The 144,179-nt window shown below is 39.3% G+C and overlaps 1 protein-coding gene and 1 non-coding gene across 2 annotated transcripts; one reads left to right on the top strand and one right to left on the bottom strand.

Moving 5' to 3' along the window:
• Positions 1-34,957: 34,957 nt before the first annotated feature.
• MTX2 (metaxin 2) lies at positions 34,958-115,605 on the bottom strand. Its single transcript, XM_055122260.1, has 10 exons — positions 115,341-115,605; positions 76,626-76,673; positions 75,607-75,653; positions 50,418-50,490; positions 47,488-47,564; positions 45,760-45,852; positions 45,222-45,260; positions 44,704-44,829; positions 41,935-42,011; positions 34,958-37,876 (listed from the first exon to the last, which is right to left on the bottom strand). The coding sequence occupies exons 1-10, from the start codon at positions 115,378-115,380 to the stop codon at positions 37,702-37,704; spliced, it is 795 nt and encodes a 264-aa protein (XP_054978235.1). The 5' UTR covers positions 115,381-115,605; the 3' UTR covers positions 34,958-37,701.
• Positions 115,606-118,829: 3,224 nt separating this feature from the next.
• LOC129400618 (small nucleolar RNA SNORA66) lies at positions 118,830-118,964 on the top strand. The gene has a single exon (XR_008627819.1). It is a non-coding gene; the product is annotated as a small nucleolar RNA SNORA66 (small nucleolar RNA).
• Positions 118,965-144,179: the final 25,215 nt, after the last annotated feature.

Below are 144,179 nucleotides of genomic sequence, written 5' to 3'. Positions count from 1 at the left end.
AGAAATACATTCTTGACGTCACCAGCTCTTGTTTCAATATCATTCTAACCAAAAGAGCGAAACACATTCTCTTTGATCTCCAACAGTTTAAATTCTAAATAAAATAAATATAATTTCAGTGTGTTTCTTCAGAAACACTTATTTTCTTTTAAAATGCCAATATCACAATTTTTACTTCTGGATGGCTGAGCTGAGCTGACCCTCTTGACCGGCCCCAGTTTAAGAATGCCTTAAAGGAGCAAGAAATGTAAAGTGGAGCAAAGAAAGTCTCTTTAACAAGTGGTGCTGGCAACACTGGACCGCTACATGCAAAAATATGGGCTCAGACTTATACCTAACACCATGCACAAAAGTCAGATCAAAATGGATTAAAGACCTCAACATTATACCAGAATCCATAAGGTACATTGAAGATAAGGTTGGCAAAACCCTCCACGACATTGAAGCTACAGGTATCTTTAAAAAGGACACTCCACTAACCAGGCAAGTGGAAACAGAGATAAACAAATGGGACTAGCTTAAACTGAGAAGCTTCTGTACCTTAAAAGATACAGCGACCAGAATACAAAGATAGTCTACAGAATGGGAAAGGATATTCACCCAATACCCATCGAATAAGGGGTTGATATCAAGGATTTACAAGTCACTGGTTAAACTCCACAAGAAGAAAATATCCAACTCCATCAGAAAATGGGGCGATGAAATTAACAGAAACTTTCTCAAGGAAGAAATCCGAATGGCTAAAAGACACATGAAAAAATGCTCCTCATCACTAATCATCAGGGAGATGCAGATCAAACAACAGTGAGATACCATCTCATGCCACAGAGACTGGCCCACATCCAAAAGAACAAAAGTGACCGGTGTTGGTGCAGATGTGGGGAGAAGGGGACTCTCCTTCACTGCTGGTGTGAATGCCTACTGGTCCAGTCCTTTTGGAAAACAGTATGGACACTTCTCAAAAAATTAGAAATTGAGCTCCCATTTGACCCAGCTATACTACTTCTGGGAATATATCCTGGAGATGCAAAAAAGTATAGTAAAAGTGACATCTGCACTTATATGTTCATTGTAGCACTGTTCACAATAGCCACAATCTGGAAAAAAACCCGAGTGCCCGAGAACAAATGACTGGCTAAAGAAACTTCGGTACATCTACACAATGGAATACTATGCAGCTGTTAGAAAAGATGAAGTCATGAAATTTGCATATAGGTGGATCAACATGGAAAGTATCATGTTAAGTGAAATGAGTGAGAAAGAGAGGGACAGACATAGAAAGATTGCACTCATTTGTAGAATACAAAGTAACAGAATGGGAGACTAACACCCAAGAATAGTCCAGATAAGTATCAAGAGGAGTACTGCACAGCTTGGAAGCTGACCTCACATGCTAGGTGAAGAAGCAGCTCTGATAGAGAAAGGATCACCAAGCAAAGGGTGCTAAGCAGGCCCACTAGGGATGGGAGATACAGGCTGAAAATAGACTACAGACCAAACAAAATGCCTACTTAATACCTCTGTAGCAAACACAACACCCAAAAAGAGAGAGCAAGAAAATGGGAATGCCCTGCCACAGAGGCAGGGTGGGGTAAAGGGGATAGGGTGGGGGTGGTGGGAGGGATGTTGGGACCATTGGTGGTGGAGAATGAGCACTGGTGGAGGGATGGGCACTCGATCATTGTATGACTGAAAGGTAAGCATGGAAACCTGTAAGTCTGTAACTTTGTCTCACGGTGATTCACTAATAAAAAAAAATAGAATGCCTTAAAGATGAATGAGTGGAGAGACCACTGCACAGATCACTGATCTCAGCACAGCACCCCTAAAGTAAGCATTGATACTTGTTTTGAAAAAGAAGGAACTATCTTCCAAGGTCACCTAATGAGGAAGCAGAAGTGCTAAAATTTGAACTCAGGTCTCATTTATTCCAAAGACAACTCTTGTGCTAGGATTCTACAATGACCCCAGGACCCAGAAGTCAGTGGGTTGGCTCATCAGTTTGGTACACACATCTAAGACTGGATGAGGGCTTTCTTGCCCTGTCTGAAAGGCTAGCAGAGTACCTGTTCTTTCATGGGATGTGATATGTTAATGTTAGGACAAATCAATTCTCACTAAAAGCTGCAATGGGACACACAAAATTAGATTAGTACAAAAGGAATACAATACATCATTATCTCTTTCATTGTTATTTTCGGGTTTCTGTTCTCCGTGGTTTTCAGACTAGCTTTTTGAAACGTCAAGGTTAATGTCTCAGTCAGTTTCCAACTTCCCAAATGACCTTTCTCCCAATTACTTTTCCCTACAACACCTGCTTCAGGAAAATTAACCTTCAGAATGTTCCTAAAAGGAGATTTTCTCTATAGGTCTTTACCACCTGGAAAACTGAACCTTCCATTGATCTTCCACTTACTTTGAGAGTTCAGTTTATTATAAAGCTTATTTGAGAGAACAAATAAAATTAGCCAGTGAAATCCATATTGATTTTACAGTAAAGAATCCATATTGATTTACAGTAAAAAGATTATTGACTAAAATTTTGATATACAAAATAATATTAAGCAGTTAAACATATATGAATTTAGGTTCCCAGGAAGAAAAAAGACAAAAAACATTTTTAAAAGGTATATTTGATAACAATGCCAACAAATCTTTCAACTTGAGAAAACTAGAGATCCAGAAATCCCAGAAGTTCAAGAATAATTGCATGTACACAGAGAGAGAGAGACCACAAACCATACCAAATCACATTGTGATCAAATTGCTAAAAATTTGGAAAAATAGAAAAATCTTAAATATAGCCAGAGAAGAAAAAATATACATTACATAATGAAAAACAAAAAAGAGATTGAGCACAGATTTCACAGCCAAAAGAATATCAGAAGACAATGATATATAATATCTTTTAATATTTAAAATAAGAACTGCAAACTTAAAATTCTATGCCTAAGAAAATACCTTTCAAAATAAAGAAAAATAGAACTTTCAGAGAAAAATAAGTTAGAAGAATTTGTCATTATAGATGTGCATTGCAAGGAATATCCTTACACTAAAAACAAAGAAACAAACAAGAGATTGAAAAACAACTAGCAATGGCAGACATGTAGATTTGTATGAAAATTGTTTTCCCATTTATTAATTTCACTAAAAGAAATTGATACTTTGGAGCAAAAGATATCAAAATAGGGAAGTAACTCAGTGGTAGTAAACTTGTCTCTCATGCTCAAGGCCCTGGGTTCTGACCCTAGAAAACCAAAATACTAAAATTCTACTCCTCCCTTTCCCCATCCCAGGTAACCAAAATAATCAGTAGCAATTATCTCCAAGAACACAGTTGTGTGGAAGGTGGGGTCAAAAAAAAACACAGGTGCAATTCCTTAATAAAACATGAAATTTGGGGGCTGGAGCAATAGCACAGCGGGTAGGGCATTTGCCTTGCACACAGCCGACCCAGGTTCGATTCCCAGAATCCCATATGGTCCCCTGAGCAACATCAGGGGCAATTCCTGAGTTCAGAGACAGGAGTGATCCCTGTGCAGTGCTGGGTGTGACCCAAAAAGAAAAAAAAACATGAAATTTTAATTCAGCAATATATAAATAAAGTACGGTCTTTCATAACCATATGGAATTTATCCCAGGAATTCAAGGGTGGCTTAATACTTTAAGCCAACCAAAGGAATTAATCACATTTAAAATTTTTTAATGAATTTACATTTTAATATAAATTAAACAGAAAAGATAATACTCAACATACTGTAAGTGAAGAAAAATTTCTAAACTGGGTACAGAGAATCTATGGAGAAAAAAGCTACAAATAATCCCATGGTAATGGTGAATATTGAAGGTAATGGTTAATATAGAGTATTCAATATGCCAAAAACAGTAACAAGTCTCACAATGGAGATGTTACTGGTGCCCACTCAAGCAAATCGATGAACGAGGAGATGACAGTGCTACAGTTCTTATTTTTGTTTTTTATGTTTAGGGTCCACACCCAGCAATACTCATGGATTACACAAGAAGGAATCACTCCTGAGGGAACCACATGGAATGCCAGGGATTAAACCTGGGTCAGCAGCATGCAAGGCAGGCACCCTACCTGCTGTACTATCTCTCCAGCCGAAAAGGCTTATCTGTTTACCTTTTCAAAAGCCAGCTCTTAGCTTCTGGGGGGAAAGGTTACACTGAGGACAAATTGAAAAGCAAGGACAAACATCAAATACTGTTTTTTTTTTTAGTTGCCCAGATTTACCAGTAATAAAAACCAGCTCTTAGTTTCATTGATTGTTTCTGTCTTTCTAGTTTCTATTTATTTTGGCTGCTTATTATTATTATTATGGAAGAGCCTGGCAAGCTCTCCATGGCGCATTTGATATACCAAATACAGTAACAATAACAGGTTTAATTCTCTTGAGCCTAAAAGAGCCTCCAATCATTGGGAAAGACAAGTAAGGAGAGGCTGCTAAAATCTCAGGGCTTGGATGAATGGAGACAGTACTGGTGCCCGCTCGAGCAAATCGATGAACAACGGGATGACAATGATACAGTGATGAGAATAATGTCACTTGCCATCCCGTTGATCTTTGATTTGCTTGAGAGGGCGCCAGTAATGTCACCATTCATCCCTGTCGAATGGAGATGAATGAGAATAGTAAGGCAATAAAGTTTAATCTCACTGTTTCTATTGAAGTACAAGTGAATAAAACAAAACTAGAAAAAAATAAAAAAGAAATAACAAACAGAAAAGGAAGAATTAGACTGTCTTCATTTGCTCTGTACTTGGGGTACATATGTGATATGTCAGTGGCATGTAAGGCAAGCACCCTACCTGCTGTACTCTCTCTCCAGCCTCTGAGACACTGTCTTTACCTCTAAGATTAGTAAAAAAATCAAAATTAGAAAACAAACTCTTCATCAACGTAGCTATGAGGGGATTGGGAACTTTCATTCATTACTAGAAACCAGACAAAATAGGATCCTCCACAGAGAATTTGCCAACAGCTACCAAATAGCATCTACATTTGCCTTTAACCCATATATACCTATCTCACTTCAAGGAATCTATGCCAAAGTTCTATTAGCAAAAATATTGGAAATATATTATACAACTTTCTATTGGAGCACTATTTGTTCTGCAACAGAATCCAGATTAAGAGTAAAAAGTACTTAAACACCTAGAGAATATAGTATATTCAGGAAAATGTGTACACTAGATTCTAGATATGCCTTGCATTATATTAAAAAAATGTTCATAATTTGGGTCCTGGGGTTTAGTAGAGAAGTTGGAGTGCAGGACGTAACCTGGGTTCAATACATAGGTCTCCTGAGCATCTCCAGGTGTGACTCTGGAGGTCCCGAAGCACTGTCAAGGGGGTCCTACAGGATTCCCCAGGCTCCCTGAGGACCAATTGGGAGGCACAAATAAAAATAAAACAAAAACAAAATATGAGCATACTTTGAATACATTTCTATTTCTATTTCATTGTTCTGTTTGCTGAAAATGACTAAAAACAATGATCAATCACTGTAGCTGTGAGCATCTCTACTATGATCTCCAAATGTCCTTTCCCACTGCAAAAAGCCTGCACTTTTAGAAGAGAGAGGTTATTTCAGATCTGAAAAGAAAATGCTAAAGTGGAATACAATAAAGGCTGAAAAAGCTACCAAGTATCCCCTTCGAAATGGCTCAAAACATTGGCCAACTATGAGACAAACTGAGCATTGAAGATGATAAATGTGTGGCTTGACTATGAACAAAAGTATTCCATATCTTCATAGTGATACTAAACTTAAAAAGAAATAAACTTGACAAACTGCTCCTCCGGCTCCTGAACAGCCATTATCCCAGAGGCACACAAACCAATCTCAGAACCCAGCGACTTTTGGCAGAAATGTATCTGGACTGTGTATTAAACTACAGCACTGTGCCACCCCGGGTGGGGAAGGGTGTTTGTCCTTTCTGCCTTACACCCCCTCCCCCAGTGGTAGCATTGTGGCCACCATCTTTCAGAGCCTATTGGAGAGCAGGTACGAGACTACAGTGACAAGACACTCAAGGTGGAACCAGCCTCTCTCCCCGCCCTGACAAGGCCCCGAGTTGCTGCCCATGAACTGCTCCTCCAGCTTCTGAATGGCCATGATCCCAGAGGCACACAAACCAATCTCGGAACCCAGTGGCTATTGGCAAAAATCTGACTTATTACTAAAATATCAGAAATCCAAAACTGACATCATATGCTCTTCATAATCAGCAATAGAAAACAAATTATCTAATGATGCTTTTTTTGGCAGATCTGATTGTTGGGGAAAATTCCAAATAATAATGGTGGTTCTTTTGTCAAAATATTGAATATGATCAAAGTGGAGAGAGAGAGAGAGAGAGAGAGAGAGTAAAGTGGAAATCATCTGCCAGACAGGCAGTGGAAGGGGTGGGATGGGGGGTATACTGGGGTTCTTGGTGGTAAAACATGTGCACTGGTGAAGGGATGGGTGTTTGATCATTGCATGACTGAGACAAACTGGAAAGTTTTGTAACTGTTCTCACGGTGATTCAATAAATACAAATTTTAAAAATAAATAAATAAACGCTTGTTCACTGGAGAATGGTAGGAAAAAAACTTATTAATTTGAAAACAGGAAAATAAAGAAGATATCAGCAAATCAAGTTTGTGGCTATAGGACAAATACCTATCTTTGTTTTTGTTTTTTACCAACTAAACTCCAAAAACAATTTAATAAAATGTGGAGGAATTCTTTATAAATTATATGACTAAAGAAACCTATTTGGGGTATGGTACCACCAGCAGGTAAACCTGTACCTGTGGGGCTAGTTCATCAGCAGTTTGATGATGCCTTCAGACTTCCAGATACCCCATAATTGCTGCTGTGCCTTTGGCCAGATCCCAACAACTTTGGGCCAAGTTTACCAAGAATTAAACAGATGAAAGCTAGGTATGTGGGAGACACACCCACAAACCACCTCTGGCTCAGCTGTATGCACTGTCGCACTGTCGTAGCACTGTCGTCCCATTGTTCATCAATTTGCTCGAGCAGGCACCAGTAACATCTCCATTGTGAGACTTGTTGTTACTGTTTTTGACATATCGAATACCACACAGGTAGCTTGCCAGGCTTTGCCGTGAAGGCAGGATACTCTCGGTAGCTTGCCGGGCTCTCTGAAAGGGGCAGAGGAATCAAACCCTGGTCGGCCCCATGCAAGGCAAACACCCTACCCACTGTACTATCGCTCCAGCCCAGCTCAGCTATATAATCTCATTTATTGGCCTTATTTCAGAGACCCATAAATCTCAAAAGAAATCAAAAGATGCAGTTAGGTCCTATAGCACAGAGGTAGGTGGGAACCCATGACTCAGAGCCCCAGGCTCGCTTGGATCAGGACTTGGCCTCCTTCCCCCAGGTCCCCAGTTTTCCAGTAGCTTGGCAGTCACACCCACAAACTGCACCTGGAGCCATATAATCTCATCAACGTCCAAGACCCAGAGACTATAAACTAAAGCTCCCAGAAGAGAACACCACAGAATACCCTGACCCAATGTCAGGCTGTCTTCACTGGGGCATCTTGGTGGGGGGCAAGTTGAGTTTTCCTCCCTGCCTCAAGCAGAACCCTGGCAGCCAAAAACATACAGAACCCAACCACCGCCATGTCCAAGGCCACTCTCCACATGCTCAGATGAGCCTCACCCAAAAGGACAGGAGCCTCACCCAAAACAGGATGAATCTCACCAGAGAGCAGACCAGCAGGAAAACCCAGATATGTGGGAACCCGTGACTGAGATCTCCAAGTCGCTTGGATCGGGACTGGGCCTCCTCCCCCCAGGTCCCCAGTTTTCCAGTAGCTTGGCAGTCACACTTGCAAACTGCCCCTGGCGCTGTGTAATCTCATCAACAGCCAAGACCCAGAGACTATAAACTAAATCTCCCTGAATAGAATGACATAGAATTTCTGGACATTATATTCTATCTATAACAAGCAAAACAAGACAAATCGTCTAGCATTGCCTTTTTGACAGGTTTGAGTGGTGGTGAGACTGGTGTCGAAATATCGAATGTAACCAAAGTAGAGAGAGAATATGGGGAAAATTGTCTGCCACACAAGCAGGGAAGGGTTGGAACGGGGAGGAGGGGTACTGGGGATTTTGGTGGTGGAAAGTGTGCACTGGTGAAGGGATGGGTGTTTGATGAAGCTCAAACATGAAAGCTTTGTAGCTGTATCTAACAGTGAATCAAAAAAAAGGGGGGAAGATAATAATAAAATAATAAAGTTAACATTCAGAATAGAATAAAAAAAAAGTAACATGGAGTTCATGCCCAATTCAATCAGCTTAATCAGTGACTGAATAAATAGCAGTACTACCACATTTATTTAAAAAAAGAGAAACTTATTAATCTGATTTGAATCTTTATTCAAAAATAATAATTTTTAAATACATTTACAGAACAACCCAGAAACATGAAAACTGTCTGCATACTACATAATAGTAAAGCATTAGTGTCAATTTTGGTGTTATAATCATATTTAATAATGTTTCAAAAAAATCCTTTTATTTACAAATATGTTATATATTTAAATATTAAATAAATGCTTACTTTATTAATTAAACTAATAAATAGTATCCAGTTCAATACAATGCAAGTAGAAGCAATGGAAATGCAGTTATAGTAAAAGATTGTACCAGAGCTCATTGCAATTGAAACTGAGTTTATAAGTACATGAATTCATTATATTATTCTCTCTAGAGTTTTACATATTTAAAATCTGTCATAATATAATTTAGTATCATATGTTGATAGTTCAATGATGAGATAAATATATATTGGAGCGTGAGCAAAAAATAGATGTCATGTACAAAAGAGATCATCTTCAGTAGAAATTTCAACCCAATATAAAGAATTATATTCTAAGGGCTGGAGAGGAGCAGGCAAGGAGCATGTCTTGCACAAAGTTTACCCAGGCACCGGGCACCATGCATGGTGTCCAAAGCTCCATTATTAGGGATCCCTGAGCATAGAGCCAGGAGTTATCCCTGAGCATTGCTGAGTGTGTCCCAAAAGACAAAAAAAAAATGCATTCTAAAGCTCAATCTCTCTCTCAAAGTTAAAATTGTTATCTGTAAGTCCTGTATGGTGAAACATAATCATTTAAATATATGAGGACCATAAGGTCACCAGAACAGGAAAAGTGGTACAAGGGCTACAAGAAACCAAGACAGAAACCGGGACCTAGCCTGGAGGGCCTCTTGAACCAAAAGACAGGAGCAGTGAGGCTCTGAAATTAGGACCCAGGAGAACAAATAAAGGTAGGATTAATTTTAGAGGCAGTGTAAAAGAACAACCAACAGCATTGCTTGTAAGATGAGGAAGCTAGAGGAAACATAGATTCTGTTCTATTCAAAAACTATTGACTCAGCATCTGTATGACATGTCTCAAAGATATGATATTCTAATAAAAAAAGATTAGTATTTAAAAACAATTATCTGTAATAAATGTTTTATAGAAGAAAGTCACATAAAATTGTATGAAAACACAGACAAAGGAGCAACTCAGCAGATGCTGATTGTAACTGAGATAGGGAAATACTCGAGGAAGAGGAATCTAGTGAGGGCTATAGGACCTGAAGCACTTGGGGAACCTCCAGTTCACTGGGTTCAATAGGAGTTAGATACAAATGTCAAGTATCAGCCACAGTCAGTGGCTTCCAAAAGAAATAAATTACTCAAATTTGCTGGAAAGCTGTAAAAAAAAAAATCAAAAAAACTTTATACCCTGGTCCTCATCATTAAATTGTTCCATTTTTATTGAGGTACCATACTTCACAATACAATGATGGCTTCATGCATTCATCACCTTAATACCACAATCACCACCAGAGAGTCTGCCTCTTTGCACCCATGTCCCAGAGACCCCTGGACCTCTCACAACCCCCAGCCCCCAACATTAAATTTTATCTGCATCTTCACCAGTTTAAATTTTTATTTGCTTGAATCCTTCCTGAATGCCATGTAAAGAATATTCCAATATGTTGCTATTGTAAAGACTTTCAGAAAGTATCTGAACCTAGTGTCAAATTCCCTGATGCACCATTTAAGTGCATTATTTAAGATAGATTAAAACAATTTATTTATGAATGCTTGACTCGCTGAATTTATCAGGCTAGATGTAAAATAGCATAGTGATAATGGGCTACTTTTGATGAGAAAAATTGTTATTTCCAAGATGGAAATGTAATAAATCTCTGCTTTAGTGCTATATAATGAAAAAAAGTCATCTGCAGCTCTGCTGAGGTAACCGGATAGAAGTAACTTTCCCAAGTGAAAGTTTACAAAACAAATAAAACAATGCTATCTGCTATCTATGATTTAATCATTTACAGTCATTTTCTTGGGCTAAGAAAGAAATCCAATAATATTATATATATAATTAAACATGGCTACAAGATGTTTAACATTTGCATGTCAACTTCTTTAAATTATTAGAAAAAATACTTAGGAAAGTCTTATAATGGTCCATTTCCACTGTGTGTGTCTCAGTGTCTATGTGTGTCTGTGTGTGTGTGTGTATAGCAGGAAACAAAAGTCAATGAATTTTCTCAAAAACAACCTCACCAACTTGAATACTGGACTAAAGTTGAGAAACAGCATAGCTGCAAAGGTTTATTTAACTCCCACATCACCAGGAAATAGCATGGAAGACAGCCTCAAGGTCCCCACCCATAGAACATACTTTTATTTTTATCTAAGCAATGTGCATGATACAGTACATGACTAAACATAATCCAATTTGATTTGTGTTGTGGTGGTTCTTCAAAGAACAAATCTGTAAAATTACAACATGTGAAAGCTTAACACAGTGATATAAAATGGCAGTGGCACGGTTCATATCTTAAACTGACAGACTGATGGTGATTATTGCAAGGACAATGCCCTGCATATGTCAAACGATTTGCAAATAATTTATGTCACCTTCCCCTCCATTATTGTTTTTGCAGAGGACATAAACTGTGTCACCAATATTAAACTGTCTGCAAAAAACAGCCGAGCTCAGCTTTCTCCTCTCAGAGAATGCAGAGCCATCTGCACCCAGACAAACATGCATATGGCCATCATTTGTCCAACATCTTACATAGTGTGAAGGTTTTTCACTTGAAATGCCAACCTATGTGGCAGATGATGTATGTGTTTCCTCAGTCCTGTGATTACCAGGCCCGTGCTGCTGTGCCGCGCTCTCCCCTCATCAGTTCCACAAGCTGCACTCCAAGGTGTGTGAGGCATTTGCAGCAATATGCCTTCTGACATGCAGGGAGGTGGAGGCATTCTGGTGTGAATATCTGACTCCAGATTTTGTTCCAATCAGGGTCAAAGTCTGACCCGCAGAAATTAGTGTGGGAAGAGAATTCAGACTCAAAAGCTGCCGTCTAAAAACTGGAATTGATTTCTTTTGATTTTTTCCTTTGCGTTTGTTTGTTTTCTTTAGGGGCTTTATTCCTGGCTCTGTGGTCAGGGATCACTCCCGGAGGTGCTCGGCAGACCAAATGTGAAGTCTGTGTTTGAACCCGGGTCATCCATGTGCAAGGCAAGTATCTCAACTCCTGTACTGTTTCTCTGTCCTTGGAATGAATATATTTTGAGAGAATGGAAAGCAAAGGAGTCCCCTCATTAAGTACTGTGTTAAGATGCCTTTGAATGATACATCTTTTCCTCTGGAAGAGAAGGTAGTATGAGGCATACCCATTCTTGCCACTTGCAGAGAGAGATCGGACACTTACAACTAGACGGTCCAATTAGTTTTAGGGATTTGCCATCACTATAGAATAGGAATAGAAGGAATTGTCATGCACGCAAAATGTCACAGCAAGGCAGCTCTTCCATCAATCTGGATAAGATTTTAGGAACACAAACAAGGTGACTTTTCTGTCTGTATAAGTAACATATGCACACACAGACAGGAGAAGAGAAAGACGAAAATAGTTTCTAAACTATGAACATGGCTTTTCTTATGTTTTCTTTTCTTATGATTTCTTTTCTTTTCCTTTTCTACTTTTAAGAATTCTCCAGAATTCAGACATTTTATTCAAGGAAGAATACAGTATATTTTCTTCTGTTTTTATCAGGGAGGGAGAGGGAACAAGAGACAAGAACTAAGAAGTTTAAAGAGTGTTCCCAAAGGATCTGTTTAGACATCAAATAGCTTTTACAAAACCACACATTTTAATGAGTTAACTGTAAATTTATCAGAAGCATATGGATTTTTCTATAAATTTCACATGGACATAAAATATCTCCCCAACATCCCTTTTTCATTGTCAGTGGGTGGTGAACTAAGACAGGACATGAGACAGAGTTTATCCTCACCATTGACCATATTTGGACAAAAGCAAAAAAGCTCTCTAACATCGCCTTGGGGAATCTGACTAGAATACCTACCCTAACAAATACAAATTGTTTCTCAAAAATAATTGATTAAAGGAAACCTATACAGTTACCAAAACGATAACATGGTCCACATAGGGCCCATCACACTTATAGGACTGAGTCACATCTAAGCCACCCAGTCATCTCTCAGTGACTCTGTGTGAAATGATTTCCAGAAATGGAATAGTCTTCATTAAAAAGAACAGGCCATTAAACAGCATTTCCATTGATAGTTGCCACTTCTGATTATCTCTAATTCTTTCAATTAATGACAAGAGGGAAAAACATGGGAACATACATATGTGAATAATAATATAACAGAGAAACAAGCTTGATGGATATTGTGAATTTACATTTGGGGAGTTTTTAAGATGTGGCTGGGAGCCCCCAAGGAGTGAATCCTGACAAATTTAATTTATATGGTTTAAAATGAGCATATTCAAGGTTTATGGAGCTAAATTATACCAGTTTGCCCCTCCCCCTACATCACTACCATAACCTTTTGTTTCCCTATACCCTGAAAAATCTCAGGACGTGGCTATTATTGAAGCTCTGAACTTCCTTATGGATGAAAAAGTCTTTGGAAAAAAAAAAAGAAAAAGTCTTTGGGAGATTCACTAACTTAAATTGTGAGAACTACTGTTCTTTAAAACTGCCAACTTGGGGCCAGAGCAAGAGTATAGCAGGTAGGGCTCTTGCCTTGTTCTCAGCGGACCTGGGTTCAATCCTCAGCACCCAATATGATCCCCTGAGAGCACCACCAGGAGTGATCCTTGAGCACAGAGTCAGAATTATGCCCTGAGCATTGCTGGGTGTGACCCAGAAGCAAAAAAAAAAAAAAAAAAAAAAACACCTGTGAACTAGCTTTTTCTACTTGCATATGCAGCTCAACATGTCAATATTGACTTCCAAACTGTCAGTATATCATGACGTGGCTTTTCTATGTACTAACTTTCTCTGCCATTTTGGCACCAAATCTGTGAGATTACTTTGACCATATCTGATTAGCTATCAGCCCTGTCAGTCTTCTTTTCAAGTTCTCCTTAGATCTGACTCTCCATTTCCTTTTCCTTGGCAATTTCCTAATGCAGGTACTCAGTACCTCAATTCAAATTCAGGAAAAGGCCTTTCAAATTTATCTCCTTGTTATAGGAAGTCCTGAACACATCATTTCCTGAGCAATGTTGGTCCACTGCCAATTTATTTTTCTCTTTTTCTCCTCTCCAATAAAAATGGATTTGTGGAGTGCTTCATCACCTACAAGGCACTTTCACATAAATGGTTTCACCTTCACATCCAGCTCACGAGGTGGGCAGAACCTTTTGGTTTTAAGCCCTTGTTGGAGATAAGAAGTGAAAACATGGAGAGGAAGATCTTACCTGTGACCACGTACATAAGCTCCAGGTATGGAACCAGGAGCCTAACTCAAGCCTTTTTGACTTGGAGCCCAGAGTAATTTCCATTATAGTAAGATTTCTATCTGGGACCACCATATGCTGTCCAAATGTTGAACCTGCTTGAGTACTCTCAAGAGTAATCTCGTTCCAATTTACATTTATAACTTCTTGCATGGCAGAGTCTCTTGCCTCTGCACCTGGCTGTCTTCACTGGGGCCACCCAGAGCAGGTGAGTTTCCCTCCCTGCCCAGAGCAGAGCCCCAGTGCCGAAGACCTCCAGAACCCAGCCACAGCCATGCTCAAGGCCCCTCTCCACATGTTCGGATGAACCTCACGCATGAAGGAACCGTCAGAGGAACCCAGGTGTGCGAGACCAGGGGCTGAGATCTCCAAGCCTGCTTCGATGGAGACTGGGCCTCCTACACCCAGATCATTTTCCAGTAGCTTGGCAGCCACACCCACAAACTGCCCCAGGTCGCGTGTAATCCCATCAATGCCCAAGATCCAGAGATTCATGCATTCGAGGCCGCTCGACCTCTTATAGCCTCTCAGAGAACCTGGCAAGGTACCGAGAGCATCCTGCCCACACAGCAGAGCCTGGCAAGCTCTCCATGGCATATTCAATATGCCAAATACAATAACAATGATGGTCTCATTCCCCTTACCCTGAAAGAGCCTCTAATGTGACACCGCTGAGAAGAATGAGTAAAGAGAGCCTGCTAAAATCTCAGGGTGAGGACGAATAGAGACATTACGGGCACCCGCTTGAACAAATTTAAGATCAACGGAATGATAGTGATAGTGATAGTGATAATGAACTTCTTGCATAATGACCTACAAAACCCTGACCCAACCATATTGACTTTTTTCACTGCCCATGAGTCGGCTGAACACTTTACTCTTTACTCCTACTCTGAACTTCTAATAAAAGGCTCTCCTTATACAGTTTACCTACCTCCCTATTCCTCTCTTCCCTTCCCTTTGTTGTGATGAGCGGGGAATGAGTATGCCCGATGGTAATGTTCACTGGGTGGGAGTTGCACACTGAGTTGCAATGTTCGCACACATCTGGCTGTATACTGCCGATCACACTTTGTTGCTACTAAGAGTTCCAGACAGCAAAGCCTCCTAGACCTTGCTGGGCACATATAGAAGACTCCTCAGTCAAATTCATGACCTAGCTCTTGGAAGGAAGCCAGTTACAGTAACTCAGCCATTGCCCGGGTTCCTCACCAACATTTCAAAATATAATTAAGAGGTAAAATAAATAATACAAAAATGAAGCCACTTGCCCTTGCCTACAGCAGTCTCCCAGATTGATGTCTGCCACTCCATGGTCCCTCTGGCACATTGAGCACTCCCAGGTGTGGCTCAAAACCCCAAAATGTAGTAAGTTAAAAAAAATAAATAAAGACATTCAGGCATCCAGCGCAGCATCCGAGAGCGATGCACTGGGACACCAAACTGGGCTACAACTCGGTGCTGCCGGGGGTGGATTTTTTTTTCCTCCCACCCTGTCTTCCTGCATGGAAAGCGGCGGGCTGGCGGCACCCATGTGGCAGGCGCCATCTTCTGTGACTCCAGACCCACAGGTATTCGGATTTTACTTTGGGGGCTCCCAGGAACTCATGGGAAGGGGGCGTAACCGGCACGCCCTCGGCCCAGATAAACCCGGAGCCGCTGGGCGCGAATCGGACCCTCTGCGCCTAAAGACTTTGAATTGAGAGACTTCTTACAGCAATGCACTGGGACTGTGAGCTGGGCTATGTAATTTCTGACAGAATTTTCCCTGGACTTTATACAGAAATCCAAAGCGTCTGCGCGACTTAACATTTATAATTGTCAGCAATGTGAATCGGTTCCATTTGAACAGGTCTGACTTGGGGGGGAAAACTCCAAATAATAACAGTAAGTTTTTGTTGAAAATATTGAAGGTTTTTAATGTAGCAGCCACCTCTGGACTGTGAACTAAGCAAAAGCCCCACGCTGGCCGACACGGCGTGGTGTACACCATACTATGAGGCACAGGAAGGGGGATAAGGGGGAAAAAGAAAAAAAAAAGGGGGAAAGGAAAAAGAAAAAAAAAAGAGAGAGAGAGTTATGTCAACTATAGTGAGTTTTGTGTTGAATTATGGAATGTAATCAAGGTAAAGAAAAAATGAAGTGAAATTCATTAGTTATACAGTAGGGGGTAGGGGGTGGGGGCGGGGGGTATACTGGGGTTTCTGGTGGTGGAATATGGGCACTGGTGAAGGGATGGGTGTTTGAATATTGTATAACTGACATATAAACCTGAGAACTTTGTAACTTTCCACATGGTGATTTAATAAAAATTAAAAAAAATTAAAAAAAAAATAAATAAAATACGTGGAGCTGGATGATAGCACAGCGAGTAGGGTATTTGCCTTGCACACAGCCGACCCGGGTTCGATTCCCAGCATCCCTGAGCACCGCCAGGAGTAATTCCTGAGTGCATGAGCCAGGAGTAGCCCCTGTGCATTGCCGGGTGTGACCCAAAAAGCAAAAATAAATAAATAAATAAATAAATAAATAAATAAATAAATAAAATACAATTCCATTGACCTCTTCCATGAGGCGTACTATAACCATCCTATTAAATGTCAATCATCTTTCATGCATTTAAATTGCTATTTCAAAATAATTATATGAAACTATTCCTTCTTAAATTGTTTTGCATTCTTTTAAATTTTCATATGTTTTTGCCTTATCTACTAAAATAGATTATCATTTTCTTGAGAACAAGGGATTTGGATCTTCAAAATTTTAAAAATGCAATATTCTTTTTTATTTTTTGGCTTTTTGGGTCACACCCAGCGATGCTCTGAGATTACTCCCATCTCTGCACTCAGGAATTACTCCTAGTGGTGCTCAGGGGACCATATGGGACCATATGGGATACCAGGGATCAAACCTGGGTCGGTCATATGCAAGGCAAATTCCCTACTTGCTATAATATCACTCTAGTACACAAATGAAATATTCTTAATATTTAGTAAGTTTCTGTTGAAATAATTGAATTGATTTGGGTTGATTTTTGTTAGTAGATAGCTTTTTAAAACTGAAATTTTCTTTTGGGGCTTATAAATTTAAGAATATATAATAGATCTCTTGACCTCTCTTTATTAGATATTTTCTCTATAAACTGACATTTAAAATTTTCATCATCATCATCATCATCATCATCATCATCCCATTGATCGTCAAACTTCTCGAGCGGTCTCAGTAACTTTAAATTACCATGTTATATACAATTAATATACATAAATAAAATACATATATTTTAACTCCTTTCTTATAAAGCACTTGTAAAACAATGTCCAAAAAATTCCCATTTGAAAAAAACAGCAAGAAGAGATGAAGAGACATTCTTTTAAAGAAGATATACGGACCAGAGCAATAGTACAGCAGATAGTTTGCCTTGCATGCATCCAACCCTGGTTCAATCCCTGATGCCCTATATGGTCCCCCAAGCTGTGCCAGCAGTGATCCCTGAATGCAGAGCCCTGAACATAGTTGGATGTAGCCCACCCCACCCCCCAAAAAATAAGAAGAAACTATACAAGATGACCAATAGGTATATGAGAAGATGCTCTGCACCACTTATCAGGAAAATTCAGAACAAAAAGACAAAGAGATATTAGCCCACAGCAGAACTAATGTACATACAAATAATAATATAATGATAATGATAATAATAATAATGAAACAAACCAGTGTCGGCAGGGATGTGGGGGGAAAGGAATCCTCATTCACTACTAGTGGAAATGTCAATCGGTTCAACCTCTTTGGAAAACAATGTAGAAACTTCTCAAAAATACAAAATTGAGCTTCTATATGACCCAGCATTCCACTTCTTGTCATCTATCCTAATGACCCAAAAACCCTACTTCAAGACATCTGCACTCCTATATTCATTGCAGCTCTATTCACATGACTAAAATATAGAAATAATGCCCATGCCCAATAACAGATGACTGGATAAAGAAACTGGATATATACATAATAGACTACTATGCAGCTCTGAAAGAAGATGAAATCATAAAATTTGCCATCACATGGGTGGAATCTCAGGTATGAAGCCAAAGTCAGTTAGATAGATGGACCTCTTTTATACGTGGGGCATGACCTATTTCATATATGAGACATAAAGAAACATTGAAAAGGAATAACAAATGTTCAAAGGCAAAAGAATCTGAGAATTGGTCTACAGAACTGAGCTTACCAACACAGTGGTGGGTGAAAGGAGTGAGAGGGGACCCTGAGACAGTGTTGGAGAGAAGCAGGTGCTCTGCTAGAAGGTGAGGTGTTGGGACACTGTATGCAGAAACTCCTGTCATGAAAAAGATTGTAATCATGGCACCCAAAATAAAATTTAGAAAAAAATTTCAAATAAATAAAATATATATTTTTATTTTTAGAATTTTAGCCTTTTTCGAATTCAAGTTTTCATTTGACATTGATTTCTGCCTAGGCATACAACACAGAGATGGTGCTCACTGACAGCTGTTAGAAAACCTGTTATGATTTCTATAATAAAAATACATCATTAATGACCTCTCAGTGTCTGTGTTGCAAGCCATAATGCCCAAAAGTAGAGAGAGAGAGAATATGGGGAATATTGTCTGCCATGGAGGCAGGGGGAGGGTGGGAAAGGGGGGTTATACCCAGGATATCGGTGGTGGGGAATGTGCACTCATGGAGGGATGGGTGTTTGATCATTGTGAGATTGTAACCCAAACATGAAAGCTTGTAACTATCTCACGGTGATGCAATAAAATTAAAAAAGGAAAGAAGGAAAACAAAATACATCATTAATGTTGTCATTATTAAACATGTTATAAAGCTTTGAAATGACAAATGAAAAGAACATAAGCCTACATATATTTTTTCTTTTTTAATTTATTTTTTTATTTTTTAATTAGTGAATCACCATGAGTAAAGTAACAGATTTACACATTTTCGTACTTGTGTTTCCCTCATACAATGTTCGAGCACCCATTCCTGCACCAGTGTCCATTCTCCAACACCAGTGAGCCCAGTATCCCTCCCACCCCCCAATCCCATCCCCCCGCCCCCCCCCCCGCCTCTGTGGCAGGGCATTCCCTTTTGTTCTCTCTCTCCTTTTGGGTGTTGTGGTCTGTAATAGGGGTATTGAGTGGCCATCGTGTTCAATCTATAGTCTACTTTCAGCACGCATCTCCCCTCCCGAGTGGGTCCTCCAACCACAGTTTACTTGATACTCCCTTCTCTATCTGAACTGCCTTTTCCCCCAGCATGTGAGGCCAGCTTCCAAGCCATGGAGCCAACCTCCTGGTACTTATTTCTACTATTCTTGGGTGTTAGTCTCCTACTCTTGTAATTTTATATTCCACAGATGAGCGCAATCTATGTCTCTCTCTCTCTCTTTCTGACTCATTTCACTTAGCATAATACTTTCCTTATTGATCCACTTATATGCAAAATTCATGACTTCATCTTTTCTAACAGCTGCATAGTATTCCAATGTATAGATGTACCAAAGTTTCTTTAACCAGTCATCTGTTCTTGGGCACTATGGATTTTTTCCAGGTTCTGGCTATTGTAAACAGTGCTGCAATGAACATATAAGTGCAGATGTCATTTCGACTATACTTTTCGCTTCTTCGGAATATATTCCCAGCAGTGGTATTGCTGGGTCAAATGGGAGCTCAATTTCTAATTTTTTGAGGAGCATCCATATTGTTTTCCAGAAGGGCTGAACAAGTTGGCATTCCCACCAACAGTGTAGAAGGGTCCCTTTCTCCCCACATCCCCTCCAATAGCGGTTGCTTTTGTTCCTTTGGATGTGGGCCATTCTCTGTGGTGTGAGGTGGTATCTCATAGTTGTTTTGATCTGCATCTCCCTGATGATTAGTGATGAAGAGCATTTTTTTCATGTGCCTTTTGGCCACTCGTATCTCTTCCTTGGAAAAGTTTCTGTTCATTTCTTCGCCCCATTTTCTGATGGGGTTGGATGTTTTCTTCTTGTAGAGTTCAACCAGTGCCTTACATACCCTTGATATCAACCCCTTATCAGATGGGTATTGGGTGAATATCCTTTCCCTTCTGTAGATTGTCTTGGTATTCTGGTCACTGTATCTTTTGCAGTGCAGAAGCTTCTTAGTTTAATAGTCCCCTTTGTTTATCTCTGTTTCCATTTGGTTGATCAGTTGCATGTAATCTTTGAAGATACCTTTATCTTCAATATCGTGGAGGGTTTTGCCGACCTTGTCTTCAATGTACCTTATGGTTTCTGGTCTGATGTTGAGGTCTTTAATCCATTTTGATCTGACTTTTGTGCAAGGTGTCAGGTCAAGGTCTAAGCCCATTCTTTTGCATGTGGTTGTCCAGTTGTGCCAGCACCATTTGTTAAAGAAGCTTTCCTTATTCCACTTCACATTTCTTGCTCTCTTATCAAAGATTAGATGATCATACATTTGGGATTGTGTGTAGGGATATCCCACCCTGTGCCATTGGTCTGCAGCTCTGCCTTTGTTCCAGTACTCTTGCCAGCTCTTCCCCAGGGCCCCTCAGAGGGGATGGGCTCCAGCTGCCCTCCCCGCCCCAAGAAGAGCTCCCAGCGGCCAAAGATCTCTGGAGTCTAGCCACAGCCATGCTCAAGGCCCCTCTCCATACGTTCAGACGAGCCTCACGCATGAAAGAACCACCAGAGGAACCCAGGTGTGTGGGACCGGGACTGAGACCTCCAAGCCTCCTCAGATTGGGACTGGGCCTTCTCCGCCCAGATTTCCTATTTCCCAGTCACACCCAGGGACTGCCCACCCCCCACCCCCCCACCCCCGGCGCTGGGTAATCCTGTCAAGGCCAGCATACAGAGACTTAAGAGCAAGCACCCGGAAGCAAGCAGCCGCTTTTTATATCTTATATGTTTTTATATCTTATAGCCTACTTCTTCCTCTGGGAGAACCTGGCAAACTACTGGGAGTTTCCTGCCGACATGGGAGAGCCTCGCAAGGTCCCCATGGTGTATTAATATGCCAAAACCAGTAACAAGCTGGGTCTCACTCCCCTGACCCTGAAAGAATGCAATGAACTAAGTTGAAATTAATTTTGAGGCTAACTTTGCAGCTTTGTTAGGCAGCTCCAACCAAGCCTTTAATTTTCTCAGACAATATTCTTCTAAGGACTCCATTTGATACCACATTGGTCAGATGGTCTTTCCTGTATGACTGGTTGGCATAAATACGAATCTCAGTACGTCACCATTGGAAGGATGAGTAGAGCAAGGCTTCTAAAATCTCAGGTCTTGGACGAATGGAAACGTTACTGAGACTGCTCGAGAAATTCGATGATCAATGGGATGATTTCTTAATCATCTTAAGAGTGTTTGTTTTTTTTGGGGGGGGGATTGTTTTTTGTTTTGGGTTTTTTGTTTTGTTTTTGCTTTTTGTGTTACCTCCAGTGATGCTCAGGGGTTACTCCTGGTTCCGCACTTAGGAATTACTTCTGGCAGTGCTTGGGGGACCATATGTGATGCCGGAGATCGAACCCAGATTGGCTGCGTGCAAGGCAAAAGCCCTACCTGCTGTACTATCACTCTCATCCCAAGATAGTTTCAAATACAGTAGAAATGATTTAATATTTTAGTTTGCTATTAAAGATCATTTTCTTTTGTTTGAAAACACAAACGTTAGATTTTTCAAATCTTTCTGTACTTTATAAAATGCACCTGAAAAACCAATCCTACTAATCTTGACTTATAACATGTATTCACTCTTTAGTGTCCTTTCAAAATCTGAACATCAATTGTTTACCTAGAATAATTCCTATTTTAGAAGCACTGTCTGGCTTCTTGAACGTTACTGTATATTTTTCAGTACTGTTGTAACATCCTTGTCTATTAATTCTTTTCTGTGTCATTTATGGTATGTTTCTAGTGATTGATTTTTCTTCTCGTGGTCCCTTGCACACCTGGTAATATTTTTTCTTGGTATGCCAGACATAATGAATTTTCTATTATTGAGTGCTGAGGATTTTTATGTTCCTGAAATATTTTTAAGGCAATTAACTAAGTTGAAATTAATTTTGAGGCTAACTTTGCAGCTTTGTTAGGCAGCTCCAACCAGCCTTTAATTTTCTCAGACAATATTCTTCTAAGGACTCCATTTGATACCACATTGGTCAGATGGTCTTTCCTATATGACTGGTTGGCATAAACACGAATCTCAGCCCTCACTGAGCTTAGTCTTTCCATAACTCTTTGGTGGCTTTGACAGCCTCTTCTGTGATGATTCTAAGCTGAAGACTAAAATGGGAATTTCCGATGACTCGCTAGACTCCTCTCTCTGTACTTTCCATCTCTCCACTACTTGGTTTTGTAATACAAGCCACCTTGACCTTGAACTAGTTCTTATTTTCTTAGCTCAGGTTCTATTTCAGTCCCCCTCCTCAGCTGTAGCCTGAACATGGTTTCAGCCTGGGACCGTTGAAAAAGTACCTTCCTTTCTCTTCCTCTCGAATCACCATCTCCAAAAATCAGGAATAGAACTTCCATATGACCCAGAAATAACCACTTCTTGGCATTTATCCCCAAAACACAGAAACTTTCATCCAAAAGGATAAATATATACACCTGTGCTCATTTGCAGTGTTTAGTACAATAGCCAAGATATGGAAACAACACAAATGTCCAACTACAGATAAATCTATCGAGAAGCTATGGTATATATACACAGTGGAATACTATGCAACTCTAAGAAGGATCAAAACCATAAATTTGCCACAACAGAGACTGAACTAAAGATATGCTGAGTGAAGTCAGACTGAAGAAAAGGGACAGATACAGAACAATCTCTCTCATATGTGGGATTTAAAGATACACAGTAAGGTAGCAACAAAAGGCCAAGAGGCAAAACAGTGGAGATCTGAGTCTCTCAATTGAGCTGGGAGAGAAGAGATTGAAAGGGAGGGGCATTGGGGTTCTTGGGGGTGGGAGTTGGGTACAATGGCCAGAGTGCAATGATGAAATTAATTATGTGCATGAGAAACCATCATTAAGAATATCCTAAGTTGCAGAACCATAATTTAAAAATTTTTTTAAAAAACATTGTTTAAAAAACATGGCTAAAAATCATTGCTTCATATTATCCCCTGATCACTGAGCACAGAGCCAGGAGTAAACCCTAAGCATTGCCAGGTGTGCCCCAAAAACAAACAAACAAAAAAGTTCTTAGATCATGCAAAAATGAGAGGTAATTGCTTAGGGATGAAAGTAAAAATAAAATTCTCTTATCTGAAAGCATTCAAGTCCAAAACAAATTAATAGAAACAAAACCAAGGATAGAGTTCATCTTTCACCAATGTGAGTCCCTGGTTTCCACCCTGGCACCAAAATAAATACATACATAACCATGAAATTTTACCCTTTCCAAAGTAACTTGTTTGCACAATGCTATTCAGTTGAAAATGGAAAAAAGTAAAATATATTGTGAAGCTTTTCCTTTATACACATAAGAGGAGGTAATGCAATTGTTTCAAGGATAACTGATCACTTTCAACGTGGCTTTACTTTCTTAAAAGTCAGACACACACACAGAGTTGTTTTTAATAGCCAGAACTATTTTTCGGTTTACTATTAAAGTAGAAACAGTGAAGTATAAACATATTTCTTCATTTATGCTATTTGGTAGCAAAAACATAATAGTCTGACTGGGAACAACAATCTGTTTATACTAAGGGAAAAAAATAAAGAGTAAGAAAGGAATGAAATAAACAGAAAAACTGGTCTGAGCAAGCTGATCCTTTTGTATTTTTAAATGTCCCCCTTTGTATTGGTAAGACCAGATAATGAGTAGCACTTTTTCTTTGTAACAATTCATTAATCAGAGAAATGATCCTTGCTAGTGTTTAGATGTTTTACTTAATTTGGTACCTCTGGCCTGCTGCCCCACTAGTGCCAAAATTATTATTTCTCACCCAGCAGGTGATAAATAACAACTTCAGTCGTGATTAATACCATGAATCCTTCAACCTGACTAATGCAAAAAAAAAAAAAAAAGTGAAAACTACAGAACAAGTGGGTGATAATTGTTGGGAGAACTGTTGAAGCTCTGCTCAGCTTGGGAGGAAAGGAATCCATAGGAAATGAAGCATTTGCCACAGTCCAGCTGATCCTAAGAGGCTTCATTAAGCCCATCTCAGTGACATTCGCCATGTGAATCCTAGTTCTAGATACTTCTCCCTCCCAACTAAGTTTTAAGTATTTTCAGAGAAAAGAAGCCACTAACACTTTTTTGCATACATTTAAACACTCATTGAATGGATGAATGAATAATAAATGAGAAAATAGAATTCTAGTCCAAGTACTAAACATTGTAACATGGGTCATTTGAGAGCTCCATATGGTAATCACATATCATTTTTCTAATAGTGTACAAATGCAGTTTTGCTAAAACCCATATCAAAATTAGCATTCTCTGCTGGAAAAAAAGAAAACTGCTAGTAATGGCCAGTATCTAAAACCATAGTTCCACCACTTGATTATTATCATTTAACTCTCGATACCCTGGTAGTAAATTAATGCAGTATTCTTGTATACCCTCTACTAGGAAATAGAAATTCTCTGGAAAAACTTCCCAGTACATTCCTTGCTCGAGTGAGTTCTTAAAACGCTATATATTTTAAGTCACATGTCAATATATTTGTAATGGTAGCTAACCAGTTATATATGGCATATATGTTTGGCAAGTTTCCATTTCTTATGTCAATTAAGTACTAGAAAAGGAATACATATTCCAGTTTGACTCAGCCTCCCAGTCTGTCTCACTCTTTGTTATTTGACTATACTATATTGTCTGGCTGTCTCTCCTCAACTGAAGACAGTAGAGTCAGGGGGTAGAAATATTTTTCAAGTCAGAATCAATAATAATTTTCCATCAATATATCCTTATAGGTAGGAGAGGGTGAAATGAGTATCATACCTTTTAGTGCTTAAGTGAGATTTAAGTAAATCAAATAAACTATATTTTAGAATTATAAAGATTAATTACAATATAAGCACACATATTTAGCATTTTAGTAGTTAGTTACATCAATTAACTGACACTAAAATTATTTATTCTGATTTTAATAAAAGTAACCTTGAAGTACTAGACCATGCCAGAACAGTTTTCAATAGCCAAACTGCAGAGTGGTGTGAGTGCCTGGATGGGAAAGGTTGGAAACCACTGTCCTAGAGCACCTGTCAATTCACTGAGAAATTCAAGTGATGCAATCTCATTATTAATTACATTCTCTGGTGTTTATTTACTCAAAGGAATCATCCATGCAGAAAGCATTCTAATTAACTACAATAACTAAAGTAATTTTAACTAATTTTGGACAAATTTCAAATTGGAATGTAGTATGATAAAGTATAAAATTTCTAATCAGTGCATTCATAATATGGTACAGGGACAAAGAAATAATCATACAAATATAAAGCTAAATCTTTCATTCTCATCTAGTCTCAAGAAAATTTGTAGAGCCGGAGAGATGGCTCTATAAAGTGGGGCACATGCTTTGCATGCAGGAGGCCTGGGTTTGCTACCTGGCACTCCATGAGATCTTCCCTATCCCCCTACACAGCCAGAAGTGACCCCAAGCACCAAGATAGGGAGTAGCCCCTAAGCACTGACTTGAAAAATAAAGCAAAAACAAAGACAAGTTCCAGATAGACCCTAATACACATGATTACCAAACCAGGTTAGGCTAGAGGTAGAGCACATGCCTCTTTAGATGATTCTTCACATGCCTCCCCACATTCCTCCTCACATAACTCCTCATTCTCCTCACAAGTTTCCTCTCATGCATCATCATGCTTCTCACATGATTCCCCACACGTCTCATGTCTCCTCACATGACTCTCCACATTCCTCTTCACATGTCTCCTCATATCGTCTCACAAGTCTCCTCACGTGTAACGACACACTCCCCACACATCCCCTAATGTCCCCTCACATGACTCTCCACGTGACTCCCCATATTCCTCATGTCTCCTCACATGTATAAAGTCTTGGCTGGGATACCTGGTATCACAAAAATAAATTTTAAAAGAAAGTCATGAGCAGAACAGAATGACATCTTAATATATTTGCCTTTTTTTTTCTTTACTTCTGGAAAAATATCAAGTCAAAAGCAAATAACAAACTGGAGATAAATACTCAGAAAATCTGTAAAAATAACAGATAAATTTATCTATAATACACACATATGATCACATAAATCAATGAGGAAAAAACTCTGACAATGAGAAAAGCCAGACATTATAAAAAGTTCTATATAAATAAATTTTAATTCTCTATAAATTTATATATATATAAATTTTAAACATACATAAAATAGATATAAAATTTTACAATGTATAAAAAATTTTATATATTAAATTTTCAATATACTAAGTCACTGCTCTATTCCTTTAGGCAATTTCATCTTTTTGTGTGTGATTCATTTGAGGGGTCCACATCAGCAGTGCTCAGGGATCACTCCCAGTGGTTTTCAGGGAATCACATTGGTGCAAAAGACTTGAGCTGGGGTTGGTAGGAAGCAAGAAAAGCCCCTCTCTTTTCAGATCCTCATCTTTCCTTCCAGCTGAATACTATTCAACTGTCTACATAACTTGTGGCTGGGGATGAGTCTGAGATACAACACATGCTTCACAATGGTTCAATTCTGACATTGCAAAATAAAAATCTTAAATTTAAAAAGTTGTTTAATAAACAAATACACAGCTTGCAGTGCATGAGGTGTTGCTAAGCTTTTTATAGGTTCACAACAAAATTGAGAAGGAACAAAGATCTCCCATATTCTCCCTACTCCATGTACCTACAGGTGCCCATTATCAACATTACCCAACAGAGAGGCATATTTGCCACAAATGATCATAGCACACTGATATATCAATATTCTCCAAAGTCTGCACCTTTATGGTTCACTGCAGATACTGTGCATTCTATACATTTGGAAAAATGTGAACACACTTGTCTTGAAAGTGTGTCATTGAAAGGATAATTTGGCAGTTTATGCTTTTAAAATTTATCAAAAGCAAGAAGTACATACTCTTGTTTTACTTTGGTGCCACACCCTATCGTGCTCAGGGCTCTGCACTTATCGGTCATTCCCGGTGTTATTTGGGGAACGACAGGTGTCAGGAATTGAACCCAGATCAGTCACATGCTAAGCAAGCACCTTGCCCACTATACTGTTTTTCTGGGCCCAAAAAGCACACACTTTTTAACAAATTTTCTACCATTAGTAATTTATCCTTCAGAAATAAGAATATGTGTTCAGGAATATTCATTCGAATACAACACTCAGTATACCACCTATATCACTTATTAATAAGAGTCGTTATTTCCTATAACAAAATAACAAGTAACCACTGAAATATATCTCTATATCTCCTTCTACTTTAAAGAATGCTAGAAAATGTGTATATAAGTATATATTTTACATATATACATATCTTAGCATGTGTATATATGTATCTATTTTACATATACATATATATCATATCAAATATCAAATTCTATATCATACCATATTTAATACAATAATATCGTATTCGATATGCAAAAAACAGTAACAATAGGTTTCATTCCCCTGACCCTGAAAGAGCCTCCAATTGTTGGGAAAGACGAGTCAGAAGAGACTGCTAAAATCTCAGGGCTGGGAGGAATAGAGACGTTACTGGTGCCTGCTCGAGTTAATCGACAAACAATGGGATGACAGTGATACAGTGATACATATCTTATAAGTGTATACAAATGCACGTATTATATTTCTATTAAAATAATATATTCATAACAGCAGATAACAAAAAAAGATGTAGAAGAAGCAAACATTTTTAGAATTCCTGACATTCTGGAGAGTGCATAAATCTACATAGAAATAAGTCTGAAGAGGGCTGCAGATAAAGTTAAACAGCCGAGCACATTTTATATGCAGCAAGCCCAGGTTTGATTCTTGATAGTTCATGGTCCCCTGAGCACCCCAGGAACAAGCACCACAAAGGTAGGACTGGCCAAGCACAACCAGGTATAGTCAAAACAAACAAACAAATAAAACAAAAAATATTTTTCAAACATAAGTCTGGAAGGAACCAAAGTTCCAAGTGGGAGGATGTAAGCAAAAACTCATTTAATTAAAGCTAGAAATGGGGAAAGTCTATAGGTCAGTGTACTATACACAAAGTACAACGATGGTAGGCATTCTAGTGAATAAGGAAACTGAATAAATTCACTTTTATTCACTTTCAGTTTTATCAGAGCTGATAAAACTCTGCTCTATCTTGAACCTTTAGCTAAGAAATAAGGTCAATAACAGTATTTCCTCTCAGGATAATGCAGTGCATTGCAGATCTGAGATTAGAAAGATACAAAGTACATCAGAAAAACTCCATCTAAAGGGTAAACAAGCACACACCCACAAGACAAACTGCCTCCAAACTCAATCTGAAAGTATATCATGATCAAAAATTCTAGACAGAAAACCAGAATAACTAGCATTTACTGCAGGGGTCAAAAAAGAGGCCTGGGAGCCCTCAAATGCAAAGAAAACAAGACAACCAAGACTTGTCAAATACACACACACACACAAAAATAATCCCAAGAAAGACTCAATGATAGAAAAACTATCATCCCAAAACAGAGAATTTTGTTTTGCAGGTTACCAGATTTCCTAACACTATTTATGAAGAGGCTTTATTTGTACTATTTCATACGTTTTGCTCATCAAAGATTAGCTGTTCATATACCTAAGAATCTGTTACTGTTATCACCAATTCTATTTCATTGATCTGAGAATCTGTCCTCATTCCAGCACCAAAATGTTTTAATTACTACAGCTTTGTAGTACAGTTTGAAGTTGGGAAGAGCGATACTTTCAATCTTCTTTTTCCTTAGGATTGCTTTGGGGAGCAGGGAGATGTAAGGGGTGGTGGTAGCTATTATCCCATATGAACTTCAGGAGTGTTTGATCCAATTCTTTTAAGAATGTCATAGTATTCTTTCAGAGACTGCATTGAATCTGTATAATACTTTGAGGAGTATTGCTATTTTGACAATAGTAATTCTCCCATTCCATGAACAGGAGATAATGTTTCCATTTCCTTATGTCCTCTTATTTTTTTAGTAGTATTTTATAGTTTTCTTTTATAGGTCTTTTATTTCTTTCATTAAGATGATTCCTAGGCAATTTTTTTTTTTTTGCTTTTTGGGTCACACCCAGAGATGCACAGGGGTTAGTCCTGGCTCTGCACCCAGGAATTACCCCTGGCAGTGCTCAGGGGACCATAATGGGATGCTGGGAATCGAACCCAGGTCAGCCATGTGCAAGGCAAATGCCCTACCTGCTGTGCTATCACTCCAGTCCCTCCTAAAGAATCTTTTAAAGGCACATTTTGAATGGGATTATTTTAAAAATTTCTCTTCTATTTCATTATTTGCATTTAAAAATGAATTCAGAACCTTTTCTAACATCATGCACTAAAGTCAAACCAAAACAGATTAAGGAGCTGAATCCATAAGTTACATAGAAGAAAACTCTCCATGACATTGAAACTAGACGCACCTTTAAGCAGTTAAGTGGCCAAGCAAAACAGCAGCAAAGATAAGCAAATGGGACTACATTAAATTAAGACCCTCTGCTGATCAAAGGAAGCAATGACCAAAATACCAACACCCCATAGGCTGAAAAAAAATATCTGCCCACCATTCATCTGATAAATATCAGATTAATATCCCAGATATTTAAAGCACTGGTAGAACTTTATAAAACAACAACAATAACAAAAAAAAAAACCCACAACTAACCCCATGAAAAATGGGAGGGAGAAGTGCACAAAAACTTCCTCAATGACAGAAAAATAACAAAGACATACAGGTGAAAAAATGTTCTGTATCACTTATTATTAGGGAAACACAAATCAAAACAACAATGAGATATCATCTCACTCCAGGGAGACATTACACTTTACAACCAGGGTTGGTATGGATATGGGGAAGAAGGAGCCCTCATCAACTGCTGATACTGGCCGGTCTAGTCTTTATGGAAAACAATATAAAAGACTAGGAATTGAGCTTTCATCTGACCCAGCAAATCCACTTCCTGGCATCTACCCAAAGGTCAAAAAAATCTATTCAGAAGACATTTGCACTATGCTCATTGCAATACTATACACAACAGCCAAAATCTGGAAATAATCCAAGTGTCCAAGAATAGATGACTGGAAAAAAACACAACAGTATATGTATACAATGGAATATTAATTGAATGTAAGATAAAAATCACGCAATTTGTTGCTACATGGATAGCTCTGCTGAGAGTAATCATGCTGAGTTTAGTAAAAACCAGAGGGACAAACACAGAATGATCTCTCTCATATGTGGAATATAAAGAAACATAGCAGGGGGTTAACAAATGCCCAAAGGCAATAGAAACTGAGAACTGGTCTTCAGAAAGAAGCTTACCACTGGGGAGGGAGGGATAAACAGAGACAATGGTGGAGAAAGTAGATGGAGAAAGCAGACACTCTGGGGAAGGTGTGGTAATAGGTTGACATGCAGGAAACCGTATCGGTAACAGTGTCATAAACCACATGCCTAAAATTAAAAAATTTTAATAAGATGGTATGCTTGGGAAATTCACAATGTTTTCCTGGTATTACTTTTGCCATATGGTTGATTTTTGGACCACTCCCAAGAGTGCTCGGGAAAGCACACGGTATCAGGGACTGAACCCAGGCCTCTCAAAGCAAAACATGTGTTGCAGCCTGTTGAGCTATCTCTAGCCTGATTCACATTTAAAACTCATACAGCTGATTTTAAAAAATGGCAAAAATGTATATGTATACTAAAAGTACATAGAAATATGTTTGTTTTGAAGCAGCTGACACTCTAATCCTAAGATGCATAACTACTGGTTCTCAACACTGCATCCAATGAAAGAACTAAAATAAAGAAATCAGTCATAGAGGTCAGGTATCACTTCCTACAAAAAGCAAGATGGCATTCCTATTTTGTACTCCTGAGTGGTAGGCTCTAAATGTAAACGTAAGTATTCAGAAGAATGTCCTAACAAGGCACAAAAAACTCAAATCATAAAAGGAAAGAGTAAATTTCATTTGTTACATAAAATTTAAGTATATGGAAGACACTTTTGTATATCAGAAGGCACTATAAAGGAGTCAAAAAGATAAACCACAACCTAGGAAATATTTGTACCACTTACAATCAAGTATATACTAGTATCTACACACAAATAGGACATCCATAAATCACTAAGTCAACAACACAAAGGAAAATCAGGCAAAACCATTAGAAATGATTTTCACTTTAGAAAACAGAAAATACTCATTAATAAACAAGCATATATTCAGCTCAGTGGTACTGTGTTAATATAGAAATGTCCACATTGGGAAAAAAATAATTTCAAGTGTTTGCACCAAAAAAAGTGTAGGTGTAAACAAACAATACATTTAGGAAAACAATTAAGAATTATCTGGTAAAGTTAAATAGAAAAATACATAGTCAGGTGTGGGCCAAAAAGAGAAATGCACACAAAACACACACATACACACACACACACAATCCCAGAATAGTCAAAGCAGTTCTGAGAAAATGAAAAAATGGGAGTTATTGCATTCCCAAGCTTTATATCACGAAGCTATAGTAAACAGTCATACAGTAACCAAACTTTGAAACTGGAACAAAGACAAGACTGTCAGATCAGCAGAAAAGAATTAAAAGTCTACACATAAACCCTCAACTGTATCACCATTAATTTATGACAAAGGGGCTAAGCACACAAAATGGAATAAGGAAAAACTCTTCAGCAAAAGACTGAGAAAATTGGGTAGAAAATTAGACCCTTCTCATGCTATAAAAAAGGTTAATTCAAAATTCAAATAGACCTATTAAACCTGTCTCTATAAAATATATTTCTATTAAAACATAGGAAGAACTCTCCAAGATCTTGACTTTAAAAGTCTTTAATTATATGATCTCCCTAGCAAGGAAAACAAAAGCAGAAATAAACAAACAGGACTACATTAGTTTCTGCACTGCAAAAATAAAAGGAAACCTAAAATTAAAAAAACACCCACCTGATTTTTATGTACATCACCAAAATATATAAAGCACTCCTAAAGCTCAACAAGAAAACGAAAAACCCATCAGAAAAATGGACAAAGGGATAGGGAGATAGTACTGTGGTTAAAGTACCTAACCCAGGCAATCAAGGTTTGATTTGATCCCAGGCACCCCATATAGTTCTCCAAGCACTCCCACGAGTGAGCCTTGAGCATAGCTGAATGTAGCCAATACTCCTCTCTCCTCACACAGAATAGGATAATTCCATTTGTTTATGTTGGTAAATTTGGAGTTCATAAAAATTTAAAAAACATTCCTTTCCAAAGATGAGAAGATGAATGATGACAAGTCATACGTTTGGGAATAAACTGGTATTATTTGAATATAGCCTTTGTTAAAGATATATATATATATATATTGTGTGGTTCATTGGTAGAATACATGCCTTGTGTGACTACTGCATTCAATCCCAGCACTACAAAACAAATCTATTACAGAAATTTGTAAATGACAGTTCTTTTAAAAAAAAAATCTGAAAGTAAATGTTACAAACCCTGACTACTATTTAAAAAGTTAAGGTATAAATAGTAAGCCTATAGCAGATATTAATGTTTTTAATTCAAAAGAAGAGTTAAAAATAAATATAAAATAAGAGGTACAAACAAAATACATAGCAAGATCATATATTTTAATCTTCCTATAACAATAATGCTTAGAGTGCAAACACCCTAGACACACCAATTAAGAGACTAGCAGGTAATTCAAAATGCAATTCTAAACTGTTTATTTTTTTAATGTTTAAATAAAACATATAAGTAAGCCAGAAGTAAATGATCTGAGAATACTAATCTAAAGAAACCCAGAGTATCTACATCAGGTCATTAAATTAGTTGAAATAATTAAATTACTGACAAATTACATCAAAATAACAACAACAAATTACCAGACACACAGAAAAACAGCATACATAAAGATAGGTATCAGTTTTCCAAGCAGAAAAACTAATCCTAAATGTATACATACTTAAGAGATTTTTGAACTGCATGAAGCCAAATGATAGAAATGAACAAGTGTGGAGAGAAAGCCACAATCAACACTCCTCAACATATACAACACTCTCTCTGTTATGGAATAAGCAGTAAGCAAATTAGTAATTTAAAAAAAGGATAGGAGCAATACTATCAACAAACTAGATGAATTTAACATTTATAAAATACTTTAGTGAATAATACAGTTTATCAATTACTCATGGAACAATCACCAAGATAACCTGAAATTTGAACCACAGTGCAAACAAGAGCAGCTGTGTAAATCTTAATTTAAAAGAAATGAACAAATGTTTAAGAACCATAACAGAACTAGAAATCAATAACAGAAGGATACATGGGAAATACTCAAATAGTTTCAAACTAAAAAATATATAGATATCCACTGGGTCAAAGAGGAAATCACAAAGGAATAGGGAAATATTTTCAACTGAATAAAAACAAAACCGTAACTTAAAATGCAAAATTCCCTCAAAGATTGAAAGCATATTTATAGTATTAAGTACTTACATTAGAATTTCAAAAGTAAGCAACTACTTGAAACTATAAGACAAAGAGCAAGTTACCCAAAGTAAGAAGTAATGGCAGAAAAGAAATTGAGAACAATCAGACAAAAATATAATGAAACCAAAACTCTGAATTTATAGAAAACACTAAGGAATATTAATAAACCTCACACTAGACTGACCAAGGTGGGGGGAGGGGGACAAAACTTTAAAAAGATGAAGGAAAAATGGTACATCAGTACAGATGCTACAGACATCAAGAGGACAATGCAATACAAGGAACAATTATTTTTCCCATAAACTAAAAATCTAGAGAAAACAAATTCATTTAAAGGCACATGCCATCGCTCATACAAATAAACAACCTCGAGTCCCAAATCTCTTAAAAACATTAAATTTTTAAGTTTAAAATCCCTCAATTGCTGTATAACTAAATTCTACCAAATACTCAAAAAACACCGCATTTAAATTCTCCCAAAATATAGAATAGGAACAAATGCTCCCCAATTTGTTTAATGAAGCTTGTGCTAACCCCATATCAACCAAAGGTCTAATAGCATCTCTAATAAATGCTATATTAGAGATGCTATATTAGAGATGCAAAAATTCCCAAGGGGTATGGAGTATTAGCAAGATGTGATTAGGGGCTGGAGCAATAGCACAGTGGGTAGGCCATTTAGAAAGATGGTGATCAGGGGCTGGAGCAATAGTACAGAGGGTAGGGCGTTTGCCTTGAACACGGCCGCCCCGGGTTCGATTCCCAGCATCCCATATGGTCCCCTGAGCACCACCAGGAGTAATTCCTGAGTGCAAAGCCAGGAGTAAACCCCTGATCATTGCCAGGTGTGACCCAAAAAGAAAAAAAAAAGAAAGGAAAGATGGTGATCAAGCAGTTGAGCACAGGTATCAAATGCAAAACTGAGTTCAGTTCACCCCAGCCATAGCAAGGCCCTCCAAATAAACAGAGTGACTGAGTTACACCCAAACAGTGCTATACCCAAATAGCACTGCATTGCTCAGATCCAAACCATCATTGAAAACAACCTCAAACTGTGGAGAGCTCTACTGGAGGTGGAAAAAAAAAACAAAGAAAATCATACATGATAGGGGCTAGAGCGATAGCACAGCGGGTAGGGCGTTTGCCTTGCACGCGGCTGACCCGGGTTCGATTCCCAGCATCCCATATGGTCCCCTGAGAACCGCGAGGAGTGATCCCTATGCATCGCCAGGTGTGACCAAAAAGAAAAAAAAAAAGAAAATCTTACATGATATTACAAAAAACTCATTATTCATCAAAAAAGCATCAAAATAGTTTTGGCATATAATTTCTACTTTCCTAAAATTAGTGCACCAAGTGAATTAATACCATATTAATCTAAGATTCAAGACAATGAAAAGAAAATAGTCTGGATTGCTAAAGAATTTTATAGAAAAATCAAACCATGCCTTGGTTTAGTGTTTCTATTTGATTTTAATAAGGAATGATGCAACTTGAATTTTACTACACACAATTTGAGTATCAAAACATTTAACTGAAACCAACATTTCAGATCCATTTCAACATTTCAGTGATAATTTTTAGTTGTGACTTGGCTTCATGTACCATTATTTAAAATATGAGGAGCCCTGACCACTGCTGGGTGTAGCCCCAAAACTAAATATAAAACAGATAACTGAACCATCATGATGGGATACTACTATTCTATTGCATTTTGTTCTGAAGCCGATTTATTCAAGGTAAGAGAAACAAGACTCCCTTGAGAGTGATCCTTGCATAGAAGTTCTAAATAAGGGTATTATTACTCAACTTAGAATAAACAGTTGTCTCCCAATGTTGCTCATATTAAGAATATAGCCAGCTTTAATTATTGGATCGAGATATACTAAGGTATAAGCATGTCTTACTAGCTTTATATCATAAAAAACTGAAGAAAAAAGCTTACACTGGGGTACCATGTACCACCTAATTTAAAAAGTATCAAACATGGGGATAGTACGGTGGGCAGGGTGCTTGCCTTGCACACACACAACAAAGGCTCGATCCTCGGAATTCCATATGGTCACCCAAATCTTACCAGGAATGATCTCTGAATACCAAGTCAAGAGTAAGCCCAAAGCACTGCCAGGTGTGGCCCAAGAGCAAACAAACAAACAAAAGCATCAACCAAATGCAATTAGAATTGAAAACTGGGACCATTAAAGAAAGGGGTGTAGTGGTAAGAAGGGACTCAGGGGTAGAGGAATCAGGATACTGGCAGTCTAGTGGTTGGTGTGGTACAATAGCACTGCAAACACGAAAAAATATTAATACTATTGCATACCATAACAATTCAATTTAAAAAAAATGAAATAAAAATACTGTACAAAAAGTATCACTGTATCACTGTCATCCCGTTGCTCATCAATTTGCTGGAGCAGGCACCAGTAACATCTCCATTGTGAGACCTGTCACTGTTTTTGGCATATCGACTACGCCACGGGTAGCTTGCCAGGCTCTGCCATGTGGGCAAGATACTCTATTAGCTTGCCGGGCTCTCCGAGAGGGGTGGAGGAATCAAAAAGTAGATGGTAACATATACCAAAAAACACTGCCATAGGGGCTGGAGCGATAGCACAGCGGGTAGGGCGTTTGCCTTGCACGCGGCCGACCTGGGTTCGATCCCCGGCATCCCATATGGTCCCCCAAGCACTGCCAGGAGTAATTCCTGAGTGCAAAGCCAGGAGTAACCCTTGTGCATCGCTGGGTGTGACCCAAAAAAGAAAAAAAAAAACAAAAAAAAAACACTGCCATAAAAACTGAGTAACTAGGGATTTTCTATTTCAGTAAAATACACTACAAAATTAGCTCAGGGAATTTTAGCACTGTAATCTAAAAGAAGCAACCAATGTTTTGTGAGATTTGAAAGCTAATATATCCTTTATATGGTATGGAACTTTCTTTACACTATTGCAAACATGACAAACTAAAGGTTTTTTTTTTTTACATTTTTTTCTTTCGGGGTCACACCCAGCAATGCTCAGGGGTTACTCCTGGCTTTGCACTCAGGAATTATTCCTGGCAGTACCTGGGGGACCATATGGGATGCCGGGGATCAAACCTGGGTCGGCCGTATGCAAGGCAAACGCCCTACCCACTGTGCTATCACTCCGGCCCCCAAACTAAAGTTTTAAAAGAAAATAACTGCCTCCAAAAATAGAAACCCGAAAACTATCCCCTTATCAAACAAAAGTAGACTTTAAAGCTGAACTGATTAAATGGTTTGAGGTGTGTGTTTTATTGGTTTTTGGACCACACATGACTGTGATCAAGATATACTCCTATGTCACTCCTATAGGGACATCACACTTGCAGTGTTCATGGGACCTCTGTGGTACTAGAGATCAAACCCAGATACCTGTGTGGAAAGCAAGTATCTTACACACCGTTTTATCTCTCTGGTTCTGATTAAACATATTTAATTCAAACCTAGATATAAAGGATGCTCTTAAGTTAAATATATTCTAGAACCTAACTGCTTTGAAGTCCCCCATATTTTCTTTCTCTTTTGAGGCAGTAGGGGTTTGGGCCACACTCACTGGTACTTAGGGGCTAATTCTGGCTGTATGCTCAGGAGTGATCACTGGCGGTGTTCCGGGAACCATATGTGGTATGTGGTGGCAGGAATTCAAATCAGCGTAGAGGTCACCACAACACTAAATCCTAAAGCTCCCCAAATCACTCATATTTTTAAGTATACACTGTTAGGAACATTTTTTCCCCAAACGAGATTCACAAATACATATTGCAAAATAGTCTTGGGAATATGGAACACAAATATGTTGTCTTACAAAACTCATTTATTCATTCCATGTAAAAAACTCAGGAATAGCTTTCAGAAAAATCAAAAGAGAAAAGTATATATACCACCCACATGGTTGTTTAAGCTTTATTTTTATATGCATACATATTTTAAGGAAACAAAATTTGAAGACAGAGTGCAATAGATCAAATAAAATCATCCAAAATTATTTTAATGTGTATACAAATAACAGTACAAAGTACATGTACAGGATACATATAATCTGTTAAAGTTTTTAAAAGCATTCCTTTTTTGTCTTAAAATTCTGATACCACTATCTTCTACAACGTTCAAGTACAATTTTTTAAAAGTGACTTTTTTAATAACAACTAAACGCTAAATTCTGACAAGTCATGTCAGTGTAATGGAGTATGTTTGCCACGCTCTTCAAAGTAATGCTGTTCAATTCTTCTACAGAAATCAAAGAGGTTGGAATAGTGTTTCACCTTCTCGGAAAGCTCATCACTGGTCAACTGAGTGGTAAGAATGGTGTACAGGTGGCCAAACACAAGTGCATCTAGTTCAGTAGGCCTAAAACAAGCAGAAATGGGAGCAACATGAATAGTTTGCATAGTTTGCACAGTGGGAAAAGACACTATTAAAAAAATTATTCAACTATTTCAAAGAAATAACATAAATAATAAATCCCAACTTCAAAGAATTTATTGTTTCAATTTGAAGTTTCTGGTTATAAAGTTGAAGAAAAACTTCAAATGATTTGCTAGTTGTATGACCTGTCTGTTAAAGCAGTAGTACCATTTAACTGTCCTCAAATAATACTGGAATAAATCTTTTCTTTTTCATTAATGTATTCACTAACTACAGCAGATCTTCAATTTGTCAGAAATTGAGGCAGATACAAGTTACATAAAATCAAGAATACTCTAAACAGAAACACAAAGAGCAAACGACCACAAAACAATTTATTGTTTTTAATAAACAAAATGCTACCAAAGCAAAGAGAATGTAGCTGGAACAACAAAATGATATCTTGGAGTATGATATGTTTAATTTTACCATTTTGAAAGTAACAGTTTTTAATATGGAGATTTCTCAATATGCAGATTTCTCAAAAAAATTAAATAAGGAATCCCTTATGACCCAGTGATACACAAGTTCTTGGCAGGTATCCCCAATACGCAAACACATTATTTTGAAAGGATATATGCACAACCTGTTCATTGCTCCACTTAGTACAGCAGCAAAGATATGGGAACAACCCAAATGCCCAACCACTATTCTTGATGAATGGATCAAGAAGGCATGGAGTTCCCTGGAGCACTGCCGGGAGTGATCCCTGAGCACAAAGCTAGGAGTACCCTGAACGCTGCTTAATGACCAAAAATAAAATTGCTATCAACTGGGACTGAGAATACCTATGTGATACTAATAGTATAAGACAATCTGGACTGCCACTACTCAAATGTATTCAATAAGTATTTGCTGAGCACCTGATGGATACCAGCCATTGTTACTTTCATCCTGCCCCTTTCTGTGTAAAGGAACATCCAGTGATTAGTGGTAAGTGCTACTGTGACAAACAGCTGAAATATCTAGATTTGCTTGGTCTCGAATTTAATAATTAGATGACCTGTGGGTGTTAAGCCTAGGTGAACGGCATTTCTAGCGGAATCAAGCTTTTAAGGCAGTAGGGAGGTCAGACAGTATTGTAAGGCACTTCTGTAGCATGCAGCGTGACATGGGTTCTATCCCACCGCTTCATATTATCCCTCAAGCCCTGCCAAGAGTGATCCCTGAGTACAGCTGGGTGTGACCTAAAACAAAATGCAATGCCTATTATTTTTGCATATAATTTTTAAATACATCTTAAGGCTTTCTTAGTTTTCTGCCTAAAAATGTTTTTGGTCCGCTTACTAATAATGCTTTTTTGTCATCTTAGTACCTCTGTGAATATTCAGTAGCAGCAAAACACAGTCATGAAGCTGTTAATACCAAGTTTAGATTTGTGCTTTGTTAATGTGTAAATCATGCAAGGCATTTTGCTCTACCACTGAGCCATATCCTTGTCCCTGAGATCTGTTCTTAAGATTCAGACAAACAACAACTTGTAATTGGTTGACCTTTTCAAAATTTATATTGAACAGGAACTGACTAGAATTTAACTCATTCATTTGTGACATTGTTACAGGATTTTGTGACATACGTCACAGGATTTGTGACATGTCTGGCTAAAGTAAAATGATGTTCAAAATCATCTTTTTCTTAAAGTGTGTAACAGAAAGTAATCTTCAGTAGAACTTAAACCTTTGATTCAAGTTGACCTTGAATAATTGTCAATCATGTAAAAGAATAGCATGCCTAAATTGCAGAACCAAAAATTTAAGTTTTGAAAATTTTGTGTTTTCACTTTAGTATTTTTTTGTATTTTCTTGGGTCCTTGCTATTTCTGTAAAACTTCTATAATGGCAGTGAAGACTACTTCACCTCAAGTGAACTTTTTACCAGTGCATATACTATTTGAGAATAAAGAGATCAGGAAAATATTAAAGGCTATGACTTTAGAAGTTGGGACCAAATAAGAGGCTTGGATGGTTGAATTATTTTATATGCTAATTTAAAAGCATTTTGTGATACAATTATGGAAGACGCTATGTGAAGTTTAACTATCTCTCAAAGACTTTTTCTTTCACATTTTCTTTTGATATTTCTTAAAGCCAAACTTAAGCAGGAGGAAATTAACGTTCTTTATGGATCAGTGGGTGGGTTTTTCCTGTGGGCTTTTGTTGGTTTTTCTGTGGGCCCTCTAATGGAATTGATCTCTTTGGCTGTTCAATTTTTTTCATACTGTATTTTTAAAATTTGTTGTACGGTGCCCTGTGAGCATCAAGTACTACCAGATGAATAAAACTTATTATATCTAAAAAAAAAAAAAAGAAGGCATGGAGTGTGTGTGTGTGTGTGTGTGTGTGTGTGTGTGTACACACAAAATGGAATACAACCTAGCTCTAAGAAAGAAAAAAATCATACAATTTGCATCAACATGAATGGGAACTAAAGGTTATCATGCTGAGTGAAGTCAGTCAGAAGGAAGTGACAGAAAGTCACAAAATCTACACTCTCAAAAGTAGAACTTAGAGATTCACTGTGAGGTAGCAACAAAGGTGCAAGGCAACAATAATGGGAGAACTGATCCACACAATTGAGTTGGGCGGGGTGGGAGGGAATAGTGTCAGGGTCCCAGGGGGAGGGAGATGGCTACAATGATGATGTGATGATGGTTTTGATGTTGGTATTATGCATGAGAAACCATTATTGTAAACCATAAATCTTATATAAATTAGTTAAAAAGAAATTTTAAAAAAGTAACAGCTTTCTGAAGGCAACATAACTATAAAGATAGCCTAACAAAAGTTTTTTCTAATTTTTCCCATAATATATACCAACAATTAAATGAAATTTATCTACCTCACTAATGACTTATAATAAGGCATCACCAATCTACCTGTAGTAAAATAATTATTAGTATAATATTACTAAAGGCGATAATGCCATTGTAATTATAAACTAATTACAGCTGTCAGTCCCACAGTAATAAAGTTTTTGAGAAAACATCTTAACCTACCTAAATATGAAAACATGATGCAGTAATCTGGTTTGGCAGAATAGCTTCATTTTTTTTTTAATGTCACCAGCATTGCCAGGTGTGCCTCCCACTCCCTCCCCACAAAAAATGGGAAAAAATACATTATTACATTAGTGAGTCTCTTCCCAAAATACTGTCTAGATGAACATGAAGTACTCTGGAGTCGGGGACATAGTCAGTGGCAACACAGCATATACGAGGCACTGGATTCAACCTCCAGCATTGATTCATGGTCCCCCCCATCATTCATATATTTCTTCAAATATATACTTTAAACATTAATTTCTATGCCTTAAAATATTTTCATTAATTAACTTTAAAAGTACATTTATAACAGAGCTTGTCCATCCAACAATTTTTTGCTTTATTCATTTTTCTAATTTCTAGGTGTCACCCTCTGTAGGCAAGATAGCTATATTTCATATTTTAATAGTATCTGCAAAAGGAAGAACTAATACTAAAAAAAATCCATACATGGAGTGCTGAAATACCTCTAGTAAAACCTCTACTATATCATAAAATAATGCTGGTTTACATGTCTACCTTTAGGAGAAATGGAGAAATTTTTCATAGAAAGAATTGCATTTTAACATCTTAAAGTCAGCCAGAATGATAGAGTGGGTAGGGTGCTTGCCTTGCAAGCTACTGACCTGGACTTGACCCCCGAAGTATCCCAAATAGTCCCCCCAAGCATCACCAGAAGTGATTCCTGAATGCACAGCCAGGAGTAACCTGGGTATCACCGGGTATGGCCCAAAAACCAAAAATAAAATCTTATAATCTCCCATAGTCTAGCATTGTTAAACTAAAATTCTAAGAGGGTAAAAAATGAATTTAAATGAAACTAACATTTTTTAAATACTCCTTTTTTAAATACTAAAATTCTAAATACTAATTTTAAATATTAAAATTCTTCTATAAGAAAATAGAATTGTAACCCAACAACACAGAAAAGACAATAATACACAGATACAAATTTTCTTACTGTTTATTGAAGAAGTATGGTTGTGTTCCCAATCTTTGAGAAAGAGCTTGAAAGCACTGATCTACATCTTCTAAGACCTAATATAGGCAACAGAGCCAAAAGGGAAAAATAAATGTTTAAATCAGCAGAATAAAATGTGGTTAAAACTTACTTCAAATGCACTCAGTTTACAATAAAAATTGCATAATTTTATTGAATCTTTTATTAAATCAAAATTTCTATACATAATTTTCATTTCTCTTTTTGTGTATCTATACACACACACACACACACACACACACACACACACACCATGTTAAAAAAAAAGAAGAAAATTTAAGAGAAACTTTCTTATACTCAACTATATTTGGGCCAGGGTGTGCTAGTAGTTGATCTAGGTTCAATCCCTGGCACCCCATATGGTTCCCTGAGCAATGATAGGAGTGATCCCTAAGCGCAAAGCCAGGAGTAAGCCTTGAGCACTGCTCAGTATGGATCCCAAAAGGTAAGTTTTAGAAAAAAATAAGTAAATTCAACTTACATTCAAGTTACTTAAGTACCATCAAGAAAGTTTCAAGGACCTAACAGGCAATGAGCTGAGCATATGCTTTGCTGGGGGAGGGGGGATGGGGGATGCCCAAGTTCAATCTGGGAACATGTGATTTCCAAAAGAAGAACTAGGAGTAGCTTCCAGCCCTGCGAGGTATGGCCCAGAAAACAAGCTTCCCAAAATCTATGTGGTTATTAGATAGATGGATAGACATGAATATGTATATACATATAGGTGCATATATGAAAAACATACAATCCGCTCATAATGATGACACTGCTAATCCTCCAGGAGTAAAAAGCATTTGAGTTACTCCCCTCATAGTAGAGATGGATCTTACTTATTTCAGCCCAATTCCTTTCCCCAATCCCCCTTGTAGGCCAATGGCACACATCAGTATATGGTCTGGTCAAGACTAGGAAGGGCCTTGGGAAAAAACATACTAATTAGAATTTAATGAATCTCAACTCCTGACCTAGACAAGATATAGGTGGGTTTTTTTTTTTTAATTCTGCTTTCCAATAACTGAGAAAAGAGAAAAATAGATACATTGGGCAACATATTTAACAAGTTTTTTTTTTTAAGTACTGATATGCCAAAAACAGTAACAAGAAGTCTCAAAATGGAGATGTTACTGGTGCCCGCTGGAGCAAATCGATGAGCAACGGGATGACAGTGACAGTGACAGTGACAGATATAGCAGATCTGTATTTATTGGCATAAAAGTTGCTCACAATGTATGTTAAATGGCGTGAAAAGCAGGTTATAGAGTGACAAGTATAATATGATCTCATTTAAAGAAAGTGTGCTAAAAGTCATCTAAAATAATGTTCTCCCAACAGAATAGAAGCGATTTCTAGGTGATACAACTTTAGGCATTTTAAGAGCTTGCTAGTATCAAGAAGAGGAGTACAGCTATTCTATACATATGACCCAGAAAAATGATTTGTTTACATGCTGGGGCAGGAGGACACTTGCCTTATACACAGCCCACACAGAGTACAGAGCCAGTAGTAAGCCAGGTGTGCACCCCACAAAAGAACAAACCAAAAATGAAATAGTCTGGGGGCTAGAGAGATAGTATAGTGTGATAGGGTGCTTGCCGCACACCCTGGTTCTCAATCCCCAACACCCTGCACAGTCCCCTGAATATCACCAGGAGTAATAACTGAGTGCAGAGCCAGAAGTGACCCCTGAGCATTGTTGGATGTGACCCAAAAACTGAAAAAAAAAAAAAAAAGTCTATCTCCATTCAGGAAAGACTATATTTCTCAGAGTGTGAAGTTTTAGAAAAAACACTAGTAGAGATGGGAGAAAGGAAGGGCAGAAATGGAAATCAACCCTGATAACCAATGGGGTACAGATGTTCATAGTCAGATAACCCTCACCACATCCTACTTCCTTTTTGAATTTTCCTATACTATATAACTTATAATTCGTATGAGTGATCTTTAGAAACAAAGTACCTTGTGTTGAAACTAAGTGTTGAAAGTGAAGGGATATGTGTGTGTATGTATATGTGTGTGTGTGTGTGTGTGTATATATATATATATATATATTTCTCTTTCCCCCCCACACCTTTTTGGACATTATGGACTGAAAGGTTGTCATATATGATGTGAGAGAGAGAGAGAAAGAGAGAGAGAGAGAGAGAGCGCTAGAAAGAGAGAAGCAGGCAGGTAAGGAGGGAGGAGGGGTGGGGGAGGTGGAGGAGGCGGGAAGGGAACTGGGGATACTGGTGGGGTGGTGGGAATTTTTCACTGATGAAGGCATGGGACTGAAACCCAATCATAAGCAACTTTGTAACTGTGTATCTCACAGTCACTGTCACTGTCATCCCGTTGCTCATCGATTTGCTCAAGCGGGCACCAGTAACATTTCCATCTTGAGACTTGTTACTGTTTTTGGCATATCGGATATGCCACAGGTAGCTTGCCAGACTCTGCCGTGCGGGCGAGATACTCTCAGTAGCTTGCCGGGCTCTCTGAGAGGGGCGGAGGAATCAAACCTGCGACAGCCGTGTGCAAGGCAAACGCCCTACTGCTGTGCTATCGCTCCAACCCGTATCTCACAGAAATTCAACTAAAACGTAAATATGAAAAAGGACCTTCCTTATATTAGAGAAACTAAGAGTGACTGTTTTCATTAATTTTTATTTTGTTGGGGTTTTAAAAAGTCTATCAGTCCCCCAAAATGAATTTCTTTATGCACTAAAATTACCAACTTTAGTCTGAACTGACCTGGTCCAGAGTCTTCTTACCCCATCCAATAGCTTTCATCTTACGTTTAACTTCCCATCGTTTCTGATAGGCCAAAATATGATTCAGAGGCCAAGGGTAAGGAGATCCATATCTAGCAAGAGTGATCTAAAGAGAAAAGGTTTTGTTAAAAATTGTGATTCTTCCCAAAATAAAGCCAGTTTTTACAAACAGAATTCTAAGGGAAATATATTTTCAAAGAACACAAATACAGCTATCTGGAGGGAAAAAAATACATAGCTTGCAATTTAAAAAATTAAAATTTTAAACCATTCCCTTTAAAAATATATAAACTTTTATGTACTTTGCAACCAGTTATATCAAACAATGACACATAGCTTCCCTAAAATGTATGTGCAAGCAAAATTAAAGTAAGTGAAAAACTATATCACTAATGGTATAAACCACAATGTTTCATTTATGAGCAGGGACTTACGATTCTGAGCAAAAGTGTTTTCTCATTAAATTTTAATTAAGATAAATGCTGCTGAACCACTCACCTCCCCTACTGTAGCTTCATCACACCACTGAAGATACAACTAGGAACAAAAGACAGTCACTAAAACTTTAGAATACCAAAGAGAAAACAGATAAAGAAAGTTATCTCTTTCTATAGTAATTTTTTATGACTCCAATATAAAAAGCACCTGTGTGAAGGTTGGTTTTTTAAAGTTACTATACAGATCATGAAATTTAATGGTATTCTTAATAATTCTTAATCGCACAGTACATGTCTAAATACCATGAAGATATACAAATATTATTAAATTAAGCAAAGTTTTCAAGGCCAAAGTAAAATAATGAGTGGGTAAAAATCATTCCTGTTTATAAACAGAAAAGCTAGAACTGAAAATATTACACAACTTGTTCCAAAATAATTAAATAATTCAAGTAACCACCTCAGCCCCAGTTTTGCACAATTATTTACCAATGTCTCAGTTACTCTAAAATAACTTATTAGGACGATTATCTTTTATGAGAATAAAACACATTTTAAGCTCTATTATATATCAGAATATTAGATATCACATACTATACCTCTGCAGTCAACAGCATATTGTTGACTAATTCCATGTAGGCTTTCATTTCTGCTTTTTGGACTTCATCCAGCCCATCACTAAGAGAATGGCCCTAGAGGGAATTTTAAAAAAAATTTAAGTGTATCATATTAAAAAATCAAAAACTTTCAGTTATCATCTACCAAGTAATATAACATCAATGCTGTTACTACAAATGTTCAATGAGTTAATCACAAAATGTTTTATAGTAAAAAAATTATTTTATTTTCAAGTATAAATAATATTCAGCCATCACTATAAAATATTAAGTAGCCCCCCCTCTTTCTCTACCTCCCCCCCTCTTTTTCTTTCTCTCTGTCTCGTCTCTAGATCACACCTGGTACTGCTTAGGGGCTACTCTAGGTCTGTACTTAGGTTGCTCCTGGCAGTGCTCAGGGAACCATGCAGTGCTAGGGACCGAACTCAGATCTCTGGCATACAGAGCATGTACTCAGCCCATTGAGTCATCTTTCTGGCAGTAAAAATGTTTTTACAATAAACAAAACTACACTATCATACTGCCCCCCAAAAAAAAGGCCAGTAAGCCTTCTTTACTAATGTTATTAGTAATAAAATAAGGCTAAAAATTAATATGTTGTGGCTTTTAATGTGGACAGATGTTAAAATGTGAATAAAATTATAGTAAATATTAATATTAACAGATATCCTATAATACTGCAATGTCACACCTAACAATTGAATTTATCCTATGAAGTAATTTTGACAAGCATAAAAAGGTTATGTACACTATTTATTCTAGCACTCAATAACAGCAAAACACTAACAGAATCTTAAGTATTCATCAATAATAACAAGTAAATAAATTATTATGTATATAACAGAACACAATACAATAATTTTAAAGGATTATTATGTTTTATTTTTGGACCACACCTAGTAGTGCTCACAGCTTACGCCTGGCTCTGACTCAGGGATCAATTCTGGCAGTGCTCAGGACCATATAGGGTGCTGGATACCAAACCTAGGTCGGACACTTGTAAGGCATACTTCAAACTGAGGTACTAGTCCTCCAGCCCCTTAAAGGATTATTTTTATCTACATATATGTAGCTAGCATGGAAGAATGGAAGAATTTGCAACTATATTGATGATTTTAAAAGGCAAGTTGCAAAATAACAAATAGCCATCCTAGACATATTATTTAGGCTAAGAGAAATTTCTGGGTAGTTCCTCAAAAGGTTAACAAGTTTTGCCCCTTGATAACTAATGGAAAAAAAGACTGATTCAAACAGATAAACAGATACTCAATTTCTAAACATTCCATATCTCTCATCTCAAAGATTAATCTAATACTTTTTAACAACATAAAAATTTTGTTTTGAGAATAACTTCATAAGCATAAGCTAGAAAACTATCATTTTTGTAAAGATTTTCCTTTATTCTTTCGGATAGCCTGGCAAGCTACCAAGAGTATCCCGCCTGCACGGCAGAGCCTGGCAAGCTCCCCGTGGCGTATTCAATATGCCAAAAACAGTAACAAGTCTCACAATGGAGATGTTACTGGCGCCCTCTCAAGCAAATCAATGAACAATGGGACAACAGTGCTACAGTGCTACTTTTTCCCACTAATATAATGGGGGACGGGGGCAGAATAAGTAAAGTCAATACAAATGTTGAAATACATTAAAGAATGATGAATGACTTATTTAAGAGTAACTGTGATCAAATGCACTTAGTATCTTTATTACCTTGGCTTTAACAAATTGGACTATTGGACCAAGTTCCGACACAACCTGATTTCCTACATGAATAAAAGGTACTTTACCTGTTTAGAGAGAGAAAAACAAAACATATAAACACATGTGAAATACTTTTAGTAAATTAAAGTTTGTTCTAATGAAAGAAGATACAATTTGGAATACATATTATGAGTGCAAATGTTTCATAAAACTAAGATTTCTGAAAAGCATAGTTACATATATGTTAAAATCCATATATGACTAAACACCTGACTACAAACTAAAATGAAAAAAGAAAAAGGTTCATTCTAAAGATTTCATTTGACTTAGATATAGAAATATCACATTCTTTTAAAAATTAATACTAATAAATTATTATCAGTGGTGCATACTAATTATTCCTATTACACAAACTAATCAGACATTGGTTCATGAACACTGACATGAACAACTGACAGATTTTAAGAAGTACAGCAGGGCTTTTCCTCTGAGTAAAATTAATCAAGCTACATTTTAAACTACATTAAGGAGCCCTCTTTTTATATCTTCTAATTTTAAATCTCAGATACCTAATAAGGTGAATTTTAATCACATGAAAGTTCATTAATACATGACTTTAGTTCAACAATATTAGGAATTAACATATTGCCAAACTCTGAAGTTTTGCTAATGTATAAATTATAATACCAGGTAAGTTCTCAACATGTTATTAAAAAAGGACAAGGTCTGACATCTAATATGTTTACAAAATCTGGCTTCTCTAAATAAAGGCCATGTTAAAAATCTAGTATTTTACATTCACAAGTATTAAGATTTGATTAAATTATCAAGTGATGTCAAGAACAAAATAATCTTCAAATAGTGATAAAGTTCTCTCCAAATGATAGAGATGAAACTCACTATCAGACCTAATTCAAATGGAGTTCACATTAACAGCAGGCTTCTCCTGGCCCTTTTCAATAGACTTGCTCCTCCAGCTCAGCTTGAGAGTAAAGGATGAGGTATAAAGCACCCAACAAAAGCTTCAGCTGCATCCATAGGACAACATGCATTATAAAGGAAAGGCAGGCCTTTTGCAACCCAAAAACTCAACAGATGTATTTAGAAGGTATTTCCATGTTACCAATATAAAACACTGAATTCCACCTTCCTTTCTTTGTCTGCTTTTTAAAGCTGGGGGAGGGGGAGAGCATTTTCTCAGTTTTGTGGCACTGTATTTTTATATTAAAAATAGAAGTATTTATCAAAACTGTACTTTAATCTACTACATGATACGCAGACAATAATGAAAAAAATCATAAGGGCTAAATATTTTATTTGAAATATCAAAAATGTCAACAAAATTTTAAAGAGTAATTAGAAACCAAATACACCCTGCGGTATTAACAACCTTTGATTCAATATCTTCCTTTTTTTATTGTTGTTACTTTTTAAAAAAATTTTTACTAGTGAATCATCGTGAGGTGCAGTTACAAACTTATGAACTTTCATGTTTGCATTTCGTTTACATCCCTCTACCAGTGCCCATTCTCCTCCACCAATTTTCCCAGTATCCCTCCCACCACCCCACCCTGCCTCTGTAGCAGGGCATTCCCTTTTGTTCTATCTCCTTTTGGATGTTGTAGTTTGCAATAGAGGTATTGAGTGGCCTTCATGTTCGGTCTATAGTCTACTTTCAGCACGCAGCTTTCAACCCCAGTGGGTCCTCCCAACATCCTCTACTAGGTGTTCCCTTATCTATCTGAGCTGCCTTTTCCCCCAGCATGTGAGGCCAGTTTCCAAGCTGTGAAGCTGTGGGGCAGAGCTCCTGGTTCTTATGTCTACTACTCTTGGGTATTAGTCTCCCATTCTGCTACTTCATATTCTACAGATGAGTGCAATCTTTCTATGTCTGTCTCTTTCTTTCTGACTCATTTCACTCAACATGATACTTTCCATGTTGATACCACTCCTGGGAATATATCCTGAAGAAGGAAAAAGGTATAGTAGAAATGACATCTGCACTTGTATGTTCATTGCAGCACTGTTTACAGTAGCCAAAATCTGGAAAAAACCAGAGTGCCCAAAAACAGATGAATGGTTAAAGAAACTTTGGTACATCTACACAATGGAATACTATGCAGCTGTTATCTTCCTTTTTTGAGCTACTTAATGAGAATATAATTTAGAGATACTGAATGACTCATTAATATTAAAATTTGTACTGAACAGTCCTATGTAAAATAAGACTAAAGAAAGTAAAGATTTTGGGGCCGGAGCAATAGCACAGCGGGTAGGGCGTTTGCCTTGCACGCGGCCGACCCGGGTTCGATTCCCGGCATCCCATATGGTCCCCCAAGCACTGCCAGGAGTAATTCCTGAGTGCAAAGCCAGGAGTAACCCCTCAGCATCGCTGGGTGTGACCCCCCCCCAAAAAAAAAGCAAAAAAAAAAAAGAAGAAAGTAAAGATTTTTATATTTTCTTAATATTTACTTAAATTCTTCTTTTTTTAATACTTTAGGTGACAGGGTCAAAACAGTGTTGAAGTTTCTGGAACTGATACACAAAGTCACGACACAGTCCTGCCACTCTCCCCCAGCCACCAACCTATGTCAACCTATGCTCCTTCCCTCTCACTCTGCCCCCATTATTTGTTGGCAGTAATAGTTTGAGGGCAAACTAAGGGAAGTAACAATTTACAACATTTACTATTTAAAACAACCCCTTTAACATTTTAGCAACCATCTCTGAGCAGACTTAAATAGCCATTTCTATCCCAAAATCGCCAAAGTTTGCAAGTGCTACTTTAGAAAACCCATGTAAAAATTCCTCAAGTGGCAACCCCCACATACACACCCCAACAAAACGAAACATTTTTAAACGTAAATAAAAAGTAGACCAGTATTACAATTTCATCAATGCAATAAATATTAACTGCGGAGTGGGGGGGAAGCACTTACCTGATGGAGACATATATTCAGCATTTGCCCTACAAACCACTTTAATCGGAAGATTACACATTTGCAAAAAGGCCTGTAAATCAAGAAAAATATATTAAGTCTGGAATATGTATATTAAAGTATTTGTATTTTTGAACAGAACTTTTTATTCTTTTAAACTCATAAACATCAAAACCCTTGGGAAAGAATAAATCCACTTTTTTTTTATTTTTGGGCCACAACCGGCTATGCACAGGGGTTACTCTTGGCTCTGCACTCAGGAATTACCTCTGGCGGTGCTCAGGGAACCATATGGGATACTGGGAATCGAACATGGGTTGGCTTCGTGCAAGGCAAACGCCCTACCCGCTGTGCTATTGCTCCAGCCCCAAAGAATAAATCAATTTAAGATCAAACTTTGTCCTTTCATTTCTAAAAGTATGACTTAGCAGTAAATATGTATGCAAAAACTATGACTTATCCACTGTTTAAGCAAGATAACAAAACTACATTACAATACTACTTTGATTTTCCTATCAGATGACAAAAGTTCAACCATATTTATTTTATACATATTTGTTAATTCTACTACCTTCTACAAGATCATCATGTAGAAGGTAGTAGAATTTCCCTCAAGGGAAATGCTCAAATGTTAAACCTAATAAATTGTTTTTAGAATCTTCAGAATGTAAATGGGTGTAGCTATCACAAGAAAACAGTTATGAAACTACTTAAATTAAGATGAAAAATACCATTTGATCCAATTACTCCACTTAAAGATTTTTTTACCCAAAAGTAAAAATACTAACTCAAGAACAGTAGTATTTACGATAGCCAAGACAGGAAACAATTAAATTGTCCACAAATAGTGATAAAGATACATATATACACAATGAATTACTTCCCAGCTAGAAAAAGAATGAAGCGTCTCCATTTGCAACAATGGATATCTTCCCTGTCTGAAGATATTAGTCTAAGTAACATAAATCAAGTGTGGAAAGTCAAATATGATATTATTTCACTCCCATGTAGTCACAGTCACAGTCATCCTGTTGCTCATCGATTTGCTCAAGTGGGCACCAGTAACATTTCACTGTGCGACTTATTGTTACTGTTTTTGGCATATCGAATACACCATGGGTAGCTTGCCAGGCTCTCTGAGAGGATCGGAGGAATCGAACGCAGGTTGGCAACGTGCAAGGCAAATGCCCTACTGCTGTGCTATTGCTCCAGCCCCACTCCCATGTAGACTATAAAGAAACAAGTGAACAAACAAAAGCAAAACTCTTAAGAAGAGCAGTTTGGTTGCTCCCTATACCCCAGAAGGAACTGGGGTAGGGGGTGAAGTGGATAAAGGGGGTCAATTAAATTATAATGAATAGAGAAACTGAACTTAAAGTGTCTATATAATTCTTTCCTCAGTTCTACGTTAGCTCTAAATGGAAATTAGTCCTTAAGACTGTTAGTGCTAACAGTCTACAGCAACTGATACATTGTCTACGAAACTCAATTTTTACTTTTTTGTCCATTCTCTTCTTCAGACTTGTCTTTCCAGGGCCAGAAATACAGGAGCTACTCAGTTCATTCCCGGACACTACATGGGGTCCCCAGGCACCACAGTAGTGGCCCAAGTAATGCCCAGCACTACAGAGCCTGAGCAGCACTATACCGGCGGGCTCTCAGACCAGCCCCTGTTGGTAGAATTTGAGAACTGCCAGGAGAGGCCCCCAGGTCCCTGCCACCCCAACCCAGCAGGCCAGCACCTCCCCACAAGAGCCTTCCCAAATCCCTAGGAAGGCTTCTCTCAAAACATAAAACATGGATTTGATTCCTCCCGACATACAGCTCTGAATCCTGCTTCCAGCACCCCCAAAAGACAAGTTTCACTTATTTACTAAAAAAACGGTGAATTTTTATCTATTTAATAACATCTAATTTACCACAAATCTCAACAGATGAAAAAAAAATGGTTCAAGATCAATTGTATAGCATTTTATAGTATTTTCTATAATTATTCCATTCCTGATACAAAACAAATCAATTAATCTTTAGTTCATAAAGTCAAATTCATACACTTGACATTTTCATCCAAACACTAAAAATACAAAGTAAAACATTACCATGACTTCTCAAATATATAACAACTCCAAAATCAAATCAGGCTTTGATTCAAACGCTATTTCTTCTTTCTATTCTAGGACAGAAAAAAATCCCCAGAGGTTCCAGAACAGTACTTTCACCTTTACTTTCATCTTTAATCTGTTGTCAGCACCCTGAAATATTCTTTTTTGTAGGTGAGGGGGCTTAGGCCACACCAGTGCTCAGGGATCACTCCTGCTAGTGCTCGGGAACTATATGTGGTGCCAGGGATCAAACCCAAGTCAGTTGTGTGCAACGTAAGTGCTGGAAGCCCTGCACTATCTCTCTGACACCACCCCAAATACTCTTAAGCAGGCATGGTATACTAACCTACAAAACACTTTATTTTCATTTCTGAAATAGCAATACTTTTTTTTATTCTTATGTATTTCCTAAGAAAAATGTAGTTCAGAATATAATAATAGAATATTCACCTACCATTCCTTAATTTTCTATTTTATTCCTTAATTTGTTTATATTAAACTGACATAAATGATTGACAAAGTAGAATGAGGCAAAGCTTAAAATACCAGATCATATAAATGATCTCTAACTGAACTGTACAAAATGTACAATAGTCACTTAAATAATCATTATTAAAGTAAAATTTTAATTAACTGAAGTTGAGAAAAATCTTAAACAATGGCTCAGTGTGTGGCCCCACTCCCACTGCCAATCACATGCACTGAGCACATTCCAAGCAGTCCTGCCTATTAGGACCCTAGTGCCTCAACAGAATGTGCCATCTTGGGGCTGGAGGGATAGCACAGCGAGTAGGGCATTTGCCTTGCATGTGGTCAACCCAGATTCAATTCCTAGCATCCCATATGGTTCCCCAAACACTGCCAGGGGGTAATTCCTGAGTGTAGAGCCAGGAGTAACCCCTGAGCATCGCCGAGTGTGACCCAAAAAGCAAAAAAAAAAAAAAAAAAAAAAAACCAAAAACCAGAATGTGTCATCTTCAGTGCACAGCCAGCAATGTACAAGGTGTACCACAGCAAGGTGTGCAGCTCCCTGGAGAGGACTACAACCAGAATGTGCTCAAGGAACAAAGCTAGAAGAGTGCAAGACTCAGTGAATACCACAGCCACTCATGTGTACAACTCCACTCATGACAACAACAAAAGAGAAGTTTTGTTGAATTCAGTTCTCTGTCCACACCAGCCACATTGCAAGGCTCCATAGTTGCAGTCCACATGCAACTAGTGGGCAAGGCACTTACCGGACATCACAAATAACAGAATGTTGCCATCATCACAGAAAGTTCTATTGGACAGCCTAGGTCTACAACCAGCCCATAAAAGAGAGCTCAGTGAGAAAGAAGCTGACATCATCTGAAAATGATTAGGCTAAATATAAAAACAACCTACATAATAATAGAACAGTGTCCACAAATCCTGCATGTGATCAATCAACTTTTGATGACAGTGATATATTAAATACCATAAAATTTTCAATTTCAGAATTTCAGAAAGCTTTACGCATTTGGTGAACAATTCCCACTGCTACAATAATCAGATAACTTTATCAACTGTAAAAACTAAGAATTAAAGAAATGAAAAAACTGAAAGTGCAACCAATACATTTTATTATTTGAAAAAATATTTACTGAGTACCTAAGCACATAATATAATTTTTTAAAGATATACAGGCACAGAGAATATAATACCCAGTACCTGACCTCTAAAACCCTGAAATTTAGTAAGCCTGATGTAGTTTCAACATATTGAATAAATTCATTAAATGCATGACATCAAAACATTCACTGAAGCAGTAGGGTGTCTATAGATCTTGTTTCCTAAAATAAATTTTCAAAAGGAAAAAAGTAAAACCAGATCATCGATAAATGGTTAAACATGAAGGACCAAATTTACATATTTATCTCTGCAACATTTCAAAAAAAAAACTACAAAAGTAACAGGAAAACAGGAAAAGCATAAATCCGGAAAGACTAAAGAATGGGAGAAGAGACCAAAGCAGAACGGAAACGTCATGCCACTTCTAAGATGGAAAGCAGACTTAGTAAAGCAGAGGAAGCTGAAACCTAAGAGGGAGGGAAGGAGAAAATCAATAGTTTTGCATCATAGAAACTAGGAAGATTCCAAACTTGGCGTACCACATGAGGCAGAAGTGAGGTAATGGACTAAAAATAGGAAAATTAGAGAAATGTCTGTATAAGCATCAGACAACTAACCTGCTGCTAACCCGGCAAGAAAGAGAGGTTCACTCTCTGAAGAAACCCAAACAACACTGACTACTCAAGGGCCAAGCACAGCAGAGATCACTCAGTGGGGAGTCACTGAGAAAAGAGGAAGGTTCAGGAGGCAAGTAAGCATACTTAGAAGATACCCACAGCACCCCTCTCCCTCTCAGCTGCCACCCAAATTAAGTCCCTCCTGGATCTCTCTCTGGAGAAAGACCTACAAATACTGATGTTCAATGGGAAATGGAGGTGGGATGGGTCAGTGGTCAACAAAAATGGCATCTCACTGTGAGAACCACATCAAAAAGACCCTCATTGCCACAGCACTTTTTAATGCCTCACGCTTAAATACAAACTGTTAGCAAAGATCAATAAATATTTGAGCAAAGCCTCAATTATAAAATATAGGACCAGTAAGCTAAAGAAACAGTGCAAGGGTTAAGGCGCTTGCTATACACCAGGCTGACCCTGGTTTCACTCCACAGCACCACATATCATCTCCCAAGCACCAAGCCAGAAGTAAGCCCTGAGCAATGCCAAATGTGGCCAAAACCCCCAAGCTCCTCCCATCAAGAAAAAGTTGAGATTACACACACACACACACCCACACACACACCCACACACACACACACACACACACACACACGTCACAAGGAATTAAAAAAACAAAAAATGTTGAGGGCAGATAACCTCAAAGCAAAATTATAATGGCTAGGATTTATTGGGAAGTTACAATGTGACAGGAACTTGCACAAATGTTTTACAATTTGAGATTGGCACAAATATCCATATTTTTAGATACTGAAAAGTAATCCAATCAAAGCACACAGGAAAGATGGAAGAGAAGAAAAGGAAAGGAAAATAAGCATAGGCTAAAGAAAGGGGAAAGGAAAAGGGAAGGAGGAATTTTTTAAAAAACTGAAAATCATAAGTGTAGATGTCATTTCGACTATACTTTTTGGCTTTTCTGGGATATATTCCCAGCAGTGGTATTGCTGGGTCAAATGGGAGCTCAACCTCTAGTTTTTTGAGAATCGTCTATACTGTTTTCCAAAAGGGCTGAACTAGCCGACATTCCCACCAGCAGTGTAGAAGGGTCCCTTTCTCCCCACATCCTCTCCAGCAGTGGTTGCTTTTGTTCTTTTGGATGTGTGCTAGCCTCTGTGGTGTGAGGTGGTATCTCATGGTTGTTTTGATCTGCATCTCTCTGATGATTAGTGATGTAGAGCACTTTTTCATGTGTCTTTTGGCCATTCGTATCTCTTCCTTGGTAAAGTTTCTGTTCATTTCTTCGCCCCATTTTTTGATGGGGTTGGATGTTTTCTTCTTGTAGAGTTCAACCAGTGCTTTATATACCCTTGATATCAACCCCTTATCTGATGGGTATTGTGTAAATATCCTTTCCCATTTTGTAGATAGTCTTTGTATTCTGGTCGCTGTATCTTTTGCGGTGCAGAAGCTTTTTACTTATATGTTCATCGCAGCACTGTTTACAATAGCCAGAATCTGGAAAAAACCCGAGTGCCCTAGAACAGATGACTGGTTGAAGAAACTCTGGTATATCTATACAATGGAATACTATGCAGCTGTTAGAAAAAATGAGGTCATGACGTTTGCATATAAGTGGATCAACATGGAAAGTATCATGCTAAGTGAAATGAGTCAGAAAGAGAGAGACAGACATAGAAAGATTGCACTCATCTGTGGAATATAGAATAATAGACTATAAGACTAACACCCAAGAATAGTAGAAATAAGTACCAGGAGGTTGTCACCATGGCTTGGAGGCTGTTCTCTCATTCTGGGCAACTCAGAGAAGGGAACACCAAGTAAAATGTGGTTGTTGGTCATATGGGGGAAAGATGATGCGGGCCGAATATAGACTAGAGACAACACAATGGCCACTCAACACCTTTATTGCAAACCACAACACCTAATCAGAGATAGAGAACAAAAGGGAATACCCTGCCATAGTGGCAGTGTGGGGTGGGGGGAGACGGGACTGGGGAGGGGGGGAGGGATGTTGGGTTTACTGGTGGTGGAGAATGGGCACTGGTGAAGGGATGGGTTATCAAACTTTGTAAGGGAGAAACATGAGCACAAAAATGTATAAATCTGTAACTGTACCCTCACGTTGACTCACTAATTAAAAATAAACTATTAATAAAAAAAAAAACTGAAAATCAGGGGCTGGAGAGATAGCACAGCGGGTAGGGTGTTTGCCTTGCACTCGGCCAGCCCGGGTTCGATTCCCAACATCCCATATGGTCCCTCGAGCATTGCCAGGAGTAATTCCTGAGCGCATGAGCCAGGAATAACCCCTGTGCATCGCTGGATGTGACCCAAAAAGCAAAAAAAAAAAAAAAAAAAAAAAAAAGCTGAAAAGCAAAGCATACAAGAGACTGAGAAAACAGCAGTGAACGTTGCAACAACTCTAAAAACTAGAAGACAACAGAAAGTCTTCAAAATTCTATACAAAAATCTTGCCATCCTAAAAATCTACATGTGGTTAAAGCATAAAATAGAACAAGTGTCTCACAAGTAAGTTCTTAACATTTTTTATTTTAGGCACAGACACAGAACAGCAGATTAGAAACATGCCTTGCACATGTCCAGCCTGAGTCCTTGGCACCCCATATAGTCTCCAAGTACCATCAGGAGTGATCCCTAAGAGCAGAGCCAGGAGTAAGCTCTGAGCACTCCATGGTGTGACCCAAAAAACAAAAAATAATAATTTTATTTTTCATGTACCCTTTTCTCAGAAAGTAAAGAATATGCAATATAAAATATAATAATAAACCAAGAAAAAAAGAAGTGCATGGAATTCAGAAATTAGAGGACTTAAGAGTAAAGCAAGAGTCCTTTGATGGTAATAAACAGCAATAAGAAAATAGCTCTGAAGTGAGCCAGATAAAGGAAGTATCCCAATTAAAGAAGGAAAGGAGGTTTAAAAGTAGTATCTCCAAGAAAATTGTAAAAATGTTTGTGATATGTTTGATCTGTGTGTTTTACAATTCAGTTTGAGAGTTTAGGGGCAGAGAAGTATTTAAATGAATTAAATAAGTATCCACAGCACCAAAAAAAAAGAATATATTTATAGTATACTGTGAGTCACTCAGTCAAGATCAGTGTTTACACTCTATATTACAAGTTTTGAATATTAATTTAAAAATCTGAGAACTACTGAGGATGGAGAAGGGAAATAGGTAAAATAATCTCTTGCTATCAGGGTGAAGGGAGAGAGGCAGGAATGAAGACTTTGCTTTTCCCCAGTAAGCTTCTCCTACATTGCTAGTGGCAAGGAGTATTAACTGATCCAGCTACTTAGAAACTGTTTGGTAAAAGCTATTAGTAAGCAGATGTCTACCCAATCAGTCAAGAGAACCACCACCAAAAACATGCCACAAGGAAATGAGGGATAGCCACTAACATACATGTATAAGAAACACAGAACAGACTGATCAATAACAATCAAATACTGGGACCAACTCAAATATCCATTAACGTGAACAGCAAATTTGTCTCTGAAAGGCCTAACTCCATGCTTATATAACATGGACCTATTGCTACTATGAGAAAGAAAAATAATACAAAAGGATTATCATTTTTTGACTCTGAATTTTTAAAAGTATCTTAATTGGAAACTTTTCAATCATAGAAATTCTAAAACCACAGAGAAAATATTTACTGTGATCCTCCAAGAAAATTCTAAAATTTTATTTCTTCAGTAAGTGCTTCTGAGTAATATTTTCTGGGAACTCTAGCTCTGATATTTCACAAAGCTAGTTTTGAAAAATATACATTTCATCTATAAATAATTGAAAATAAGGCCAGGGATCTAAAGAAACCAGATCTGTTGCCATCAATCAAACCCCTAAAAATATCTTAAATCCAGGTCAGGAAACTTAGTCCAAGTGGCAAAGCATATGTATAAACTCCATTTCCATCCCCCAAACATTGCCAGGTGTGGCACCACTGGGTGTGCTCCCCATCACACACACACACACACACACACACACACACACACACACACACACACACAATACCATAAAAAGAAAAATTACAATGTAATATGAAAGTACTGGAAAATGGGGGGTCTGGGTGGAGGAAGCCCAGTCCCAATCCGAGCAGGCTAGGAGATCTCAGCCCCAGGTCCCTCACACCTTGATTCCTTTACCGGTTTCTTCATGAGAGAGGTCATCCAGATGTGTGGAGAGGGGCCTTGAGCATGGCTGTGGCTGTGTTTCTGAGGTCTTCGGCTGACAGGGCTCTGCTCAGGGCAGAGAGGGAAACTCAATCCGCCCTGCTCCAGGCACCAGAGCCTGGAGCACATAGCCAGGCACCAGAGACTGCAAACACTGCTGCTGCACTGAAGGTCCTACACAGCAGAACTTCGAGGCCCAAAGAACAGTAAGTGACATGGGTAAGAGTCACCAGGGATCAAACAGCCTCACGACAGACAAGACAGGCTTCCACGACAGACACTGCTCAGCTCTGCCTGGACACTTCTGTCTCTATTTTTAAGATATGGCCAAAAATATTTGCTGATAACTAGAAGTGGGTATAAAAGGGAAAGGACATGTCATACTCCTAAGATAATAAAAAATTTCTGGTAAAAACAACTAGAAAGATGGAGTTGCCATTTATTAAAGAAAACCTGTGGAGAAGAAGGGAAACTCGGGGATCTTTAGCAGGTCTTCTCTGATTCTCCATTGTGTTAGACTTCTGACAAAAAAGAAATAGCAAACAACTCTGCTCTTTTCCAAAAGCAAAAGCTGAAGGCACAAACAGATGCTTTGAAATCAGATAAGCAGTTTCTATTCAAGCACTGAGAAGACCCACCTTCAAGGACACAATAGAATTTATGTGAATCTTAGTAGTTCAGACTATCAAGGCATTAAAAAAAAGAGAAGAGCTACATATATTACACAAAATGAAAACACAATCCCAATGTTTTCATCTTTGACATATCTGCAACCCATCAAGTTTAAAAACTGAAGAGCTTAATTTCATAAATTAATAATTTCATAAATGAATCATAAATTAATAATTTCATAAATGATAATGCCTCAATAATTTTTTTAAATGACAAGCTGGACTGCCAAGTTTATGGCTTAGGAAACTTATCTCCTATGTGTGAACTTATCTCCTATGTGTGAGGCATTAGGTTTGCTACTTTGTACCTACCCCAGACTCCCAAAGAAAGAAAGAAAGAAGTAAATTTAACCATTTGGTTAAAAAAAAAAAAAAAAGCAGCTTTAAGAAGCTAAACAGCCATTCCCTACATACAACCCCAAATGTTTGAACATCTATTCTTTGATAAGGGAGCAAGAAATGTGAAGTGGAACAGAGAAAGCCCCTTTTAAAATGGTGCTGGCATAACTGTACAATCACATGCAAAAAAAATAGGCTTAGACCTCAGCCTAACACTATGCACAAAAATCAGATCAAAATGGATTAAAGACCTCAACATCAGACCAGAATCCATAAGGTACACTGAAGACAAGGTCGGTAAAACCCTCTACAATATTGAGGCTAATGGTATCTTCAAAGATGACATGCCACTGACCAACCAAGTGTAAACAGAGATAAACAAATGGAACTATATTAAACTAAGAAGCTTCTGCATCTCAAAAGAAACAAAGACTAAAATATAAAATATAAAGTCTTTATTTTCAGAGTAATAAACCAATTATATTCCAGAGAGAAATCTGCAATGAATCAATTAAATATAAACCCCCAAAATCATTCATTTCTCTCAGAAGAAACAATCATATAATGGCTCCAATCAGGAATAAGGAAATTATTTACAACACTGAAAATATAAATATACAAAATATCCCTTTTTAAAACTCTTATGTTTTTTAAATAAAACTCAGTTCAGAAAAGGGTGAAGCTCAATCAATCCTGGTAAAAAGAAAACACTCCCAGCCAGAATTCAAAGAGCATAAAAAGCTCTAAGTAGGGAAAATTTTGTTACCTAACACACAAAGTGCTCCTTAGAGACTCAATTTTATGTATTTATTTGAGGGGCGGGGCACAGGTCATATCCAGCTGTACTCAGGGCTTTACTATTGGTTCTGTGTTCAAGGGTCACTCCAGGGATCATATACAGTGCCAGGAATGGAACAGAGGTATAAAATATATTAATTCCCTTTCAACAAACTTTTAAACTCGATATTGAACCATTTACCAACAAGCAACACCAACTAACTTCTTTCCTTATTTCCAAAAATGAAATAACATTATCCGCCTTCTAAGTAAAATACATACCAATACTCTAATTGCATTTCTGCAATAAAACCAACAATCTGTCAATAAAAATATTAAAATAATTCAAAATTTCACCATCTCAGTCTTCCCTGCCCTGGGAGGAGCTTTCCTGCCACAGCCCCCATCCCCCAAAAATGGATGCCTGTGCCAAATTCGTCTCCACCCCCATCTTGGTCAGGAGCACCTTCCAGGTACTGAGCAGCAATCTGCCTGCTATAGGGCTGAAATGACAAAGATGCCTAAAGATGAGAGCGCCTCAGCAGCTTGGCAGCCCCACATCCTCACTTGTTCAGATCAGTGGGGCAGCTTCTTAACCAGTGCATTCCACTGACACAGCAGCCAAGTTCACTGGGGCTACCACAGTATGGGATGGCTGGCTTTGGAGTGGGGATTGAGACTATGTTTGAAAGCCTCATCGTGGGTTATGCAGGGACCTTTCCCTGAAGCAACAGCTCTTTTCAACTATGCCGTTCTGGGCTTGGCCCTCTCAGAGGCCATGTGATGGAGCCGTCTCCACCACCCATAGCTATTTCTCCTATGTTTCTTCTTTCCTGGATATTTTTCTTCCTGAACTTCTCCAGGTTGCCTGGGGGTAAATGGTTCACTCAGGGATGGACAGAGAAAAAACAAATAAATAAAGTATTAGTAAAACAGAAAAAAAAGATTAGTTCAAAATTTCAAAACTTAATAAGGTTTTTAAAGATTTCATGCTTTACAATGATTAAAAACATGGAATCCAAGGGCCTATAAACATAGTTTCTAAATGTATGTAATTCCCAATAAAGTTATTCAAATTCTAGTTAGGGAATATTTGTTTTTGAGTCTACTAGGTAAAGTTATACTTAAACAGCAGCCCTCAAGTTTTCTTCCTCAGGACAAAACATCTATTCATTTCTTAATACAATTTGTGATATTTTATGGAAAATATACTAAGGATTTTAAAGGGTACAATGCCAGTTTAAGGGCATAAAGTAAAAAGATCAGGACACAAAAGAAAAACCCATGCCAACAACTAAGAAATTTTTCTTTCCAGCTTTGAGGAGGCATGTTTTAAAGTTAAAAACCATAAACTGATATATCTACATAATAATCTATTTTTTCTATCAAACAGCTACAGAGCTTATAATTGAAATAATGTATCTAAGGTTACAAATGAAAAGTGTTAGTTATCATTCTTAAAGTGACAGATTAAGTTCCTAATTCAGTTAAAGTAATAGCTGTATTTGTAGTTTAACATAAATTAAGACCTTAATTATATTGTGACTATTTTAAACAAAATAACAAATTCCTTTGTACCTGGAAATGTAATTTATAGCAAAGCCAGGTTCATTTTCCAAACCTATCTATTTCACACTGCAGAAGTGCTCTGGTATAATGGTATAATGTAATTCTTGTTACAGAATGGTGAGAGTAGAATCGCTAAAAGCACAGAAGAGGTTTGAAGATAAATGAAGATGCTATTCATTCAAGGGTAATTTCATCTTAGAACTATATGAAAGATGTTTCTCTCACACTGGATAGTGTATGGCCTCAAATGTAAGTGTATTTTCAGCTCAAATATAATGCTGCTAGATCGATTATGTTGATACTGGATATCTAATAATGAAGAATTCTAGACTTCTTCTGTTTAAAAAAGAGACTGTCATTTTTACCATCTTACTGCTATATCTTTATTGTGATGTTTTAATACTAGAAACCCTGCTTTCTATTTACTTTAGAAGCAGAATATGTTTGGGATTCCAATCTTTCAAATTATAGACATGTAAAATTGTGCAAAATTATAAATATATTTATATTAGTAAGACATTTTATAATCATTTTACAAATGATTATAAAACATCCAGTATAATCATTTAATATTTTACTAATTACTAAAAATGACAACTTTAATAGCCACTTAATTTTATTTTGAATATATTTTATTTTTAAAATTCTAAGACTGTATCATACCATTTATGTGTTGGGAATGAATACTAATATTGATAAATTTTTAATCTGCTGAATTGTTTGCAATTTAAATTTAGTTATCCATTCTAAAGATCATATTTTATATACTTAGATCATTTCAGGTTTTATAAGCGTAAATCACCAAAATGCTTTAAAATACTTTGATATAAAAGACATTTGATATGAATAATTTAAAATCATTAATATCAAGAAAACTTATGCAACCTCCATTTCACTCCTGGCTCTGTGCTCAGGAATCACTCCCTGAGGGCTCAGGGGACCATATGGGATGCCAGGAATCAAACCCAGGTCAGTCTCATGCAAGGCAAACACTCACCCCCTGTACTATCTCTCCAGCCCAAGATACTGATGAATTCTGAAAGCTCCCTTTCGTAGTAAATGTTCATTAAATTTCTCTACCCCTTAGCCTTCCTTTCCTACTCCTAACCTTGAAGTGGATAAAATCTCATTTTGTAAAGGATAATTAAAGAGAGAGGGGAAGACCAACTTTAAAAAACTAAAATGTTACTTTATGAAACCTTATGACAGTTATATCAATAATTGTTTTCAAAAGACTGATATCCTATTAATGCTCTATTAAAATATATCCACTGGCATCATCCTACTTGAACCCCTCAGATTAACTGCCACTTAATGGCATACAACTAGAGACAAATTTGTTTAGAGCAATAAAAATACCCAAACTGAAAATTCAAAATAAATTTCTCTAAAAGTCTACAGATAAGCTGTCTACTGTGGCCACATGAATAGCGTATTACTTTACAGCAACTTTATTTTCATAATCACAGTTGTTTCTCTATAGCAACAATTGACCTGTAGTCCCAAAGGAAATAGATACTCCTTCCTGCTCTCCCCAATCATTACAGACATTAGAAAATTTCCTTGTTATTACGAATTAATACATCTAACTAAAATGCACCCTTACCCAAAAGGAACTGAGTTAACAGATTTATCAACAAAAAAATGAGCAGGTTAATTTACCAACAGATCTGACATGGATCTGATATGGTAGCGTCCACGGCACACCACTAGTGGAACCTACAAAAAAGCTAATTTTGTTTTAAACGATACAACATGTTCACAGAAAGAAAAGGTTTGTCCTCCTGCTCCCCGCCCCCCAACACACACACACACACACACACACCACCACCACCCTTACCCTCTAATTTTATTCCTTTTATTTTGCTGGAGGTCACACCCAATGGTGCTCAGATCTCACTCCTGCTCAGAAAACACTTCAGGCAGATCTCAGGGAACCATTATGTGGTACCAGGAATCAAACCTAAGACAGTTGTGTACAAGGCATGGATCTTAACCACTGTACTATCTCTCCAACCCTCCTTTTATTTTTAGAGATAAAACATGGAGAAAAGGGGGCTGGAGCGATAGCAAAGCGGGAAGAGCATTTGCCTTGCACACGGCCGACCCGGGTTCAATTCCCAGCATCCTATATGAGCACTGCCAGGAGTAATTCCTGAGTGCAGAGCCAGGAGTAACCCCTGTGCATTTGCCAGGTATGACCCAAAAAGAAAAAAAAAAAAACATGGAGAAAAGAGAATAGTAAATGAATCTCTCTTAGTCTCATCTTAAAATGTTGTTCTGACTCAAAAAACAGATTACTTTTCATACAGTCTTTATTTTTTTTAATGAATCACCGTGATGTGCAGTTACATGTACAAACTTTCATATTTCAGTCATAAAATGATCAAGCACCCATCCCTCCACCAGTGCCCATTTTCCATCAATATTCCCAGTATCCCTCCCACCACCCCCACCCCATCCCCCCACCTGTCTCTGTGGCAGGCACATTCCCTTCTACTCTCTCTCTCTCCTTTTGGATGTTATGATTTGCAATACAGGTATTAAGTGGCCAACATATTTGGTCTATAGTCTACTTTCAGCATGCATCTCCCAATCTCCCATCCCAAGCAAGCCCTCCAAGCCATCATTCACTTAGTGGTCCCTTCTCTATCCCAGCTTCCTTTTCCCCCAGCATGTTCATGCACTCTTTAATAATGATTATTAATATAAATTTTCTCTTAATATATGGGGTTGGAATGCTAATATAGTAGGCAGAAAGTTTGCCTCTCATGCAGCCAGCCTAGATTCAAACCTGGCACCCCATAAGGTCCCCCAGCCCCATGATGAGTGATCCCCGAGCAGAGAGCCAAAAATAAGCCCTGAACACTGCTAGGTGTGGCCACACCCCGAAAAATTTTTTCTTGCTTCTTTTTAAATTGGCTTTAGATACACTAACCAAAATTGTCTAAAACTTACCAGAAAGTAATATTCAATATAAAAAAAATCATAAAATGTATTTAACCTTTGAAGTCAAAATAATTACTAGTTTAGCATTCAATATCATCTTGTATTTCTAATGCTTTTTCAAAGATTTTGCATGGTTTACCCAACTTGAGATATAAAAAACCTCATTATATAGACAAGATAGCCTGCATCTATCATAATGCAAAGATCCAAAAAGTGAAACAAATAGCCTTAATGTATTTTGTACTGCTTAATGTAATCTATATTTTATAAGATATAATTTGTGTTGGGGCTGGAGCTATAGCACAGCAGGTAGGGTGTTTGCCTTGCACGGCAACTCCAGGTTCAATTCCCAGCATCCCATAGGTCCCCTGAGCACCACGAGGAGTAATTTCTGAGTGTAGAGCCAGGAGTAATCCCTGTGCATCACTAGGGACATGTGTGACCCCCCCCCAAAAAAAAAAGAAAAAAAGAAAAAAAAGAAGATAGAATCTGCTACAAAAATGTCAGAAATAACTTTTGAAATACTCATCCAACTAATTTTAGATAAAAACTCAAAGATCTGGGGCTGGAGCAATAGTACAGCAGGGAGGGTGTTTGCCTTGCACCCGCTGACCTGGGTTCGATTCCCAGCATCCCATATGGTCCCCCGAGCACCGCCAGGAGTAATTCCTGAGTGCAAAGCCAGGAGTAACCCCTGTGCATTGCCAGGTGTGACCCAAAAAGAAAAGAAAAAAAAAACACACACAAAACTCAAAGATCTGTGTCACTGGGATGGAATAATATACAGCGAAGTATTATGAATAAATTCTTAATTCTGAACTCCTGGGTTACACATTTCAGCTAGGTCAACCACTAACATATAATTTTGGGAAAACTGCTTAAACTCTCTACCCCACCCTCCTAATCCAAAAATAAGGAAAACAGATAAACCCGGAGCCGCTGAGCGCGAATCGGACCCTCTGCGGCGCTTAAAGACTTTGACTCCAAAGATGTAACACATTCGGGCATCCAGTGCAGCACCCGAGAGCAATGCATTGGGACACCAAACTGGGCTACAACTCGGTGCTGCTGGGGGTGGATTTCCCCCCCCCCCCACCCTGTCTTCCTGCATGGAAAGCGGCGGGCTGGCGGCACCATGTGGCAGGCGCCATCTTCTGATTCCAGACCCAAAGGTATTCGGATTTTACTTTGGGGGCTCCCAGGAACTCATGGGAAGGGGGCGTAACCGGCACGCCCTCGGCCCAGATAAACCCGGAGCCGCTGAGCGCGAATCGGACCCTCTGCGCCTAAAGACTTTGAATTCAGAGACTTCTTACAGCAATGCACTGGGACTGTGAGCTGGGCTATGTAATTTCTGGCAGAATTCTCCCTGGACTTTATACAGAAATCCAAAACCGCGCGGACGCGGGACTTAACATTTATAATCGTTCAGCAATGTGAATTGGTTCCATTTGAACAGGTCTGACTTGGGGGGGAAACTCCAAATAATAACAGTAAGTTTTTGTTGAAAATATTGAAGGTTTTTAATGTAGCAGCCACCTCTGGACTGTGAACTAAGCAAAAACCCCACGCTGGCCGACGTGGCGTGGCGTACACCATACTATGAGGCGCAGGAAGGGGGATGAGGGGGAAAAAGAAAAAAAAAAAAAGGGAAAAGGAAAAAGAGAAAAAAAAAGAGAGAGAGAGAGAGAGTTATGTCAACTATAGTGAGTTTTGTGTTGAATTATGGAATGTAATCAAGGTAAAGAAAAAATGAAGTGAAATTCATTAGTTATACAGTAGGGGGTACGGGGTGGGGGCGGGGGGTATACTGGGGTTTCTGGTGGTGGAATATGGGCACTGGTGAAGGGATGGGTGTTTGAATATTGTATAACTGACATATAAACCTGAGAACTTTGTAACTTTCCACATGGTGATTTAATAAAAATTAAAAAAAAAATAAGGAAAACAATACTATCTACTTTATAGGATTGTTGTGTGTGAGGATTATCTTTAAAACCTAAAATATATCAAGATTTGGCACTAAGGTAAGTGCTATTTAAGTTTTATTTACAGTAAGTATTGGTCTTACCTACCATTATCTGTGAAGTGGGAATATAATAGCACCTACCTCACAGAGGTTAAGGATTAATGAAACTAATAAGAATAGTGTTCAGAACAGTGATGAGCACCTGGTAGCCACTGGATGAATGCTTTTTTTTGCTTGTCTCCATAATTAGTGAGCTCCATGAGCATGAGCACAGCTTCAGTTTCCGGTTCTTTAAATGATGAGATTAACAATAATACCCAACACTAGTTTGTGACAAGGACTCAGTGAGAGGCTTTACATTAAAGCTTATAGAAAGGTGCTTTACATAACAAGAGCACTCAATAAACATTCACTTTAAAAACAAATCCTAGGACTGGAGTACATCCTTTACATGCAAGAGGCACGGGTTCAAGCTCTAGTTCCATGTGGTTGCCTGAGCAGTGAGCGGGTAGCAGTCTGAAATACCACCAAATGTGGTCCCAACACACCTTCCCTGCCAAAAGAGCCCAAATCTTACCCAATGTTATGAAAATAGTCTTTGAATAAATGCATTCAATATTACCATGTGTTGGGCTGGAGTGATAGCACAGTGGTAGGGTGTTTGCCTTGCACGCGGCCAACCCAGGTTCAATTCCTATGCCCCTCTGGCAGAGCCTGGCAAGCTACCCGTGGCGTATTTGATATGCCAAAAACAGTAACAAATCTCACAATGGAGCCGTAACTGGTGCCCGCTCAAGCAAATCGATGAGCAACAAGATGACAGTGATAGTGATTAACATGTCTTAGGAAAGGCACTAGAGGGCAATTACAAAATTATCAATGTTCACATAAATTTTTAAATGCCCAAAAACTTTTCTTAAATCTAACATTTAATTACTTCAGAGCTTTTTAATCCCTCACACTTCAATGTCTCCTGCTGACAGTGATTATGTAGACCTTTATCAAACACAAGAACACAAGGAAATAAGCAAAATTCACTGTATATTTAATCTATGCCATGTACTTTTCTAAGTGCTTTATATTTGTTAAAACAAGCAATCCCCATGACACCCAACTGAATACCTCCTAGTACAACTATCTTACACTGACAAAACTTGAAACAAAATGTACTGTTTAAAACATGCTATATTTGGAAAAGAAATCAACAACTCACTTCATTTGTGAAATCTGCTATAAAAGAATATATATTGAATCAGTAAAAACACATTTTTTAAAATGGAATCACTGAGATACTTACAAAGCTGTGCATAATTAGGTTTCCATCATACAATATCCCAACACCCATCCCTCCACCAGTGTACATTTCCCAGCAACAGTGTCCCCAATATCCCTCCCATTACCTTCCTCCCCTACCCTGTTATCATTGGTTTTTCCTTTCTGCCTTGTCACAAAGAGTTTGGGTTTGTCTGGTAATAATCTCTAAACAATTTTAGACAACATTGGTATGTCCTGTTTCCCTTGCCACAAGGAGCTTAGGTATATCGGGTCACGCCCATCTAAGTGCTCCCGAGTCACTCCCATTCCTTTGTCTATCTGTAACCACTTCTCTATGCTCTCTTTCCCCAACCAGTTAATCAGCTTTTCCCCTAATGTTAATTTGTTAATTTGTAAGGTCAGACCTTTCTATGACACTGAACTTGTATTGTAAGTTAATATTGCCTTTCTCCTCTCCTTGTGCTTTTGAACAGTTTACTTTAAAGCAATGTCCTTTTTGTATGGACAAAGAAAGACAGTTGTTAATATGCTTTGGCAACATGGGATTTAACTGACTTTGAATATTATTCACTCCCGGGCATCTACTTTCTTGACTTAAGCCTCAGCTGCCCTTACTTCCTAGCATCCCCAAAAGCAGGATCCCGACGAGGGATGGGATGGACCCAGGGAAAGCAATGAGTTATGTGCTACCCTGGCATCCAGATGGGCCTGGCCAAAATGCCTAATGCTTAACTATAAGTTAAGAGCTTGGTCATAGACAAATGCTGTCATGATCCAAAAGCAACGACGAGACAAGGACTCTGCTAGGGATAGGAAAGACTAATCTGGCCTGAGCACTGTAGTCTGAGATCGAGGTGACCCCAGGAGAGCAATTCTATAAGCTTAATGCATCTCTTGCTATGTCCATACAAAATGATTAATATTATGAATATTTATATGTTAGTTGGACAAGGAGAGGAGAAACACACCCAAGGGATTCCGCTCTTGGGTGGGTTGTCCTGCTGGAAGAGAATCTGTCCTGGAAGCAGCATCCTCTGAGGGAAAGAACTTTACCCCTATTGATTGTGACCACACCTATGTGTAAGCCCCAACCCCTCATGCTTGGGGATTTAACTAGGCTGTGAGAGTGGGCTGGGGACCAGTCCCAGTGCCAGATCTGGAGAAGCCAAATCAAGATCCAGATCCAGAGGAGAAGGAGAATAAAGTAGCATGGGGGAAGAAGAAGCAGGAGGAGAATCAGAGGAGAATGGAGATGGGAATGGAATAAACTGCAACTGAGACAACTAGCCTGGCCCTCGTTCCTTCCTTCGCCTGCCTCGTCATCGCCATCAACCTCCCTGGGGTGGGCAAAGCGGCTGGAGACTACCGAACGTGGGCGGTGGGAGAGATAGAGCGCCGCTGCCCGTGTCCCCCTTCCTTTTTGCTTTTTGTGTGTTTACACAATCTCTCTCTCTCTCTCTCCCTCTCTCTCTCTCCCTCTCCCTCTCCCTCCCTCCCTCCCCCTCCCTCCCCCCATGCTCTCCCCCTTTTGGTTGGGTTTTGTGGTTTACAATACAAATACTGAAAGGTTGTTGTACAGTGGGTTAAAGAGGAAATCAATGAAGAAATCAGAAGATTCCTGGAAACAAATGACACATATTTTCTGAAGTAAATCAAATAAAACTACTGTAGAAAACTGTGGAATTCACATGGTTTTATTTTAAGGCATTTTCAGATTTGTGCTGTCCAATATAAGTGCCACCAGTTACATGTGGCAACTGTGCTCTTGAAATATGGCTACCAAAAATTAAAACATGTGCTGGAAGTATAAATACCTATAATTTTAACTGAATAAAGAATTCAAAATAACCACATTAATTTTGTGCTGATCATATAAATGATAATGTTTTAATACAATGGATTTAACTACATATATTTAAATGTATTAGAATAAATTCTGCATGTTTCTTTTTACCTTTTTCATATGGTTACCAGACAACTTTAAACCATGCTATGTGACCATTTCTCTAGTGGACAATTTGGATTAAATAAGGGATAATAAACAGTAAGAACGACTTGTTATCAGGGATACGGAATGGTTCAGTGACTGAAAAACATCTGCCTAGCAAGAAAGAGATCACTCAGTGCTACGAGATATACTAAGCACCTCCTGGTAGCGCTGCTGGTTGAGCTTAACAGCTCTGCTGTCTGTGATCCCCAGCATTACAGCAATTTGCAAGCACACTGTATGTGTGAGCACCACAACTTAAGGGGTGCAACACTCAGAGAACTCTGCAACTAAAAGGTTGTTTGGCCACCAGTGCCTGGAAGTACAGTCCCTGTGAGCACCTGTGCAAGCACTACAACCTAAATGGATGTCAGTACCAAAACTAAATTAGGCAACTCTCAGCCAGCACCACAATTAAGGAATGGAATTCTCAGCAATCAACATGCAAAGTACCACAATTAAACAGGGACAGGAAAGGGGAAATTTTTTAATGAATCATCAGAGTTCTTTCTCTAGCAATGTAATTTTAAAACACTTCCCTCAAAATGGAGTGTGTGTATATACAGACAGCTGAAGTGAAGCAAAGGAATAATTAGTATACTCTACACTTCTACATGCAAGAATTTTTGGGGGGCCACACCCAGTGGTGCTCAGGGTTTACTTCTGGCAAGCTAGGGGGACAGTATGGGGTGCTGGGAATTGAACTCCGGTCAACTGTGTGCAAGGCAAACGCTCCACCCAATGTACCAATGTACTATCACTCCAGCCGCACAAATTTACAAGTACTAAGTGAGATTACTCTGTAAATAAAGAAAGAAAACAGGAACCGAGAGCCGCGGCACGAGAAACGGACCCTCCGCGCCTATTGACTGTGATCCTGAGGTCTCCTAACCCATTTTGGCACCAGAGCGGATGCTTGAGCCATCATGCATTTTGACTGTGAACTGAGCTACAACCTCGTGCAGCCCGGGGAGGGATTTTTTTCCCTCTCCGCCCCATTCTTCTGAGCGAAAATGGCGGCAGCGGTAGCAGCCACGCGGTAAGAGCCACCCTCTAAGACCCCTCAACCAGGAGGTAGGACTTTCTTTAGTGACGTAGCCTGTAGGTGGTCCTGGGAGGGGGGGCGTTCCCGGCGCGCCTTCCGCCCAGAGATGAACCGAGAGCCGCGGCACGAGAAACGGACCCTCCGCGCCTATTGACTGTGATCCTGAGGTCTCCTAACCCATTTTGGCACCAGAGCGGATTCTTGCAGCCATCCATTTTGACTGTGAACTGAGCTAAAATATTAGAAACCCAAAACTCAAAGTCTTCACTCTTAGCAATGAAGAGAAATTATTAGATGATGCCTATTCAGCAGGCCTGATTTTGGGGGAAAATTTCCAATCAATAATAGTGAGTTCTGTATGGAAATGTGGAATGTACTCAATATATAGAGAGAATAATGGGAATATCATTAGCTACTTAGATGGGAGGTGGGGTGGGAGGGGGGTGTATTGGGGTTCTTGGTGGTGGAACGGGTGCACTGGTGAAGGGATGGTGGATTAATCAGTATTTGACTATGACTTAAACCTGAAAGCTTTGTATTTTTTTCTTTTTTTCACAGTGGTTCAATAAAATATTTCTTTAAAAAAAAAATGAAAGAAAGAAAACAAATCTGAGAAAATAACTTCCATTGGGGGGATGGCAATTTTATTTTCTTTTAAAATGAAATCATAATGGCTCCTTTCATCAATAAACTCCAATTATTTACTTCCAGAAGTTATAAATACCTATGTCTATGCAGTAACTAAGATTTAAATTTCCCAATGGCTTAACTGACAAAATATCTAATGTCTGACATCTGGTATCTTTTAGAAATATCCAGTGTAAAGATAGCTGTCACATTATTTTTGATGAACTTTATACATTAAAGTGATTCTTCTAAATGAATACTGGACTACTATATAGAATAAAATTACTCCAGAGTTAACATCAGATATCTGGGAAAGTCACATTTATAGTCATGGCTACTATCAGCTGTCAAGCCCAAGAATATTGAAGAAATCCAAGAATTTTTTAATATATCATGGTTTATTTATCATCTAAGTGACAAATGCAGAATAACAAAAAAAATTGAAATAGTTGAGCAAAATTCTGCATTTTAAAAGGTCCTTTTCACTGCTTTTTTCTAATTACAACTATGAGGAGCCATAGTCAGAAAGTAGATTAATAGGAACCATAATAAATTAATTATTAAATAAAGCACATACTAAGATTTGTTTTCTTTCCTTCCCCAGATATTTTTTTAACAGTATCCATATCTTGGTTTGCACTGTAAACAGTTAAACAGCCTACTGTGGGATATCTCAGTACTGACACAATTTACTTTGAAGCTCAGTGACATGTCGTCGTGGAGGGACCATTCTGTGCACTGGAGAGATCAAAAACATCTTTGCATCTACCCAAGAGATGCAAATAGTTGCTGTGCTGATGGTATAATGGTGCATCTGCCTTCCAAGAGATGCCAATAGCACCCTTCCTAACAGCTGTGACAACCAAAAATGTCTAAACTGCTCAATGTATTCTGTAGGGCAGAAATCTCCCTTGTTTAAGAGCCAATCATAGAGAGCTTGCTCCAGTATCATATGCACACATGCATTAAGAACCACTGATATGTTCCTACCAAATTTAGTGAAAATTATTCCAGTACTTATTTTCAGAGGCTGATATTCAGAGGAGATTCTGGACAGCTTCAGCATGGAAACCAGCAAACTTTGTAAAACCATACAGAGATTACCATGGTGTGCTTGTATTTGTGCATGAACACTAGGATATTTTCTAGAAAAATACTCTATGTCATTCATTAGATTCCAAAAGATTTATTACAAAAATGACCATTTAGGGGCTGGAGCAATAGTACAGCGGACAGGGTGTTTGCCTTGCACGCGGCCGACCAGGTTCGATTCCCAGCATCCCATATGGTCCCCTGAGCACCGCCAGGGGTAATTCCTGAGTGCAGAGCCAGGAGTAACCCCTGTGCATCGCCGGGTGTGACCCAAAAGAAAAAAAAAAAAGACCATTTAAAATAGGATTGAAAGGGGCAAGAAAAATAGTACAGTGGGTAGGGCACTGCCTTGCACATGGCAGACCCAGGTTCCATCTCTGGTATGTGATATGGTTTCCAGAGTAACACCAGAAGTGAACTCAAAGCACAAAGCCACGAATAAGTTCTGACCACCAACAGGTGCAGCCATGGCCCAACCCCTTAAAAAAATAAAACTAAATTAAGAAAGAGTATTTCTGCAAAAGACAGTATGAATGTTGAAAGCGCATGCCTAGCATACTTGTGTGGGACCTAAGCTTTGGCATCACATGGCCAACTGCTACCCCACACCACCAGGTGTACAATCCTGGTAGGCCCCGAAATACTCTGTACAGGGCCTCTACTTATTTAAAAAAAAAAAAAAAAAAAAAACAGGAAGAATGTGGGGTTTTTGGGGTTTTTTTTTTTTTTGCTTTTTGGGTCACACCCGGAGATGCACAGGGGTTACTCCTGGCTTTGCACTCAGGAATTACTCCCGGCGGTGCTCAGGGGACCATATGGGATGCTGGGAATCGAACCCGGGTCGGCTGCGTGCAAGGCAAATGCCCTACCCGCTGTGCTATTGCTCCAGTCCAGGAAGAATATTTTAACTAAAATATTCACTGCACTTTGCAGTTACCTTTTGGAAGATAAAAAGATTTGAAATAAAACTTTATATACAAACAATGCACTTATGCTGTTATCAGTCAAGACTGAGTTTACATCTAAAAACCCCTTGTGCAGCAAACATTTACTGAGTACAGTCTATGTGCTAAGCATTATGGTATCAGTATTTGAGGGTTAACCTTAAATTTCATCTACCTCCAAAGAAAGGCTAACAAATAGCACTATAAAGTTCTTATTCATTGCATATAACCAATTGAGAACTTCTGATACTCAAATTTTAACAATAAAAAGAAAGTATACTAGTTATAATACTAGTGCCTAAAGAGAAAAGAGCAAATAAGTAATATAAACATAATTTATATTCTTGGTAAACAGATATAAAATAAATCTTCTGAATGCCTTAAAGATACTCATACTCATACATATAAATCATTGTCAAGCATTTCTTCCCTCTTTCCCTTTCTGCCCTGCCTTAAAACAAAGTAAAAATGTGCTGATACACTACATAATCAGACATAGTTATTAAGCCCAAAAAATGGCACCAAGTGAAATTTCAAACAATGTAATAAAATGGCCCAAAACATCATGCCCAGAACATGGCAAAAGTTCACAAAGTCCTTTTCTTCCATTTTACCTTTTCTCAAGAAACTCAATTTGTTCCAATAAACATCAGGTGTCTTAAATTTCTCTTGTAAAGACTTTTAGATGATGCATATTAAAATCATCTTTGCAATCCACAAAGCTAACAAAATAAATAGTAAGTAGATAAAATTTTTGAATAATTTTAATTCTATAAACTACAAAACATCTCTCTCTTTCTAAAAGCACCCAATCCCTAAGAATCACATTTTTCCTAGAGTTCAGTTTAATGTTTATAGGACCACTAATCTTTTCGGATTACACAACTGTGATATAAACTGAACAGCTATTGCATTCAATAAGTGTACTGGGGATAACAAATGTTAATGTAATCAATAAATATAGAAGGGGTGGCAAAGGAAGTATACACTTGCTTTTATGATTACCAGGCAACTCATATTAATATATAACGAGTATAATGAGAATGCTTTAAAATACGTAATAAATAATTCTTTACAAATAAACCAGAAAATAATTCTATATCCATAAATGAACATATCATCCAAAATAATACCATGAAAACTCACCAAAAGCAAAAGAACTACCAAGAAACATAACACATCTAGCACAGAAGTGATTTTCATAAAAAAGGATGAATAATGAAGATTCGAATGTTTATTATATTTATATAGTGACAACAATTAACTGAATAATGCTACACAATAAAATTAGACTTCACAAAAAGGCATTATATTCATAATGGTAAATCACAGAAAATTTCTTTACAATATCAAACTGTCAGGATGGGAAAAAATAATTGCGACACTAAGTGAAGAAATATTACATTATTTACATATTTACCTGCACAGCAAGAGAAGCTGCATTGTCAGAAAGCAAAATTTGCTCCCCTGTTGAAATACAATGAAGGAATGAGTCAAAAGTGTGACTACTGATAAAGATCAAATATATTCATATTCTTATTTTGAAAAGCTATTTGTATATTTTAAAATGTAGACTAACAAAATTTCGCTAACATAATTATAAATTTCTATAACAATGTGGTATTAGTTTTTAATAAATTATAACATGAAAATTATAATTAAACAAGACCAGTTCCTCTAAAACTATCTGTTCTTTGACTGCATTTTATCAGCAAGATATAATTAAAATAGCCCATATAAAAATGAACTCATTTTTCAGGTTTTAAGAAATATTCCTCATCTTTTCATTAAGTATGACTGTATGTGTTCAAATGTCTCTAGTTAAAAGTAAAGCATTCAAAATCATATAAAACCAGCTTGCAGTTAATATTGCTCAGTGTGTCTAGGTCTGTCACACAAAAGAAAGATGACAAGTTCGCTGCAATAAAAATTCCATGCTTAGAAGACTAGGGTTGCTGCCTATTAGTCTTCATTACTTTGCAGTCTTCTGACAACTGTAGCAGGCTGCTGAGCCCCAAATGGGGTCCATAATGTGATCTGATGATATATGAAGAGCTGCTAAAGGGAGCCTGAACCATCCTAGCCTATACATTTTAACAGTTCCTTTTTACTGAGAGCCCACTTTACCACAGGACTTCAAAAATCTGCTGTGTCAGCTATTGGTGCAGTAAATCTGCCAACTGCTCCTGCAACCACATCATTTTACACTGCCTACAGCAGCCAATATAATGAGTCAATAATAAACTAAGAACCTCACAAGCCATGAACACTTAGTTTTCAAAGTCAGATACAAGTTTAGATAAAATCTCCTAGACAAATTCTACAAGAGTATCCCTTCTCTAATGTTTTATGTTCTTGTTGCAGTAAATTACATTATTGAAGAAATTTTTATAATAAATAGATGTTGATACAAAGCCATTTTTAATTGTGAACAATTACCTTTCAGTTGCTGATATAATGTAGCATTTTCAGGCCAAGGTTCTGCAGCTGCAGGAACAAAGCAGGGATAATTAGGCACACAGAGCAAAGACCATCAATAGTCAACCAAATAAATAAGCACTGATGTTTGCCTAGAGCATTTAAAGTCAATTGCCAAGTTATCTTAAATATGGAGACTAATCCACACTCCTTTAGAGTATTATGGTAACCTGGATAAATTAGATCATTTTGTTTGAAATCCATATGTGGATTACTATGTGTGGCAATACTTTTTTATGAAGAGAAAGTAGAAGACAACATCTTGCCCAATCAAAAGAAAAATTTTAATAACACAGCCTAATGCTGCTATATCTTTAAACCCATATCTCAAAAAGTAAAATAAAATCAGACATCTCACTGATACTCAGACACACTAAAATTATATATATATATATACAGAATTTCGATTCACTACCAAAAATATTAGTGAGACTTGGTATTCATAATATTTTACGGTTATAAGTACTTGTAATATTTAAACCTCTTGATGAATCCTTTTGTATTCTAGAATGTTTCACTGCCTTGAACCTACCACTACCTCCACAAAAATTAAGGTAAGTTAAGAAGCAGTTTTGAAGCAATAAGTACGTAATGATGCAAAATTAAGCTGCTGGTAAAGCAGATTTTAGGTCTAAAACTAGGCTTGACCTTGACTCTCAATGTCTCATCTAGAGAAGAGTTTAGCTAAAAAGAAATACTGGTAATCTAACAGTGCTTAGGAAAAAAGCACTATATTTGAATTTTGTCTAATCAACTGCACATGCCCCCACTGATGGGGATATATGATAAAATTGCCCCCACTGATGGAGATATGATAAAATTCTTGAATAATTTCTTGTAAAAGCCATAAAACATCAAAATCACCAATTCTAATACAGTAACTACATTTGCTCTCAGCATGAAAGTAAACAGATGAAATAAACAAAAAATGAATTTTTCTAACTGACATAACCCCCTCTCTGACACTGCATTAAATATTTAAATGATAATTATAGCTGAAAATTTTAAAACAAATTTGTACATGGTAATTTTTTTTCTACTTTTTTGTTCTTGGGCCACATCCAGCAGTGCTCAGGTTCCCTTTCAGCAGTGCTCAGAGAACCATGCCAGTGTCAGAGATTAAACAAATGGCTCCCACATGCAAAGCAAGCAGACACTAAATTTTTTTCTTTGTTAAGTCTGTGGGTTTGGGGGTCACATCCAACAATGCTTAGGGTTTACTCTTGGGGCTCTGCTCTCGGGCTTAACAATACTCAGTACCCTGCTAAAGATCAAATAAACATTTGACGCGCCTTACTCCTATACTAGCTCTCTGGCTGCACAATTATTTTTCTTACGACTGATCATTAAGATGTAATAAAATAGCTCCAAGAAAGGAAGTTCCTTGACTTGCTTTTACTTACATATTAGAATGAAAAAGAAAACACAGCAATATTACTATGCATTAGTAATACTATTTATGGTTTGGGCTATACAATCCTGGATACAAATTCAGTGACAGTGACAGTATAACATCATCCAATAGATATCATACATAGTTTTATATGGTATTTCCCACATATTATTCATAAAGGCTAATGAATTATAACAAAAAGCAGTAACACTAAATATTTCCTATATGCTACTATATATTTTTTAACAAAGTAAAATTTCAGTAAGAACCAATTAGCCTGCTTTAAAAATAAAAGGGAAACAGAAGAAGCTGACATCAGCAAATTATTCAAAAATAACCTTTTAAGAATAAATTGTACAGTCAGCACACCCACAGTGCTTATATCTATATGAGAAACAATACAATAAGCTCCATTTGTTAGAGTCTATATAATCAAATATTCTGTTACATTTAATGTATTAGTCAACCAATAAAACAAGAATAAATTTACAACACTGAACCTGAGTTCCTTTTAGATACATATGTGTCATGCTTATCATCCATGTTTCCCACAATGTTTCTTATATGTTTTACATATGGTTGTTATTCATTAAATGAGCAAGGCTGGATTAAGCCTACTATCCTATTCCCTATCCATTCTGGCTAATAGAAACTTCTACTAAACTTATTATCAACTATGTTAAAGTAATGGGAAGCTCTAATTAGATAGTCTGATCATTTAAACTACTAATTAGTTGTTTCATGTACATAAAAGACATGAATTACAAATGGACTGACATATTTTACATTAACTACACTTTGTATTAAAAGGTATGTGTTCTTTGATAAATCAAAAGTTACTTCGGTACTATAATATTGGAGAGTTCTCACAAACAGCAAGTTATTTATTTAGTAATTCTGGTTAATTTTTGATCGCCCCAATGGATTTCACATGTATGATCACTGTATCACTGTCATCCTGTTAATCATTGATTTGCTCGAGTGGGCCCAGTAACGTCTCCATTCAACCTAACCCTGAGATTTTAGCAGCCTCTCTTTACTCGTCTTTCCCCATGGTGCCGCATTAGAGGCTCTTCAGGGTCAGGAGAGTGAGACCCATCATTGTTACTGTATTTGGCATATGAATACGCCACAAGGAGCTTGCCAGGCTCTCCTCAACATGTCTGATAAAGCAAATATATGCAAAAGTCAGAGAAATCTGGCACATATTACCTAACTATTATTTAAGAAGAAAAGTGCCCTACAAATGGAAATAGGGATAATGCAGGCATCTTCTTCTTGATCCAATATACCTATTCTGTTACCCAACTCAGAAATTACTGAAATCTTTCTGAAAGTAACTGCCAAAACGTCTGATGTTATCCTTACAGACAGGACCTATCATTTAAGATGAGAAGGTATATTGGCAGATATAAACCTAAAGCCATACTGCTTTAATCACGTGGAATTCTATTGCAGCCATGGATCAGGAGGCAAACAATGGTAGAGTATATAGGTCATGATCAGCTGCCAATCTCACCCATAAGCAGCTTAGAATATCCAAATATCACTGAGTAAAATGTATCCTCTGAATCAGTCCAAATAACTGCTTTGGAAGCAAGGCATCACTGTGTTATTTGATAGAGTATCAAAACTGAAAAGTCTAAATTGTGTGACATGGCAGTGAATCCACCAATCAACTATGTACACAGTCTTCCTAGGAAATAAACTCTGTAACTTCACGAGTAAGTCCATGAATCATCTCCACATGTAATAAAGTACAAAAGCCAAGTTCTTGATTTGATAATATGAATGTTATCTTCTTTTTTGTTTTATTTATCTTTGTTTTGGGGCCACATTTGGTGATGCTCAGAAGTTATTCTTGGCTCTGAACTCAGGAATCACTCCTGGCAGTGCTCCGGGGATCACATGGGATGCCAGGGTTCAAACCCAGGTTTGCAGCATGCAAAACAAGCACCTTACTCACTATATTATCTCTCCAGCCAAAGAATTTTATCTTTGTTATTGAGAATGCCTATTAAGTGAAAGAATGGCTCAAAAATTCAATTTTCACACTCCTCTTTCCCAAGGTCAGCTGAACTAATACACTCCCACATACCTTGCTCCTGGAAGTGTAAAATAAAGGGAGAGTAAGAATCTAAAAGTATAATGCTGACAACAGATCTTAAAGTGTCACACAATTTAGAGGTACAGGGATCTCTACCATTATATGGGCCCCAGATCATCTCTGGGTATATACCTGGTGGATCCCCAGAACCACCGGGTGGCCCTGGTAGTTCCTGGTACCACAGTACCCTAGCACTACTGGCCCATGTCTGGTTGGCCAAGAATCACTGAGTATACCCTGGGTTACCTGAAAAATAAACACTTGGGAGGCTCCCACCTCCCTCCAAAAATTCCATAGATTTTAAAAAAGAAAAATCTCTTCGGAATAGGTTCATTATTTAAAATTATATAAAAACATTGGGGCTGGAGCGATAGCACAGCGGGTAGGGCGTTTGCCTTGCACGCGGCCGACCCGGGTTTGAATCCCAGCATCCCATATGGTCCCCTGAGCACTGCCAGGAGTAATTCCTGAGTGTAGAACCAGGAGAAACCCCTGTGCATCGCCGGGTGTGACCCAAAAAGCAAAAAAAAAAAAAAAAAAAAAAAAAAAAATTATATAAAAACATTGAATAATCATCTCTTATTAATTTCAATTAACTTAAAATGTCTCAGATCACAGATTAATCCAATAGAAAATAAAATTTTATGATTCAACTATCACGAAAGCCTAACTGTTGAGGACCTCCAGAACCCAGCCACGGCCATGCTCAGGGCCACTCTCCACACATCGGGATGAGCCTCACGCATGGGGGAGCCAGCAGAGAAACCCAGGTGTGTGGGACTCGGGGCTGAGATCTCCAAGGCTGCTCGGATTGGGACTGGGCCTCCACCCAAATCCCCCATTTTCCAGTAGCTAGGCAGTCACACCCAGAGACTGCGCCCCCTCCCCCCCATGTAATCCCATCAATGGCCAACATCCAGAGACTATAAAACCAAGCTCCCAGACATCTGATAGCCTAGTTCTCCCTCTTGGAGAACCTGACAAGCTACTGAGAGTCTACTGCCCACTTAGGAGAGCCTGGCAAGCTCCCCGTGGCGTATTCATATCCAAAATACAATAACAGATATATATATATATACATATATATATATGCCTCTCAGAGAGCCTGGCAAGCTACTGAGAGTATCCCACCTGCATGGCAGAGCCTGGCAAGCTACCCGTGGTGTATTCGATATGCCAAAAACAGTAACAATAGGTCTCATTCCCCTGACCCTGAAAAGGCCTCCAATCATTGGGAAAGACAAGTAAGGAGAGGCTGCTAAAATCTCAGGGCTGAGTGTAATAGAGACGTTACTGGTGCCCACTTGAGTAAACGACGAACAAGACAACAGTGATAACAGTGATTCAACTATCCTATTTTCATGTCTACCACCAAAGCAGTACCTGATGGGAAGTTCTTCTACAACCTTCCTTTGGGAGGGTAAGGTTTAGAATAAATAAAGATGGTGAGACTAAAAGTTTCTGGAAAGGGAGCTGGCAGAAATGGGGACAAGGTGAAAATACTTTCCAATGCTGTTTAGGTGCAAGTCACTAGTTTTTATTAATACACCAAATGTAGTCATGCAGCTTGGAACAAGGATCTTAATACTCAAATTAACATTCTACTTCCCCTGGTACATCATTCCTCCATTCAATACAGCTTTTACTCTTGCCATACTGATCCTCATTCAGATTCTGAAGATACCACATATCTTTTTCCTGCTCCAGAGACACCATTAGTTCTGCTTCTCAGGTCCAGAACAATCCTTCTTCCTACTGTGTCCTCACATCTGAGCTCAAATACCAGTTGCTCCAGTATAACTGGCTTCATGGACATGTTATCTGAGCAGCATTTAAAAGGGCTCATTAGATCCTATATTCTGCAATCAGACCCAAAATTTCACTGAACGATTTTCATTCTACAATTTTACTCAGTCCTATCCTCATGAAAACCTTTGTGGAACCACTGTCTTTACAAACTTGAATACCAGGCACATTCCTTTGCACCATTTAACACAACCACCGCTGCTGTATCAATTTCAGGACTACTTGATTACTTCACCCATTAGTACATACACAGCTTGAAGCCAGTTGTTCATGTCTGATTTCTGCTACCTACCCACATTATTCTTAGAAACTGGTACCTTCTAGGAATAAGTGAACCAAGTAAGTACTAAATACATTTTATTTTTATTATATCATTTAAGCTAAGCATGCAGAAAGTAAAGAAATTATACAACAAAAAACCTTTATCCAAAGAACTTCAATACTGTAACTTAGTAACAGAACTATCAACATAAAAAGTGGGGTCTTGGGAGATAGCTCAAGTAGCAGAAGCTCTGAATTTATCCCAGTCATTACATGCCCCAGAGCACCAATAGTCGTAATGCTGGTGCCTCTGAACCCCCTGGACCATACCAAGTCCCACTACCATACCCAACCTTCCTACTGAAAACCAGAGCTGCCCTCCTTACTTTTTTTAATTTAATATTAATTTTAATTTAATATTAAAAGTGCTTGAAATAATCGGCAAAATATAACCTCATGAACATACCTATGTACTTACCCTAGAACTGGAAACTTATTTCTATGTTAGGAAGCAAATGTTTTGTTTGGATATTACTGCTATTACATTCCTAAGTCTGACAACATAAGACATTCAACCATATGACAAGCCATCTTGCTAGCCCCCTTTCTATAGATTATGACCTGCACACAGGGGCCACCACTTTTTTAAAACTCTTGTCCATTAACAAAAAATTTGAGCATGTAGTCCAAACAGACTTAGAAATCACAGAGTGAGAGTCAGAGAAATAGTACATTGGGTAAGACATTTGTTTTGCGTGCTGTCAATCCATGTTGGATCCCTAGCACTGCATATGGCCCAGGAGTATCCCTAGTGCAGAGCCAAGAGTAAGCCCTGGACACTGCCAGGTGGGGCCCTAGAACTAAAAAATTAAAATTATAAAAAAAGGGAAGGAGAGAGGGAGGGAAGGAAGGAGGAAGGGAATGAGGAAGGGAGGAAGGAAGGAAGGAAGGAAGGAAGGAAGGAAGGAAGGAAGGAAGGAAGGAAGGAAGGAAGGAAGGAAGGAAGGAAGGAAGGAAATAAATCATACAGTGAGTATTGTTGAGCTAATAAGTCATGCACATTAAAAATATGTATACAACTTTAAAAAAGTAGAGTTGAAAAATAAACAGCAATCTGATTTCCTATATTTTCTTCCTATGCTGCAAAGGACAGGATGTTACAGACTCCACCCCAGTCACTACATGCCCCAGAGCACCAATAGTTGCAGTGTTTGGAAAATAGTGCTCTAATTCATAACTATTGAAAGACACACACACACACACACACACAGAGAGAGAGAACAAAAAATCATCTTTGGTCAACAAAAATGTTGGCAAACACAGAGGCATCAGAAAGGAGTGGAGGTACCTATTTTCACTTGATAAAACTCTACCTATATATCCTACCAGATGGAATACAAGACTTCATACTTCCTATGTATTATGACTTTATTCAAATTGTTCCCTTCTCCACTACAAACATAAATCCCACACCCTTTCCAGGACCAATTCTAAGTGCCACCACCATCAAGAAGACTCTGTAACTAAACAAAACTAATTTCTCCTTTATTTACACTGTCCATAGCAGTTTGTACTTATTTTATATCACATATTATTTTCTATCCTATTCTATTATGTCAATACCTTATCTCCCTTTCTAGTCACTGAGTTCCTAGCATGTAAAAAATTCCTATAGTTTAAAGTTTATTTATTACAGATGTGGCTTCTCAACTGCTCTAAGTGAATAGGGTATTGGCAATAATAAGCCAAATATGAGATTAAAAATTAAAAGCTTTAAGATTTTGGTCTAAGTTTCACTTAAAGCTACTATCATAAGCCCCTTAAAGTGTAACTACTCACCTTTCAGAAATTATGTGTAATGGGGGAGGCACAGGGGTCTCCCAAGAACCACTCAGGGTCTGGGGGTCACTCCCAACAGTACTCAGCTACCACATTACCAACACTGGAGGTCAGCAATGTGTACTTCTGGGGCACAGAAGTGTTGGGAGCCAGCAGGGCTGCAGGGCTACAAGTGGTGGTGCTAGGGGACAAAGAAGTGCTGGGAATCAAGCTTGATGCCTAGTGCCAAGCAAAGCATGAGTCCCTGACCCATCTCCCCAGCCCCAGAAATTAACTTAGAAACTACTCTATAATTTCCTGACACTTTCAGTGACTGACCTTAACTTAGTCTTTAAGTTAGATTATTTGCTAGAAAGAGATATTATTTGTTAGGACCATTAATTTTGTATTATTTTTTATATGTATATTTTTTGGAAAGTATAAAAGTTTATTGGAAAGTAGAAGAATGAAAAAAAGCTGTTCCCCAAGTGGGGAGGAACTTAGCATAGGATTAAGTTAAAAGTAAAGGTTTATGTAGGTTTTTTTAAAAGCCCTTTGCATTTCTTTTTTTTTCTTTTTTTTAAATTTTTTTTTAAATTTTTTTATTGAATCACCATGTGGAAAGTTACAAAGCTTTCAGGCTTACGTCTCAGTTACAAAATGCTCAAACACCCATCCCTTCACCAGTGCACATATTCCACCACCAAGAACCACAGTAAACCTCCCCCCAACCCCCCCGCCCCCAGCCCCCCACCCCGCCTGTGTAGCTGATAAATTTCACTTTACTTTCTCTTTACTTTGATTACATTCAAACAAAAAACTGTTTATAGCTATAACGAACATTTAGAAATAAAGCAAGTAACAGAGAACCTCATAACTTTCTATCCAGTCAATAATTATTATTGACAATAAAATCTTTATCAGAACTAAAGAGTACAATCCCAGTGAGCTAATGCACAAAAATCACAACTAAAGTTGCCACCCTGACAAGTACCAAGCAGAATGAGCAAGTACTGCCTGGAGTGTACAACTCCTCGTCATTACAACAACAAAACAGGAATGGAAGTGGGGGAAGTCTTTTAACACTTAACCCTTTACATACTTTCCAATTTTTCCCTAATTCTCTTACATTCAATGTCTCTTACCAAGAGCAAAAGAACTTTCAGTCTTTAGTGGTAAGAAGAGGTTGGTTGTGGCCGCCGGAAATCACGCCCTCGACCCACCCTCGGTGCCATCTTGCCACATTCAACAGAGAAGCAGCCAGGCATTCTGGTGAGCAACGCGGCCGGACAATGCTCCGGACCCAAATCGGGGCCAGCAACATTGGGGATCCGGACGGAGGAGGTGCAGCCACCACACCTTCTCGAGATGGAGCCCTGGAGACACTGAGCAGCAACTAACATGGCTCCGGGATGCGGGACTGGGACACATCCAAGCCGCGGGGGGAAGGGGGCACTGGAGTGGGGTGGCGCCAGCCCAGCCTCCAAGTGGTCCCGGCCGCCAGAAGTCACGTCCTCGACCTTTTCTAAAAACTGAAAACATACAATCTTTTAATGGAAAACTAATTATCAATTATCCTTAGTAGGGCTGTCTTTTTTGGGGGGAAACTCCCACAACAATAGTGAGTTTTGTGTTGAAATATAGAATGTAATCAAGGTAAAGAGAAAATGAAGTGAAATTCATCAGTTATACAGTTGGGGGTGGGGGCGGGGGCAGGGGGTATACTGGGGATTTTGGTGGTGGAATATGGGCACTGGTGAAGGGATGGTGTTTGAATATTGTATAACTGAGACATAAACCTGAGAACTTTGTAACTTTCCACATGGTGATAAAATAAAAATTTTAAAAAAAAAAGAGGATGGTTGTGTGTTTTTGTTTCTAGGTTTTTTTTTTAATCTAAACAAATGGCTTTAATACACCCCCTCACTTGCTACATGCAAGGCAAGCACTTTACCCACTGTATTATTTCTCCAGCCCTCTATATTATTTTAAACAATTTTTCCTAGTACCGTATTTATGCTGATGGGGAACTAAGTTTAAATAAAATGATACACAGACTTGCACTTTTGAAAGGATAAATTTCATAATACATAATATCAGAAAAGCAATACCAAAGCCCTCAAATTATTCCCTTTAACTTCTATTTTTCAGCTTTATCAAATAACAGAAAAAGAAATTAATGTACTTTATTAATGATGCATTATAATTTTAAGAGAGCTACTGGTTAGTAAACTTACACTATACATATATATATATACATATATACATAGACCTTTATATATATGTGCATATATATACATATATATATCTTCAGAGGACTCAAAAAAAAAACCATTTTTATCATACTATTCTCCCAAGTATCAAGTTAGGTGGTAAGTCATTCTGGTAGTAGATGATCTATCTATTCCATTCACTTCGGGGTGTTTCACAGTGTAAAAGGGCTATGACCTAATACACAAGTCAAACTCAAAAAGGTGCATCGCTTGAAGTTCTAATCTAGGAGGACAAAAGAAGGGTCATGAGAGGTGCCCTCTGTTTTTGTTGCTGCTGGAGTTCTGCATTCTTCATGTACAAGATGACTCCTCTGGCATATGAATGTAGGTGAAAATATAATTTGTAGAATAATAGGCACTAATATTACACGCTGCTTCAGTACTGTCATATTTCCAATCCATCAAATTGATTAATGCTATAATAACTCCACAAACCTATCATTTGTGCACTAATGAAGTCAAATCCAGTTTATCCTTAGGCAAGTTGATTCCAAAAGCTTGTAGATGCCATCTCTTCAGATTCCAAGACAAGTTATTGTTATACAGGAGGAGAAAGAAACACGTGTAGCCCATCCCCAAATTTGAATGGCATTCTGCCAAAGGTATAAATGCAAATACTACTGATAACAAAATGCTCAAAGAGCCTTTAGCAGTTCCTAAACATGGACAGTTACCACAAGACACACGAAGGAGGAAATAAATTTACTAGCTTGACATAAATCCTATACTAGTGCTATCAATAATACAGACACTAAATTCAAAATCTATTACGTTTCAGGTAGTTACGATAAGGCTCATTTAAAAGACTTAAAATGTTTAAGACTTAAGTATCACCCTCCCCAAAGGGGAGTGGGGGTTTCTAGACAGTACGGGAGTTAAGGCTTATGCACAGCATGTAGGTGACCTCAACTATATTCCCAGCACCACATGGTCGCTCAATGTCATATGGCATAGCCTTGAAGGCCCCCAAGCTTGGCCACATTGACCCAGGTAACCCCCAGCAATACAGTACACAAGCATCACCTCTTTCATCCATGAGCCCTCACATTGAACCATTGGCCTGCTTGACTGAGAATCACCAGGAGGGGCCCCAGGGTATCTCTTGGGCATCACTTAGATTCCCTATGCACCCACTCTCCCTCACCCAACACACACACAAAATAAAACTTTGAAGGCATATTTTTTTATCAAAACTAGAATTTTTAAAAAAATGTGTTAGATAGCAATTCAAACTAGGGTGTAATTTAAAAATAATGAACAAGGGTATAATTAAAAAATAATACTAGATCCTAGATGATACGATAGTCCGATTAGAGACTGATATTTAATGAAAATAGTGTCAGCAGATAATGCCTCCTCACACACACGAGTTTAAAAGTCATTTCCCCATCACCTTAACAGCTGAATATCATGTGCATATCAGAAAGGGGCTCATGTGGAAGAAGGGAAAAGTACAGTATCATGATTTCTATAAACCTAGTTCTATAAACCAAAAAAACTCTCTGATCACATTCTGCTCACATAGCACAAAGACTATTACTGCCTTAGTTCATTTGCGCAACTTCCCCAAAAATTTTAAATTAATTCAGATCGTGGCACAGCAACAGGTATGACAGACTAACCCCTGAATCCACAACCATGAACAACAAAAACTATATAAACTAAACAATAAAAATGGATATCTTACAGTTCTGAAGGCTGACGGCCAGAGTGTCAACCTGGTCTGGTTCTGCTAAAGGAAGACCTCTTGCAGGTCATGTGACTGTTGTCCTGATGGGGATACAGGGGCTCAGGAGCTCTTTAGGATCTCTTTTATTAAGTATACTATTTCAAATTATGAAGATTCTGTCCTCATGATCTAAAGCCCCTCAAAAAGCCACACCTTCTAGTACCATCACCTGGGGGATTAAGGATTTCATTAACTGTGGGTGGTAAGGCACTACTTAAAAAATATAAAACAGACCCAAGTATTGATACCGGCTACAACACAGATAAAATTCAAAAGTATTATGCTTAGATTAAAAAAAAAAAACCAGCCACTGAAGAGAACATGCAATGTAATTCCATTTAATGAAATGTTCATAAAAGGCAATTCTGCAAAGACAGATTAAGGATTGATTCGGATTGGAGATTAGAATTGGAAGCTAATATAAATGGGCAAGGAATTTCTTTCAAAGGTAACAAAAATAGTCTACAGTTAGATTGGAGTAATAATCACAATTCTATAATTACAGTGATCATTGTTTAGTTTAAAAGGGTCTCATTTCCCTGACTCTGAAAAGTTTCCAATCATTGGGGAAAACGTGTAAGGAGAGGCTGCTAAAATCTCAGGGCTAGGATGAATGGAGATGTTACTAGCGCCCGCTCGAGTAAATTGATAAAAAACGGGATGACAGTGATACAATATTAATTATACCTCAATAAAGCTGAGGTAAATTTTTTTTTTTTAGAAAAACACTGTGTCTGGCTGCTTCTATTGTTTACATATGTAACATGTTGACTATCACACAACTACCTCATGAGGTAGTGCTACCACAATTATACCTATTTTACAGTAAGAAACCAAAACACAAGGCTAAGTCATCTGTCCAAAGTCATTGCCAGGAAGTGATTAGAGACAAAGTTTGAATACAGGTGTCAAGCACCAGATTCAGTGACTATAAACACCTATTAGCTAAACCCTTACAGAGTTCACAAATTTACATTCCTGGGTAATAATTATTAGAATTAAATCAATCATTGTCACCCTACAATAGCAGTTCTCAGTCCTTCGTGACACGCATCATCTCAGTAACTATATATTGTTCTGTTTTGTTTTTTTGCTTTTTGGGTCACACCCAGCGATGCACAGGGGTCACTCCTGGCTCTGCACTCAGGAATTACCCTATGGACTGCTGGGAATCGAACCCAGGTCAGCACATGCAAGGCAAACGCCCTACCCACTGTGCTATCGCTCCAGCTCCAGTAACTATATATTGTTTGTTTTCAGGCCAAAGAAACAGCATCAAGGATAAGGTGCTCGTCTCACATGTGGCTGCAGCTACAACTTTCTTGGTACCCAGGCACTGCCAGTCATGCTCCCTGAGCAGTGACAGGTTTAACCCAAAAACTAAAACAAAAAGAGTGTATCTTCACAAACCCTAAATCAACAGATCCCAATAATGCAGAAATGTGGACTAACAAACTGAACTTGCCACAAGCACTCCCAGCAGATGTGATGCAGATGATCTGTGAACACCATAAAGAAACGAAGACTGCCCCTAGGCCAAATAATGCTCTTGATATAAAATTAAGTTCTTCTCACCTTTTCATTTGTCTCAGAGAATGCTGCAGTAAGGATCCATGTAGATTAATTTTATTCAAAATTTCTGTCCATGTTATTCTACTTAAGAATTTGTGGATATGGCTTCAAGCCACATTTTAAAACATGCCTTAGTAACATGCTGTTATTTTATAGTGTTTCAGAATAAGTCTTTAAGATTAATGAACTGAGGTCTCACTTATTTTGGAACCAAAGTGGTTAAAGGACAGCTTTTTCCATTAGAGGTAATCAATAAGGAAAATGAAATTAAGTTAGTAATTATGGGACTTGAACATGAGCCATCTAAAACTATGTAACACAAGATCAATTTCAAAATGGTATTCAAGGATTCATTTCATAAAACTGACAAATTTCTGGAGGTTAGTAGGGGTCAAGAAAAACAAATTCACAGCATCAACAAGCCAATAATTGGGGCTGACATGAATACAAGTTAAATATAAAACCTTCCATTCTGTCTTAGTAAGTGTGCCATGTTCTCAAATAGCTCAGTTAGACTTGTCCTGTTACAAAAATGACCTACCATTTCTCATTAATCTCCAATAAAAAGCAGGTCAATTAAATATAATCAGAAATAGATAAGAGCCTTGTGGCAAGGACTCAAATTTGGAATTTTGCAGGGGCTGGGGAGTGGGCCACACCCAGCTCAGTGCTCCGGGTCTGCACTGAGGTACTGAAGGACCATGTGGTGCCAGGGATCAAGCCCACATCTCCTGCAGGCAAAGCATGCAATCCAGTCCTTTGAGCCATCTCCTTGGCCACTAATATTTTGTTATAAAGATTATCTGAAATACATAAAAGAATCAGAAACACTGATACCATGTCTCAGCTATTCTCAGAAACATAAATACAAGATCAATAGTGAAACTATGCAAAGACGGCTGATTAAGATTAAAACTGCAATGTCTGGGGTTGGAGCGATAGTACAGCGGGCAGGGCGTTTGCCTTGCTTTGCATCCCATATGGTCCCCTGAGCATCGCCAGGGGTAATTCCTGAGTGCAGAGCCAGGAGTGACCTCTGTGCATCGCCGGGTGTGACCCAAAAAGCAAAATAAATAAATAAATAAATAAATAAATAAAACTGCAATGTCTAATCAAGAAAAAAAAAAGAAGGTAAACTACAGTCACACAAAACTATCAGATCTCAACAATGTTGACAAAGTTAAGATTTACTGGCTCTCTAAATCTAATCCTAGAAAATGAAAGATTTCTGTCCCTCAAAGTATGGAGCTATCAAAATATCAAAATTATCAAGCTAACAAAATATCTTCACTATTTTAAACCAAATACAGTAACTGTGATTACAAAACTGGAGTGATAGCACAGTGGGTAGGGTGTTTGCCTTGCATGCGGCCAACCCGGTTCGATTCTTGGAGAGCCCGGCAAGCTACCAAGAGTATCCCAGCCGCATTGCAGAGCCTGGCGAGCTCCCCATGGCGTATTCAATAAGCCAAAAACAGAAACAAGTCTCACAATGGAGACAATACTGGTACCCACTCGAGCAAATAGATGAACAATGGGAGGACAGTGCTACAACAATGAACAACAGGAGGACAGTGCTACAACTATCTACTACATGCTCACTCTTCTAAGGACTTCTGGATATATTCAATTGACTCACATCAAATTAGCAAAGCAAAACACTCTCTGCCTCCTCTGACTCCCGCCAACTAGCCTTGAAACTGAGGCTCTACAGAGAATTTGATAAGTCTCTACACCTTTTGAATTCTGGCAGAACTGCAGGATTCCCCAGGGTGGAAGGGCAGGAGCAGGTGGCAGGAGACAAGAAGACAACAGCCAAACCACCATATTTCATCCCTGGGGTGGAAAATCCTGAGAGACTTGGGGGGGGGGGGGGGCGGAAACTTGAATGCATTAACTGAGCACGCACAGGTTCTTAAACTTACAAAATGTGCATGGGATTACAATACAGAGGCATAGATGAGTATCTACAGATACTCATGAGTAACTGCCCTGTCACTGCTCTCTAGGATTTAATTTTGTTGAGTAGGACAGGGCATAAGGGCAGGAAACGAGAAGAGGTGATAGATTCACATAACCACTTACAATCCAGTAAGGCAGGAGTGGGGTTCTGCCACGGGTGATTTGGATATTTATAACATCATTTGCAGGCAAATGATGTTATAAATATCCAAATACAGGCAAATAAGTGCAGGAAGCAAATAACTAGCATCAATGTCTGTCCCATCAGGTACCAGGGCCAGACCACTTAATTTCACAGGTCTTATACAGTTCTTCGGCTGGTCACTCTCCACATCTGCAAGTGAAGAAAGACGTAGGAAAAAAAACAAACATAGAAAGTCACGTACCTGTATCCCTCCCACTTCTTAACCCACCACCAACTCTACAAGTTATAGTCTGAGTGACAGACAAGCTGCTTAACGTCATCTTGCCTCAATTATCTTATCTGTAAAAAAGAAAAACACTGCCTACTCTGCAAGATTGCTGGAAAAACAAAATCAAATGTGTCACATACATTCTCTAGCTCAGAGACTATACTCAATAATTATGAATGCAAACCTTTAGATCAGAAACATGTAAAATAGTATATAGCACTATCAGGAGTTCTCTTGAAGAAACTATTTTATCTACCATAGAAAAACAAGAATTCTAAATATATTCACAAGTGTACCGGCAAAAAAAAAAAACGTGTGGAGCAGGGAGAAGAAATGTGCCAGAGAGATAATACAATGGGTAAGGTGCTTGTCTTACATATGCCCTGTATAAGTTCACAAAATAAGTGAGCAGCAAGGTGGCCTGGTCTCTCCTCACGATGTTAGATGTTCAGTGGCCATGAACCACTTCCCCACCCAGGCCTACAGCCACAGCCAGCAGACGCATAAAGGAGGGAACAGGGCCGCCAGGCTGGTTGGTGATCAGTTGCTATTTATTCCATTCTCCCCTCCCTTCACCCCCCCACCCGCGCCTGTTCCAGTCTCACTAAGCGTCCATTCCAGTCTCACACTGTCCCTCATTCCCAGCTTCCCGGATCCTCCTGTCCCCCATGCTAGTGTCTCTGCTCAGTCTAGCAGCCTTGGTTTAGTGCCCAGCCTCCAAGCATTCAGGGATAGCAACTACACCTAGCACAATCAACAGATGAAAGCCTTTCCTACCGAGGGAAGACAAAGATCTCCCAGCATCCAGGAGATCTGCTCAAGGGCAGAAATACCACCTAGGGGTGTGTTTCTCCTTTCCTTAGTCCAACAACCATTTAAACTTTCATCTTAATTCTACTTCTTAATATTAGTCATTTTGTATGGACACAACCAGAGATACACTAAGTTTATAGGGTAGCTCTCCTGGGGACATCTTGCTATAGATCCCAGTTACAGTGCTCAGGTCAGATGAGTCCTTCCTAACCCTAAGCAGGGTTCTTGTCCAGTTGTTACTGTTTGGATCATGACAGAATTTGTCATGACCGAGCTCTTAATTTATACTTACATATTATGGTGCTTGGCCTGGACCGTTTCAATGCCAGGGTACCTCACAGCTTGCCTTGGGTCCATCCAGTTCCTCATCAGGACCCTGCTTTTGGGGTGCTGGGAAGTAAGGCCAACTGGGGCTTAAGTCAGGTAAACAGATGCCCAGGAGTGAATATTATTCAGAGTCAATTAACTCCCAAGTTACAAAAGCATAGCATTAACTGTCTTCCTGTGTCTATACAAAAAGGACATTGCTCTAAAGTAAACTATGCAAAAGGACATAAAGGAAGATGAAAAGCAATAGTTCACTTACAAATACAAATCCAGAGATTTCTGAGTTTGACTCTACAATTCATAGGTAGTGCTTAGGGGAAATGAGTGATTAACCAGTTGGGGAAAAGAGCACAGAAGTTCAAGATAAACACAGAGGAATGCGAGCACCTCCAGAGCACTGTGATGGGTGCAATCCAACAAACCCAAGCTCCCTGCAGCCAGGGAAAAAGGACAAACCAATGTTATCCTACAATGACCAATCTAGGTTCAATCCCCAGCAAAACATATTTCCCTTGTGCATGGCCAGATGTGATCCCTAGGCAGAGAAACTGGACAGTCCAGGTGTGGCTTAAAAACAAACAAACGAACATCAATTAAAACTCTAATACTTCTCATTCAGTTTGAGGAGGTAAGTATTTGGAAAAGGCTTTCTAAATAACCATTTTTATTGTATGATACATTATTTTATATCCAAATTATCTGTTATAATGAGTATGTTTTGCACATCCACTAAATAGAATAGGTATAAGACTGTAAATTAATCAAAAGTAAGAACTCTGTTACTCATTTCTATATTTCAGCACCTACCAAGATGCCAAGCACAAATCTGATTCTCAAGCAAATAAATATATTCCGTAGAACATACAAAGAGGTATTTCACTATCTAGAGTCTAAAAGATAAATAACAGCCAAAAGAGTGGTATAACTGAAAATAAAGCCATCAAGCTAATTTAAAGAATGATAACATCTAATCAGCTATAAAGTATTTTTTTAAAAATTCACTTAGGGGGCTGGAGCAATAGCACAGCGGGTAGGGCGTTTGCCTTGCACGCGGCCGAACTGAGTTCGATTCCCAGCATCCCATATGGTCCCCTGAGCTCCGCCAGGGGCAATTCCTGAGTGCAGAGCCAGGAGTAACCCTTGTGCACCGCCAGGTGTGACCCAAAAAGCAAAAGAATAAAAATTTAAAAAATAAAAATAAAAATTCACTTAGGCGTGCCCCAGAAAATTAAGTACCTCGGAATCAGCTTAACCAAGGAAGTAAAAGACCTCTACAAAGAAAACTATAAATCACTACTCCATGAAATAAAAGAGGACATGAGGAAATGGAAACATATCCCCTGCTCATGGATAGGGAGAATCAATATTGTCAAAATGGCAATACTCCCCAAAGCATTATACAGATTCAACGCGATCCCTATAAGGATACCCATGACATTCTTCAAAGAAACAGATCAAGCAACCCTAAAATTCATATGGAACAACAAACGCCCACGGATAGCTAAAACAATTCTTGGGAAAAAAAGACGATGAGAGGCATCACCCTCCCTAACCTCAAACTTTACTACAAAGCAGTAACAATTAAAACAGCATGGAACTGGAACAAAGGCAGAGCCGCAGACCAATGGAACAGGGTGGAATATCCCTACACACAACCCCAAATGTATGATCATCTAATCTTTGATAAGGGAGCAAGAGATGTGAAGTGGAGCAAGGAAAGCCTCTTTAACAAATGGTGCTGGCACAACTGGACAACCACATGCAAAAGAATGGGCTTAGAGGGGGCCGGAGCGATAGCACAGCGGGTAGGGCATTTGCCTTGCACACGGCCGACCCGGGTTCAATCCCTGGCATCCCATATGGTCCCCCAAGCACCGCCAGGAGTAATTCCTGAGTGCATGAGTCAGGAGTAACCCCTGAGCATCGCCGGGTGTGGCCTCCCTCCCCCCCCAAAAAAAAGCAAAAAAAAAAAAAAAAAAAGAATGGGCTTAGACCTCGACCTGACACCATGCACAAAAGTCAGATCAAAATGGATTAAAGACCTCAACATCAGACCACAAACCATAAGGTACATTGAAGACAAGATCAGCAAAACCCTCCACGATATTGAAGATAAAGGTATCTTCAAAGATGACATGCAACTGGCCAACCAAGTGGAAACAGAGATCAACAAATGGGACTACATTAAACTAAAAAGCTTCTGCACCACAAAGGATATAGTGATCAGAACACAATGACAATCTACAGAATAGGAAAGGATATTTACCCAATACCCATCAGATAAGGGGTTGATTATCAAGGGTATATAAAGCACTGGTTGAACTCTACAAGAAGAAAACATCCAACCCCATCAGAAAATGGGGCGAAGAAATGAACAGAAGCTTTCCCAAGGAAGAGATACGAATGGCCAAAAGGCACATGAAAAAGTGCTCTACATCTCTAATCACCAGGGAGATGCAGATCAAAACAACCATGAGATACCACCTCACACCACAGAGACTGGCCCACATCCAAAAGAACAAAAGCAACCGCTGCTGGCGAGGATATGGGGAGAAAGGGACCCTTCTACACTGCTGGTGTGAATGCCGACTGGTTCAGCCCTTTTGGAAAACAATATGGACGATTCTCAAAAAGCTAGAGGTTGAGCTCCCATTTGACCCAGCAATACCACTGCTGGGAATATATCCCAGAGAAGAAAAAAGTATAAGTCGAAATGACATCTGCACTTATATGTTCATCACAGCACTATTTTCAATAGCCAGAATCTGGAAAAAACCCGAGTGCCCTAGAACAGATGACTGGTTGAAGAAACTTTGGTACATCTATACAATGGAATACTATGCAGCTATTAGAAAAAATGAGGTCATGAAGTTTGTATATAAGTGGATCAGCATGGAAAGTATCATGCTAAGTGAAATGACTCAGAAAGAGAGAGATAGACATAGAAAGACTGCATTCATCTGTGGAATATAGAATAACAGAGTAGGAGACTAACACCCAAGAATAGTAGAAATAAGTACCAGGAGGTTGACTCCGTGGCTTGGAAGCTGGCCTCACATTCTGAGGAGAGGGCAACTCAGAGAAGGGAACACCAAGTAAAATGTGGTTGGAGGCCACACGGGGGAAAGGTGATGCATGCTGAATGTAGACTAGAGACAGTGGAACACAGTGGCCACTCAACATCTTTATTGCAAACTACAACACCTAATTAGAGAGAGAGAACAAAAGGGAATACCCTGCCACAGTGGCAGGGTGGGGTGGGGGGGAGATGGGAATGGGGGGGTGGGAGGGATGCTGGGTTTATTTGTGGTGGAGAATGGGCACTGGTGAAGGGATGGGTTCTCGAACTTTGTGTGAAGGAAACATGAGCACAAAAATGTATAAATCTGTAACTGTACCCTCATGGTGATTCACTAATTAAAAAATAAATAAATTTAAAAATAAATAAAGGTAAAAGCTTTAATGGTTTACCAAAAAAAAAAAAAATTCACTTAGGGGTCCTATTAGGATCAGAACACCCTCTACCCCCACTCCTCTAACCCCAAATAGAGTACTGCCTCTGGGCAGATCTGTAAGAATTTCCCCTGAAGGAAGGGCTTTATATCCTTTATTTTATGTTCAATTAAGCCTGCTTACATTTATATTTGACCAATACCCTCAGATAAGTAAAAGTCTAATCCAATTGAAGAATGTAATTCTCCTGATGTTTAATGGTTCTAATCAATAAATACTATAAGCTGAGGACAGTTAAGGCTCTCAGTCTACCATGAGGCTGTTAGCCCCCTGATCCCATGCTTTTTCTCCCTTATTTCTGTCTCTTTTGTTAATCCTCATGGCACCCCTGCTTCAGGCCTGTTCACCCAGGTTGTTCCCCAATACGGCTCCATCCTCGGCATCCTATACCCCAAGCCCTGCCATGAATGATTCCTAAGAGCAGAGCAAGGAATTCCTAAGAACAATGCCAGATGATGACCAAAATCTTATTTTAAAAAATACACTTACTACCTACAATTTATATAATATAAACCTCTGATGAGAAAAAAGAATATGTGGGACTAAGTCTATACATACAGTTGAGAAGGGCTCTTACTGTTCGGGTGCTCAGAGCAACTCTGATCAGTCCCAGATTTCCCGACACTTCCCTGGGAGAAAGTATTGGGTTATTTTAGAGTTTCAGACATAATTTATTGCAATGTGCAATACCACCCTACCAGCCTTACACAGTATATGCCACCCATCACTATCTACCTTCCATTCTAGAACTACTATGAGGGCATGAATGGGACTGGTCATGATAACAAATTCAGTTGAGTCCTCTGTATCAGAATACCACAACCCTGAGGTTACTGTGGCAGATTATATTTTCAAAAAGAAGGTTTTGATGAAACAGGCAGGTAGATAGGTGGGACTCTTGCAATGAACTCTCGAGAATTAATAAAACCAAGATGTGACTTAAAGAATTTGTTGTCACTAACCCTACAAAGAAGTAGCAAAAAAGCATCAAGGCTGAACCCACTTTGTGAACATAAGAACTATCGTCTGATAAACGTCAACTGGTACAGGCACAGCCTAAGGAAGGTTGAACCCCCAAAGGCTGGGCCTACTTTGTGGAATACAAACTATGGTCCAGTAAATCTTAACTGACACAGGCACAGGCAGCGCAGGCCCAGAGAAAGCTGAACCCCCTTCAAAGAGAAGTTCCAGAAGAAACAAAAAGTTGTGATAAGAACATGAAAGGTGGGCTATAAAAAATTCTAAAACTCTTTCCCTTAACAATGACACATCTACAAAATAAAGGCCCACATCAGGGAATTTGGAAAAAAGCCTATAAAATTAACTACAGAAGCCAGAGAGATGGTACAGTGGATAGACCACTTGCCTTGCATGCATCTAACATCAGTTCAATCCCCAGCACCTCATATTGTCTCTTGAGCCCTGCCAGGAGTCCTCTCTAAGCACAGAGTCAGGAGTAAGTCCTGAGCATAGCTAGTTGTGGTCTAAAACAAACAAATCACTCCACAGGGGCTAGAGACATAACAGCGAGTAAGATGCTTGCCTTGTAAGAAGCTGGCCTGGGTTCAATTCTTGGTACCACATACGATCCCCAAGCCAGGAGTGATCCCTAAGTGCATAGTCAGGAGAAAGTCAAGAGAACTGCTGGATGTGGTTCAAAACCCCCATCCCCAAAAGAAAAATCAAAATACCAACTATGCGAAGGCAAATGGGGCACTTGCTCGTCTCGGGGAATGACCCACACCTCCACCTAAGATGTGTACTCTCAGCTCTCTCCTCTGGAGAAGTTATCCTTTCTCTCTCCCCGTTTCCCTCTCTCACTATGTATTTCCTCCTGAAATTCTTTTTCACTGAAGGAAGGCAAAGGGCCTGGAAAATCTGGGTAAGATCTAGGACTGACTTCCTTTCCTGAAAAGATTAACTCCTCACTCAAACCTCAGTTCCACAGCTCCACAAGAAATCAGTGGCACAGATGACTTCCCACACCAGGCAGACAAGCGGGACTCAGATGCAATTTGATGACCACCTTCTGGGGCAGGTGGGATACGAGGCCTTATCACCCAGTGCTCAGAGCAACTCTGATCAGTCCAAGATTTCCCTGACACTTCCCTGGGTGATCAAGGTTGGTAGAAAGGCAAGTGGCAGACTGCCTTCTCAAGGCTACCGCCTTTCTCCTACCCACTTCACATAAGCCACCAGCAACAATGACAACATCTCCTGCCCAACAAGCTCTCTTAGAACCTCACTGCCACACTTCCCCCTAACCCCAAGCCAAAAGTGAAGTCCAAATCCCCTTCGTGAGAATGTGGGCAGATCTCTAACAACCAACAAAATAGGATAGTGAGAATGACGAAACAGGGCTACGATGGCAGGCTCAGCTTGGACACAGGCCTTTAGAACTCAGTGGCTAAGGCTCTAAGAAAGCCCAGGCCACAGGGTTTCAATTTCCAGGACTCAACCCAGGACTAAGCTCCTAGCAGCATCTACCATCAGATTTAAGTTAAGATGCTTCTAGATGTTGCCAATCCTCACCTGTTGGACCATCCCTAACCTTTGTGTATTCCCAACTGAGGGCTGTCTGAATTACAACCCACACTGCAGAAACATAACAAAACAGCTATATGACATCCTTAAAGTTGAAGTGATTTGTTACTCTTCAACAGTAGCTAACAGTTACAGTTAATTACAGATAATTACAACCTCTGCTCTCAACTAAAAATACCAATTAAATAGTTAATATTAGTTTTCATCCACTAGAGAAATTAGAATGTTGAATAAAAGAAAAAAATAACCTAACAAGGCCCAATTTAAAAAAAAAAAACATTTTTAAACTTGTTTACTGAGGTGTAATCTGTTTTAAACTAAGTAGGAACACTACCTGTAATTCATGATTCCAAAACATTTTTCTATAACTAAAGACAAATAGAAACATTTTCTATTATTGAAGACTAAAACTAAAAGGAAAAGGCTGACAGAAGGTGAGATCACTCAAGTATTAACTGACATATCTTATGCATAAAATACAACTTACACTTCAAAGTGCTTGAGTAATAACAACAATGTTCAATCATATCCTACAAATGATATGATTTATTTGTATAAAGTCCTAGTCAGTACTCTGATAAGATAATGAAATATGACAAACAGGATGAAACCCATTATAATATCAAAGGCTATCAGCAATACCACTAGGATAAAAATACAAAAGTTGTTTTTGTTTTCTTTTTTTAAAAATCAAAGGCAGACAGGCTAAGTCTTAAATTTCCTTCCCTTATAAAATGTCTTAAGAGATAAAATATATCATCAGCACAGAAGAGCCAAGTGTGTAAGGGCAATGAAATGCTTTTTATGGTTTTTATTTTACTAACGCAGTTACAGTTAATGGAAATTGTCATGACAAAGACTATTTTTATGAAAAGGACTTTCTTTATTACTAGCCAATAAAATTTCATTTTATTACTAATGTAGAAAAGTCCAAAATCATGATTCATTTATAAAGCATACAAAAATAAGAAAAGTGTTCAAGAATAGAGTAGATCATTTACAAAGCAATAAAAAATTAAAACATGCATTTCTCTTATTTGGCAAGTCAAATACTTCTACAAATAAATGTAGTTAGATTTGCAAAATCTTATAACTTCTGTCTGAACATAAAAATGAGAAGTCAGAATTTAATATTTTATCTCTACTTCATATTTTCAATCTATCTGGTAGCTAAGAAATTTGAAAAATGTTTTAAGTCTGATGACAGTTTCTCTTAATTTTCACTCAAATAGGAAGGCTCCTGATATTAGTAACTCAAAAGTGGTCACATAAATAATACTGACAAATTCTGTATAACACTCATCACCAAGACATTTTATGTCAAAACTCATGTCCTCTCAAGAGTATAAAATATTAATTAAATATATTAAAAAGTGAAACACATTATGCTTAACTTTTCATTATCTGAAGTTAAGAAAACAAAACTTTCAAGTAGGGAGCATGGTGGTTTCTGTAGCTGTGGGGCAAGCGTATTAGCAGCCTAATGATGCTTTCAGGCTTCCTGATACCCCAAAATTGAGGCTATGCCTTTGACCTGACCCCAACAACTTGGGACCAAGTTCACCAAGAAATAGAATGTCCAGAAGTTAGGTATGTGGGTGCCATGCCCACAAACCATCTCCAGCTCAGCTATAGAAGCTCATTTATTGGCCTTATTTCAGAGACCCATAAATAAATCTCAAAAGAGATCAAAAGCCACAATTAATCTGGGACCCACACATGGCAGAACAGACCAGGGTAAATCGGAGGGGGGCTCGTTGACCTGGTGTCTGCCCAAGCAGAGCCCCCGGCAGTGGCTTGGTCCCACAATCCAAAATCACCACCATACCCATGGCCTGACTCCACCATCTTAGGATGGATTTCACTAAGACATAATCTGCTGAAAATTCTGGTATGCAGGTTTTGTGACTAAAATCTCCAGGCTTTCTCAATGTCGGGATAGGCTCCCTCCCCCCCACCCTCCTTGTACTTCCAGAAGCCTCAGCACCCCAAAGCAGTCACCCAATTGAAAAGCTACTCCAACCTTACTGTCCTGATAAAAATACTGAATGCCCTGAACAAACACCATGACCTCTTAGCACCTGTATTGTAAACCATAATGCACAAAAAGAAAAGGAGAGAGAGCATGAAGGAAAGTGTCTCCCACAGAGGGAGGCTGGGGGTGGGATTTTAGGGGATGGTAGGAGAGAAACAAGGGAAATGTACACTGGTGGAGGGATGGATGCTGGATCATTGTATGATGGAAAACCAATTATGAACAGCTTTTGTAACGGTCTTTCGCACAGATGTTCAATTTAAAAAATTTTTTTAAAAAACTGAGTTTGTGCCCAATTCAATCAGCTAAATCGTTGGCTGAATAAATAGCAGTACTTCTACATTTAAAAAAGAACTTTCAAGTAATGTTATAACAAAAAACTTTAAAACAACTGTATAATTGGTATATATCTATTCAATAGGTACAATAAAATATTCTACACTATCAATAAATTGCATTTTGCCTCTAAAGTAAAATCAATTTCATCTTTGTTTTGCTTCTACATCTGCCCCTTAATATTAAGTTCACATGTGTTCTACAGTATGAGATCATCCATATGACTAATATGAATAAAGAAAAAGATTCTATTCTCTGAAGTATGTTGACTGGTTCAGCAATTTCTCAATTCCTCAGTACCTTACTCAAAACTACAGAATCTTCAAAACACTGAGTTAAATAACTAACAAATTACCTCTACTCACAAGAACAAGAGAATGAACACGTGTTTTTCAATAATCTGCAATTATTATCACTTGGTATTCAAATATAAAAATGAAAAGAATTTTAGTTTTCTTCATAAATAACCTTGTGAAAAACAGCACTATTTCTACTTTACAAAGAACTTTTATATTTTTTCATTTCTTAGTGCCTTTGAAACCCTCCTGAATTTGCTGTAAGTTCAGAATGCTCATTGAAATCTTTCATGCAGAAAAGAGCAGGGGAAAGGGGTGGAGGGTGGGGGACAGCAGAGTAATAAATCAAATCATTACTGATATAAAAACAAAAGTTTTAAGATCCCTGCTTTGATCACACTTAGTATCAATGTGTTTACATATAGGTACCATGGGAATCCTATAAAACTGCTTTCTAGATTATAGTATAAATTAATGTTAGAGCTAGAATGAGTCATTAATAAACTTAAATAATTAAGCACCCACATGACCACAATGAGATAAATGATATATTCCAAGTCTTCTTCTTTCATTCTTTATATAGTTTACTGACTCTAAATAAAGAACAGATAAGATCTTGTTCTGATTTTAGAAGATTAATAGTTACTGCATGGTGAAATTAACTGCTTAAAATATAGCAAGCCAAAGTAACAACTGAAGTAATAAGATCACTGCAGAAAAAAATGGTATTTTTCTGAGTTAGTATCATACTTTGGACATTTTCTAATGTCCAAAATGGTAATGGGATAAGATTACAAAGATACCATCCTCCAAGGATCTTATGCAACAAAAACCATTTTTTTTCTTTTTTTTTTTCTTTTTGGGTTACACCCGGCGATTCACAGGGGTTATTCCTAGCTCATGCACTCAGGAATTACTCCTGGCGGTGCTCAGGAGCCCATGTGGGATGCTGGGAATCGAACCCAGGTCAGCCGCATGCAAGGCAAACGCCCTACCCGCTGTGCTATTGCTCCAGCCCAATAAAAAAACATTTATTATGAATATCCAATATTACATGCTAAATATGTATTATAAAATATATGATCACTTTTATAAATAAGCACACTGTAGCCAAGAAAAGTATTCCAAAACCACAGAACAAGAAGAAAGCTGAACTCAGAACTCATTATTAGATACTATTAAAATTCATAATGGCTGGAGCAATAGCACAGAGGGTAGGGCGTTTGCCTTGCACACGGCCGACCCGGGTTCGATTCCTCCGCGCCTCTCAGAGAGCCTGGCAAGCTACCGACAGTATCCTGCCCACACGGCAGAGCATGGGACGCTACCCGTGGTGTATTCGATATGCCAAAAACAGTAACAACATGATGGAGACGTTACTGGTGCCCACTCGAGTATATCGATGAGCAAAGGGATGACAGTGATACAGTGACAGTGATTAATATTCATATGGGACCCTGACATCCCATGAATAGTCAAAGCAATCCAGAGGGAAAAAAATGAGAGATATTGCATTCCCTGACCTTATAAACTATACTATAAAGCTAAAGTATTGAAACAATGTAATACTGGAATTAAAGCAGACTCAGACTAATGGAAAAGATTTAATAGATCAGAAGGACACCATCAGCTATATGGTCAGCTAATTTATGACAAAGTCAAGCACAGTTAAAAAAAAAGTCATTTCCACAAAAGGTTTTGGGAAAATCAGTTAATCATAGGAGAGAAAAACTGAAACTGGACTACTACTTCACACCACACACAGTTCATTCAAAACAAAGTAAAGACCTCAATATTATTAGAACCCAATCGGAAAAATACAGTGAGGAAAACAAATACCTCTCCCTGAAACTGACTTCAGAAGCATCTTCAATATTCTACCTCGCTGACAAAGAAAGCAAAATAACAAAATTAACACATGATTCTACATCAAGCTAAAATGCTTTCAACACAGTGAAATAAATTATGGTTAAAACAGACATATATGCTGGGAAGAGAGAGAAATAGCCTTAAAGAGCTTGCCTTGAATACAGGTGACCCCAGTCCAATCCCAAGCACTGTATATGATCTCCCCAAACACTATCAAGAGTGATTCCTGAACGAAGAGTCAGGAGTAAGCCCACCAAGTATACACCACCAAAAGAGAAAAAAAAAAAAAAAAGAAGAAGAAAAGGCACTTGCACATTCCAATATGGAATCGCTAGCATTCCAACTTTGGAGTGTGTGGTTTCTTTCAATTCATGGGGGCTCTCCTCTCCTTTGAACAAGTCTGTATTTTCTCAAATACATTGCCTTTTCTTTTCTCTAACACCTCTTAATAAATTATTTACTAAAAAATATAAAATAAATTAAAAATACACTTTTGGATGTGTGCCAAAAAGAATGGGAGAAAAATATCTGCAAAACCTATATTTGACAAAGGCCTAATATCCAAGCTATATAAAGCACTGACAAAAATCAGTAACATAATTGAAATATTGAATGTAATCAAAGTAGAGTGAAAGTAAAGTGAAATTTGCCAGTTACACATGCGGGGTGGGGGGCTGGGGAGGTGGGGGGAAGGGGGGAGGTATATTATGATTCTTGGTGGTGGAATATGTGCACTGGTGAAGGGACGGGTGTTTGAGCATTGTATAACTGAGACTTAAACCTGAAAGCTTTGTAACTTTCCACATGGTGAATTAATAAAAGAAATTAAAAAAAAAATCAGTAACATAAAAAAAAGGTAGCTCCATCAAAAAAAAAAATATGAGAAGTGCCGAACAGAAACTTTTACAAGATTATACAGAGAGCCAACCAGCCCATAAAAATGTACTTATCACTGATGAGGGAAAAGCAAATCATCTCATATCAGTAGCCTTTATCAAATAGCCCAGAAACAACCACAGCTAGTGGGGATGTTGTGAAAAAGAAACCCTTGATAGACTCTTGGTAAAACTGTAAACTGGTACTCGCAAAAGATACAGTGACCAAAATACAAAGACAATCTACAGAATGGGAAAGGATATTCACCCAATACCCATCCGATAAGGGGTTGATATCAAGGGTATATAAAGCACTGGTTGAACTCTACAAGAAGAAAACATCCAACCCCATCAGAAAATGGGGCAAAGAAATGAACAGAAACTTTCCCAAGGAAGAGATATGAATGGCCAAAAGGCACATGAAAAATGCTATGCATCACTAATCATCAGGGAGATGCATATCAAAACAACCATGAGATACCACCTCACACCACAGAGATTGGCCCACATCCAAAAGAACAAAAGCAATCGCTGTTGGAGAGGATGTGGGGAGAAAGGGACCCTTCTACACTGCTGGTGGGAATGCCGACTGGTTCAGCCCTTTTGGAAAACAGTATGGTCGCTTCTCAAAAAATTAGAAATTGAGCTCCCATTTGACCCAGCAACACCACTTCTGGAAATATAGTCCGGAGAGGCAAAAAAGTACAGCTGAAATGACATCTGCACTAGAATGTTTATTGCAGCACTGTTCACAATAGCCAGAATCTGAAAAAAAACCCGAGTGCCCGAGAACAGATGACTGGTTAAAGAAACTTTGGTACATCTACACAATGGAATACTATGCTGCTGTTAGAAAAGATGAAGTCATGACCTTTGCATATAAGTGGATCAACATGGAAAGTATCATGCTAAATGAAATCAGTCAGAAAGAGAGAGACATAGAAAGACTGCACTCATCTGTGGAACATAAAATAAAATAACAGAATAGGAGACTAACACCCAAGAATAGTAGAGATAAGTACCAGGAGTTTGGCTCCAAGGCTTGGAAGCTGGCCCCACATGCTGGAGGAAGGGGCAGCTCGAATAGAGAAGGGAACACCAGATAAAGTGTGGTTTGAAGACCCAGACGGGATGGGAGATACGCGCTGAAAATAGAATATAGTCCAAACACGATGGCCACATAGTGCCTCTGTTGCAAACCACAACACCCAAAAGGAGAGAGAGAACAAAATGGAATACCCTGCCATAGAGGCGGGATGGGGTGTGGGGGACGGGATTGGAGGGTGGGAGGGATACTGGGTTCATTGGTGTTGGAGAATGGACACTGGTGAAGGGATGTGTTTTCGAACATTGTATGAGGGAAACACAAGCACAAAAATGGGTAAATTTGTAACTGTACCCTCACGGTGACTAATTAAAAAAAATAAATCTGAAAGAAAACTTGTAAACCGGTACAGCCTCTATGGAAAAGAGTATGGAGACTTTAAAAAAAAAAAAACTGAAAATAAGGCAAAAGAGATGGTACAGTAGATATAGCACTTGCCTTGCATGCAGCCACTTCTTGGCTGCAACTTAGGTTCAATCCCCAGCAACTCAACGGTTCCCTGAGTACCATCATGAGTGATCCCTCAGAACAGAACCAGAAGCCTGTGGGTGTCTCTCCTCCCACCTCCCCGCCCCCTGCAGATACACACACACACACACACACACACTTTAAAATAGAAGTACCGGAGCTGGAGCGATACCCTACCGCGGGTAGGGCGCTTGCCTTGCACATGGCCAAGCCAGGTTCAATTCCCAGTATCCCATATGGTCCCCCAAGCACCGCCAGGAGTGATTCCTGAGTGCAGAGCCAGGAGTTAGCCCTGAGCATTGCCGGGTGTGATCCAAAGAGCCAAAAATTAATTAATTAACTAATTAATTAATTAATTGTGTAGATTTTTAATAAATAATAAAATAAAAGTACCATATAATCCTGTAATTTCACTCCTTAGTATCTATCCCAAGAATACCAACTCAAAAAGATACTTGGCCACCTATGTTCACTGCAGCACCAAAATCTGAAAACAACTCAAGTGCCCTCTGCAGATGAGTGGATAAGGAAATTGTGGCATATGTACACAATATGCTTAAAATATATGCATAAGGATCACCACAATGGATCACCACTCAACCACAAGATCTTGCCTCTGATACAACATACATTGAATTAGTGGGGGTCCTGTTATATGAAAAGTCAGAAGGAGAAAGACAAACACCAGATCAATCAACTGACTGATCAAATCTCACTCAATCTGTATATAAAGAAAGCAAGAAAAGTGACAAAGGTCAATGAAAACAGCCCCTTAGACTCTGATAACAGAACCAAGGTTACCAAATGGGGAGAGAAGGGGGGGGGGGGACAAGGACAGAGAAAGCACCTAGAGAGTGACAGAATTTGGCATCTAGGTTGGAAGGTATGGTATAATTACATCTGATGCCAAACCATAAATAACACTGCAACCCATGTTATGTTATCTTAATAGTCACTGTCACTGTCATCCTGTTGCTCATCAATTTGCTCGAGCGAGGCCCCAGTAACGTCTCCATTTTGAGACTTGTTGTTACTGTTTTTGGCATATTGAATATGCCACGGGTAGTTTGCCAGGCTCTGCCTTGCAGGCGGGATACTCTCAGTAGCTTGCCAGGCTCTCTGAGGGGGCGGAGGAATCAAACCCGGGTGGGCCGCGTGCAAGGCAAACGCCCTACCCTCTGTGCTATCGCTCCAGTCCTATTTTAATAGTATTTTAAATAAATAATAAATATAATAAGAATTCAATTATTTCAATTTACTATCTTGTTCCTAAATTTTATGGTCTACACTTAACAAAACATTTAATTTTCTCATCCAAAAAAATAAAGCCACTTCTAGCAGGATCATATTGGTAATATTAACAATTCTATATAAATTATCTAGCATTATCTAGCATAGTTGTTCAAAATGTAAGTTGTACATTCTGTAAAAATAAGTAATCAGACACTTATCAATATAGTTGTTAGCTAAAATTTGTCGACAATTTCTAAAAACAGGCCTCACTGAAAACTCAAAAATATACATACCTATGACCATCCTGTACCAAAGATTTATTTCATAATGAATAAAATTATAACAGAACTTACCAAATAAATAATCCTGAAGTAGACATAAGACTACATTGTGAAAGTAATTTTAATAATTATAACTATGTAAATGCTTTAATTTACTGAATAAATTATATATTTATACATAAATAACTGGGCTGGAGCGATAGCACAGCAGTTGGGCTTTCACCTTTCACGCCGCCAACCCGTGTTCGATTCCTCCACCCCTCTCAGAGAGCCCGACAAGCTACCAAGAGTATGGAGCCCACACAGCAGAGCCTGGCAAGCTACCCGTGCATATTGGATATGCCAAAAGCAGTAACAATAAGTATCTCAATGAGAGACATTACTGGTGCCCACTTGAACAAACCAATGAGCAACGGGATGACAGTGGCAGTGACATAAATAACTAGGTTAAGGATACTTTTAACTTTGCACTGTCAGAGATCAAACCCATACACTCACACATAAAGTGCTTCTGTATGCATACTCACTGATCAGCCATATACCCAGCCCACAATTTATAAGTAACTTTAAAAAGCTTTACCAAACCAAAAAGGGAATGCCCTGCCACAGAGGCAGGGTGAGGTGGTTGGGGATGGAGTGGGGGTGGTGAGAGGAATACTGGGGTCATTGGTGAAGGAGAACGGGCACTGGTGGAGGGATGGGTAAACAATCACTGTATGACTGAAACGCAAACACAAAAGTTCTTAAGTTTGCACCTGTACCTCACAGTGATTCACTAATCCCATTGTTCATCAATTTGTTCGATTCACTAATAAAAAATTTTTTAAAAACACATATACAGGAAAAAAATAAGCTTTACAAACTTGTATAGGCACACAGAAAGATAGGACAAAAACCAAATAGAAGAAAAACACTAACTGGCAAAAGTAATATTAAAGAATTACTATACCAGCCACACTACAAAATATTTTATATCTTTCTTATCTAATCGAAAATTATCTTCACTCTCTTGTAAATGAAAAACCTAAAGCCCGTACAAATAATTTTCCCATGGTCATACATACAACAGTAACTAAATAAGTACCTGGGTTTGACTCTCAGAAAAGTGTGAAAGTTGGGGCTGGAGCGATAGCACAGCGGGTAGGGCGTTTGCCTTGCACACAGCTGACCTGGGTTCGAATCCCAGCATCCCATATGGGCTCCTGAGCACCGCCAGGAGTAATTCCTGAGTGTAGAACCAGGAGTAACCCCTGTGCATGCCGGGTGTGACCCAAAAAGCAAAAAAAAAAAAAAAAGTGTGAAAGCAAGATCAAGGGATACACTGCACAGATTTCTGCTGACTTGGGTGTTATCTGGTGACTTAGGAGCCCTCAAGCCTAAAACATTCCTGACAAGTAAGTCAGCCCTGCCCATCATAGAATCTACTCCATCTTTTTGGATCCAGTGGCTGCTCTAAATTTGATCATACAACCTAAGCAAGGCTAATTGAATCATCTCCTAGGATACATTCAGATCCCAATAACATTTTTTAAAAACGCTTAACCAGAAATATACTGGGAAATTTTGTCATTAAAGAAAAAGGTGAAAATTTAAAATACAAAGACAATTATAAAAGATTTTGAAAACCATTAAGATCTAGGAATATGAGGGTAGAGACAGGGAAAAGGGCAGAGAAACTTGTAGTTTTTTGTTAACTATTATAAAAGAAGTCAGTGGGATTATTAATTACAGAGGTTGTTATAAAAGATTTTGAAAACCTTTAGCATCCATGAGTCTATTTATGTATTTATTTACTGGAAGGATGAGTGGCAGGTTCCTTTTTGTTACTGTCCTACTGCTGACTTATCATATTAGATTTCAAAGATTGAGCTTCATACCTCTAGAAGTCAATCATACCTACCACACCCACTACCAAAATCCCAAAGCCATCCCACCACCAGAAGGGCTCCTTCTCTTCTTTCTTTCCACTCTATCGCTCTCCCCTTCCTTAACCACCATAGTTTTCACCAATTCTGAGTTAATTTCAGTTTTTGCTAATTTATTTGCTTCAGCTATTTATATTCACAAGTGAAACCATCCAGTCTTTTACTTCCTTATTTATTTCACTTAGCATAACCACTTAAGCACCAGTCATTTTGTACTAAAGGGCATAATTTCTTCTTTTCAATAATAGAACAGTATTTCTTTAAATATACAAATCATAGCTACCATAGACAGCCAACTTTAATGGGTATTTAGTTTCATTTCATGTTTTGGCTATTGTGAAAAATGCTGCTTTAAACACAAGGGTACCAGTATCCTTTTGTATTTGTGTTTTCACGCAATTTGGATAAATGCCCAGGAGTGGTATTGTAGTACCATATTGTAGGATAACATTGGGTTTGTCCTTTCAGCCTTGCTGCAGGGAACTTAGGTTTATCGGGTTACACCCATCACTGTGCTCCCATCACAGTCACTCCCATTCCTTTATCTGTAACCTCTTCTCTGCATGCTCCTTCCCAACCAGTTAATCACCTTTTCCCTAATCAGATTCTATTAGCTTGTAAGACCATATTCTTCTAAGAACTCTGAACTTGTAAGTTAATGTCTTTTGCATAGTTTACCTTAAAGTAATGTCCCTTCTGTATGGTTACAGGAAGACAGTTAATGTTATGCTCTTGTAACTTGGGAGTTGATTGACTCTGAATAATACTTACTCCTGGGCATCTGCTTTCTCGACTCATTGCCCTTAGTTCCTAACACCCCAAAAGCAGGGTCCCAACGAGGGATGGAATGGACCCAGGGCAAGCTGTGAGCTACCCTGGCACCGAAATGGGCGCCACAATACTCAACTGTAAGTTGAAAGCATGGTCATGGACAAATGCTGCCATGATCCAAAGGTAACAACGAGATTAGGACCCTGCTGGGGTTAGGAAGATTAACCTGGCCTGAGGACCGTGATCTGGAATATATAGTGAGATGTCCTCAGGAATGTACCAGAACCAAACTATAGTTTGATATATCTCTTACTGTGCTCATACAGAATGACATTGCTAGAAATATTAGAAGTAGATTTACTACAACTATTTAAGTGAAGAAAGCAACATACCCTCGTTGGGATCCCACCCTTGTGTGGATCTCCTAGTAATCTGAAGTAATCTTAGATGAGATTTTGTTAATCTCCTGGAGGAATAGTCTTACCCCTCTGTTGATTTGTTAATGTTCAACCCACCTCTGTGTCACCACCCTATGTGATTGATATATAAACTAAGACTATAGGAGAAGTAAGTGGGGGAGAAGACACAGAAGCAGGGGAGAAGACACATAAGTGGTGAGATGACACAGAAGCAGAGCACAAGGCGAAAGAGAGGGAGTCATCAGAGCCAGAAGCAGGGGAAAGAAAGAGCACAAAGCGAGTGAGAGTCAGAGTCAGAAGTAAGGGTCAAAGTCAGAAGTAAGACAGAATCAGAAGCGAGAGCGAGAAGGGCTGGAGAGAGAGCAGCAGAAGGGGAATGGAGACTGGAATAAACTGCAGTTGATACTGACCAGCCTGCCCTCGTTCCTTCCTTCGCCTACCTATCACCATTGACCTCCCCGCGTGAGACTACGGAACTCGGGCAAAGGGAGAGATAGAGTGCTGCTGCCCCTCTGTGAATGCACCATATGAATTTCCATTTTCACTTTCCTAAGGAATCTCGTATCTTTTTCCACACAGGCTCCACCAATTTACATCCTCATTGAGAGTGTACCGGGATTCCTTTTACTCCACATCCTCACTAACACTTGAGTTTCCAACTCTTTGAAATAGAATGTTCTCACAAGTGAGGTGATATCTCACTGTGTTGTGATTTGTATTTCCCTGGCAAGTGCTAAGAATTTATTCCTGAGGCCAGAAAGATGGTACAGTGGGTATGGTTCTCTGAGCACTGCCAGGAACGATCCCAGCTACCAAAAAAAAAAAAATTTATTCTGTATCTCTGGGTCATCCACATTGAGGAATTCCAGTCTTTTTCTCATTCTATTGTGTTGGAGATATTTTGTCGTTTTTGTTTTTCTTTGTTTCAGTTCTTATATATTCAAAATATTGGCCTCTGTCAAGTAAACACACAGCTTGCAAAAATATATCTTCTCCAAGTTACCATGCCATTTTAGTTTCATGGTACTTTCTATTTTTGTTTGGGGAGGAGGGGGCAACAACACACCTGTCAATGGCTCAGGGGTCACTCCAGGCTCTGGACTCAGGAATTACTCCTGGCAATGCTCAGGGGATAATATGGGATACCTGCGATTGAACCATGTAAGGCAAGTGCCCTACTCATTTTACTACTCTCTGGCCTCATGATACTTTTTATTTTAGCATTTTTTAATTATTTCTGTTCCCTTGTCTTTGGAATTGAGTCTCCAAATACATCTCTGATATTGAGGTTCTAGAATATATTACCTATGTTTGCTTCAATACATTTTGTACATAGGGTCTAATAAGTGTAATGCACTTTGAATTATTATTTTTTTTTTAGCTTTTTGGGTCACACCTGGCGATGCTCAGGGGTTACTCCTGGCTCTGCACTCAGGAATTACCCCTGGCGGTGCTCAGGGGACCATATGGGATGCAGGGAATCGAACCCAGGTCGGCCGCGTACAAGGCAAACGCCCTACCCACTGCGCTATTACTCCAGCCCCGCTTTGAGTTAATTTTTGTATGTGGTGTTAGTGGATCATTTAATTTTTATTTTGTTGGGGACATTTTAGTTTAGTTTTCTTTTTTTTTTTTTTTTTTGCCACACTAGAGCACTTAGGAACTTCCTAGCTCTGTGCTCAGGGCTATTCCCTGGCAGGACTTGAGGCACCATAGGTGGTGTCCGGGAATTGAATCAAACTCAAGAGAACAAGGCAAGCCCTTAACCTTACTGTGCACTATCTCTCCAGCTCCTGTTTCATTTGTCTTGATGTAGTTATACAAATTTCCAAACACTATTCCTTCAAGTGGCTATCCTTTCTCTACTGTGTGATCCTGACTCCTTGATTGTAGAAACACTGTTTATATAGGTGTGGACTTATTGCTGAACTCTTTCTCACTCTATCCTATTACACTGGTCTAGGTGCTTGTCTTTGTTCCAATACCACAGTTTTAATTACTACTACTTTGATTGAGCTAATATCTAGTACTCAGTTTAGGATTATATAAACTGTGATTTCCTTATTATAAAAAAAAAACACCACTATGCAATTATTTAAAATGATGTGGGGGCTAAGTAAAATGAGTCAGAAAGAAAGAGACAGACATAGAAAGATTGCACTCATATGTGGAATATAAAGTAGCTGAGAGGTACACTCTTACAATGTTACAATTTCTGATAGATATTTCTCTGGACTTAATTACTGAAATACTAAAATACAGAAATCCAAAACTGTGCGGCTGCTAGTGCGGCCTCTCGACCTCATATCTCTTCATTCTCAGCAATGGAAAACAAATTATCAAATGCTTTCTTTTCAGCAGCTCGACTTTAGGGGGGAGAAACTCCAAATCAATAATAGTGAGTTTTTTGTTGAAATATTGAATGTAATCAAAGTAAAGTGAAATTTACCAGTTACACATGCGGGGTGGGGGGCTGGAGAAGTAGGGGGAAGGGGGGAGGTATACTGTAATTCTTGGTGGTGGTAGAATATGTGCACTGGTGAAGGGATGGGTGTTCGAGCATTGTATAACTGAGACTTAAGCCTGAAAGCTTTGTAACTTTCCACATGGTGATTCAATAAAAGAATAAATTAATAAAAAAAAAGGAAAAAGATAAAATGATGTGGGGGGAAAGCAGAGAGATAGTATAGGATGTTAGGTTGTCTTGCATATGGCTATGGAGGCAGTGACCCTAGTTCCCTGATTCAAATCCCCAGCACCACACATAGGACCCTAAGTACCACCAAGTCACTCCTGAGCACAGAGCTAGCCAGGAATAAGTCCTGAGCACATCTTTAAATACCTCCACCTGCAAACTAAGGTGTCCTGTACATTTCTCAGAATTTTTACTTTCATTAACAAAGAAAATGCCAAACTTATTTAAAATGTATTAAAAGGCATTCATCATTTTTCTTCAAAGAAAAGCATGTATTGGGGTACATGCATACAATTTACCAATAACAGGATACTTTTTTTTTTTTTTTGGTTTTTTTGGGTCACACCCGGCGATGCACAGGGGTTACTCCTGGCTCTTTCACTCAGGAATTACCCCTGGCGGTGCTCAGGGGACCATATGGGATGCTGGGATTAGAACCTGGGTCGGCCGCGTGCAAGGCAAACGCCCTACCCGCTGTGCTATCGCTCCAGCCCCACAGGATACTTTTTAAAAACTGTAGCAGCCATCTAAGATCAGCCAATGATCTAAATACCAGAGTCTGTTTATTTACACAGTAAACGGTAAAAATCTATTCACTGTTTGAAATCCACAATATTCAGATCACAAATAATCTACTAAGCAACAAGTGTCCATGAAGCAACGGGGAACAAAACAAGTTACCATCCTAGCCTTCAAGAAGTTTGCAATCTTGGGGCTGGAGCAATAGCACAGCGGGTAGGTGTGTTTGCCTTGCACACGGCCGACCCGGGTTCGATTCCCAGCATCCCATATGGTCCCCTGAGCACCGCCAGGGGTAATTCCTGAGTGCAGAGCCAGGAGTAAGCCCTGTGCATCACCGGATGTGACCCAAAAAGCAAAAAAAAAAAAAAAAAAAAAAAAGTTTGCTATCTTTTCTGGAAAACTGTATCTGAGTGGGAAAGGGCAAGAGAAAAATACTATGTTTACACAAATGCAATGCAAAGAAAAACATTTGGGAAACTACGACGATGCACGCAAGACTTTCAATTCCAGATTCCAGAGCACTGCCAACTTCAAATGCAACAATTTATCCTATCTCTTAACTGCTCCTACCAATAAAAACACTGCTAAAACTAACTCCATTTTAAGATTACTCTTACTCCTCATCCTTCAGCCTACACCTATGGTACCGACTCCTGGATTCCTCGTCTCCTCGATTCCCCAAGAACTGCTTCCACGACAAGCAAAGAAAACAGCAAACTGTAATTTACATTAGGCGAAGCTGAGCCCAACATATCCATGGGGAAACGGGGACCTGAGCTACACAGACGCTTCAGTGGGTCCTTAAAGATCTGACAAAGGGCAGTACTGCATCGCCTGGAGGGAAGCAAGAGCTTCTAGGCCCTCCCAAAGTGACCCTCAGAGGTAGCACACAGGGCGACCCACTTGGGCAGTCACCTGAAACTTGAAGTTCCGGGGTCCAGGGCGCTGCAGTCTGATCCCGAAGCCCTCGACGCCCCGCCCCTGTGGTCACGCCCCCCAATTCCGACCCCGGGCCTCGCACCCACCCCGGCCCCACAGCCCCAGGGAGAGGTGGACAAAACAAGGACCCGGAAACAGCCGGACTCCTGCCCCGAGCTGTGACCTTGGACCAATGTCTCCTCCGCAGTTTTCTTATCCGAGATGAGTCTGCTACTCCGTACCCAACTTCATCACCACCCCCCCACCCCAGACCTGGATGGGCCATCAAGAAGGGTCTCCAGACTTGGGGAAACGGGGCCCCGAGCCCCCTGCTCTGTTCACCACGGCCCCGCACTGGCCCTCGCCTGCGCCCGCGCTCCGCAGCCACGCGCGCTACCTGCGATCTGGGAGACGAAGGCTTCCGCCACCAGAGACATCGCGGCTGGGGCGGCCAAGCGTCCGCGCGACGCTCTCCCGCTGCGGCTCGGGCCTTCCTAGGCAACTCCGCGCTTCCGAGTACCGCACCGGCTCGGCCTCGGCGGACACCCGGCCTGGCAAAGCCCACCCGGGCGGCGTGGCGGCGAGGACCCCAAGGTTACCGCCAGGCCTGGCCGGGAACTTCCGGCGCGGCTGACAGCGGCGCACGAGTTCTTCCGCCAGCCCCGCCCCCTGTCCCGCCCAGACTCCGCCCCCTCCGGCCCCGCGCGCGCCTCTAGGGCCCAGAGCTCCGCCCGCTGCTTCTCTGCGGCGGGCGGGGAGACTGCCTGGTTCCCGCCTCCCGGCTGCTGTTTGCGAGTTGAGGGGAGTAGGGAGTGGGGGTGGGGATGAGCATGTTAGTGCATCCCCATCCGTGTTTTGAGTCCTTTCTCCAATCGAGGCCTTGATTTTAAGTAACAGTTTTTCAGCCCACGCAGGCCCTTGTCCAGATATTACCGCGTTCACTTTCAAAGCATCCTCTTGAACCCGATGAAGGTGACATTGTTCCCACCTAATTATGGAGTTTAAACTGCCTGCTCAGAGTATCTCGCTCAGGCCCACATTCAGATTTGCTCTGCTCGCCAGACTGCTAGTTGGATTAGTCCGTAGACAGACATTAGTTTATTTACAGACATTAGTGTTTATTTACAGACATTAGTGTTTATGCTTTTATTAGAAAGTGCTCGCCCCAAGAGGTGGAGGCTTGATCACTGCCTAAGGTGGGGAGAGATTTTGCCCTTCAGTTCTGCACACTGCAATGAAGCTCATCTTGGAGAATAAGATATCTAGTTCCACACATTTCTCCCCATTTCAGGGCTGGGGGAACAGAGAAAGGAAGCATTAAAACCCATTATTAACTTTTTAACCACTTAGGCAAATAACTTCTTAAATTCCCCATGCAGCTTAAGAAAAATCAAAATATAAGACTTGGAGGCATATAAAAAATGTATCAGTGAAACCCACTTCAGAGCCTTTCTGGAGAGCCCAAGCTCACTTTGACTAATGAGGAACAGGTTAGGAGAGGTGAAGCAACTGGTTGGATCACCAAGTAAATCACACCAAAAACTCCACACCAAATTTTTGCAAAGAAAACCTCCTCTTCTGAGAATTACAGCCCATGATGTTTTAAAGGCTATGTCTGTGTGTTTCCATTACAGTTCATTCATGTTGTTGCCTTTTCGACTATTGTATTAATTTAACAGTTTGCCACAAATTATGTGCCTGCTGTTTGGTATAGTGGGTACAGCGCCCCACCTGTGTTGGGTTCCTGGCACCCTACATGGTTCCCTATGCACTGCCAGGAGTGATCCCTAAGTGCAGAGCCAGGAGTAAGCCTTGAGCATTGCTGAGCCCTGACCCAACCACACCCCAAAAAATAAACGTCAGCAATAAGGTAGTCTCTCATAGCTCGGAGGCTCACAGTCCAAAGTCTTGGTGTTCACAGGCTGTGCTTCTCTCCAGATGCAAGGGGCTAGAGAGATAGTAACAGGGGCTATGGCGCTTACTTGCCTTACACACCAAAGACCAGGTTCAATCCCCATCACCATGTATGGGCGCCTGAGCACGAAGCCAGAAGTGACTCCTGAACATAGCCAGGTGTGCCAAAAAGAAAAAGAAAGACAAAGAAACTTCTTGCCTTTGTGTAAGTTTGGGGAAGTTCCAGCGTTGTTTCATCTTCCTTGATTTCTAGACACATCACTCAAGTCTGTTTCTATCATCCAATCTCCCTGGAAATTTTTATGTTCAGATTACTGTCTTTTTAAAAGGATACTAGCTATTTGATTAGGGCCACCCTCATCCTAGTTTGGGTATTTGCAAAGACCCTATTTCCAAATAGTGTCTTACTCTCAGGTTTCCGAGGATTAGAAACTTGAACAAATATCTTGGGAGTCAAGATGGAAGGAACAAAATTCTACCCACTGTGCCAGATCATAAGATATTAATGGTGTTATCAACATTTGTATTTCCCTAAGCCAATGGATTACTTAACATTTAAATTGATCCAAACATGTCCATAGACATATAGAGCAGTGTATGTGAAGCGACCTCTCTGGCTAAAATTCAGCTGACAGAGACCTAGTGGTAGAAATTTAAGGAAGATGTTGGGGTTTTCTTGTTGTTCTGAGGAAGTATGGTATTAAAGAATGTGCTGTGCCCAGTTACTTCTCCTCCTTCTGTTGGATGATACTGACCAACAGAAAGAACTATTCCATGTGGTTTTGGTGTCAACATAAGCTTGCCTTATCTGTTCCTATCTGTTTCTGCCCCTTAAAAGATTGTGTCTAACTCATCAAAGTGAAAAGATCCACCGTCTGTTTGAGTTCTGTTACCAAGGTTAGTTGGTCAAAATTTGAAAAGCCAAAAGCAAAAGATAAAATATTTTGACTACTTTTATTATTTTTTATGCATGTTGAATTTTAAGCCATTTGCCTATCATTGAATCAGTGTGAGAACCTGAAGACCAAAGTCTTTTTTTATTTTTTTTGGCTTTTTGGGTCACACCCGGCGATGCACAAGGGTCACTCCTGGCTCTGCACTCAGGAATTACCCCCAGCAGTGCCCAGGGGACCATATGGGATGCTGGGAATCAAACCGGGGTTGGCCGTGTGCAAGCCAAACACCCTACCCCCTATGCTATCAATCCAGCCCCTGAAGGCCAGTCTTTAGAGATTACTAAGGACTGAACCAAAAATCAAATATGCCCCAAAGGTAGAGGTAGACCTCAGTGTGAGAGATGGCAAGAGTTAAGGATCAGACCTATATGCAAAAGAAGCAGCAGAGGCCAAAGTGATTGTGCCCTTAAACGTTTCCTTTGGCTTTTGCACAGGATGTGGATGAACTGGGCTGACTCAAAGGTGCTGGGCTGAAAATTGACACCCACTCTGTTCCAGCAAGTCTTTTTAGAAGGAAACAGGGATCTTCTGTGTTTACTGACTGTACTCAACCATTTCTTCATTGTAGGCAGTAAAACAGAATCATCAGCACCATATGGATTCACTTTTGCTCCCTGACTGACGGTTCCTTTACTTCCCACACAGACTAATTTAGGCTGGAAAGAATCTATAATGTGGGAGGTCTTTATTACTAAAAATTAAATCCAATAAAATGCAGATGTCCTGATGGTGCCCACAAACAAGCTGTCTTTGTAATAAATAGCCAACTGGAGAAAACATATTTATGCATCTGTATAAGACAACTGGCAGATTTTAACTGAGGATCTGTTTAAGATCACCACAATTAAGGAAAATACAAGAAAACAAGCCACCGGAATTTTTAAGAATGGGGTTATAAAACAAAAGTGCTAGGGGATCCATATGTTACTAAAAGGATAATCACAGAATTATTTGAAATAAAATATTAATGCATGCCATTAACAGCCTTATTGTTATACCTAATAAAATCACTTCTTGTGAAACTACTCTGTCATAAGAATGTTCTCATGTCTCAGAAGTGAGGGGAACCAGGTTTGCTGAAGTAACAGCAGTGATAGAAATGTATTAACTTCAGATGCTACTGAGGTTGCCCGCTCTACCCTAGTACAGAGTTAAAAATATATATATATTTTTATGTCTCATCTAAGTCTTAAACTACTACACTAAACAGAAAATGTTCAGGTAATTTGATAAGCATATATCTCATTAAAAACAAAGCCCAAGCTACCTTATTGGAATTTCATTTTTCTGGCAGAATGTTAATAATTGAAATGTAAGGATATTTTTCAATGCCTATAAGAAGAAAATTGGAAGCTGAGATTCCTTTAAAATCATAGTATTCATTTGACAATGATAACAAATAAGGCCCCTTTTTTCAAGTTAGCCCTCCTCCCCAACTCCAACAACTGAATTTATTGGCTAATCCAACCAATTCAAATAAAACATTAAAGTGGTGAATACTCTAAGGTAACCATGTTATGAAATATAAACTTTTTTTCATCTGTTCACAGACTTTACTTCTTTTGTTTTGTTTTGTTTTGTTTGCTTTTTTTGGGTCACACCCAGCAATGTACAGGGGTTACTCCTGGCTCATGCACTCAAGAATTACTCCTGGTGGTGCTCAGGGGACCATATGGGATGCTGGGAATCGAACCCAGTTCGGCTGCGTGCAAGGCAAATGCCCTACCCACTGTGCTATTGTTCCAGCCCCAACAAACTTAACTTCTTTAAAAATAATAAAACTATAAACTATAAGCATAATGTAGTAAGTAACCAACTGGAGAAAATATACTTATGCATCTGTAGAAGAACAATTAGCAGATTTTAAACTGAGGATCTTTTTAAGATCACCACAATTAAGGAAAATACAAACAAAATGCGACTTCACTTGAGTAGCTTTATGTTCTTGTTGTGAGGTAAGTCTTTTAACTCTATTAAGCATGTTCTTCAATGGTGGCTGATAAACGTCTTATCTAAGAAGGACAGGACTATAATAGAACTTTTCTGGGTGCAAATTATAAAAGTACAATGAAACCTAGTGTGTGCAATTTGAAGTTTATTGCCTCACAGTAGCAGAAGAAATGTAGGAGTAATTCTCAGAACAAAGTGAAGACTTCCAGGAAGCAGGCCCTTTGTGCATGGTTTCTCTGCCTACCTTTCATTTCTTTCAACATTGTTCTCCTGCACTTCCTCCCAGGTGTCAGGAAGACTAGCTGCCAGCTGCACTAACTTAATGTCTTCCTGGCAACATACATATATAAATCCCGGGGGGGAAATATAATTTGCTGAATGTTCTCACCTCTGAATTAAATATAATGCCCAAAAGAGTGAATTCAATCATCAATTAGGTCAGGGAGGAAGGGAACTATTACAGAATGGAAAATGGGAGAAAATAGTCTGTATAGCCATAATCATAGTACCATGATCTTCAAGAACCAGGAATATTGCTGTAAAGAAAGTACAGGAGTCAAAGTGCTTGCCTTACATGTGGTTGCCCCTGGTTTGAATTCTGGCACCACATACCATCCAAAGCACTAGCAGGGTTTACTTCTGAGCCCAGAGCCAGGAATATCCCCTGAGCACCACTGGGTATGGCCCAAAACAAAGCAAAAACCCTCAAAAGCAATAAGTGACCACCACTTTTTTAGTATTTAAAAGCTCTATTTAATATCTAAGCTCTGTATTTTTCTCTTTAATTTTTAATTTCCATGAAATGAAATGAAATGAAGACAGCCTGGTTGTCTTCACTGGAACCCTCAGAGGGGATGGGTTGCATTTTCCTCCCCACCCCGAGTAGAGCCTCAACAGTTGAAGACCTTCGGAACCCAGCCACGGCCATGCTCAGGGCCACTCTCCACACATTCAGATGAGCCTCATGCATGGGGAAGCCAGCGGAGAAACCCAGGTGTGTGGGACCCGAGGCCGAGATCACTAAGACTGCGCGGATCCAGATCGGGACTGGGCCTGTTCCACGCAGATCCCCCATTTCCAGTAGCTAGGCAGTCACACCCAGAGACTGCTCCTGGCGCCATGTAATCCCATCTACGGCAAACATCCAGAGACTATAAAACCAAGCTCCCAGACATCTGATAGCCTAGTTCTCCCTCTTAAAGAACCTCACAACACAAGCTACCGTGACGTATTCATATCCCAAACACAGTAACAGATATATACATACTTCTCAGAGAGCCCGGCAAGCTACCAAGAGTATCCCGCCCGCATGAAAAGTTGTGGGCAGTTAGGTGGTGGTGGTACACAGTAAATTTGTACATTGACACCATAAACATTGAAAATGTTGTCATCATCATCACCATCATCATCATCATCATCATCATCATCATCCTGTTGATCATTAAATTTCTCCAGCGGTCTCAGTAACATCTCCATTCATCCACGCCCTAAGATTTTAGAAGCCTCTCTCTACTCGTCCGTCCACCAATGCCATACTGGAGGCTCTTTCAGGGTCAGACGAATGAGACCCAGCTTGTTACTGGTTTTGGCATATTAATACATCATGGGGACCTTGCCAGGCTCTCCCATGTGGGCAGGAAACTCCCAGTTTTTTGCCAGGTTCTCCCAGAGGGAGAAGTAGGCTATAAGATATCGGCCGCGCTTCCTTCTGGGAGCTTGCTTTTAAATCTCTGGATGCTGGCCGTTGACAGGATTATAAGGCACAGGATCACAAGGGTAGTCCCTGGGTGTGACCACCTAGCTACTGGGAGATAGGAAATCTGGGTGGAGGAGGCCCAGTCCCAATCCGAGCAGCCTTGGAGGTCTCAGCCCCAGATCCCACACACCTGGGTTTCTCTGCTGGTTCCTTCATGCGTGAGGCTCATCCAAACGTGTGGAGAGGGGCCTTGAGCATGGCTGTGGCTAGGCTCTGGAGGTCTTCAGCCACTGGGAGCTCTGCCCAGGGTGGGGAGGGAAGCTGGAGCCCATCCCCTCCGAGGAGCCCCAGGGAAGACAGCCAGGCTCAGGGGCAAGAGACTCTCTCTTGATGATTAAGGATCCCAAAACAAGAGTGTTTAGAATGTGTGTTTCATAAATAACTGTTAAAGATAAGCTTTAGGCAGTAGAAATTTGAAAAGGTCCTCAAGAACTTGGAACAAATTTAAGGAAAAGGTTCCTATGATGGAGAAATAAGCCACCTCTTAAGTAAAGCTAATATCTAGAAGATGATGCCAAACATGGCCATCACTGTATTCTTTAGAACATTAGACTCAAGTAACTTTTGAACCCCATTTTTCAATGCTAGATCTTTAGCTAGATCAAAGTGAGACTATGGTAAACAAAACTCCGTATCAAGCTGGGCAGTGCTAAAAGGGCTAGAGAGCAGAACCCCAGGTTTCATCTCCAGCATAATCTGATCTCTCAGCATGGTCAGGTGTGGCCCCAAAACAAAACAGGTTTGTGGTGTCTATTTTAGATTATGATCCAATTAAAAAGAAGAATCTAATTGACAAGAATCTAATAGACCAGCTAATATGTTCTATCAGCTGAGTGTAATAAGAGCTAAGAAAGTGTCTGAACCCATTAAAAGTTAGCAAAGAGGGGCTGGAGTGATAGCACAGTGGGTAGAGTGTTTGCCTTGCATACTGCTGACCCGGGTTCAATTCCCAGCATCCCATATGGTCCCCTGAGCACCACCAGGGGTAATTCCTGAGTGCAGAGCCAGGAGTGACCTGGGTGCATTGCCGGGTGTGACCCAAAAAAAGAAAAAAAAATTTTAAAAAAAAGTTAGCAAAGAAATGTTTGAAATTGTTATGTTGCTATAGCTACCGTAGTTCTTCAGTGTAAGCGCCCTGTCAGAATATCAAATGCCTTTATAAAATCAGGGTATCTGAAAAATAATTGCATGAGGATGTGAAGTTTCAGCACTCTGAAAGTTTATCAGATATCTTACATAGCCTTTCAAAAGAGTAATGAACAAACTTATTTTGGCACAAGCTTAAACCTCACTATCTCTCAGAGTTGGCCGGAGCAATAGTACAGCAGATAGGGCATTTGCCTTGTACATGGCCGACCCAGGTTCAATCCCCCACATTCATAATGTCCCCCAAACCCTCCAGGGCTCATCCCTGAATACAGATCTAGGAGTAAGCCCTAGTTTACTCCTCTGGGTGTGACCCTTCCTCTAAAAAAGAAAAAAAAATCTCTTAGAGTCATAAGCATGCTTTTGTTCATGGCAAGTCTTCATTTTTTTCTTCTTATATAAAATGAAAATATCTAATGATATAACCTCAAAATTAAAAGCATCCATTTTAAGCTCTTGGTCAATCTGAAATACTAGATATCTTGCCAGCCTCTTTAAAAAACATACTGAGTATAGCAAAAATGAAACATAGCAAGTCAGAATGATAGGAAAAAAATTTATTAAATGGCAGTACCTATAGAAAATTACAGCAATGGTGCTCATTTTCTCTCTTGAACACTTTTATAAGAATTCGATCGGGGCCAGAGAGATAATACAGCAGGTAGGACACTTGTCTTGCACACAGCAGATCAGGTTTGATCTCCAGCAGAGCACATAGTCTCACTAGAGTACAAGGTTTTTGTGGGGGATTTTTTTTTTTTGCCTTACTGTTTAGAGTTTTATTTCTGAGGTTAAGTTTATTCTTTTCTTCTCCACCCCACCTGTGTGATTGTTCCTTGAAAAAGCTTAAGTTTGTTTATTTTCATATTCCATCTTATATTCCCCACAAATCATAACTGATTTTAGTTATTCAGAGGAAGAGGGGCATATGAAATGCTAGCATAGTTCTAAGAGTCAAAAAAGATAAAATGTAAAAAGTCATGTACAGAGCATGTACATCACTCCCCTCATTCCTACTTCCCTTTCTTTTTAGCATGTCTTTATCTACTTCCCAGAAGTAATCAATATCATGTGTCCGCAGTTATTCTTCCCCATGTTATTATGCACATATGAGTATATAAATATGTATTTTCTCAAATTCTCCTTCCTTCTCACATGAAGTAGTTTATCTTCTTCAATGCCTTTTTTGCATAATTTTCTAATGTTATCTTGGATATTCTTGCATATCTTTCACAAGAACTTTAGTTTCAACTTACATAGGTCCATTTCATAAGGCACTTTGTGAGTCAGAGATATAGTAGATGGAGTGCTCATCTTGCACAAGGATGATCCAAGTTCAATCCCTGGCACCCCATACAGTATCCCAAACCCATCTAAGAGTGACCCTTGGGTGCAGAACCAGGAGTAAATTCTGAAGACCACTGGGTGTAGCCTAAAACACAAAAATAAAAATTTTTAAAGCACATTGATATTTTTATGAGAATTGCATTCACTATGTAGACGACAGACAGACAGCATCTATTGCCCATTCTGCCTGCCGTCTGTCGTCTACAAGTTGTTCACTCGTGTCATCCTGAATCAAATAGGCAGAACACTAGACGAAGGACAACCATGCGGGCAAGCCGGGTTCCAAAGGGGATTCAGCACAATAGACCATATCCACATAGTGACCAAACTCATTGAAGTTTCTCAAGAGTTTAAGATGCTGCTCTGCTAATGTTCATCAACCTAAAGAAGGCCTTCGATTCTGTTGAGATTGAGGCGGTCATCGAAGCCCTGGCCAAACAGGGCGTTCAAACTCAGTATATCAAAATCCTCCACGAACTGTATTGTGGATTCACCACCAGAATCTCACCATTCTACAAGGAAGTGATCATTGATGTAAAGAGAGGGGTGTGGCAGAGTGATACCATTTCACCAAAACTCTTCAGTGCCACCCTCGAGAACATCATGTGACGACTGGAATGGGAAGGAATGGGAGTGAAGATAGACGGTCGGCAATTACACCACCTCCACTTCGCTGATGACATCGTTCTCATAACACCAAATATTAGCCAAGCGGCACAAATGCTGGCCGATTTCGACCACGAGTGTGGAAAGGTCAGTTTGCAGCTGAATCTCAACAAGACGATGTTCATGAAAAACAAACTGGTCCCTGAAGCTCCATTTGCTTTCAATGGAACGAACATCTCCGAATGCAGCAGCTATGTGTACCTGGGTCGAGAAATCAACATGAGGAACGACTTGGTGCCAGAACCGTGCAGGAGGAAGAGAGCAGCGTGGAATGCATTCAAGAGCGTCGAAGAAGTGGTTAAGAGAATGAAGAACCTCTGACTCCAGGCACATCTTTTCGATTCCACCGTTCTTCCTGCACTAACATATGCCTCAGAGACCTGGGCCCTACGCAAAGAGAATGAGAACGCTATTAGGGTATCCCAAAGAGGAATCGAAAGAGCTATGCTGGGAATATCATGTCTCACTCAAGTGACAGAAGGAATCTGGAGTTCTGACCTCCGTCGACAGTCAAAAATCAGGGATGCTGTCTCATTTGCCAAGGCATCAAAAATCAGATGGAGGGGCTGGAGTGAAAGCACAGCGGGTAGGGCATTTGCCTTGCACGAGGCCAACCCGGGTTCAATTCCCAGCATCCCATATGGTCCCCTGAGCACTGCCAGGGGTAATTCCTGAGTGCAGAGCCAGGAGTGACCCCTGTGCATCGCCGGGTGTGACTCCCCCCCCAAAAAAAATCAGATGAGCCGGTCATGTAATGCGATTCAGAGACGACCGCTGGACTAGAGCTGTTACCGACTGGATTCCACAGGACGTCAGAAGACCTCGTGGCCGCCCACCAACTAGATGGTCAGATTTCTTCGTCAAATCCCTGAATGAACGATTTGAGGCTCTTCCTGTTCCTGGAGCAAGCAGATATCATTGGGCCGCACTAGCACACGACAGGGACAAATGGAGACATTACTGGAGCCCGCTCAAGCAAATCGAAGATCAGCGGGACTACAAGTGACACAAGTGCATTCACTATATCACTGTCACTGTATCCCATTGCTCATCGATTTGCTCAAGTGAGCACCAATAACATCTCCATTGTGAGACTTGTTGTTACTGTTTTTGACATATCGAATATCCCACAGGTAGCTTGCCAGGCTCTGCCATGTGGGCGAGATACTCTTGGTAGCTTGCCAGACTCTCTGAGAAGGGCAGAGTAATTGAACCTGGGTCAGCCGCGTGTAAGGCAAACGCTCTACCTGCTGTGCTATCGCTCTGCCCGAGAAGATGGCCCCCATATACTGGGGCTGGAGCAAGAGTACAACAGGTAGGGCATTTGCCTTGCATGCGGCCAACCCGGGTTCAATTCTCAGTATCCCATATGGTCCCCTGAGCACCATCAGGAGTAATTCCTGAGTGCAGAGACAGGAGTAACCCCTGTGCACTGCTGGGTGTGACCCAAAAAGAAAAAAAAAAAAGAAAGAATTGCATTAAATTTAAAAATTGATTTTAAGGAGAAATGGCATCTTTCTAATGCTGACCTATCCTATCCAAGAATAGAGAGATCTTTCCATTAATCTAAGTCTACTTCTTTTGGCTTACAGAAGTGTTTTAAATTTTTTATATAAAAATTGTCCAGAGTTTCACATTTCTTATTATGAGTATTTCTGAGTGCTTACTCTTCTTTGAAGGACAGAAAGTTCAAGGTAGTGCTTAGGGATACCTAGTGTTTAAAGGTGCAGTACTGCTTGGATCCTGCAATGCCAGGGGCCACCAGGGCCACCCTGGCAATAATCTGTGGCCATTAGATACCAGGTTTCTAGACTGGCAGCATGCAAGGCATGTGTCTTAACCCTAGTACTATTGTCCTGACTCCTAATCATTTTTGCTATGAAAATGGGGTCATTTCTAACTTTAAGGATTGTAACTTGTTGTTGCCTGTGTGCCTACACAGAAAAGGATGCACATGGTGGGAGAGAGAGAAATGTAGATGTGTTAAACTTGTTGCAGCAACAGAATATGCAAATTAAAATGCTCTAGGAACATTCTGTGATGTAAGACTAGAGCCCAAAAAGACAGTAGAATTGTCACTTGTCACTGTCCTCCCATTGTTCATCGATTTGCTCGAGCAGTCACCAGTAACATCTCCATTGTGAGATTTGTTGTTACTGTTTTTGGCATATCTAATATGCCACGGGTAACTTGCCAGGCTCTGCCAGCGGGCAGGATACTCTCGGTAGCTTGCTGGGACTCCCAGAGGGGTGGAGGAATCGAACCCGGGTAGGCCACATGCAAGGCAAACACCCTACCCGCTGCGCTATTGCTCCAGCCAGTAGAATTGACTTTTTAAATATATGTGTGTGCATATATATACACATATAGAGAGAGAGTGAATGGCAGATATTTTTGTGACAGTAGTGGGGGTTGAAAGTGGCTTCAATGTTTGTTAATATTTGGCAAGAGGCAGGCTGGCGGTGGAAGGTGGGTGTGGGTGGGGAGAGTTGGGGGTGGTAGGAGGGTAAATTAGAGACATTGGTGCTGAGACATGTACTCTGGTGAAGGGATGGGTGTTGGATGACTGAAACCCAATCATGAACAGCTTTGTAATAGGCTATCTCACCATGATTCAATTTTTAAATATTTAAATCTCTATATAGATGATGATGAAAACCAAAAAAAATGGAATATGACCATGGCAATAGAGAGTTATTTAAAAAAAGTTGAAGACTGTAACTTGGAGAACACCCAGCTTTAGGACAGAGAGAGTGGGTAGAGCATCCTCGCTTGGGACAGGGGCAGGGAAGAGAGGTGGGGGTGGGGTGGCTGGTAAGAAACAGAAAGGGGATAGAGAAGACATAGTTCAGGGTTGGGTCTAGGGTGCCCTGAATCCCAAACTTAAAATAACAAGACTAATCCCAAACGCTATATGCTATTCAGAATGATGTTTTCAGTCTGCTGATGGGCTAAGATTTGCTAGTAGTTTCTGGAATAGGCACCAATGATTACTGTATTTATATATATACTTCTATTCTTAGCACATTTTTTAAAACGAAAAATTTTACATAATTTTTGTGTAATAAGGCAATTGTCTCCTTTAGTTTACTAAAAATATTATGTAAAATAATTTTTTTCAAACAAGATGACTTTTATTTAGATGAGTGTCACATATCAATAAACAGATCTGTGATAATTACACCTAAATATTTGCTATCTGACTTACACTGTGAACTCTTTTAAGATGCTTACTAAGACAAGTACTTTCTCCTTTTTGGAGCAAAGTTTGTGCTGTTCAGAGAAGCAAAAGGATAAATAGTGATTTCCCCATTTTGATAAAGCAATAATTTCTATGCCTGGGAAAGTTTCTATCCTAAACTAACCAATATCTGTTGCACAATTATTGAGTGCCAGGTATAGTATCAGACCCTCTAGCAACACAGAAAACAAGACAGATGTATCACTTTGGCATCATAGTGTTAATTTTTTTACCCAGTTTTTGTATATAATTCTTCCCCATTTCATAATGCCCTTCTCTCAGGTTTCTTTATTTTATTTTTTTATTATTTTTTCTTTTTAATTTTTTAAATTTTATTGAAACACCATGAGATAGTTACAAGCTTTCATGTTTGGGCTACAATCTCACAATGATCAAACAGTCATCCCTCCACCAGTGCACATTCCCCACCACCAATATCCCTGGTATACCCCCACTTTCCCACCCTCCCCCTGCCTCCATGGCAGACAATATTCCCCATACTCTCTCTCTACTTTTTGGGCATTATGGCTTGCAACACAGACACTGGCTTCTCTCAGGTTTCTAAGCTGGTGTGCAGACTGTTTTCACCATGTCGTTCACTAGGGATGACGCAACTAGAGAAAGGATGGGTTGGGTTGAGCTGGACTGAGAGCTTTTTGGTGGCTGATTTTAGTTTTGTGGTAGTAGTGGGCAAGGAAGTGGTTTCTATGTTTGCTAATATTTGACAAGAGATGGGATGTGGGGGAGATTTTTTTTTAGTTGGAACTTAAAGTTTGGCATGCTTACAAGGTACCAGGTAGAAACCTGCATAAAGAAAGATGAAAAAAGCACTGTCATGGAGCTTATGCAGAGAAGTAACCTGAATCAGAGCACCATCCTCACTGTACCTTGATGATCATTCTCATCACAGGTACAGATCAGATTGTTACAAATGTAAGAAAATGTAAATTGCTAAAGATTTCTTTTCTAAAGTGCTGAGTGGGCTCTATGATCATGTATTTTATTTAGTGGCTTCCTTGAGGGCATTTTATAACAACAACTAGTCTGTTCCCTTAGGGCAAGAACCTTTCCAATCCAGCTTTACACCCCATAAAGACTTGCAGACTATATGGATTCAATAAATATTTGTCAATTGTTCCACTGTGTCAATGTAAGAATCTGAGACACATCAATAATTTCCCTAGGGTGAATAAAAGTAATTGTAAACAGTTGGGTAGTCTGATGTACTGCAGGCTAGCTAAATATAGCAATAATAGCTACCACATTTACTAAAATAACAGCTAAACTGCTATACACAATTTGGGATTAAAAACTCATTAAATAACAATACGATTCTTTCCAGTCAAACTGGTTTACTCACTCTTAAAGACAGAAATTGTATATCCTTGCCCCCAAGTTCCTGATGACTCTATTTATCCCACTTGGAAAGATTTTTATCATTCCTCCCTGAATCCATCTTCTCCAACCTTGTAAACTCCTTTTAAGCCCCATCTGTGAAGGTTTCCTAAGCACTTCAGCTCTGGATTCTCTAGTTATCATCACCCTGATTTCTTAGTTTGATCTCTCCTATATTTCCCCAGCCAGAATTACTAGGAATCTTTCAATCACGTTAGTATCATACTTGCCTAGTACAGTAGGGCAAAATATTTCTTGCTGTTGATGCCAATTGAAAGACAGGCACCAAATAAGTCATAGGCCCATAGATAATTGGGGATAGAAGGAAACAGAACTCAGTGATCTCAATCTAACACTTAACAGACATTGTGTGCTTGTCCTCAAATGGGACAGCAAACTATGTGGCAGCTCCCAATAAGGTGTCTCCAGAAAACAGCTGAAATGAGATTCTCTGACAGGGAAGCAGGTGAGAACAATAGCCAACTTCAACTTTCTTATTTTGCAAATCAAGAAACTTAATTCAAAAAATCCTAAATCATTTCCCTACCTTAAAGATTTTTGCATAATAACCAAAATTACAAATGGAGACGTACTGGTGCCTGCTCGAGCAAATCGATGAGCAACGGGATGACAATTGATACAAGTGATACCAAAATATTTAGAGACTGGTATCATACCCCTATTATTTAGGAAATATCCATACTTGACAATTTTCCCTTCTGCTTTTTCATTGAGGGGTGGGAGCACTGGCATCTCAGGGACCACACCTGGCAGTGCTTGGTTATCATATGCAGTGCCGATATTTGAACCAATGTCACAGCCACATGCAACGCAAATGTCTTAACCTCTGTGTTATCTCTCTGGCCCCTCCTTATCTGCTTTTAATAATGGCATTTTTAGCTCAAGATCTTTGGAATAATTAATAATTGCTCTTGGGATAACAAAACAACTTTGTGCTTTAAAGTCCTCCTTGTGGAGGGCTGGGGTGATAGTTCAGGTGGTAAAGGATAGGACAACTCTAGCACAAAATGGTCCCCTAAAAACTAGTACAAGACAAAACTTAGATATCCCTGACCCAAGAGTAGCCCACATTTTTTAAAATGCATTTTCTGGATTTTACCATTGAAGTTCTACTCTGACTGGAGTTGAGAGAGAGAGAGAGAGAGAGAGAGAGAGAGAGAGAAAGAGAGAGAGAGAGAGAGAATCCTTCCAGAATGTAAGTGCTTGCACTAGTTATAACTTGATCCTGGGGCTGGAGTGATAGCACAGCGAGTAGGGTGTTTGCCTTGCACGCAGCCGACCCAGGTTCTATTCCCAGCATTCTATATGGTCCCCTGAGCACCACCAGAAATAATTCCTGAATTCAGAGCCAAGAGTAATCTCTGTGGATCACTGGGTATGACCCAAAAAGAAAAAAAATAAAAACTTGATCCCACCATCAAAAAGGCAGGTTGCTATGAATTACTAAGTCTTCTAAATTATTCTTGTCAAGTAGGTAAGGCTTCTTGAATATTGTGAAATTGCCATGTTTTGCTTTGGTTTTATCACTTTAAGTATAATTAAATTATGTTTAAAAGTAGAATACACAGAATCAAACGGCACTGTTACTGGGTTCAAGAATGGATCCATCCAGCTGTTAGGAGAGATGAAGTCATGAAATTTTCTTATAAATGGATAGACATGGAGAGTATCATGCTAAGTGAAATGAGTCAGAAAGAGAGGGACAGACATAGAAGGACTGCACTCATTTGTGGAGTATAGAATAACATCACATGAGGCTGACACCTAAGGACAGTAGATACAAGGGCCCGGAGGATTGTCCCATAGTTGGAAGACTGTTTCATGAGTGGAGGGGAGAAGACAGATGGAACAGAGAAGGGATCACTAAGAAAATGATGGCTGGAGGAACCAGCTGGAATGGAAGATGCATGCCGAAAGTAGATAATAGAACAAACATGGTTAGTTCTCAGTATCTGTGTTGCAAGCCATAATGCCCAAAAGTAGAGAGAGAGTATGGGGAATATTGTCTGCCATGGAGGCAGGGGGAGGGTGAGAACGGGGACGGGGTATACTGGGGATATCGGTGGTGGGGAATGTGCACTGGTGGAGGGATGGGTGTTTGATCATTGTGAGATTATAACCCAAACATTAAAGCTTGTAACTATGTCATGGTGATTCAATAAAATAAATAAATAAATAATAAAAAAGAAACAAACAAAAAAAGAATGCAGCCATCAAGACTTGTTGGCTGAATGTTACTGGAAGTGGCCTTTGGGCCCTCTGAAACTGCTCAAGAGAGGCTCCCTACACACACACACACACACACACACACACACACACACTATATATACATATATATATATATATGCATATATATATAACACTTTGTATATTTAGTATGCTGTCATCATATTAATACCCCAAAGGAAAGCTTATTTAAAAAATGAAATATACTTAGCTTCTGTGACATCTCCTCAGTCTGGTAATTGTAATTGTTAATGCCAAAATTAAAAAACTAACCACTATGATTTGTATTTCCTAAGAATTTAAAGATAATATCTCAATACAAGGGAGAAAACACATTTAATAGAAGAATTAGCTTCTTACTCTTTCCCTTCCCCCGTCTTTAAAACTAACAATAAAAAAATGAGAATTTTTTTCCAGACAATTTATTCAGTCTCTCTATTGTTATATCTCCAGGGACTAAATTTACATTTTGAACAAATACCATAATGTACAAATGTGCATAATTCTCCTCAGCCAGCGTATCATAGATACTGTACAATAACATCTGGGAGCATTAAACTCTGCCTTTACTGGCAACCCAAGTGGCATCTTCAATTTACAGTGCAGATGTTTTATACTGATGTGTTTGGGAACTATTTGAAGTATTCTCAAGACAGTATTCTGAGGTTTCTGCAGTGGTCCACTTTGGTCTTTTGAAGTTCTCCATACAATAGGATACATGCATAGATTTTCCAAAACATGCTTTAGTGGGGAGAAAAGAAAAGAAAAGTTCAAGTTGGCATTATACAAAACTTCCCTGAGTGTGCTGTACCTAATTCCCTTTTGGTACTGTCTTGGCAGCCAGTGAGCTTTATGATACCCGTTTGATGAAACCGTTCCCTGTTTTCAGACTGCCTTGTGGAATCGAAATAATTTTAATGCCTTGAGTTTATGATATGATCATACTTCTTAAGTATGTATATATATATGCATTTTTAATTTGATCTTAGAATACATCATATTTTGGTCAAGATCCTGAGGGTGATGTCCTATGATAGTAACTATACACTATAGTTTGTGTGTGGCCAAGGAGCCCAGTGTGTGATGAATCCTTCCAGCATGTTCCCATTGAACTTTGTTTTTATTCAAGGTTCATCACTTCTCATGGTTATTGCCCCAATTTGCACCACTGACTTCTCAACTTGAGCACTAGCTGGCTTTTGTTTGAAAGGAGCAGCCTTGCTGGAAAGATAGTAACAGGAGGTAAGGCATTTTCCTTATATCTGGGTAACCCCTCTTTAACCTCCAACTCCATATATGGTTCTGGAGCACCACCAGGGGTTATTGCTGAACACCACTGGGTATGACCCAAAAGCCCTGAAAACTAAATAACTAACTGAATGAATGGAACAGCCTTGAAACAGGGAGAGAGCTCATTGGGCTGGACTGGGTTTGATCCCCAGAAATGCATGACCCTTAGCACTGCCCCAGCAACCCTTGAGCACTTGACATTCTGGGCCACATGCTTAAAACATGGATTCAGAGCATCCAAAAAGCAGAGTTTATATTCCTATTTCAGTGTATTATTGATACCACACAAAAAAGCATACAGACTTTAAAGAACAAATGCTTGGGTATAATTCTCAGCTCTATTACACACTAGCTCCATGATTTTGTTATTGGTGGTGGTTTGTTTCATGGGGGGAGCAGGGAATCTCCTGACTCTGTACATAAGGATCAATCTTTGTGGTGCTCAGAGTACATATTGATGATGACAATCAAATCAGGGTTGGTCACGTGCAAGGCAAGCACCTTAACCCCTGTACTATCTCTTCAGCCCCTAGATCTATTTAAGATAGAAGCTGGTTCTCAAGCATTTTTTCTTCTAGGCTGGACATAGCCATATGTTCCTGATTAGGCTGCAGTTAGGATTATATAAAATAGCTATATAGAGTGCTTCCCACAATATCATACTCTTTTAAGGGTATGCCATTACAATTCTTTGAACTTACTTGGGTTAGCATGTTAAAATGAATAGTGCTTTAATTCCTTTAACAGTGGTTTAAAAACTTATCACTTTGGGGCTCGATCGATAGCACAGCAGGTAGGGCATTTGCCTTGCACACGGCCGACCCAGGTTCAATTCCCAGCATACCATATGGTACTCTGAGCACCGCCAGAGTCGATTCCTGAGTGCAGAGGCAGGAGTAAGCCCTGTGCATCACCAAGTGTGACCTGAAAAGCAAAAAAAAAAATTATCATTTCAACTATTTTTAGGGAATCCCTCAAAAAGTGTTCAGAGTGTTGGGTCACACCTCAGCCCCAAGATCTGCTGCCGGAGTCACCAGGACCAGAACTTGATAGTATTCGGGGAGCCATAAAGTGCCAAGGATCAAACTCAAGTTGGACTTGCACTCCACTCCTCTAAGCTATCTCCACAACCCTGTGAATTTTTTTGGAGAAATTAAGCTTTTAGCTTATTTATTTGCGAGACACGCCTGGTAGTGCTCAATCATGTATTCAGCTTACTTCTGTGCTCAGGGATTACTCCTGATTGTGCTCAGGGGATCTGTGCAGTCCTGGGAATCAAATCAGGCTCACCTGAATACAACTGAAGATTTTTGTCTCCTATAGTATCTCTCCAGCCTGAATTAATATTTTTCTAGTTTAAAACTGAGGTATTAAATACATTTCACTATATTTGACCAAGTTAAGGGGAAAATACGTTTTATTTGCATAATTCATGAAACCAGGGGCTGGAGAGATAGCACAGCGGGTAGGGCATTTGCCTTGCACGTGGCCGACCCGGGTTCAAATCCCAGCATCCCATATGGTCCCCTGAGCACTGCCAGGGGTAATTCCTGAGTGCAGAGCCAGGAGTAACCCCTGTGCATCGCCAGGTGTGACCCAAAAAAAGCAAAAAAAAAAAAAAAAAGAAACCAGGATGTATCAAATGCTAAAGATATCAATGGCAGAGATTTTTCTAACACTGAAATAGTCTGCATTCTATATAAGCTTCACTCCAGAGTGACTCTTCCATCTACCTAAGCCTGGGTGTGCTGCCCTTCTACTTTTCTTGTAAATTCAGTAGACACTTAGCTTGACCTCGTAAAGGGCACATTTTATTTGTTTGTTTGTTTTTCTTTTTGGGTCACACCTGGCGATGCACAGGGGTCACTCCTTGCTCTGCACTCAGGAATCACCCCTGGAAGTGCTCAGGGGACCATATGGGATGCTGAGAATCGAACCCAGGTCAGTCGCGTGCAAGGCAAACACCCTACCCGCTGTGCTATTGTGCTATCGCTCCAGCCCCAAGGGCACATTTTAAAGCAAATATTACCATTGCTTACAGACACCACCTGCAACAGGTTTCTCCTGAATCTCCCAAGAACAGATGGGTCAGCATAGCTAAAACAGGACTGTCTGTAAATCTGCTTGAGCTGTCAAAAGAAAGAGAAGAAGAATCGTGCAGGAAGTAAGAGTCAATGAGACAAATTAAAGGAAATAAAGAATTCTGATGTGGATTGAACTGACAAGCTCAAGAACAAAATGATAAAGACTTTCACATCAGAAAGTCTATAAAACTGTGTAAGTACAAGGACTAGAAGACGTTAATAACAAACCTCATGCTATTACATAAGAGACAAAATGAGCTGCCAAAACTTCAGAAAGGTCAGCTCTATCATATATTGTATCTGTATTGAATGCTCATCCTGAAAACTAATTAAGTTTAATGAGAAATTTGCATGAGGAAATTGAGTGATCTTTCTCATGAATTCGATGATTTAAATTAAGGAACTGCTCTTGGACCGCCGTAATGGCCACAAGGACAGACCTGCCTGGTCTCACCTACTCTAAGATGAGAAGCCTTCATAAAGAAACCAGCTGACCCTAGCTGCACCCAGGAAAATCAGCCAGCTACACTCTGCCATGATCCATAGAATCACCAGCCTACCCACAGTCCTCCCTTAGAAAACATTTCTGAAGGAGTAGAAGTGGGAGCAAAACAGGGAGAGCAGATAGAACTGTAGTACTCTACACTGATAGTCCCTCAGCTACTGCTCTGTGCTCAGATCACACAAAGGCACGACTAGCAAGAGATTTTTGCCTTCTGAGGTGATGCAGTTAGAAAGGACACATCACCACTTAAGAAGCTTCTTTGCAAAGAAGGAAAACTCCTCTGAGCATTTAGACCTAAAGAGAAATTCACAATAAATATCACTGTATCACTGTCATCTCGTTGCTCATCAATTTGCTCGAGCGGGCACCAGTAACGTCTCCATTGTGAGACTTGTTACTGTTTTTGGCATATCGAATATATCTTGCCAGGCTCTGCTGCGTGGGCGAGATACTCTCGGTAGCTTGCCAGGCTCTCCAAGGGAACAAAGGAATCGAACCAGGGTCAGCTGCGTGCAAGGCAAATGCCCTCCCCACTATGCTATGGCTCCAGCCCCACAAGAAATACAGGGACAAAAAACCATATTTAACAATTAAGAGGAGTAGGCAATCAGAAAAACCCAAAGGATGACATTATACAGAAGAAATAATGTTGTTCAACAAATAGCAAGTAAAGAAAAATAGGGAAATCCATTGCAGAGCTTCTTGAACTTTTTTCTGCTCTTAAACCCTTCTTCTGCCAAAAAATACAGCATGGACTAATGCTCCCAGAAACATCCAGGATGGATCACACAGCTGATTTCGAAAAATTTTTTGTCATTGACTGTTCAGAACCTTCTGTTCTTGCCAAATTTTTCACAACCCCACATTCAGTTACTGGATCACAACTCACAGCTTAAGAAGCTAAGATCTGGGGTGGGAAGGTGAAGGGGTATTTGGGACTTTAGGCATTTGAGCTTGAGGAAAGTGGGTACTGTGGTGGTGGTATTGAAATGATGTTGAAATGGTGGTGTTGAAATGATGGTTAAATGAAACTACCACTAGCAAAATTGTAAGTCTTAAAAAAAAGATTATAAAAAAGAAGAGACAAGGAGGAAGCAGCAACAGCTAGAATCTGGGGCAGAGAGACAGTAGAGTGGGCCAGGCACTTGTCTTGCATTAGGTGGACCCAAATTGTATATGGTCCCCCGAACACTTCCAGGAATTACCCCTGAGCACAGAGCCAGGAGTAAGCTTTGAGCACTGTTGGTGTTGCCCAAACCCTCCATTCAAAAAATTAATAACTCGGGGCTGGAGCGATAGCACAGCGGGTAGGGTGTTTGCCTTGCACGAGGCCAACCCGGGTTCTAATCCCAGCATCCCATATGGTCCCCTGAGCACCACCAAGGGTAATTCCTGAGTGCAGAACCAGGAGTAACCCCTGTGCATCGCCAGGTGTGACCCCCCAAAAAAACAAAAAATTAATAACTCAACTATAAGAAGATATATGTATGGGGTCTGGGAGATAACTCAAAGGACTCCAGTGCATGCTTTTCATGCTAGATGCCTGGGTTCAATTCTCAGGACCACATAGTACACCAAGCACCACTGGGAGTGATCCCCGAGCACTCCCAGGTGTTTTTCCTCAAAAAATTATGAGGCAATTAGGAAATCTTGACAATTATTAGATATTTAACAATATTAGAAATTCTTTAGGAATTTCTATAGAGTATTTTAGATGGACAAAGTGACTATGTAATCATAGGAATACATTTCTGGTGTTGCTTGGCATGACAAGCTTATGGCTATAAGGGCCATATCCAGTAGCGCTGAGGGGACAACTGTGCACTCTTCCTAGAACCTGAGCTATCCCGCCAGCCCTGTGAAAAATATTTTAAAAGAATATAGTTTTGGAGCGATAGCACAGCAGTTGGGCGTTCGCCTTTCACGTGGCCAACCCGAGTTCGATTCCTCCGCCCCTCTCTGAGAGCCCGGCAAGCTACCGAGAGTATCAAGCCCGAGGGGCAGAGCCTGGCAAGCTACCCGTGCATATAGTATATGCCAAAAACAGTAACAATAAGTCTCTCAATGAGAGACGTTACTGGTGCCAGCTCAAACAAATCAATAAGCAATGGGATGACAGCGACAGTGATAGGTAGTTAATGAAGCACATAAGTTTTAATTATAATAAATATAAGTAATTCAGAGCCTAGCAAGCTAGCCGTGGTGTATTCGATGTGCCAAAAACAGTAACAAGTCTCACAATGGAGATGTTACTGATGCCCACTCGAGCAAATCAATGAACAACAGAAAGACAGTGCTACAGTGCTATAAATAATTATTCATGGATAAGTAATACATCATATTGTTTTCATTTGGGGATTTTGATGCTTTTGTTGTTATTTGTTTGGGGGCCACACACTGCTGTGCTCAGGATTTGCTCCTGGTTCTGTGCTCATGGATTTTTCCTGGCAGTGCTCAGGATTCATGTGTGGTGCCAGGTTTCGAATGCAGTTGGACCACGTGTGAGCCTTTAACCCCCTCAACTATATCTTTATTTTGTAGAAGCACTTTATATTCACAAATCTGTGTGTTCATAGCTCCCTGACCACATAATTTTCCACAATATTCTAACATAGTCACTTACATTTTTAATTTTTATTGATCATTTAAAATATTGCTGGATTCTTCACTGTAATTTAAAAAGGGAGATACATTAAAATGAAGACAAATTATGGATTTTTTAATCACTGTTTCGCAAAGCTTTCAAATTGAAATCAAATCTTTAAGTAGATTTTCCTTTTAGACTTCCTTTTCTGAGGGGTCCTTCCAAGCAGGACTCAGAAGGCCTGGGGTCCCAACCACAATTCTCAGCCAAATGAGCAAGCAATTTAAAGTAAGGACCTGCAGATGTGATGTTCCCTGCAGTGCCAGGGATGACCTCAGCCACTCTGCTAGTGCTCAGGGCCTCCAGAGCTACACCCGGCAATGCCCAGGGGGGACCATGTAGTGGCAGAGACTGAACCCAGGTCAGGGATGCATCTGTCTAACTCTTTCCCAGACCCTCCCTTAGGACTTACACAGTGCTATCTCTCACCAACAAACTAGCACACAATTTTAGCACCTGGAGAGAGAATAAGATTTTCTTATGCTCTTAGACTAAATTTACAATAATAATATTTATATAATAGATCTATGCGGGCTGGAGCGATAGCACACCGGTAGGGTGTTCTACTTTCACGCTGCCAACCCGTGTTCCATTCCTCCGCCCCTCTGACAAGCTATTGAGAGTATGGAGCCCGCTCGGCAGAGCCTGGCAAGCTACTGGTGCGTATTGGATATGCCAAAAACAGTAACAATAAATCTCTCAATGAGAGACGTTACTGGTGCCTGCTTGAACAAATAGATGAGCAATGGGATGACAATGACAGTGACAGATCTATGCAGCAGAAATTTCAAAATATAGTAAAATTATGAGTAGCAAGGCTGGAAAGATAGTCTAGCAGATAGCACGCTTACCTTGCCCGTGGAAAACTCAGGTTCAATCCCCAGTACCACATATGGTTTTCCCAGCCCCACCAGGAGAGATTCCTGAGCATAAAACTAGGAGTAAGCCCAGTGTGCTCACCCCCTATTATTTTTAATATGAGTAGTATTTTAATATTGCTTTTTTTTCAGTATTTTTTCCCTGCTCAGAGGGCTCAGTTTGCAGTGCTCAGGACTTACTTCTGGTTCTGTGTTCAGAGGTCAATCCTGGTAGTGTTTGAGGAGCTATATGCAGTGCCAAGGATTAAACCAGAGTCACAGCCAAAGCCACCATATGCAATGCAAGTGCCTTACCTCCTGGACTATATCTCCAGCCCTTAACTTTTATATAATGCTTAACATTGATTTTGAAAGCTTTAAGATTTATAGCAATGAGTAAAACTGAATCATTATTTTAAAATTTTTAAGTCACTATCTTTTTATGAAACATTACTTAGATTATATAATGTAAGATAACTCAAATGAAAACTAAGGGGCTGGAGCGATAGCACAGAGGGTAAGGCATTTGCCCTGGGTTCGATTCACAGCATCCCATATAGTCCCCTGAGCACTGCCAGGAGTGATTCCTGAGTGCAAATCCAGGAGTAACCCCTGAGCATCGCCAGGTGTGACCCAAAAAGAAAACAAAAAAAATGTACAAGTTGTTTTGTTAACTATTAATTCTTTTACAGTATTTCAAGATTCATCTCAGGCTTGAGTTACCCATTTTTGCAGTATTTTACTACTGCCTCTATTGTGATATGCTCAATTTGCTTGTATTCGGCCAATCATTACCGATTTTTCTGATTACTTAACAAGAAAGAAAATGTAGTTCTTGCTTGCTGGTAAGTGACCTATGCAGTCATCCAGGACCCACATTGCAAAGATCCCAGGCCTTCATGCTTTGATATCACTGTCTTAAAATCCAAGATCATTTTCTCTTTGTACATAAGTTTTGTGAGACCCAAAAAGAGCATTTCATGAGCAGATATGTACATATCTGTAGATCCTTGTCTTTTCCTTATAGCACTCCTGGTGCTACATAAACACATAATTCCAGCAGACCCAGGGCTCAAAGCAAGTACAAGGTAAGCATTTTATGGAAGCTGTTGCTTCCATAGAATAATGATAGAATGTGCACGTGTGAAGAGGCATATTTTTTTTTACTTTTAATTGAATCACTGTGAGATAGACCCTTACAAAGCTGTTAATGATTGGATTTCAGTCATACAGTATTCCAAAACCATCCCTCGACCAGTGTACATTTCCCAATACCAGTGTCCCCAGGTTCCATCCCATCACCCAGCTACCCCCAAACCCCTGACTGCCTCTCTATAGAAGTGATTTTCTTCTCTGTCTCTCTGTCTCTCTCTGTCTCCCTGTCTCTGTCTCTCTGTCTCTGTCTCTCTGTCTCTCTCTGTCTCTGTCTCTCTGTCTCTCTCCCCTTTTGGGCATTGTGGTTTGCAATATTGATATTGAAAGGTTATCAAGAGTATCCCTGGAGGTATGGTGCCACCAGCATGTAAACCTGTACCTGTGGGGTGAGTGCATCAGCAGCTTGATGATGCCTTCAGACTTCCAGATACCCCAAAATTGCTGCTGTGCCTTGGATCTAACCCCAACAACTTGGGGCCAAGTTGACCAAGAATTAAATGGCCAAAAGTTAGGTATGTGGAAGACACACCCACAAAACCACCTCTGGCTCAGCTATATAAGCTCATTTGTTGGCCTTATTTCAGAGACCCATAAATCTCAAAAGAGATCAAAAGATGCAGTTAGCCTATAGAGCAGAGGTAGGTGGGAACCCATGACTGAGAGCCCCAGGCTTATTTGGATCAGGACTCAACCTCCTCCCCCGAGGTGCCCAATTTTCCAGGAGCTTGGCAGTCACACCCACAAACTGCCCCTGGCGCCATATAATCTCATCAATGGCTAAGACCCAGAGACTATAAACTAAAGCTTCTGGAAGAGAATGACACAGAATTTCCTGAACATTATATTCTATCCATAACAAGCAATACAAAAACAAATCGTTTAGCATTGCCTTTTTGGCAGGTTTGAGTGGTGGTTAGACTAGTGTCGAAATATTGAACATAACCAAAGTAGAGAGAGAGTATGGGGGAAATTGCCACACAAACAGGGGAAGGGTTGGAATGGGTGGGGGAATACTGGGGATTTGGGTGATGGAAAGTGTGCACTGGTGAAGGGATGGGTGTTTGATGATTATATGATCAAAGCTCAAACATGAAAGCTTTGTAGCTGTATCTGACTGTGAATCAAAAAAAAATGGAAAAAATAATAATGAAATAATAAAATAAAGTTAACATTCAGAATAGAATTAAAAAAAAGTGATGTGGAGTTCATGCCCAATTCAATCAGCTTAATCAATGGCTGAATAAATAGCAGTACTCCTACATTATTAAAAAAAAAAAAGAGTATCCCTTTACCTACTTTTAACACTCAGTTCCTGTTCAGTATGATTTTCCCCAACCATTATCATCATAAGGAGTACAAATTTTTAAAGTAAAATTTTAAAAGTCAAGGTCATTTTTTACAGGATTATCTTTTTGTTCTAAGTAGCACTGTAACACTGTTGTTCCATTGTTCATCGATTTGTTTGAGCGGGCACCAGTAATATCTCCATTGTGAGACTTGTTGTGGCTGTATTTGGCATATAAAATACGCCATGGATAAATTGCCAGGCTCTGCCATGCGGGTGGGATACTTTTGGTAGCTTGCCAGGCTCTCCGAGAGGGACGGAGAAATTGAACCCAGGTCGGCCGTGTGCAAGGCAAATGCCCTACCTGCTATGCTATTGCTCCAGCTATTGTTCTAGGTAATAAAAAAAATAATATGTATATACAAGTTGCAAAATACAAACTGAGTCAGGGAGATGACTGGAGTATATGCATATAGGAGCATCCCATAGTTCCCTGAGCACCACCAGGTGTGGTCCTACAAAATATGTATTGCATAATATTGGTGATTCTACATATGAGTTAAAATGCTACCATGTTTTTTATTCAAGACTCTTATTCCATAATAAAGATAGGAATAGTAAAAATCATGCCAGTAGGGCTGGAGAGGTAGTACAGACAGCCAACCCTGACCCCAGTTCGACTCCCATCATCACATATGGTTCCCAAGCACCTCTGGAGTGATTTCTGAGCACAGTTAGGAGTAAGTCCTGAGCACTGCTGGGTGCATCCCCCAAAACAGCAACAAATCATGCCAATCATTTTAATTTTAATTTTTATTTAAGTTTATTAGTCTTAAAGCAACGTTAAATAACAAATTAAAAAAATACCATGATAGAAGCTAGAACAGTCGGTAGGGTATCTGCCATGCATGGGGCTGTCCCGCATTCCATCTTTATTATCCCATATGGTCTCCAGAGCACCGCCAGGAGTAAATCCTGAGTGCAAAGCCAGGAGTGCAAAGCCCTAATCAATGCCGGGTATGGTCCAAAAACAAACAAAAACAAAACAAACAAACAAACCATGCAAAGTCAAGAGACTGAAAGAAAAGAAGTAAGAGTTTATTTTCATACCTCAAACAGTACCTTCCTTCTGACCTTTGCACATGAGGCCCCAGGTTTTCATTTTGCACCAAATTTCACAAATTCTATAAGCAGTCCTGGTTATGGGTTCTTCGTCTGCCTGGGAATCTGAAAGGAAGTATCTGTCTTCCATTCTGAAGCCATCCCTTTACTTTTACAGCTGAGATTTGGCTACAGAGAGGACATCTTTATTTTGGCAAATGGACAGCCCTGGTCAGCTGAAGCAGCAAAAGGTAGAACCACAAATCCTGGGATGTAGTATGGGAAAGTGCTTTGGCAGTTAAGGATTGGGTTACTTTGCTTCATTGTGGTTCACAATGGGAAATTTTTCACACTGAAGAGTGGCTGTCAAATAGTTCTTTTCCTTCATCACTTCTTGGCAAACACTTAAGACTGCCTAGCAATCCATTTTCTCTTCTTATCATTTTGATTCAAGACTAACCAAAACTGGTGTTAACTCCCCTGTGCTTTCTATCATTGTCCCTGATGCACCATCTACAGGTTATTTTCAACACATTTATGGAGATCTAGCTTTGTGAGAGCCATTGGGCGAGGGGCTGGGATACTAATTGGAACAGAGTCCTGCCTGGAGGGATTCAGATTCAAAAGTCCTCCCAGGGAACTAGTAAGGACAAAACAAAATGGTGAGTGATCTGGTGTTTCCTGGGGGAAGTCCTTCGGGGTTTTTCTCACACAAACCAATGGACTTTATTTTTCCTGGAATATAAATCATTCTTTATGAGCAAGTTAGGCATATTCTGTTAACTTAAGAGTACCACTGGGAAAATATATAACTGCTGTTAAAAAGTGGCAAGAAGGAAGGAAACCCTCCTTTAAAAAACAGTTGTCCCATTGAGTTGAATTTTCAGTTTCTCTGATTTGAAAATCTAAGCACGGGAATGCTGTTTAAGAGAATATGATCCAAATAAAACTCCCTAAGTCCCTTGGGGGCTGTAGCAATAGCACAGCGGGTAGGGCATTTGCCTTGCACGCGGCTGACCCGGGTTCGATTCCCAGCATCCCATATGGTCCCCTGAGCACTGCCATGGGTGATTCCTGAGTGCAGAGTCAGGAGTAAACCCTGTGCATTGCCAGGTGTGACCCAAAAAGAAAAAAAAAAAACTCCTTAAGTCCCAAACCTGCTATTCAGAGTAACTCCAATGGCAATGATAGAAAGCATTCCTCAAGTTGTGACAGGCCACTTGTATATTACAGCAGCCTCTGATCTCTTGGTTTATCTCATTCACAATCACTCTTCTTCATCCTCACACCTCCATTAAGAGGAGTAACTTGTGTATGCATCTCACCCCACATGCATGCTTGTGACTCTGGAAAGGTCCTGAATATAATCTCAGATTCAAGATGATTTCTGTAATGTTGGAAAACAGAAATTCTTTGGAATTATTTTTATGTACATTTTTTACCTGCAGCCATCTCTAGTTACATCATATTCATCTATTCCCCAATATTCATCTGTTCTATCTTTTTCCTTCCCGTACTTCTGGTTTTTAGTTGGGCAAATGCCCATGTGTTATAAATACATTTTCCAGTTGCCCTAACAGCTAGGGATAGCCATATGACTAAGTATTATATAATGTGATGTATAGGTAAGATGCTTGTTTCTATCTCTCTCCTGTTGGCTGTGACGCAAATGTGACAGGTGGAGCGCTAGCAACCAC

This window comes from Sorex araneus, chromosome X, assembly GCF_027595985.1.
Source record: "Sorex araneus isolate mSorAra2 chromosome X, mSorAra2.pri, whole genome shotgun sequence".
NCBI classification, from domain to species: Eukaryota; Metazoa; Chordata; class Mammalia; order Eulipotyphla; family Soricidae; genus Sorex; species Sorex araneus.
Note: the sequence above shows the minus strand (reverse complement) of the source record. Positions and strands in the feature narration are given on the sequence as shown.

Coding starts and splice junctions, on each gene's coding strand:
- MTX2 (XM_055122260.1), bottom strand. CDS start 115,380: ATGTCTCTGGTGGCGGAAGCCTTCGTCTCCCAGATCGCAG. Junction 76,674..115,340: donor CTTCGTCTCCCAGATCGCAG/GTAGCGCGCGTG, acceptor TTGTTCCTGCAG/CTGCAGAACCTTGGCCTGAA. Junction 50,491..75,606: donor CAGCTTCTCTTGCTGTGCAG/GTAAATATGTAA, acceptor CTTGATTTACAG/GCCTTTTTGCAAATGTGTAA.